Source organism: Glandiceps talaboti, chromosome 13 (genome assembly GCF_964340395.1).
Source record: "Glandiceps talaboti chromosome 13, keGlaTala1.1, whole genome shotgun sequence".
NCBI lineage: Eukaryota > Metazoa > Hemichordata > Enteropneusta > Spengelidae > Glandiceps > Glandiceps talaboti.
Window position 1 is genome coordinate 18,265,233 of NC_135561.1, and position 144,179 is coordinate 18,409,411.

At 36.5% G+C, this 144,179-nt stretch overlaps 2 protein-coding genes, 10 non-coding genes and 1 pseudogene across 13 annotated transcripts; 5 read left to right on the forward strand and 8 right to left on the reverse strand.

The window, feature by feature from the left end:
• Window positions 1-17,459: 17,459 nt before the first annotated feature.
• On the reverse strand, window positions 17,460-61,477 carry LOC144444555 (uncharacterized). 2 transcript variants are annotated; one of them, XM_078134008.1, is made up of 11 exons: window positions 61,303-61,477; window positions 51,360-51,457; window positions 50,751-50,921; window positions 32,606-32,778; window positions 31,475-31,547; window positions 30,067-30,205; window positions 26,069-26,225; window positions 25,174-25,328; window positions 24,510-24,661; window positions 23,706-23,822; window positions 17,460-23,104 (listed from the first exon to the last, which is right to left on the reverse strand). In XM_078134008.1, exons 1-11 carry the CDS (start codon window positions 61,349-61,351, stop codon window positions 22,400-22,402), a joined length of 1,989 nt encoding a protein of 662 aa, XP_077990134.1. In that variant the 5' UTR covers window positions 61,352-61,477; the 3' UTR covers window positions 17,460-22,399. The 2 variants fall into 2 exon arrangements, with proteins under 2 accessions (XP_077990134.1, XP_077990135.1); XM_078134009.1 differs by lacking the exon at window positions 61,303-61,477 and adding an exon at window positions 51,877-51,966.
• Window positions 61,478-62,016: 539 nt separating this feature from the next.
• Window positions 62,017-77,121, forward strand: LOC144444498 (double-strand-break repair protein rad21 homolog). The gene is made up of 11 exons (XM_078133933.1): window positions 62,017-62,163; window positions 63,922-64,110; window positions 64,421-64,650; window positions 65,232-65,341; window positions 65,723-65,953; window positions 66,410-66,523; window positions 67,079-67,234; window positions 67,694-67,917; window positions 69,975-70,101; window positions 70,721-70,983; window positions 71,550-77,121. The coding sequence occupies exons 2-11, from the start codon at window positions 63,967-63,969 to the stop codon at window positions 71,850-71,852; spliced, it is 1,902 nt and encodes a 633-aa protein (XP_077990059.1). The 5' UTR covers window positions 62,017-62,163; window positions 63,922-63,966; the 3' UTR covers window positions 71,853-77,121.
• A 1,878-nt stretch (window positions 77,122-78,999) lies between these two features.
• Window positions 79,000-79,190, reverse strand: LOC144445146 (U2 spliceosomal RNA). Its single transcript, XR_013481888.1, has one exon. It is a non-coding gene; the product is annotated as a U2 spliceosomal RNA (small nuclear RNA).
• Window positions 79,191-80,207: 1,017 nt separating this feature from the next.
• Window positions 80,208-80,393, reverse strand: LOC144445151 (U2 spliceosomal RNA). The gene has a single exon (XR_013481893.1). It is a non-coding gene; the product is annotated as a U2 spliceosomal RNA (small nuclear RNA).
• Window positions 80,394-83,849: 3,456 nt separating this feature from the next.
• On the forward strand, window positions 83,850-84,040 carry LOC144445153 (U2 spliceosomal RNA). The gene has a single exon (XR_013481894.1). It is a non-coding gene; the product is annotated as a U2 spliceosomal RNA (small nuclear RNA).
• Window positions 84,041-85,056: 1,016 nt separating this feature from the next.
• On the forward strand, window positions 85,057-85,247 carry LOC144445157 (U2 spliceosomal RNA). Its single transcript, XR_013481896.1, has one exon. It is a non-coding gene; the product is annotated as a U2 spliceosomal RNA (small nuclear RNA).
• Window positions 85,248-94,288: 9,041 nt separating this feature from the next.
• On the reverse strand, window positions 94,289-94,479 carry LOC144445147 (U2 spliceosomal RNA). The gene has a single exon (XR_013481889.1). It is a non-coding gene; the product is annotated as a U2 spliceosomal RNA (small nuclear RNA).
• A 1,018-nt stretch (window positions 94,480-95,497) lies between these two features.
• On the reverse strand, window positions 95,498-95,678 carry LOC144445152 (U2 spliceosomal RNA; annotated as a pseudogene).
• A 2,322-nt stretch (window positions 95,679-98,000) lies between these two features.
• On the reverse strand, window positions 98,001-98,191 carry LOC144445145 (U2 spliceosomal RNA). The gene has a single exon (XR_013481887.1). It is a non-coding gene; the product is annotated as a U2 spliceosomal RNA (small nuclear RNA).
• Window positions 98,192-99,200: 1,009 nt separating this feature from the next.
• On the reverse strand, window positions 99,201-99,391 carry LOC144445148 (U2 spliceosomal RNA). Its single transcript, XR_013481890.1, has one exon. It is a non-coding gene; the product is annotated as a U2 spliceosomal RNA (small nuclear RNA).
• A 41,989-nt stretch (window positions 99,392-141,380) lies between these two features.
• On the reverse strand, window positions 141,381-141,571 carry LOC144445158 (U2 spliceosomal RNA). Its single transcript, XR_013481897.1, has one exon. It is a non-coding gene; the product is annotated as a U2 spliceosomal RNA (small nuclear RNA).
• A 501-nt stretch (window positions 141,572-142,072) lies between these two features.
• On the forward strand, window positions 142,073-142,263 carry LOC144445159 (U2 spliceosomal RNA). Its single transcript, XR_013481898.1, has one exon. It is a non-coding gene; the product is annotated as a U2 spliceosomal RNA (small nuclear RNA).
• A 1,020-nt stretch (window positions 142,264-143,283) lies between these two features.
• Window positions 143,284-143,474, forward strand: LOC144445143 (U2 spliceosomal RNA). The gene has a single exon (XR_013481885.1). It is a non-coding gene; the product is annotated as a U2 spliceosomal RNA (small nuclear RNA).
• Window positions 143,475-144,179: the final 705 nt, after the last annotated feature.

Here is a 144,179-nt window from a genome sequence, read left to right on the forward strand (position 1 = left end):
TTCTCGCATTAAAGTCACCTTGTATAAGTATATGTCCATGAGTGTTATATTGTTGTAGCTCTTTGTTGATTTCTTCATAAGGATTACAGTCATTATCATTGTAGAAACTGGAATTTTGGGGTGGTATGTATGTTGTGCATATGTAAATGTCTTTTTCAAGGTTGAAAAATTCTTTATTAATTTTACACCATAGTGAGAATTTACTTGTAGTTGGTATAATCTTGACTCCATCTTTGATACTATTCTTGATGAAAATGCTGATTCCTCCTGATGACCTCCATGCTTTCTTGTTTTTGGGTCTAATGCTGTGGTATGTGTAATATCCCTTTGGTTGTGGAATGAGTTCTTTACTTTCAGTATTCAGCCATGTCTCTGTCATTGCGTATATATGGTAGTCTTTGATTTGTGACTCTATGTCTAGTGAACTTTCTGTTTTGTTGTCTATAGTTCCTTGTCTGGGTTTGTAGTTATACCTTAGACCGGCTGTATTCCAGTGGCCAATTGTAAGGTAACTTGATGTCATTGTATTAATGTTTTTTCTATTTCTTTTACGTTGTACTGTCATTATTTATATTTTAAGTTGATTCAGTACCGTGTTCTTTCTCTGTATCCATCTTGCCATCCAGGTGTATTACTGTGATGTCTTTCTGGAGACATTGTGTACATTTCATGTCCTCTCCTGTCATACATGTAGTATTCATTTCTCGTGTCTCTATTTCTTTCCTGGCGATGCATATATGTAAGCCCTTTAACCCGACGTGTTGCGCCCTCAACGACAGGATATTGAAACGTTGAATTTCTTGATATAGTTCGTGTTGCACTTGCAGTCTAGGCCTGTCAGGGGCGTTGTAAATGTTATGACGGGTCGATATATATACTTATATTACGCCAATGTCTTCACCAACGTTAGGTACCACCCCCTGTAATTCCATACACAAGGTAAGATATGCCTAATATGCATTAAAAATCCACGCAATGAATTGTAAACATTGCTGTCATTCTCCGAATTTACAATTACATATTCGGGTCATGGCCGATGCCGATTAAATTTCTGAATCCTGGCATTCTAGTATACCTCTATAGTAGATCGTTTAAAAATCATGACAGTGTCTCTGGGACTGTGCAGCCCAAATGGGTAACTCTTTAACGGAAATTCCTAAACACGGTCACATTGCCGTCACAATATCCGAGGCATGTTACCTCATCTGACTCGACGTACAAAAAATACTCAAATGCAGGGAACAGAAGGTGGGAATGGGTTTACATAACTGTTAACCGCATTTAGGGACCAAGCAAAGTCCAAACAATGCTATTGTTTCAAAAGGTGTTTTAGGGAGGCGTCATTATTTCAATTAGGGGATGACGGGGGGGGGGGTCTCAAAAATTCCACATGCACATCACAGGGGTCACGGAAAAATAAGGAAAGAGAGGTATGCAAAAATAGTTTGAGCAAACTTGCCATTTCTGTCAGTGTTATTCTAAATAGCTTCCTATAGATGTGAGTGAAATTTGCTAAAGCTGCCACCAGGTGATACCCCTCCTACACCCTGTACAGCTGCCTCAATATATGATACTTATTATAAACCAGAGAATTGGCTTTGTAGCCATGTTGTCATTCAGTACAAAGTGTAGGGTCTGTGGTACAAGCATAGTCTAAGTCTGAATTCTAAGCAGTGTTTTGATTAAAATAAAAACCAACAGTAATGTTGTTCTTCCAACAGATTGCTAACTGATTGATGCTATTTTGAGTGAACCAAGTCAACATGGAATACACACTGTATCTAACCTGCCATCCACTGCAACCATAGCAACCAGTACGATACCAAGCATGGAGTACACAGTCCCTAACCTGCCATCCACTGCAACCATAGCAACCAGTACAGCACCATCCATGGAGTACACTGTCCCAAATCTGCCATCATCAGTGTTATGTAAACTAAATGAATTCAGAAAACAGTCTGTATTCACTGATATAGAACTGTGTGTGGAGAATCAAACTTTCCCTTGTCATCAGGCTGTCTTGGCAAGCTGTAGTTCACTATTTCACAGCATGTCAACATGTGAGACAAGTAGCAGTGTTGAAGAAGCCTTCCAGAATATGAATGCCGACACTCTAGAAACTGTTCTTGAATTTATCTACACTGGAAAAATACTCATTGATATGGATAATGTTAAACATCTCCAGCAGGCTTCTGATGTATTTGAGTTACAGCAACTAAGGATTGGTTGTTTAGAGTTTAAAGAAAAGTATTTGAAGTCAGACTGCAAGTCAGAGAACAATGTTGAAAGTGTCTATGAAGTAATAGCTGAAGAGATGAATTATTACAATGCAGTCGAAGTCGATCAAAGTTTCTCTGAAACAGATAAAGAACAAAAGAAGTATGAAAATAAGAAATATAAGGAAGACAGACTGGTTGAATTATTATATCCTACCAACAAAAGATTTTCCAAGAAATTCAAATTGTGGGAACAAGACCAATTAGAGAATAATACTACTGATACCAGTTACTATGGTAATAATGATGATGAATCTGCTGCTGCTGCTGCTGCTGCTGATGATGATGATGATGATGATGGTGATGATGATGATGATGATGATGATGATGATGATGATGATGATGGTGATGATGCTGACAGCAATGACGTGCTTCATGACAGCCATGAAAGCACTCTCCTCACAAATATAAGTGAATATAAAAGTCATGTTCAATGTTCAATAAAAAGTACTCCAAATGAGGAATCAGTTTCAAAGGACTCTATGGAAATAGCGACAATGTGTGAAGACATTGACAAAGATGGAAACAGATTGTGTGTTAAAACTGAGATAGTAGATACTACTCTTGAAAGTAGAATGTGCACCAACAAATCTCAAGAAGATTCACAAGAAGACAACAGTAATCAAGAAACTCTACTGCAAAGTAGTTATGATGATGAATCAGATCAAGACAAAGATAAAAAACATGAAAGGTTTGCAAAGAAAGACAAACAGAAAGGCAAATATGACTGTGAGTTGTGTGGAGAACAGTGTAAATGCAAACGTCAACTTCTAAGGCATAAGAGACGAGTTCATGATTTACATGTACCTGAATTAATTGTTGAAACTGCACCAATTGAATGTCAAATATGTGGTAAAATTTACAGAAGCCGAGAGGGTATGAAGGATCATATGAACATACATGAGGGAAAGACCTTCAAATGTACAATTTGTGAGATGTCATTTTCCAGGAAGAGTATGTTGTGGTACCACAGAAAGTCAAAACATTCCGATAAACAGCATAAATGTGAAGTATGTAGTCAAGCTTTTGTTACCAATAGTATGCTGATGGGTCACAAATACAGAGTACATCATTTAGTACCAGGTCAAGGTGTCAGATGCCAGGTCTGTCGTGAACTTTTTGCATCACAGTTAAGTTTGCTGCAGCATAAATTGAAAGTTCATCGTGGCACAGAAATGCCAAAACATAAAGAATCTGGAGTTTTATGTGACAACCAGGAGGTCCAAACAATCATCGAGAAGAGTACTGGTATATATAGTTGTGACAAGTGTAGCCAAATATTCCAAAGTAAAGAACAGTTAGATGGTCACATGAAAATGTATACAAAAAAGCAATCAAAAAGTATAAAGTGTCAGTGTCCAGTGTGTGGGAAAACACTCACAAGGGAGAGTATCCAAGGTCACATTGATAGACACAAGGTCAATAAACTATATCAGTGTGAATTCTGTGCTGAACAGTTTCTTACAGATGAACAGCTGACTAATCACCAAACCAAAATGAATCATTTACCTGAGGAAAGTATGTGTACCTTGTGTAATGAGACATTTCCCTCCAAAATCATAATGTTTGAACACAAGAGCAAAATGCACCCTGTGAAACTTACAGGCCTCACATGTAAAGAATGTGGTAGCATCTTTGAAAATAAAGAGCTTCTGAATGAGCATCACTTGACACATACAGATCCCAAATACTGCTGTGAAACATGTGGAAAAACGTTTGCAAGGAAGGAAAAATTTGATATGCATACAAGCTACCATGATACATATGAAAAGAACAAGGACAGAAATGAGACTATGCAATGCGAAGAGTGTGGAAGGGTCCTAAAGAAGAACAATTTCAAAGAACATATGAATTCGCATGAGGGGAAGAAACCATATCAATGTAAAATTTGTGGAGAAAGGTTTGCAAACAGATCTATCAGTTATTATCACAGAAAAGTCAAACACACAAGAAAGAAACAATACAAATGTGGTGTGTGTAATGAAGAATTTGTATTGAAGATATATCTGAGACGCCATGAAGATAAAATGAATCATTCACAAGAAAGTGTTACATGCAATATATGCAACGAGACGTTTCCATCACGAGTTCAGTTCTGGAAGCATGGCAGAAAAATGCACTCTGAAAAACTAGTGACTTGTGATGAGTGTGGAATTGTCTTTGAAACTAAAGAACTCTTGAAACAACATTACTCTTCTCATAGCAAAGATGAGAAATATTGCTGTGAGAAATGTGGAAAAACATTTGGGAGAAAAGAAACGTTGGTGAAACATGTTAAGAATCATAAACTAAATGCTGACGGGCCGTATGAATGCCATGTATGTGGTAAAACTATCACAACTAAATACAGTCTGAGAGAACATATGAATATTCATGCAGGAACAAAACCATACCAGTGTGAGATTTGTGACAAGGCCTTCAGAGGAAAGTCACAATTATATCACCATAAAAAGAATAAACACTGAACACAATACAGCACTGTGCTCATTAGGCCTAATAAAACAAATGGTATGGTTCTGATTATGCTCAATTTTAGAATAGGTGGGGTAGGTAGATTTTTTATTTTATTTTAGTATATATTTTTTTTCATGTGTGAGTGTCTAGTTCAGGTTTTCCATATGGTCTCTGTGTTATTGGTTTCTTCCCATCAGCCTTTACAGATTGAAAGAACAGTTTTATATTGTCTTTTTAAGTTGATGTCAGTTTCCACATCCACTATTCCTCGTGAGACTTCACAGTTTTTTTTATTTTAATTTTTTTTGAATGTGTAAAAAAAAGTTTAGGGTCAGCATTGAAAAACTAGGTGGGGTCAGGTAACCAGAACCAAACAATTATTTTTTTAAGGCGTTGGCTGGAAGACTGAATTATAACCTCACAGAGGCATGTAAAATTGAAAATTTAACAAAAATCATCTCTACCTCCCTTAGGGTAAATGTGTAAAAAGTCATCATTTTCACCATTTTTTTTAATGAATGAGTGAAACTCATTTCCCCAGATAATGAAAATAAGCTACACTTTCAAAGAAACATGATACAAATATACAAAATTAATACAAAGAATAACACAATTGTTATCTGATGTGGACCATGGAAATAGTTCAGCAGCACTAGTCTTGTCCATGGCCTGTACAATTTTCTACATGTTCTTTTTGCAGCAGTACTAATAAACACCCTTCTTTCAGCCAGTGAATATTTTACAGGTAATGCATGTGCATCTGAATATCTTTGAAGCCCTGTTTATATCACTTATCTATTCACAATATTAGCATACATGTGAAATTATGGAGAGGGGATTGTGCAAAATATACACAGATGAAAAGAGGTCAGCAACACTTGTGCTCAGATCTTGTACTAGATATCATTAGCAACATTAAAATAATTGGGGGCGGTCAGTTTCTTCAGCCATCATGGGGGGGGGGGGGGGCTTGGAGTATTTTGTTGTGGAATGTGATGGAAGAACAATTCATTCCTACAATGGTATGACCTTGCTTGAACTGTGGTATTTTTTTTATTCCCATATATCTATCTGCGTTCTTCAATATTATTTCACCCAGAGTTACATTCAAACAAAACTCCATACATGTACTCTGTGTACATATATTACCTACCATACTGGTTACTGTACATGCTATGCAAATACTTGGCTGTTTCACAATCAATGCTGCATTTATGTTACTCTTGGTGACATAAATTGAAAGTTCCATAATGGCTAAAGGTGTCTTCATAGATACTTTATAAATAAATAAAGTAAATGAATGAATAAATAAATAAATAAAACAAGTTAATCAATAAGTCTAAATTGTTGTTTTCTTCTGGGTGAAGAAATTATTAGATATGTACCAGAGATTACTAACTTGCACCACTCTACATGCATACTAGTGGTATTTACACTGCAGTAAAATACCAAAAACATGATTGCATACACACATGCAAATGATATGCAAATAAGGATGCAGTTGTTCGTTGTACACAAAAGCAGTGTCGTTTTTATGGACCCCATATCGTGTGACTTCCTATGTGGATACTTTGGTATTTTTTTTTGCACTCGCGTTTGCAGTGTTTTCTTCTGCACTTTCATTTACTATGCTAGTGAAAGTACTGCTGCAGAGAACACTGCAAGCACTCATAAAAATACCCCAATGGGTGGGGTGGTGGTGGTCAGGTTGTAGAAGTACGTGATGGGGGGGGGGGGGGTCAGTCTGATGTGGGTTTTACAGAGGGGTCAGAGACTATTTGTCAAATGGAAAACTCCACTGAACCCCACCTAATCATGACAGAGAAGTGGGATTCAAATGATGTTTCCGTGCCACTACATGGGATATATGACCTTTATGGCCTGGATATGGGATTTGCCACCTTTGGTAGTACAGCTTACGTCCCTCCTAAAGTCAGGCCCTTCCACTGTAAAATCTTCATAAAAATTAATCATATACCCTATGTAGTGGTACAGAAACATAATTTAAATCATGTACACATTGATTGTGAAACATTTTATGTTCAGGAACGTAAAGATATTGAGAAAAAAAATCAAAGCTAGATCACTGAATTAACGGATATTGATGAGGGCACCACTTGCCATATTTGGGTAAAGTGTGCCAGGGAGTAATATGAAAATTATTGCACGGGTACACAGGTTTGATGCACATTCTCTCCATTGGAATACACATACAAGCGATACTGGGTATGTGATATGTGGATAGAGGGTGTCAGGGTGTGATAGTATATTTGGACATAGTGTATCTGGGTGATAGCATATTTGGACATAGGGTGTCGGGGTGTGATACCATATTTGGACATGGCGTATCTGGGTGATACCATATTTGGACATAGTTGTGTCAGGGTGTGAAACCATATTTAGAGAGTGCCAAGGTGTGATACCATATTTAGCCATATTGTAGCATTCCAAGACATGATACATGGCTATGAAATATACTTTTCTATCTTGTGAAAGAAACATGACTTGAGGTATGTGTAAATAACAGAAACCATTCATTATTGTTATATTTGACTGTTTGTTTAATGAACCGAAGCCTGGCACTTCTACCTAAAGTTGGCGTACATTTCATAAACATCTGAAACAGAAAGTTAATCATTTCAATCTAGTGAGCACAAGTGAAAGGAATAAAACAGTGAAATTAAAACTCAGAGATGCTCACCATAGTTATTTATTTTTACAGTGACTTGTATGCCAGATGATCAGACGATGTTTTATTTCTTTTGATTTGTTAATTAATTGGCATATCATATTTGACTCTAACAAGAATTCTACTACTACTTCTACTGTAATATATGTATAAACATACTGTGCACTTCGAGTATACATTTTGTATGTACTGTATTTCTTGATGAAAACATTCAAAACTTATAGCATGATATAGTAACAAAAATTTTGACTTATTCTCTAGACTGTTGACAGTCGTTTGTGCCTTTTTTGATACGTTTTATCTAAAACTAAAGTTGTCGCCTCGCTTCAATCCTGAGCAATACTGTAACTGCGTACTGATTAGCAACAGCGAGTGCCAGAAGCACAGTTCTGTGTCTTCGGCACTCACGTGTACAATTCCTATCAGTACGCGTTAGTTATATAGGCCTTTTCAAAATTTGCCATGGTGGCGCTCTACTTCCTGTCTGTATGTACCTTGGGGGTATACATGTCATTTCTAATAATATTTTTATCGTCAATATAGTGCAGATATATTAAGGTGCTGTCATATCATTTACATGAAGCTCTATTCCATATAACCGACAGTACTTTTGTTACCAAACCAGAGTGACTGTAGAGTTTCAGTTAGGTGCCATGGTGTACTCTACATCTCAGTATTGTTTCAATCCCAGGGTTTTTCATTAGTGTTATCTTATCAGTGGAGTTCTAAGGATTACATGGGATCATTTTGTTTCATTCTGGACCAACTTTTTCTAAAGTTCTGACATACAATTGTTTTTCAAACCTAAATGTTAAACCTGAGCCAAGGTGGTTCTTAAACTTCAAGACAGAGAACTTCTCTGATCTGAGGTGGTTCTTATACTACAAGAAATAGAACTTCTCTGATCTGAGGTGGTTTTTGAACTTCAAGAAAGAGAACTTCTCTGATCTGAGGTGCTTCTTAAACTTCAAGAAATAGAACTTCTCTGATCTGAGGTGGTTCTTGAACTTCAAGAAATAGAACTTCTCTGATCTGAGGTGGTTCTTGAACTTCAAGAAAGAGAACTTCTCTGATCTGAGGTGCTTCTTAAACTTCAAGAATCTTTGTCTCCATTTCTCCTGCTTTGGGGACCAGAAAAGGGTTTAAGGTGTGTAAAGCTCCAAACTTTGTTTACTTCCCATGATACCTCACCCCCAGTGTACAGTAGTCCTCTACTGAACTAGCTTTGCCAATTTGCATATCTCTACTTGGAAAGGTGGGATTGGTGTTGATATGAACAACTTTAACTACCAAACCACAGTGACTGTAGAGTTTCAATTAGGTGGCCCAATGTTACTACCAAACCACAGTGACTGTAGAGTTTCAGTTAGGTGGCCCAATGTTACTACCAAACCACAGTGACTGTAGAGTTTCAATTAGGTGGCCCAATGTTACTACCAAACCACAGTGACTGTAGAGTTTCAGTTAGGTGGCACAATGTTTTTCACATCTCATACAAGGTTTTTGCTATGAATTACATAAGTATACAGGCACTGGTACTACACAAGAATGATAAATTTGATCTCACTGTGAATACAAATCAACATCACTGGAGGATGACAGAAGGACAATTAAATCAAACACAAAACTGTTTATTTGTATTCACAGTGCGATAAAGTGTAACATTTCATGTGTGTGCGTACAATCAGTGGATGCATTTTGTTTGTGTAATTTGTAGCAAAAAACGTTGTGTGAGAAGTAAAATACATCAAACTGCTAAACAGAAACTGTATAATCTTTCTGATAAGGGTTTCCTAAGCATATGAAATGCTACCATATTCTAAATACATGTGAGGCTTCTTACTGGATGCTCGTTGTTTGTGTGTCTATTTATCTTGATTTTGAAAGGAAACATTTTATTGCACAAATTACATGTGTTTTCCTCAGATAAATGATTCATATCAGTTTAGTGATTAGTCCGCTTTATATATGTAAAAAATAAACCGCTCACTACATACATTGCACTTGAACTTGAAGGCCGAGTTGAAATCAGCCAAACCAGTGTTTTCCTTTCAGGAGGAATACACATGCAGAGGTGATTTTTGTCACTTCTTCATTTCTACACAGTTCTAATTCAGTCTTCTACTAATGAGCACAGTGCTGTATTGTGTTCAGTGTTTATTCTTTTTATGGTGATATAATTGTGACTTTCCTCTGAAGGCCTTGTCACAAATCTCACACTGGTATGGTTTTGTTCCTGCATGAATATTCATATGTTCTCTCAGACTGTATTTAGTTGTGATAGTTTTACCACATACATGGCATTCATAGTCAGCATGTAGTTTGTGATTCTTAACATGTTTCACCAACATTTCTTTTCTTCCAAATGTTTTTCCACATTTCTCACAGCAATATTTCTCATCTTTGCTATGGGAAGAGTAATGCTGTTTCAAGAGTTCTTTAGTTTCAAAGACAATTCCACACTCATCGCATGTCACTAGTTTTTCAGAGTGCATTTTTCTGCCATGCTTCCAGAACTGAACTCGTGATGGAAACGTCTCATTGCATATATTGCATGTAACACTTTCTTGTGAATGATTCATTTTATCTTCATGGCGTCTCAGATATATCTTCCATACAAATTCTTCATTACACACACCACATTTGTATTGTTTCTTCTCAGTGTGTTTAACTTTTCTGTGATAATAACTGATAGATTTGTTTGCAAACCTTTCTCCACAAATTTTACACTGGTATGGTTTCTTCCCCTCATGCGAATTCATATGTTCTTTGAAGTTGTTCTTCTTTAGGACCCTTCCACACTCTTCGCATTGCATAGTCTCATTTCTGTCCTTGTTCTTTTCATATGTATCATGGTAGCTTGTATGCCTATCAAATCTTTCCTTTCTTGCAAACACTTTTCCACATGTTTCACAGCAGTATTTGGGATCTGTATGTGTCAAGTGATGTTCCTTCAGAAGCTCTTTATTTTCAAAGATGCTACCACAATCTTTACATGTGAGACTTTTTACTCTATGCATGTTACTCTTGTGTTCATTCATCATGATTTTGGAAGGAAATGTCTTATCGCACAAATTACATGTGATGTTCTCACATAAATGATTCGGGAATCTATTTTCCGGGATTTCTGTGTCACGATGAACTTTCAATTTGTGCTGCTGGAGGCTTACATGTGATGCAAAAGGTGCCTGACAGACCTGGCATCTCACACATTCACTTGATAGCAAATGATGGACTCTGTCTTTATGATTCATCAACATACTATTGGTAGTAAAAGCTCGACCACATATTTCACATTTAGGCTGTTTATCGGAATGTTTTGACTTTCTGTGGTACCACAACATCCTCATCACAGGATATGAAATGTCACAAATTGTACATTTGAAGGGTGTCTTTCCCTCATGTATGTTCATATGTTGCTTCAGGTATCTCTGGCCTTTGTAAATTTTACCACATATTTGACATTCAACTGGTGCAGTTTTCACAATTAATTCAGGTACATGTAAATCATGAACTCGTCTCTTATGCCTTAGAAGTTGACGTTTGCATTTACACTGTTCTCCACACAACTCACAGTCATATTTGCCTTTCTGTTTGTCTTTCTTTGCAAACCTTTCATGTTTTTTATCTTTGTCTTGATCTGATTCTTCTCCATCATCATAACTACTTTGTATTAGAGTTTCTTGATTACTGTTGTTTTCTTGTGAATCTTCTTGAGATTTGTTGGTGCCCACTCTACTTTCAAGAATAGTATCTACTATCTTAGTTTTAACACACAATCTGTTTCCATCTTTGTCAATGTCTTCACACATTGTCGCTATTTCCATAGAATCCTTTGAAACTGATTCCTCATTTGAAGTACTTTTTATTGAACATTGAACATGACTTTTATTTTCACTTATATTTGTGAGGAGAGTGCTTTCATGGCTGTCAGGAAGCACGTCATTGCTGTCATCATCATTATCATCATCATCACCACCACCACCACCATCATCATCATCATCATCATCATCATCATCATCATCATCATCATCATCATCATCACCATCATCATTATTATTACCATAGTAACTGGTATCAGCAGTATTATTCTCTAATTGGTCTTGTTCCCACAATTTGAATTTCTTGGAAAATCTTTTGTTGGTAGGATATAATAATTCAACCAGTCTGTCTTCCTTATATGCCTTATTTTCATACTTCCATTGTTCTTTAAGATTGTTATCTGTTTCAGAGAAACTTTGATCGACTTCGACTGCATTGTAATAATTCATCTCTTCAGCTATTACTTCATAGACACTTTCAACATCGTTCTCTGACTTGCAGTCTGACTTCAAATACTTTTCTTTAAACTCTAAACAACCAATCCTTAGTTGCTGTAACTCAAATACATCAGATGCCTGCTGGAGATGTTTAACATTATCCATATCAATGACTATTTTTCCAGTGTACATAAATTCAAGAACAGTTTCTAGAGTGTCGGCATTCATATTCTGGAAGGCTTCTTTTAATACACTGCTACTTGTCTCACATGTTGACATGCTGTGAAATAATGGACTGCAGCTTGCCAAGACAGCCCGATGACAAGGGAAAGTTTGATTCTCCACACATAGTTCTATATCAGTGAATACAGACTGTTTTCTGAATTCATTTAATTTACATAACACTGACAATGGCAGATTTGGGACTACATACTCCATGCTATGTTGTGAGCTGGTCGCCATGGTTGCAGTGGATGGCAGGTAAGGTATTCTGTACTCCAGGTTTGGTGCTGTAGTGGTTGCTATGGTTGCAGTGGATGGTGGGTTAGGGACTGCATACTCCATGCTTGGTGCAATACTGGTTGCTATGGTTGCAGTGGATACCAGGTTAGCTACTGTGTACTCCATGCTGGCTGTGATGCCCTGGTTCACTCAGAATAGCATCAATCAGGTAGCAATCTGTTGAAAGAATAATATTACATTTACATAGATTTATATGTTAGATATCAAAGTCATCTATAGACCAAAAGAATTCCAGATATATCTATGACCTACATGTACACTGATATGTATGTCATTCTGTTTCTGAAGGAGTTGAAAGTATGTTCAGTCTTTGCAATTGACTCTTGAGATCACTTCTTACATAATACATAGTGGATTATCATTCACCTGAAAGAAAACACTGATACAGTGATAGCCAAAATGGTAGCATACCTACTTGCTGGTAGATTTCGACTATATCCTTTCAATAAACATCACAATATTTTCCCAACAATTCTGAATTGAATCCTAGAATCTAATAACTGATTTCACCTAGCAAGGAATCAAGTAGTCTGTCTGGATGCCAACAAGTCAGGTCAGTATTCTTAGTAATTTGAATTTATGGTAGTGTTTTGGTTTGTTTCAGCATTTGTCAACCGTTACAAGTGTAGTATAAAAAAGCTTTTGACAAGAAACTTTAAAAGCTTAGGAAAACATATACCTGAGAATTTGACATTTGTAGCTAGTTTCTGTACTTGCAGCACAACAATTTTTTTTAGCTCATACCCAGGAAACAATTTTTTGGGGGGATTGAGTTGGTGAGCAATTTTTTTCCTGCTTTTGGCCGGCGACAATTTTTTTTGTCGAAAATCCCCCCCCCCCCCCTCCAATGGCGTACCCTAAGTCTTTAGGTTATGTAACACGTCATGCAAGTATCACCTACACAACACGCCTATGAAGACGGACAAGTGGTATAATGTTTTGGGATTCTCCCAATTTGGGTTGCACAACTCCGTTCACCTTCAGGTTGTGGAATGCTTTGATTCATAGAGTCTGGGGCTGTGATTGACATTGAATGTAATTACTCAAAGCATTGACTGATCCAAACTGGGTCAGTTAATGATTAACAGCAATGTTAACCTGTTTACAATCATTCACTGCGTCACCGCCGTGGCCCTGGATTCTAAAAGGCATATCTTACCTTGTGCATGCATTTACAGGGAATGGTGACTCAGTGCAGGTGAAAATATCGGCATGTATCGACCCAACACAACAACAATGCTAACATGCCAGACGCGCGCAGCAATCAAGCCGGGAAATGCGTGCGGGAAATGTATTCAATTGTTGACGTTGAGGGCGCAACATAAATGGTTAAAGATGTTTCTCAGACCACGAGGTTTGTCGGAGATGTTACTAATCGAGGCAAAGACACTTCATCACAACATGAACACTGAGAGACAACAAATGTATACCAGACTAAGTGCAATCAGTGGTGTAGGTAATTTCAAAGAACTAGACAATGAAACAAAATGTATTACTCTTTTTAACTCTGATCAAAGACACACAATTAATTATGGCACTGACAACTTTCATAAAAATCAGCACTTACCAAGAGGAAAGACATCTACAAGTTAAACGAAACACATTACATTTATCTAACTTATTAAAATTTGAATTTTCTTATAAACCTTATTTTGCTAGTTTGTTTTAGTACCAAACACTTATTTCAGAAAATCCAATGAAGAAATGTAGCTGCAATTGAAAGATTCTAATCTATCCTACAATATATCTCAGACCACAAAACAAATTGAGTTGTAGCACCGTCACGATTTACCTGGAATTATCCCAATGTTTGTATGTATGCAACCATTGTTGCTTCAGTTTTTCTTACAAATTTAGAAAGGACATTCTGTATATTTTGAGTGCACAAGGTATTTCATCTTCTATCATATTGCAGGTGATGCATAATCTGTTTTCTATCCCTGTAGTCCTTTATGTCTTCTAATTTCAATTTGTAGATCATGTGAGCTCAGTCTAATTCTTGAAATTAAACCAACTTCCTTTCTGTTGTTCATAATTTTAAGATAATTGGCTGTTTGTATCTTATTGTGTAACAATTTGTAAGTTCTGAGCTTTGACTCTTGTCTATCATTGTCTTCGGTTCATTTCTTAGTGAAATAATTTTTACAAATGTTCAAAAAGTGTTCCTTCGGATTCAATTTGTGGTATCGTCAATGTTTTGAAATTCCGCATAATATTCTTCTTTCATTTTGTTTAAATTTATACTTATAGAAAATTGTGGCAGACGGAAGTGGAAAACCCCAGAAATTTAGTATGACGGACGAAGGTAGAACAAGATAAATTAGAATGGCCCGAATAAAGCTCAGAAGTTGTCAGATCGAAAATATTATACATGCACCTGTCCAGTTAATAATATTTACCTATGCTGCATTCCTGGAGGCAAGGAGTCCAAAATTTCTTGAAACAATAACCATGAGCAATGTCAACAATATGACAGAAATTTGCAGTTTACTGATTGACCATTTTTAAAAAGGTAATATATTATGGCAAGAAGTTTTGGGTATAAGAATACTTCACATTCAGAAGAGCGCCCTCACAAGTCAATGTCTGTACCAAAACAAGTATCTCTATGCAACATTCTCGCAAACCAGAGCTGTTATTTCTTCCGTTACACTTTGAAATAAAAGTGGGACGGCTCGTTAAGAACGGTGCCGTAAAACAGGCCGTGGTTTGCGACTTTGCTATGCAAACACAATGTCTATGTAAACACAATCATGGATGGATCGATTGCAATAATTGTAACACAGTTACGTTGAAGAGACATACTAAAAACTCACTATCAGATTTATGTTGTATTTTTATTTGTGTGGTATGTGTAGTCCATTTCCAGTGGCCTGATCTGCAATGAACGTCATATGTGGGATATGCTTGCTGTACGAAACTTATCATGTCGTGTAGTAAATATGGGTAATTTTTTTACAGTGTAAGAGGGATGCAAAAAATTACTGTACAATGTTCTGACGCCACTCACAGCGTTCGTTAATTGGCTGGTTGTAAAGGTAACCATGGTTACCCATCCTCTTTCAAACACAAATTAATATGCACACAACACTGGGTAACTGAGACTGAATGAACCAGTCATTTGTATCAAGATTTAAATTCCAGTTACATTTTGCATGATACAATCGACGTGTTTCAGTAAGTAAGCAAACAATCAAATATGAATGGGCGTTTACAATATAATGAATATTATTCCAACCAGAAAGTTACACTGTGCGTCACTTCAGAGTGACAAGGGCAAGGACAATGAGTACAAGTGACAATGAGTACAAGGGCAAGTGAAAATACTTGCATGTAGACTCTAAGATACCTCGTGACGTTCCGCCCTCACGGGCCTCCTTTTACGTGAAACGTTGATTAAACTTTTCTCGTATAATAATAATTTCAATGCGTATAACTTCTTAGACTGACAGATTAGCCGTTGAGGGCGTGGTGCCCTTTAGCATGTTTAGGGCAGGCTGGTACAATGTAAGCCCTGATCGATGATGTCATTACAGTCTAATAACTTCTATGACATTACAATTGTCTTCTTGCATTGTTAAAACAGTAGACTGCATAATAGGAATTTCCTCAACATTTTTTATACGCATAATAAATTACGTCATTCGATGATTTGTAAGTTATGTCATAGTACCCGGTTTGAGCTCAGTCAATTGCAAGTGATTGTTAAATATGCTTACGTATGTAGAACACGGCGAGTAGCTCTTGAATATGCAGCAAAAAATACATCAAAATTGTACGAACTCAGCTTGTGTCCCTTTAATGTTTTATATAAATAGTATCCCAACCTAGACTGTCGACAGTCGCTCGCGCCTTTTTTCCCCCTACGTTTTATCTAAACTCCGATCCGGCGCAGCACTAGTCTGATCGCAAACTGATATCGAGGGCCGAAGGCCCGAGTGATCGAGGGCCGAAGGCCTTCGCAATTCGGCCCTCGAAATCAGTTTGCGATTATACTAGTGTTGCGCCGGACCGGAGTTTAGATAAAACGTAGGAAAAAAAGGCGCGAGCGACTGTCGACAGTCTAATCTCAACCCAACATTTACAGGTATGCCCCTTTAGTGTCCACAGATCTAATGATTTGGTGCCATTCTATCTAGACTGTATGATGATTGGTTGAATCTAACATGAATATGAATGACCTCATGAATATGTATATAGTATAGAAAGTAAAGAAAAGAGTAGTACATCTGGCGACACCTCACCTCACTTTGCAATATATGCGATCATTTGACTGGTGCTTTGGGCGTGGTCACAGTTGCCAGTTTTCATTCATTTTTTGAATGCTTACTCACTTGCTTACCAGATGATGTTGTTATTTTAGCAAAATATACTGGCATTTGGTTGTTGCTAAGAGCGTGGTCATGGTTGCTAGGTCCAGTTATGTCAAAATGCTTTGAAGAAATTCTGAACATCTAATCAAATTTCAGTCTTGTTGACCAAGTACTTCTTGAGATACCTGGTATGTTTTTGACAAAAATTCACATTTTTACACTAATTTGCATATCGCTGATGAGATCATTATATGCTTAATATTTATTCAGCCCCAGATGCATCCCTATTAAATTTCAGCCTAATTTGATATTTTGGAATCAAAGATTTTTGACCAAAAAGACACATTTTTAGCCCTAATTTGCATATCACTGATTGGATTATCATGTCATGAACACATCTTAATCTACACCCCTAACAACGTTCCCACCCAATTTCAGACCAATCTGCCCTGGTAGTTTTTGAGTTTAAGTTTTTTGACCAAAAATGACATTTTTGACCCAAATCACACGCCTGTGATGCGATCATTTTGCTTTGAACAATTTCCCAAATAGACACCAAAAGTAATGTCCCAACAAAATACCAAGGCAATTGGTCTGGCAGTTTTTGTGTTTAAGTCATCCACACACACACACACACACACACACACACACACAGACAGACAGACACCGCTTGATGCATATAACACTACTGAACCTCAGTTGTGCTCACAAAACCAGCACTATGCACTGTTGATAAGGAACTGATTGTCAGACACCCACACAAACAGACATGACACTAACTTCCTTTTGAGTACCAAAACTAGTCAGACACCCACACAAACACAGACATATCAATGACTTCCTTTTGTACACCAAAACTAGTCAGAAACCCACACAAACATACACATGACACTGGCTCCCTTTTGTGTACCAAAACTACCAAAACACAACATTTTATCTGTACAAATATTATGTTTTTATTGTAATCAATAGTGGTTTCCTTCTGTACAAAAAATGACCTGTCATATCATATTCAGTGTTTTCTATTTTATTACTCTATAAATACATTTGACTTTTTAGTTTTCAGTTTGACATTCATATTTCAGTGTTGTCATACTTTCAAACTGAAAATGTTTGGTTTTTTTCTTTTCTTTTTTTTTCCCCTTTTTTTTGAGCCCAAAATAAAATAATTAACTTACAAAATTTACAATTTATTCATTACATGTTACATTACTTGAGTTTCTACATCCTAAAAGAATAACAGACTAGAAATGTTATAAACCATGAAAATAAAAAATCCTGACCTTTCACCTTGACCAATTGAGGTTAGAGGGGGGTTAGGTCAATGAAAGTACCTGGGGTGAAATTGAGAAATCTACTGTATGACTACAGACCCACTCAAATAACCGTTTACATTTCAGTTACACACCACCAAAAAGAATACATTAAAGTCATAGAAATTCTCCCTAAAATGCTTACAAAAATTAAAAGTATTGCAAGAAACTGAAATATTTGTCAATTACTCAAAACAGCCATATATACAACTTGTAAGACTGATACAAGAACATTTCAGATAACAAACTAGCAAGGCCGTTATCAGTTCATAAAAATTTCATTAAAAAATATCACTATGCCTCAAGATGACTGGCGAGTAATGTAAGTAGAAGTTTATTTTTGCATTAAATCATCTCCATTGTGTATGATGTCACAACTAGATGTGTGCAGATTGGTACAAGTAAGATTCAGTTACATAGTTGTACCAGTAATGTACACAAAGCATAGGGGCATAACTTTCTCCATTAGAGATTTTGCTAAGATTTTGGTACAGTAACAAAGGGAGGAAAGCTGGTCAAACTTTACCATAATTTTAGGAGGAACTCCAATAATGGAGTGAAATCTGTTAAAACTTTCACAGCTTTCCATACGCTTTACTATAATTATGGAGGGGAACTCCAGGAACAATGGAGAGAAATATAGGAAAAAATGCAAAGATTTCCATATATTGTACCATAATTTGAATTATGGAGGGGAACTCTGGAATATCCTACCAATTTACCACCCTTAAAAAAAACACTACATGACTTCATGACATTTTTCATTTCAATATTTCATCCAGCAAAGGTTTGCACCAAGTGACTCCTAGTCAGTGGCTATATACACAATTCTTGTTTACATCAACATGTACCGATATGTGTAATTATTCAGACAACTTTTGTTGTTCAATTTCATGTTTGTGGTTTAGTTTTGCATTCTTCTATATTATTATTTACATACAGTAAGTCTTAGAAGATTCCCCTTACCACATACAGACCCAACAATATACAAAACTCAGTCTCCAGAAACCAGTTACAAAATTTTTTTTTGACCAATTTCTTGTATAGAAAACATAGAGATTGACAATACAGACAACGTGTTTATCAAATCTTTCAAAATTGATGGATTATCAATCACATTTCAAACTTGTATTTCAGTTTTGACAAGAGTTAAACTCTACCATGTTTTTTTTTTTTGTTAAAATATGCCTGTCACATTGGACGGAAGATATACCACAAATGAATATTTCATTTTGATTCACAAGCAAGGCATTCAATTGAAATCATTGCCTTCATTACTTGGCCTTACATACAACATTTAACTCCTTTATCAGGGTTCTCCCCATTCCAGCTGACTCGCAGGTCAACAACGAACATTCAGAAAATGTAATGGCAACCAAAACAGTAACATGAAGTATGCACTTGACAGTAACCTAAGTGACAATTCTGAATTATTTTAAGAATATTACTGACCATTCATGTAATGACTGACCAGCACACACTTGGCACTGGGGAGAACCCTGTTTCATGTATCATAGCTAATACCAGAAAATTAATTGCCCATTTTATATTTGCAGTAGGTATTCAACATTTCCACCTCTCAAGACATAGTTGTAATATTTATTAAGTCTTATAAGGTAGTCAATATCTTAACCAGTAAACACTTTTTGCATAAATATCAATATTTTGAAATACATTTTGACATCATCGCCATTGTTGCTATAGTAGAAAACGTCCACATGAGACTTGTTTTTGAGGTCCCTGTACAAATGTAGCATATCAGCTAGTAGGTACATTTTTGATAACATCCATGACATGTTTATCATTGCTATGGTACAGAACTAGACCTAATTCTATGAGAAATACTACCCGGTAGACATATCTTGTAGTTCCATCTACAAATGTAGCATATATAATTCCAATTCCTGTTAAACTTATAAAATACTAGTTTGTTCACTGTGCTGTTTTGTTACATCATTAGCTGCCATACCTCCTCGCCCTTGAAACCAACACTTGTTTTGAGAATGTGAATAAGTCAGTAATTTTGATTCGAAAATATGCACCCAATAACCTGATTACAACCATGACATTATTCAAATGAAGTCATTATGTAAGTGTACACCCAATAACCTGATAACAACCATGACATTATTCAAATGAAGTCATTATGTAAATGTGAACACAATAACCTGATTACAACCATGACATTATTCAAATGAAGTCATTATGTAAATGTACACCCAATAACCAGCCTGATTACAACCATGACATTATTCAAATGAAGTTATTATGCAAATATACACTGTCACAGCAGTGATGAACACAGGAAGTGTGCATAATTTACATGTAATTATGTAAATTTAACATACAGTGTTTGATAATGATTTTGGTAATAATTAAACCAACATCCATTCAATAGCTTATCACTGTTGTCTGAATGTGTTATGACAATAGTTTTAGTTTGTGTCTATCTTAGTAAACCACGGCACTGTATCAAAACAACTGTACCTCACTATCAAAATATGTATTGTGGTCAAAGATGTACTTTTTTACTTCAAAAAATTTACATCATTGAATTGAGTCCTTACAGCTGATGTCTACTAAGAATTGTCTGATTAAGCCACTAGCATGATGTATGCTTAGCTGAATAGGTTAGAGTTAGTACGTAGGACAGGACTAAAAATAAATGAAACTAAAAATAATGCAAATACATGTACTGGATATTAGAAATTCATGATATTTTGTTCAATATGTACCATTATAAATGAACTTCTTCAAAAAAAAATGTCCATTTAAACCTGAAAATTTATCTTGAAAAAAAAAATAAAACAATGACATGCCATAAGAGTCAGTTTTGCAAGGATGACTTTTATTGGTCTGTCACATTAAAATAGACAGTCATTGACCAATCAGCAACTCCATACTAAATAAACATTTGACATATTGCAAAGTCAACAACATTACCCACTTTGGAAATAATAAGGTGTTCTTTTTCGTACAATGGCAAACTTGTAAATAAAAATGACAAAAAACCCCACCAAACTTGATGTAAAGGATATCAGAGTATGAGAATAAAACAACATCGTGTATTTTCAAAATGGTTTTTAATTTTTTGTCAGAGACAAAGATCGTAGCTATAAAGTGGAAAGGGCACTGGACCATATTCTCTATGAAAATAAGTTTGAATTTCATTCGTGTTTTTATTAAGGGCATTAGCCAGATAAATTTATCTGATCTCCCTTAGGTATTCCACTGGGTTCCCACATCAAAATAATGGTATGATCTAATAATCTATGCAAATTTACATAATTCACCCCTACCCCACCCCCGTATCAGATTTCCTAGCTTCAGCAAGGGCTGAGGTGATAAAAGTGTACATTAATCAAGTGGTCTTCAGTCTTGTTTAAAAATATTTGATTAAAATACTTAAAGTTGGGAGAAAAGTAATGAAGACTACTTTAAACACCACCACACAATTTTACATAATTAATGTACAATGGTTGTAAATACAATGCCCATAAAAAATCAAATGAACAGAAATAAAAAGGTTGGACTCTATGATTTTTTTTCTTGTTATTACATTTAGACGCACACCGTAATAAATCATAAAAGCATAAACCAAGAGAATACAAGGTATATAAAACTTGTAAGTATGACCGACTATAAAACAATGACCTTTTTAGTCGTTATGTAAAAAGATTTATGAAAACAAAAACAAGGAAGTCAAAATTATGTCACACATTCATAAAACAAAATTCACAATCTCTGCAGCATACAATACATTTATACAATAAAGAAGAGTGACACACTCCAGATTCGTATACTACATAAAGCTCTGTAGCAGGTACTGCAGACGTAAAGTGATGCTGTCATTCAAAGAACAGAAAAACTGCGCCTGTACTATTTAGTTCTCCAGCAAAACCTCTACAGAAGCCATGCAGCACACTACAGAACCCCAGATGAACATTACATAAGTTTTGAAACGCAAGACACTGGAATTCTGCAGAACACTACATGAGTTGTGCAGCACACTATACAATCCTTATCAACATCATGCATCACAGAACTCCTGCAGTAAACTCCAGAACCACTGCAGCACACTACAGAACCCCCTGCAGAACACCACAGAAACACTGCAGCACACCCTATAATCCTTATCAGCATCATGTATCAAGAAACTCTGCAGTACACTCTAGAAACCCTGCAGCACACTACAGAACCCTTGCAGTACACTCCAGAAATGCTGCAGTATGCTACATAAGTGTTGTCGACATCATATGAAACAGAACTCCTGTAGTACACGACAGAAGTCCCTCAGTCCATTACATAATCATTGTCTGCAGCACAGTATAGAATTCTTGCAGCACACTATAGAATGCATAGTGATTTACAAAGTCATCTCCAGTGCAAAAAAAGAAATTTTGCGGTACACTACATAGTCATAATATCTGCAGCTCACGCTGCAGTAAAATTACATCCTTATTTTCTGCAGCACATTGAAGGGAAACTCTGCAGCAGCCTACATGGTCACTCTCTTCAACACACTATACAATCTCTCTACCCACACATTCCCACACATACATGCACTTGCTCATTAAAGAGATTCTTGGAGTGACACTTGTGGCGGATGACTGTGATGTGTCTTGTCACGTAGACTGGAACACGTATCCTTGGTGACCATCACGTTATCCAGATTATACGAGTTCACAATTGAATCGGTAAACGTATCGTTATTGTCTAATGCTTCTCTGCGTTTCAATTCATGCATCTCTTCTACCCGACGTCGAACACATTCCTCATTGTCTTTCGTAAAGTCTTGTAAATGTGTCACCTTATTGTCTTCAGGCGTTGTCGTGGTGGTGTTACCGTCATCTCCTTCATCGAGGCCACCGTCAGAGACAGTGCCATTGGTGTTATCATTATTATTGGCACTTGGACCATCTATAGTAACGTTATCAATACCCTTAATTACATTATTTAAACTGTCTCTCTCAGCAGTCTCTATTGCACCATTCTGTTTTTCTATACTTTCTCCGGGATCGCTTCCTTCGACATTGTTGTCCAGATTTGATGAGTCCAGCTGGTCTTGACAAGTCATGTCCTTTACTTCCTGAGCTGTTGTCCCTGAGTTACATTCCGTTACATTTACACTTATTTCAGACTCACAAGCATCATCAAACTGTCCTGATTCAACAGTATTCTCTGTCTGTAAGGCACTGCCTAGATTCTGTAGACGTTCTTCTTCTTCCACCTTGGACAGCATACGTCTTGGTCTAGGTGGAAGGTTCTCATAGTAATCCTGTGTGGAAAGAAATGCAAACAAGAAACTGAGCGGTCGCTGAAGATAAACCATGGCTTCTAATCTAAATTCACAAAAAGAAAGTTCTAAGGGTATTAACAGAGTAGTGGGTCCACCTTGTAATTTTCACACATGTACATAACTAGTTTGTAAGGCATGCTGTGACAGGGCGCCCTCACACATCGGTCAAACCCTTTCGCAGGCCTGTGAGGGCAGAGTGACATGATGTATCTTACAGTCTAGTCCATAACAATTTATTATTTAAATTTCCAAAGACTATCTTTTTTTTTAGAGTAAATGAAGGACTGTACAATTATGCTATAGGGAGAACCACGGACTGTGCCATTATTTTCTAGGGAAATAGTGATCTCACCAATGTTTTTTTTATAGGAAGAACAAGAATTTTACTGTCACTGAATCGAGAGAATGGGACTTGTACAATATATTGTACAATATTTCCAAACAAGACCCAATTACATGTTCTTTACCACTATTTTCTGATGAGAACCAAGAAACTTCACAAAAACCCCAACAATTTCAAGTGCACTTTTCAAACTGAAAAATCTATGAAGAAGAGTCTTCCACAGACAATGAAACTTACTTTCTTAGAGGTGAGCTGTTCCACAACAAGTGCTATCTCTCCTACATGAGATGGTGCTGATATTCCAAGCTGTGCAAACTGAGCAATAGTCTCTGGTGAATGCTTCACTGGTTTACTCTGAAATCAAATCAAATCAAATCAAGTCACAGCAATCAACTTAAAAGTCATTCAGCAGACAAGATAAACATGATTGAGAAATACATTTGTTGTGATCGTGATGGTAACAAAGTTATATAATAGATAACTGTATCCAATATATATGTTATACATAACTGTACACCAGCTATAACCCATGACTTCAAGCAGATACAGTATTAGACTTCTATGGGTGGTTAAAGTACAAGGCTAGGTCGAACTAACTGTGGTTGCTTCTGACTTTATCCAAAGCAAAATATTGTTATCATTAGGAAAGCAGTGCAAAGTGTCCCCTTCATCATGTGTAGTGTGTGTGTGTGTTCCTTTTGTATGGGTGTGTGTGTGTACATGTATGTGTGTGGGTGCGTGTTTTCTTTGGTATGGATATGGACGTGTGTGTGTGTGTGTGTGTGTGTGTGTGTGCATGTGTATTTTCTTTGATATGGATATATGTGTGTATGTGTATGTATGTGTGTGTGTGTGTATGTGTGTGTATATAAATGTGTATGTGTGTGTGTGTGTGTTTCCTTTGGTATAGGTATGAGTATATCTGTATGTGTCAATGTCTGTCACTGTTCATGTTCGGTGTAGTTGTCTGAGTAGTTGTGTGTTCCTGTGGGGGGGGGGGGGGGGCAAGTTAGGGTAGAAATAGATGAATTTCATCCCTACCATCCATGTATTCCTTCGTTGTTTCTTGCTACTCTTTTTCCGTTTTCCAGACCCGCTGGCAAACATACTATCAAAATCATCAGCTGATTTCCTCCTGAGGATACGGAAGTCACCGTCTGTATCTTTTATCTCTTTCATCTGAAGTGTAGACACTAGAATAGGATAAAAAGAGGTGATGACAAAAAGTAACACAGACATCAAATTTCTTACACTTGTAGCTATCAGTCCATTTCACCACTACCTTTTATCAAAGTCTATGCTCTATAATTAAAAGTTCAGACAGCAATCATGGTGATGTAGTAACTTAAACAGTATTTTCCCCTCTACAAATACTAAATTTGGAAGTGTTTTTACTAAGGTTTCAAAACCCACTCTCTGTCTTCGTATATAAACAAGAACACTGATGGATGGCCATTTCTTCTGTGTGAATTTCGATGAATAATACTCTGTACTGAATTGACATCCACAAACTCCCAGTATTTCAATGTTGACACGGTAACCCCATCCACCCACTCCCAGCATTTCAGTGTTGACACGGTAACCCATCCACCCACTCTAAGCATTTCGGTCTTGACACATCATTGCAGTTCAAAACAGTTGTGAACAGATTCAAGTGAGAACTCTGTATACATACAGTCATGGCCAAATCAAGTTCATGACCTACCTGGACTACATGATGGTGAATCTTCCCCAGTGCTATCACCTGTAGTTTGACCCATCACATCATCAATATTAACACTACGATGTAAGTATGCTATCAAAGCACTAATTAATACTTTCTCATCTTCATAGGGTTCTCTAGAGGCTTCGTACTCCTCACTACAATGGACAACACAAAGATAGAACACATCACAAAAATGTTCAAATAAATCATAATTTCTTATTACGTTGACATACAAAGGTTATAATACATATTAAACAGTGTAAACCAAGCTAATGAACTTTTTTGGTCTTCTTACTTAGTTACTACCTTGTTATATGAACATTTAGCTATATCACATCTTATCAACTGTGGTTGGACATATTTTAGAATACATATATCATAGCTAAAAGACTGATTTTCTAATTGAGATATTTGATATCATGAACAAAAATATACAACTATGTGATCTATCAAGCAAATGATGATGTAGCAAGCTTTAAGTGTTTTTCATTACGGGATCCTTTATTATAGACCATGTGATGGTACAACATGCTTATCATTATGGTAAACATTCATATGCTCATAACCATGGCAACAGTTCACAAACTTGTAACTATGGTACCAGCTCAAGTACCTATAAACCAGCGTAACAGTATATTTACTTGTAACCATGGTAACAGTTTAATTACTTGTAACTATGGTAACAGTTCACAAACTTGTAACTATGGTAACGGTTTACATTGTATTAACCATGGTAACAGTACAAACTTGTGAACAAGGTAACAGTTCACATACTTAAAACCATGGTAACAGTTTACATTACTTTTAACCATGGTAACAGTTCACCAAAACAAAAAACAATACGTAAATATAACATGTTGGTAAAGATATATTTTGTGAAATTGACAATTCTTACATTTCTCTTTGTTGAGCTTCTCTTTCTAATTTTTTCTCTTCATCTTTCTTACGTTGTAGTTCCAATCTTTCAAGTTTCATTTTTTCATGATATTCGAAATGTTGTCTCTTAAAGTCAGCTACAAGTCGTCGTTTCCTTTCATACAGGTCATCAATTTCTAGAGAAAAGAATAAAATAACAAATGAATCATGAAAGAGGGTAAACGTTGATAATATTTATGTAAACTAATGGTTTAGTAAATCTAATTTCTTATCAAGCTCTCAACAAAAACTGGGTTTATAATTCAATATGAAGTGTCAAAAATTTAGAATTTGTTTTTCTTTTTGCTATACTGTAGTTATATGGATGAAGTGTTTACTGGTACTTAGGACCAATTAGAGTAAAACTATAACAAATTGTTTGGTTCCGGTTCTCGACCCCACCTAGTTTTTCCGATCCTAAATTTAAACAAGCGACCTATCGGTCAGAATAGCTCCGCTGTTTTTTTTTTAAATTTAATTTTTTATTTTGGTGACATGTAGAAGTGGTTCAGGTCTTCACTATGCAGTTTTGTTTTAGCGATGCAATAAAGTGGTTAGTGGTTTCATATGATGTCTCACTATAAAACACATTTTACACAGAAGTTGGTAATGTATTGTACTTTTATACCATAGTCACCATTTTATAACAAAAATCTACTGTTATGAAAAATTGCACAAAATCTCAGAAAAAAATGACTGGGAAATGCACACAAGAAAAAGAAAAAAAGAGGATTTTGAAGTTGGCTATAAATAATTCCAGTGTCTTACAGCTGTAACCCTGGAAAATTTTAATGATGAATGAAATAAACTAGGGATCTAAAATAATTTTGAGGCAATTTGAATTTCAATTTTCTAACAAATTTACAAAGTCAACAACATTCAACTTGTACTAGTTGTGGTAGATATATATAGGGAAGAAATGTATTAATCGCCATCTTAGTTTCCGTACGGCGACAATCTCAAGTACCCGGAAGAGAGTCATTCTCAGCCATACGTTACAGTGGTAACACTCGTTCATGTTCGGTTACCTTTCACAAAGAAAACACAACGAAATGGTTGAAATGATCTTTTTTTTTTATTTCTTTTCATCACAACAACAAAATCTGCGTGATTGATCAAAAGTGTTGTAAACTAAACCAGAAAGAATTATCGGACTGGCTAAACTTCCCGATGAACTGGAGTAAGGTCCTACTACTTCCAAGTAAGCCTCGATAGTACTATAGTACGTGAGAAAATCGTCTCAAACTAGCGATACAACTTTCAAAATATAACTTGACATGTCTTCATTTGTTAGAGTTATACAATTCAAGACGGGTTTTCACTCGAAAACAACAATTCTGTGAATAATGACACTCTGAACGCAGCGATTTCTCGGACGATGTTACCACTGTAACGTATGGCTGACAACGACTTGCTTCCGGGTTAGTCCCTCGTGCATACGGGTGGATTGTCGGCGATTAATACATACATCGTCTGATATTTTAATTCACAGTGTTTCTTGTGACCGGCGCCTGTCAGCAGACTCTGCCATTTTTTTCATCATTCCATTGTATTTAAACCTTGTACTTGACATTTCGCAATATTTATAATTCTCAACAAAATACCTCAACATGCCTCACTTCGCTCGTACTCAAAGCAGCCCCGCGCGGTATGATCACGGACACTGATGACATGATGAGAGAGAACCTTTTCGGATTTACATGTAAAACGGGGAAAGATACGCAAAACATAATGCAAAGTCTGAAGCCAAATTAAAGTTGTAATTATTTTAATTATTTTTACTTGCCAAATATTTGAATTTGGAAAGGCAAGACACGTTCATGTCGTTTAACTTTACATGTGAACTGTCGGCCATAACTTCAACCGCATGTCTGGCATGCCCTTCCTTACGCAAGTTGTCTGAATTCTGGTTCACTGTCATTCCAAATTGCACGACAATATAGAATTAACCACAAGTTACATGTTATCTGAAAACATCACACTTTTATAGTGGGTCTGAAGTGTGATTTTAGTGAGTACCAAGAACGTCCTGTGTTGATACTCAAGATACTTGCTGTGGAAAATCGCTCGGTCAAATGAGGTCACCTTCAGCTTCTGGTCGAATCAGGATAGAGTATGCAAATGAGGATGTTGCGGACTGATTTGAAGTTTACAACCCTGTTTCGAACAAACGCTTGTCATTTGGGCGCCCAATGCGTAGAATTATGACTATAGCACATATTACATTGCTTGTTTGACGTCAATAGTGTCTTTTGAAAAGTGGCAGTTTACTTAAAGTCTCGTCGACTGATTTCCAATATGGCGTCGGTCATTATGCTCATTAACATACTCATTTTTTTTTCAAATTACAAAAAAAAAATCATAAAAAATAAAAATGAGGATGTGCTGACTTGAAATTAACAAATCTGAGTAAGCTACCCCCTGCGCATCAACACGCCAGATATCAAAGCAATCTAATAAGAGGTTTTCAAGGAGTTGATGAAAATGACATTTTATGAAAAAAAATCATAAAAAATTGAAAATGGCACAGATCAACTTGGCATGAACAAATCTGAATAGCCTCCCCCCAGGGAACATGCACACCAAATATCGAAGAATTCCGACTGTCACTTCCGGAGTAGATAGTAAAAATATAAAAGTTTGACGGACACCTATGATTCACTCTACTCTCTATACCTCAATACCCACCTATACCTAAAGCTACGCTTTCAGCTTTCGCTGACAGCGAAGCTAAAAAAATGTATTTGAGAAAAAATACAATCAAATTGCAAACATTGTGATGTCTCACGAGAAATAGTGGATGTGGAAACTGACTCAACTTAAAACAACAATATAAAACTATTCTTCCAATCTGTAACAGCTGTACATCTGATGAGAAGAAATCAATAACAGAGACCATATGGAAAACAGCGGAAAAGATAACTTCTTCATCTTCCATTATAAGGATAAACTTTATATATGAAGACTCAGACTGTTGACTACCTGAACTAGACACTCACACTTGGAAAATAAAAATTCTACCTACCCCACCACCTACACTAACATTAAGTGTAATCGGAACCACACATTTTTTTTTAGGCCTAACAAGGGGACCTCCTCTGGTGGTCAAAATGTCTCCCATACAAGTTGGAGCTAGCAATGCATAGGGTACATATGACCTATTGTTGATAATTTGACCTGTTTTTTTTTCTTCTACTGACTGTAATTTAGTATTATCACAGAGATGAAACAAGTAAATATGCTAATTTTGATAATTAAGGGACAACTTAAGGACAAAAGGACAACAAGCTGGACTATTGTAATTCCTTACTATATGGTCTGCCTGACGTTCACTTACAGCGCTTACAACGTGCCCAAAATACGGCAGCTAGGATTATTACGCGCACCAGGAAATTCGAACACATAACCCCTATTCTAAAACAACTTCATTGGCTTCCAGTATCTCATCGTATTGTTTTCAAACTTCTGCTCTTCACTTATAAAGCCCTAAATGGAATATCTCCACAATATCTCAAGGACTTAATTACACCTCGTTCTTCATTACGCACTCTTCGTTCATCGGATAAATGCCTTCTGCATACACCCAAATGGAATCTGGTTTCCTATGGTCGCCGCTCCTTCTCTTCAGCAGCTCCTGAACTTTGGAACTCTCTACCCCTGGACATTAAAACCTCTCCCAATGTTAACATTTTCAAAAGACGCTTGAAAACCCACATATTTCAGAGAGCTTTTTCATCTCCTTTCTAACTCTAAGCGCCACTGAACATTGTTTTCTTTGGATATTTGGCGCTATATAAATTTATTAGATAGATAGATAGATAGATAGATAGAACTGTTGGTGGTCAAAAAAAGTCTCCCCTACAGCATTGCATGTGACTGGAGGCAGGAATGAATATTGTAAAAGGAACCAAGTAATTGTCATGACGACATTAATTATTCCATGAACTTTAGAATAATTATTTGATAAAATTACAATACCTTTTTTAAGATTCTCTCTCAACTGGCCTGATTCTTTGTATTTAGTCCAGGCTTCATCTTCTATACTTTTCTTATTTCTCAATTGTTGTCTAACTTTGTCTTCTTTGGATTTCAGGGCTGCTACAGCATTGAAATAATGCTGGTGAAACAAGACAGGAATAATATGTAAATATCTGTTTTGTGTTAATTTATGTTTTGAAATGAAACTCTGACACTACTGTGATAAGTTAACACTGATGGAACATGACTGCAAATGTATAAATATCTGTTGTCCCCCCAATATCCATCAAAATGTTTGAAATTTCTTTTATTACAAATCTAAATATTATCAGATTAATTCATGTTACAAATCTAAATATTATCAGATTAATTCATGTTACAAATCTAAATATTATCAGATTAATTCATGTTACAAATCTAAATATTATCAGATTAATTCATGTTACAAATCTAAATATTATCAGATTAATTCATGTTACAAATCTAAATATTATCAGATTAATTCATGTTACAAATCTATAATATTATCAGATTAATTCAAGTTACAAATTTAAATATTATCAGATTAATTCATGTTACAAATCTAAATATTATCAGATTAATTCATGTTACAAATCTAAATATTATCAGATTAATTCATGTTACAAATCTAAATATTATCAGATTAATTCATGTTACAAATCTAAATATTATCAGATTAATTCATGTTACAAATCTAAATATTATCAGATTAATTCATGTTACAAATCTAAATATTATCAGATTAATTCATGTTACAAATCTAAATATTATCAGATTAATTCATGTTACAAATCTAAATATTATCAGATTAATTCATGTTACAAATCTAAATATTATCAGATTAATTCATGTTACAAATCTAAATATTATCAGATTAATTCATGTTACAAATCTAAATATTATCAGATTAATTCATGTTACAAATCTAAATATTATCAGATTAATTCATGTTACAAATCTAAATATTATCAGATTAATTCATGTTACAAATCTAAATATTATCAGATTAATTCATGTTACAAATCTAAATATTATCAGATTAATTCATGTTACAAATCTATAATATTATCAGATTAATTCAAATTACAAATTTAAATATTATCAGATTAATTCATGTTACAAATCTAAATATTATCAGATTAATTCATGTTACAAATCTAAATATCAGATTAATTCATGTTACAAATCTAAATATTATCAGATTAATTCATGTTACAAATCTAAATATTATCAGATTAATTCATGTTACAAATCTAAATATTATCAGATTAATTCATGTTACAAATCTAAATATTATCAGATTAATTCATGTTACAAATCTAAATATTATCAGATTAATTCATGTTACAAATCTAAATATTATCAGATTAATTCATGTTCTACTCACATCTCTTTCTTCTTTGATTGATTTTTGTTTTTTTCTTTCTGCGTCTATTTCACCTTGTTTTACTAAATACTCCCTGTAAACAACAACACAAATAAAATCAATGATTATTATCACATATGTACCAGAGATTACTTGCACCTGTACACACGCATACTACTGGTATTTTCACTGCAGTGCAATACTGAAAACATTATTGCATACCTGCATGCAAATGTATGTAAATGAGGACGAGTGTCATTCTCCGTGAAAGTGTGTGATTTCATTTTTACAGAATTTACTGTTTAGGTGAAACATATGTAGTAATGTCAGAGCCCCATGCCGAGTGAGTGCCAGTGTGGGTACTCAGGGTTTTTTGCACTTGTGCTTGTAGTGTTTTCTGCTGCACTTTCACTCACTACGCTCATGAAACTATGACTGTAGAGAAAACTGTAAGCACTTGTGCAAATACCCCGAGTATGCCATACTTGTACTCGCACATCATGAGGTTCTATCATGTTATTGCCGGGTCAACTTTATGAGGTCACAACCTTGACATTGAACTGGTCGGACCTGTGACAAACTTCTCCCTTTGTTCTCCAATTGCTTCACCAAAAGAGACAATGCTACTGAAATTTTGAGGAAGCTACATTGGGGACCCTTAGAAATTCATTTAAAGTGATCCAGACCAACCATGGAATATAAATAAGTACTTAATAGAAAAGTTGACCATCAACCACCACACTGTATGTACAACTCATTCACGTACCATCCACACCAGCCAAAAGTTAAACAAATACATACAAATACTCGTTTTACCAATGCACTGTAAATGACTGGAACAATCTCACAAATAACATTGTCTGCGCTCCATCCATTGGAATATTCATTTAGAAGAAGTGTCAAAACAAATAAAGTCTTCACCTTTACTAGTGCTGCCTACATGTGCTATGTACAGTCTGTAACTTGGTGTGATAGTGAATAAACAGATAATTATCTGTACCTCTGTATCAGTGCAGTGGAATTGTTGCCAGTTCACAGAAGAAAAAATGTTGAATTTCTTCATCAACCATTGGCAAAACATAACATCATTATCTCACTCCACTAGACAACACATGACATCATGAATTCATCTCATAATACTTAACTACATACCTTAAACATTTCTTGGATCTTTTTAAACTATCAATTTCAGCAACCATTCTTTTTTCTTCAGCCATGCGGAAATTCTGTACTCGTAACTGATATTCAAATTTCCTGATGGCGTCATTTATTTTGACTTCTGTCTTGTATCGTAAACCAGCCTGCATCTTTTTAACAACATCAACCTGTAGATGGAAAATTAAAAAAAATAAGAAATTGTGAGAAGACACCACAAATCCTAGACAGTTACTTTAAATTGTTCATCCTAGTTTCATAAAGGATGATCGCACAAATTCAATGTCACACATGCTCAATAAACGAATCTGCTCCCCCTTCCCCCTAACAAAATGTTCATAAGTGCGAAATTACATGTTTATATATGATGTAAACCATGATGGGAATTGTAGCAGTTACACCACTATGATCAATGCAATGTAAAAACATGATAGCAAACGTCCTAAAATACTACCAGAAACCCAGCACTGTATATCACATTATAAGTACATTTTAATCAACTTATCAACATCCCTGTAGTAAATACAGAACCTGTTAGCATTGAAGGCGTGAAAGTTTTTGAATGGTTAGAAGTATGAAAATGAAATTTAGCAAACTGCTTTGATGCCAGACCCCCTAGCTCCCTCCTAAACGAACGGGATGAGCTTGTGTAACATTGTGAGATCGTCCCTAAAGGGCCTTGGAAAGTATAGACAGTTCACAGCGCTAACTGGAGACCACACAATGAACATCTACAGTCTAATAGTGGTTTTGATATAATTATCATATGAAACAATTGGTTTTGGGTGACATTTTCATTCTATGGAGAAAATGTTCAGAAATTATAAGAGAGTTTTAGTGCCATTGTTACTTTGTTCAGGGGAACATTGGACAGGTTGAAGTGTTGACCTTAGTTGACCTTTGAGTGGTCACAATGATCAACAATACAGAATTTATCATTCGACAATTTGAGTCCAGTCCATGACAATGACGAAGAAATCAATAGACTCTAGTTAGGTCATGCAAATTACATTATATCATTCAAATTACAAATGTTTTATATTTTTATAAAAATAGCTGGATTTGGAATTTAATTTTTTCTACATCTTTATATTTTTGGGTCATAAATAAATCACATCTGCTCTATTTTTTGTGTTATTGTATCAAATTTCTGATTTTGAGTACATTTTTGAGACATTTTTCTCAAACTTTATAAAAAAGTTTCCAGTCAGGGGAAAAATTAGGTATGTATTATTATGAGAAGCACAAATTTTGTTTTGTTTGGCCCATCAAAAGAAACTTGGACTAGCACAGCGCCCTCTACAGTCCACAAATTGTATATGATTACCTTCACAACAGTGACCTCACTGATGACCCCAACAAGTAGTCACCTGACATATCAATAGATTGACCTGGGTCATACACAATGAAAAAGCTGACGGGCTCATTATAATAATTTATGACTGACAATGCTTGTAATCCAACAATTCAGAAGTTGATCATTATCTATCAGTGTAGAGACAAACTTTTGATGGCATGTTTTATTTCTGCAAAAAATTAAAACACTGGATATCAATTTCCACAAGACTCTTAATATATTAGTCAGTATTTCAACAATGTCTCAAAAAGTTGAAAATTTGAATGCTTTACCATCCGTTTATTTCAAATTATTTTTTCATGATTTTTTTTTTCCTTTTGAACCTTTCTTCACGCCTTCAAAATACCGTACATCCCTGCATAATCAGTACTAAATTGTCAGACTCATTTTTACAAAGGATGAATTTCATTTTCTTTGAAAGGTCCCCTTGATCAAATTTTACAACAGTACCACACATCACTAGTCACTAGTTAATTCAACATCAAAGTCAAATAATCTTGACGTCACGTTTCGTAAGTAGAAATGGCAATTTTTCAATAAAAAATTAGACAAAGTTGTTTATAAATTTTTAACTAAAGGACCACCTTTGTTATTGTGATGCTAAAAAATTACAAGATTTACTCTTTTCAGTTTTTCTTTTTTAAAATAAATAGCTTTATTTTTCATATAAAAAGTTTTGCTATGAGAGGTGTGTTTGAAGGTTTGAAAAACATACACAATTAAGACTGGGAGGTATTAATCATTTTAAGTTTACGCCCTATATTCTATTCCATCCTTATTCCACCATGAGATTTAATGGCGTTTATCAATTTGTTTGGCAAAAAATATGGCAATTCCACAAACTAGGAAATGTTATGTCAGTGTTTGTTAGAATTTTAGAATAAGATGACCATGATACAAATAAATATTGCATTTGTTCAAATGACAATGGGGCCTTGAAAAGGACATTTTTCTGAGCAGCTGTATGAAAATGAGAAGAATTATGCACAAAACAAGTTAGAACATGAAGTCTCCATCAAGTCCTCTACACACACACTATCAGTACTAGTACCATTCACTACATCTAGAACTGAGGAGACTCCCATCTGTCTACACATCATACCTAAAAATAAATCTGACTCATCCTAGCCTCACAATGATTTCATGTTGTCATGGTAACAAGCCATGGTAAACTACTGTCACTGTATATACTGCTTTGGCCAGGCACCAAGAAGGGTGTGGTTAGAGTCAAAAGACTGAAAGAGTAACACTAATGTGTAGAGTAGTTAACTTGATAATATAGTATAGACACACTGCCTGGCACGTGGACTGAACAATGTAGAAATGCCAGTGTAAACACTGCTGACACTATGTAAGGACTTTATAGTAGTAGTACTACTACTAGTAGACATATTAGTATTATTATTACAGTGGCTGGTGAGTGAATAACCGCTATTTATAAACATATTATTAGGATTCATTCACAGCTTGTTTTCAAACATAACATGTTATTCAGTTTTATTTTTCTATGAAAATACAATTTAGTTATTAATTTACAGTTTTTTAAGAGATGACGTGTATGGCAACTCACACTTAAATTTCAGTTTCAACCTTTTAAGCATTTTTCCTTGACAATAATCACAAACTTCTTAATACACTAGTAAATATGGAAAAGTGACAATATAAAAATGCATTGGGTAATCTGGTACACAGCTTTGGCCTTGAATCTATACTGTTCTGTTGCCATGGAGCATTGAGTAGACCAACAAGGAGTTTATTTTTACCACCAAAATTGTCAGTGCATTGCAACAGAATCATTGAAATGACAATAAAATTTGAGAAGAATGTGAAACCATTGAGAGTAATACGATATGACTCTAGTACTACAGTAGAGGCTTTAGTCCACCACTGCATTACCACTACTGTTCATTTGTAGAGCATCATGTACTACCACTTAATGTGTACTTGTACAGCTACACTTTACCAATATAGTAGTCTAGATGCTAAACCTGGTATCAAATTATCTCTGTAAAGAGAGATCTTGAGATTAAATGCCATGAATAGCACTAGACTACCAGTATAGTTCCATTCATGATGCAGTGTACATGTATACATTAGCTTTTGACCTAGTGAATCTCCCACACACATGTCCACAGTCACCATTTTCCCCTTCACAATCACAGTGTACACTTGTACAGCTTGAGGGGTATACTATCATTCTGTTCATAAATTCTCTTCAGTAACTACAACTCCCTCCAGAAAATTTGAGCACATGACAGTGTATATATTACCTGTACATGTTGTAATCTTCATGTAGTCTGAAAGAGTCAGCTGTTGTTTACACTTTAATACAATAATAGCAGTGGTTACATAAGAGGACCAGTGACTGGACCATTCAGACTAGAACTTCAGTATATAACCAGACAACTTCCTTGTCTGGTGTAACTAACTTGTAACTACTTACACCAAGAGTTAGAAACCCCCCTTCCTGAACCAACCCAGTTTATTCTCACATTGTAAGTTTAAAAAAATGCACTTGTAAGTTACATGGTTACCATGATACGGTTTCCATGGTGATACTTTCAATGTCAACAGTAGTAGACTACTCTCCTCATTCCATTCCATTCTCATAGAGTTCTCACAGATGATACAATCACAATTTTGTTCCTCATTCAAAGTGCTTCCAGGATCAAGTTACAAAACTTGTAGGAACTTGTCCCAAGGCACTTCAATTGAGATAAACATTGGCTAGAAGTAAACTACGTAGAAAGAAGCCATTGTAGTCTGTACTGTGTTTGTCAACTGTAGAAGTCTAACAATTTGATTATATTGATGGACATGGGAACTAAAATCCCACTTAGCATGTTGACAAAAATGTAACAATGGTTTGTTGTGATCAAGATTAGCACAGTAAAAGTTGAACCACTCTCCACTGTCTGAAGATTGAACTCATTCCAACCTGGTAGATGTAATTTGTAAACAAACAACTGTACAATATCACCGTTGATAATAATGTCTTGATACAAGTTACCTCGGCTCCATTCTTGAGGGATTTTTACAAAATCTCTGGTGCATAAATTTAATCATTTATGTATATTTAAGGGAAACCATGCAGGATTCCACTTTTTGGAGAAAGGTTTACAAATCTTTACACAAAGTTGAAAAAACATGGCAAGCACATTCTAAGTACTGGAAAACACATTGGGGAATGATAGAACAAAAAGGTGCAAGTTTAGTAGACCATGTTATGTTATTGATACTTTACTACACGACGTAACATGACCTTTCATTTCATTGAATGCTAGGATAACAGAGCAAATATTCTTGAGACATTATGGGACAGAATCGATGTTTTAAAACATTTCTCTTTTTTAAAGTTAATACTTGTATTCTTTCCTCATACTTTGGTAAATGTAACTTATCTACACACTAAGGACATTATCCTTGGACAAAGAATAGAAAGGTGATAATAAAGTGAAGAGAATCAGCTGGATATGTTCTCACAAGACATGTCATGGTAGAACAATACATAACAATAGGTAACTGGACTATTGTTAGGATCCCACACTATATTAGGATATGGGACTATTGTTAGGATCTCATGGTACAGGTACAACACAATAGTCAAGACAACACAATACAACATAACAGTCACACTTCACACTTCACACACAACTTTCAATTTCACTTTCAAAACATGATATCTGTGGTAATTTTGAGAACTGTAAAAATTGTTTTAATTTTTGGATCTTGATTCAATCTCAGGTTTTTGCATTTTAGTAGAATCTGTATCAGTGGACCAGCAGTAAGGATTAGACAGCATTATTCTGTTATTCACAACCAACTTTTTCTATATTCGTGATTACACCAGATAACTACATACTCAAATTTCAGAACTAATGTAACAGCTGCCTTGAACCATTGGTCAAATACACATATTACTTTGAGTAGGAGAACAACATTAGTAAAAACCATCCAACAATAAAAATACCGCCAATGGCGTTGTAGCACAACTGTAGTTTTTAAAAATGTTTATCCATATGCTAGTCTATGCTAACAATAGGTGTTTATTTGCTGAATAACTATCCAGATGCCTATCCAACCATGTTGCTATCTTTACGATAAATGCTATCATTTGGCTGTTGCTATGGGCGTGGTCATGTTGTTAGATATATTTGCATACATTTGTGTATGTTTTTGTTCACTCAGGGGTTTCATTATAAGCCGGACGCCGGAGAAAATACCCGCCTACTCTTGTCATTTCTCCGGCTACATTTTTCGAGATGATGACAGAAATGACGTGAAATTTAATCAAAGACTGCTTTGTAATGTAATGGTCATAAAAGAATGATTTTCAGACTACAAAACTGCTATAAACTCTTCGTAAGAAATACATCGTGTGACAAAAGATTATGACCTTTGACTTAGTTTGATACCGCTGTCCAAGAACATGCAATGACAATGGCTTGGTGAAATAAACAAAATACATGTAGCTTAGATGTGATCAAACGTCAAACGCAACACTCTATTGATTTCATGACTGTTTCATTGTCTTTTCCATGTCACACAGTTGCGATCAAAATGATACAAAACTTAGGAAAATATACGGAATAAAATCATTCTCCCACCACTAATCGCGAATATAATAGTATTTTACAACTATTCATTCAATACTATGATACCTCAATTTAGTGGAAGGATGAAAATTTACGTCGTTTATCGAAGCCCTTAGCTGAGGAGACAAATCCTAGACATAATCAGAATGACTTCCTGTGTTTATAGATAGTAACAGATAAGATTTGAGGGACTGACTTGGCGCATACCATTTCTCTCTAGGGTTGGATCATAGCATGTTATTTTTTAATCTAAGGGAAACTGAAATGGATGGTGACCTTGTGTATTTTTTATCGTATGACGTTTTATCGTTTACAAAGTAAATAATAATAAATAGCATAAATGCTCAGATTTGAGAGCATTTGTGTTATAAGTTTGACAACCAACCCACACACCCAAAATGGAATGAGCCACTAATCATTACGTGTAAACTCTACACTTCACCCTGTTGGTGATTCAGTGAAATAAACTACAACATGGAAAGTACGTAATTATGGTGTGTGACTAGCGATTTAGTTAGTGTTTTGAAGTTTATTTTTGTCAATCTCTCAGTCGTCCTGTATATATGTTTGAGGCCAGTAACTGTTTGGTGTGTGTGTGTTTGTGGGAGGGGGGGGGGGGGGTTTGTACATGTACATGTGTGTCTGTGACTGAACTTGATGAATGGATGTAAAACATGTGTGTATTTATTATGTAAGTGTTTATGCCAAAATTGGTGCCAGTTTGAGGTTTCCAAGTCGACATTGCAAAATGAGAGGTTGGTACACACAATAATCATTTATATGATATTTACTTACTATGATAATAGTATATTATATGTAGTATTTTAGGACAGGTCAAATGTTTGCATAATATGAATGTCACTAATTTCATGAAAAAACTGGAACGTTTATTACTTAATGTTTTGTTTATGCATAAATTATTAAATGCTGAAAAAAAAATGACTTCCAAATCTTCCCTGTTGACTACCAGTTTTAAAAAGTGGTAGTCAAAGTGACTACCAACTAAAAAAGTTAATTTTGAACCAGAGGTCTTTGCTTGATACAGGCTTCATTAAACTATCAAAGGGCCAATATAAAGGTAATGTGTTCATGTTTATCATAATTATTACCATAGCTATGAGTTGTAATGTACATACATGTACATGTACTCTAAAATCCACCATTTTGAACATGAACTGAGTGAAGGCATAAGTCGAAACGATTACTAACTTAGTGGGCTCGCCAAGTTCATGGAATTACACCGACAGTTTTAAGAATTTTCAAAACCTACCAATAAATCACATAACACAAATTTTCTTCAGAGGAAACCTGACGTGTTATTTTTTCTAAATTGAATATTTAACCAGTAAATGACAATGTATAATTAATGGTGTCTGTACTTCTGAAAGATGCTCTAAATGGCCTCTGAAAGGTTTCTGTTTTTCAAAAAAATTTCACCATGGGAGGGGGGACACCCCCCTCCCAAACCCACCCCCCGCGCCTGCATAGCAGGCGAGGTGCACGCTCCGCGTGCACTTCTCCGCCTACTATTATCATTTCTCCCCCTACTTTAAAACTTAATGAAACCCCTGTCACTTGTGTATGAATTCCTGATATTGTCTTTGCAATATACGTGATCATTTGGCTGTTGCTATGGGCGTGGTCTTGTTGCTAGGAAAATTTACATACATTTTTTGAATGTTTATTCAATTGTCTATTAAACCCTGTTGTTATCTTTGTGAAATACACCACCGTTTGGCTGTTGCTATGGGCGTGGTCATGGTTACTAGGGTATTTGCATACATTTTTTGAATGTTTATTCATCTGTCTTTCTATTCCTGTTGTTATCTTTGCAATATACGTGATTATTTGGCTGTTGTTATGGGCGTGGTCTTGTTGCTATGCAAATTTACATACATTTTTTGGATGTTTATTCAATTATCTATTAAACCCTATTGTTATCTTTGTGAAATACACCACCGTTTGGCTGTTGCTATGGGCGTGGTCATGGTTGCTAGGGTATTTGCATACATTTTTTGAATGTTTACTCACTTGCTTACCAGATGATGTTGTTATTTGACCAAAATATACTGTCATTTGGTTGTTGCTAAAGGGTGTGGTCATGGTTGCTAGGGCCAATTTTGTCAAAATGTTTTTAAGAAAATCTGCAGAATAACAGTTTCAGAAACATCTTGCCAAGTTTCAGACTAATTGACCAAGTACTTTTTGAGATATAAGTTTTTGACCAAAAATGAACATTTTTACACCTAATTTGCATATCACTCATGGAATCATGGTATGCTTAATATTTCTTCGTCCATACATCCCTAGATACATTCCCATTAAATTTCAGCCCAATCTGCTCAGTAGTTTTAGAATTATAGATTTTTAACCAAAAAGACACATTTTTAGCCCTAATTTGCATATCACTGATGGAATCATCCCGTCATGAACAAATCTTACTTTACACCCCCTTAAGAATGTTCCCACCAAATTTCGCACCAATCTGCCCAGTAGTTTCTGAGTTTAAGTTTTTTGACCAAAAATCACATTTTTTGACCCAAATCACACACCTGTGATGCGATCATTTTGATTTGAACAATTTCCCAACTAGACACCCAAAGTAATGGACCCACCAAATATCGTGGCAATCGGTTCAGCGGTTTTTGACTTTAAGTTGTTTACACACACACACACACACACACACATCCACACACACAGACAGACAGACGCCGGGCGATCCCTATAGCACTACTGAACAAGTTCAGTTGTGCTAAAAACATAAATACTGAGATCAACAAGACAGAAGTCATAGAATGATGTATATTTAAAGGCCTGGGATTCAATCCCAGGTTTTAGCATCAGTGTAATCTTAATCAGTGGAGTCACAAGGATTAGATAGTACTGTTCTGTAGATCTGTCAGATAACTGTTTTTCACGTGTACAGTTTAATCCTAATCTAGAATGGGCCTTGTAAGGAGACATTGGGATTATTGTTCAACATGCAGGGAGTATACTTCAAGGGATTATTCTATTGTTCAAAAACATCTTAACTGAATATCTCTACCTGCCTGATACATGCATTACTAATTCACAAAATACTTCCCTGTGTGAGTTGACTGTTAAAATATGCATGAAAGAGTTACAACTATTGGTGGTTTATTACCACTAAATCATTTCGATATGAGCGCATGGTTATGATTCATGGTTATTTTGTTTACTGCAGACAATGAAATATTAGGAGTCAGCGTTCATTTTGTTACTTCCGGTTATATTTCCTATTAAATTGCAATGTAGTACATCACAGGATGTTTTATTGTTTATTTAAAAATTGTACCAGCATGTTACCTATCTGTCTATTTCACCCCAACACCTGTCTATTGCATCCTTTGTTGTAGCTGGCAGACAGCCAGCCAGGTTTCCTTTGTGAATTGTTGAGAGAAATTGACGTGTGGTGCACCAGATGGTTGGGAGAATAGTTGAAATGTGATGAAATCAGCATGAAATTAGGAATGAAATGAACGCCGATAATACTTTGCATGTTCTGACATGTACATCTACTTTCTAAATGTTCCGATCAATTGTTTTTGTGTTTTTATTGAAAGTGAACATCTGTGCAGTTTTTATTCCATTCGGTGAACCGATAACATCTTTTTAAGTGCCCACCAATATTTTGCAGGATTCCCTCTACAGAACTCTTTGCAATACTGTAGTCATGGAGAGTTTTTTGACACTGTATTTATTTTAGCGGAATATGCACAAACACCTTTTCCGCATAAATGACTCCTGCTAACATACTTGATGAGTTTTCATATTTCTATATTCAGTTGTTATAAAAGGTGTCAACAACAGTTATACTGAATACACCGACCAGATTAAGTTCTTTATAAGTAGTATCAACTTCCATCTTGCAATGTCTATCAAATTAAAGTGTTCACACCATGGCACATTAATTTCTTGACAAAATCCTAGGAGTGACTGACTAACCTGCTAATATCTATTCACCTTGTACCATTTTACTAATTCTTCTTTGTATAGTAACTATAGTTTTTAGTATACAAACAAGCGACCTATCGGTCAGAATAGCTCCGCTGTTTTTATTTTATTTTTATTTTTTATTTTTTATTTTGGTGACATGTAGAAGTGGTTCAGTTCTTCAGCTCTTTACTATGCAGTTTTGTTTTAGCGATGCAATAAAGTGGTTAGTGGTTTCATATGATGTCTCACTATAAAACACATTTTACACAGAAGTTGGTAATGTATTGTACTTTTATACCATAGTCACCATTTTATAACAAAAATCTACAGTTATGAAAAATTGCACAAAATCTCAGAAAAAAATGACTGGGAAATGCACACACACACAAAAAAAAAAGAGGATTTTGAGGTTGGCTATAAATAATTCCAGTGTCTTACAGCTTTAACCCTGGAAAATTTTAATGATGAATGAAATAAACTAGGGATCTAAAATAATTTTGAGGCAATTTGAATTTCAATTTTCTAACAAATTTACCAAGTCAACAACATTCAACTTGTACTAGTTGTAGTAGATATATATATAGGGAAGAAATGTATTAATCGCCATCTTAGTTTCTGTACGGCGACAATCCCCAAGTACCCGAAAGAGAGTCATTCTCAGCCATTGACAGGGTTCGACACTGGAGTAAAAAAGTCACTATCCCACAGGACTAGTAAAATTGATAACGTAGTAGTCCTGCAAAAAATCTGGTGGTCCTATCTTTAAGTGCTTTCGCTTGTTCACTTAGGCTCTTCATTTCTCTTAGTTTTTGCTCAACTTCTAATTCACTTTTCCAAACCCCATATTTATTTCAAACCGTGTGTTGTAATTGAACTGTCTATTTCTTTGTAGTTGTTTGTGCATCATCAACTCATTACTGTAATTTTATTCTCTTTTTTATGTTTTGGAGCTTCTTCTCTTTTTTGTTGCTTTCTGTGAGTAGTTTGTCTTAATTGGGGGGGGGGGGGGAGTAATAAGATGTTATGTGGTCTTATTTCTAGCTCATAACATTTCTGGTACACATTGATCTAACTATTGCATTTTTAAAAGACAAAAAATTACCTTCCCATGGAGCAAGTCTTTATAGTGTTGTCCTTAGTGCATATTAGAATGTATTTACAACATAAAAATAAATAAATTTGAAGGTTACCAGCAGTTACAGCAAAATTTTGTTACTAATTACATGTACAAGTCACTTCGTCTATTTTCGTGTCTATGTACTTCCGGGTTGACATAAACGTTAAACGTTATAGTACAGTCGACCCTATAATTACTAAGAAATGACAAAACCGTTCGCAAAATAAAGTTCAGGATTTAAATTTTTCAAACTGAATATCAATATCCACTACACATTCAATAACTGGTTTCGCGTATTTAGAAATGTGCCCCAAAACATGAACACGGAACACGGAACACGGAATCGCGATTCGTACCGTGTCAGTGTTACTAACTAAGTTAGCAGTTTCATTGTAGGCTGTAGGTTGTACCGGTAAAAAAACGATCATCACATCATGTAGGAAGTACAAAAACATAGAACACGTTGTTTTCTTGCTGAATAAACTCACTGAAATAACAACACGGTCAAATCGCGTCTTCGATTTTGACAGCCACCATTGTTATGATTGAGCTTCACTTACTTCCGTTGAACGTGGCCAGTACAGTGTAGAGGCCAGCCTTACCCTTATTATACACAAATCATCGTACAACTAATTTTATTGGCTATAATATTAGCTACATTTGAAAGGTCTCACTTGATTGGCTCATCCTTCGCTATTCCCGTTTTCAAGAGACACCCCGCCAGAATAAAGTGCCACGTAGTACAGCAATGGCGCGAGATCGCCTGTTGGGCGACTTTCCCACCGGGTGTGCTTTTCGAAAACTACACAACACATGCTTTTATGACACGGAATCATAGAAAATCTACCCCGTTTCCAAACTAATCGTAATTTTATCGCGAATAGACAACCGGAGTTGGTCAAAATAGCAAATTAAAAATCAAATGACCGTGAATTCATCATATAGCCGGTGGTTGAAGTGATCTTTTTTTAAATTTCTTTTCATCACAAAAACAAAATCTGTGTGATCAAAAGTGTTGTAAACTAAACCAGAAAGAATTATCGGACTGGCTAAACTTCCCGCTGAACTGGAGTAAGGTCCAAGCCTCGATAGTACGTGAGCAAATCGTCTCAAACTAGCGATACAACTTTCAAAATATAACTTGACATGTCTTCATTTGTTAGAGTTATACAATTCAAGACGGGTTTTCACTCGAAAGAAACAATTCTGTGAATAATGACATTCTGAACGCAGCGATTTCTCGGACGATGTTAACACTGTAACGTACGGCTGGCAACGACTTGCTTCCGGGTTAGTCCCTCGTACATCCGGGTACTTGAGATTGTCGCAATTTTGACGCTGTAATTTTGCCACCAATATTGATCGTACAAAAACAAAACTCCATAAATGAACCACAAAGTACTTTCCCTTTCAAAATGTGGTAATTTTAGAAAGAGTATTATCGTTTTTATTGACGACTGACTCTGTCAAAAATCGTCCCATACACTTCAGTTCACAGGCATTCAAACTTGATCATGAGGGAGGTGCATATACTGGAATGAACCATTCTGTAGGAGGGGTGGATGGAGAATTGGATTTGAAGTTTACAACCCTTTTTCGAACAAATATTTGTCATTTGGGCGCACAATGCGTAGAATTAAGACTATAGCACATATTACATTGCTTGTTTGACGTCAATAGTGTCTTTTGAAAAGTTGCACTTTACCTAAAGTCTCGCGGAGTGATTTCCAATATGGCGTCGGTCATTATACTCATTAACATATTCATTTTTTTTTCAAATTTCAAAAAAAAAATCATAAAAAATAGAAGAGAAGACGTGCTGACTTGAAATTAACAAATCTAAGTAAGGTACCCTCTGTGCATCAACACACCACATATCAAAGTAATCTGACTTAAAGTTTATGAGGAGTTGATGAAAATGTCATTTTGGGAAAAAAAATCATAAAAAATTGAAAATGGCACAGATCAACTTGGCATGAACAAATCTGAATAGCCTCCCCCCAGGGAACATGCACACCAAATATCGAAGAATTCCGACTGTCACTTTCGGAGTAGATAGTGAAGATATAAAAGTTTGACGGACACCTATGATTCACTCTACTCTCTATACCTCAATACCCACCTATACCTAAAGCTACGCTTTCAGCTTTCGCTGACAGCGGAGCTAACAAAATACCCCCCTGGTAGAACGAGGATTAAACTCAGTCTCATGGCATATTTGTTTTGTTTCTGTAATACCTAAAACCATACATTTTGGGTTTTTTTTACCCCAAAATATATACAAAATGCACCTTGTGGTATTTGTTTAAATCGAATCACCCTTGCATGTTTGTTTCTTAACAGAGACTGATAAATGTCTTTATATATTTCACACATATTAATGTATTATGATAAATGCATGTGTACTAATAAATATTAATGTCTGCTATCCCCTTCCAATTCTTGTAATTCCTTTGTGTTCAGCTTTTCATAATCCAGTTTTAGTAAATGTATATTTTTTTCATTTAATTATCTGATTATGCTATCTTAGCAGGGCAACACCTAGTCAGAATTTTTGAACACTTTTGAGGTGAGTTTTGTAGAGACCAAGTTTTCATTTTTTGTTTTCTATTAGTTACTAGTATTAAAAAATTTCTAATGTTAATAAACATTACACAAACCTTTTGAGTTGAGTTTTGTAGCAACAAAGGTGTTGTTTTTTTCTATTGCATTATTTTTATTTACACATAATATTAAAATATTTTCATTACCTTTTCTACAATTACAGACTGACTTCATCTTTGTTGTAACTAATGTAACTACTTATCTTTGTCTACAGATATTGAGATAATAAATTTTGATATTTAAATTCTGTTCATGTTTTGACATGAATTCACCATATGTATATACCAAGGGAGGGGACTCCCATTTCTTAAAATAGGCATGTATCATCAAACTGCAGCTGTTTACAACTAGAACATACACATACTGTGGCCTTGGGGAACCATTTTAAAGTTTTAATTCTAAACTTTCCTGCATCTTTCCTACTGCATTAGTCAATATTTAGCAAAATACAATACATGCCTATACACTGAAAAGTAAACAAATTAAATACTATACTCAAATACTAAATAGTTGAATTTCTTATTTGAGAAATAGTGTACATGGCATATGTGAAAAATGAGGATAAGGGTGGGTATGAGACGTGGTATCCATAAAGCAGTACAAAAAATCAAAAACAAAAATAATGACAGATTATGTGATATTGAGAAAACTGTCTAAATTTGATGTATTTACATGTATAATAGACTAAAAATATCACTTTTTTTTTCAAAATGTAGATCTAGTGAAAATGGTTGTGGAACAACTTGAGTATCTTTGTTTCTAAAAAATGTGAGTTCTTCTATAAATTTCATTATGCTACCCAGCCTTGTTATTACCTAATACTGAATTTCAACTTTAGTAAAACTACAAAAATTACAGCTGACAAAGTTATTCATATGAAGTGCATAGGAATCTCTCACATCATGGAAAAGTCTTTCTTTCAATCTCTGCTACTCCAAATCTCTTACTAGTACATCCTTCCACTCGGTTCTCTCAAGATCTATCTCTTTCAATAGTACTTTCACAGCCTTCTCCATTTACCCTTGAATCCACATTTCTAATTACCATACAGTAATTTTATTTTCCATTTACTTCTGCACCTCAAGCTCTGCTTGCAGAGATTATGTCTTTCATATGAATCTTCTCTGTTATCATTAATGCAGCTATTCATTACGATTAGCTGGTCCTCCTTCAAGTCACAACTAAGATCTTTTAATCTCAAAATCTCTTTACAGTTATGAATTTTAATTAATCCTGTTTTTCCAAATTGTAGTTTTTTGTGTGTAAAGACAATAGCCTTCTTGTAGAAAGAGAATTAAGCAGCTAAGTTTAACTTTAAGATTGTTACATTGTAGGTGTTACAGTCTGTACTGGTTCCCAGGAGTATTGCTATGTTAAGTAATGTAACAATTATGTGTAATTAAAACTGTCATGACTAATTAAGCTTCTTTCTTGGTTGTAGTTACATGGAGTTTAACAGGAATACACCCAGTAGGTTCAAATTGGCAAAATGCCACCTTTGTCATGTACATGCAGACAAAGACTTGAACAGACAAAGAAACACACTACCAGTAGTTCATCTCTCTAACTATAATTTTCATCTAGTACATTTGCTAGGGTTTGGTAACCCTTGTAAATTACACCAAATCTGGTAAAAAACTGACATTGTTTCCCATACTGTGTACCATAATATTGGTAGTAAATCCAAATAAAATGACTGAGTGATAAACTGGGCACCTACTTACCACCCCACATAGTAACAATCACTTGTTAAAGAGTCAATTCACTGATATCCAAATACAAAACAACTGCTATCTTAAAACATTCATAAAACAACTTGTCTTCTATAACTGTGAAGGGGAGAACTAAATCACTTAAACTCAAATAGCTATTTATACTGTACCACTATTTTATACTAAGAAGACATCCTGGAATTGACTCTTATCTCAACTGTAGCTAAGTGACTGAGTTAAACTCCTGTAACCCTTTGATTTCAGAAAGTCCATATAATCACAACATTAAAATACACATTAGAAAATTATGGGACTTTTATAACAGCATATATCTGGTGTACTATAATTTCATGAAATCTTAACCTTTTAACTTTTGAGTTTTGTAAAGTGCATTGCGACTGTTAGGTGATGTGGATAAAATTTCATTGCTATTAATTATTATATCATGTATGGGTTAATTCACAACAATGAACATACTGGGAACTTTAAACAGGAAATACATATATTGAATGTCATATTAAATCATAGCCATAGATATGAGTGTAGGATAGCAGACACACACAGTCATTGCTATATACTCACAGACAGACTGGCTCAAAGTGTGAGAAATGACTAATAAATATTTCTATAATTATTAAGTATTTTCACACAGGATGTTATCAATGATAAATGGTCTGAACATTTCAATGTCTTTTACTTACAAATTACTAGACCACAAGTGTGTGATATATAGTATTACTGCATCTATTGTCATGCAACTAGAGATACCACATGGCTTTGTTCTACATCAGTGTAGGTTTATACAGATTAAGTAGATTTGTACTTTAATGAATTTCTTTTCTGTAGATGCTACATGTATTGTGTTAATCAAAGTACAGGTATTCAATGCAATGTTCTCACATTAGTGTTGTCTTATCAGTGGAGCCATACAAAGGTTAGAGTTAGGGACTAACTTAGAGTTAGGGTTAACAAAGGATCATTATTTTCTTGTAGACCAACTTCACCTTTAGCACAGTCAGACAACTATTTTCTCACCTAAATTTTAATCCAAAGGTTGCATCAGGCTTGAGATGCCAGTGTTTCAATATCAGGGCCTCGCATTAGTATTATCTTATCAGTGGAACTGTAACGATTACTTGGGAAACCTTTGTTCTGGGCCAATGTCTTTCTACAGCGCTACCAGACAACTACTTTTCACATTCAAATTTTAAATCCTACTCTGACATGGGCCTTTAAAAGAATAGTATACACGCATATATGATAGTACTAATATGTGATTGGATTAATAAACAATGAAAACCACAACATTTCAAAATTTGTTTACTTTGTGTCAGCTCAACCACAATAATAGATTATGGACTCTTTCTTGTACGTTGGAGATACATATATATATACGTTAGTGAAAGGGAGAGCTATTACAATATTTATCTGAGACTTACACAGATTGCCATAGTTTGAATTGTGTTGCTCTAGAAGCCTTGCAGGTAAAATAACAAATTTTCATCTTCTCAAAAACTGACACTGTATTTACTATTTTAGTAAATCTGTGCGTTTCATCCATTCTGTTCTTCTATATTTTCTGTAGTTATTACTCTTGAGAAAGGACAGACATCTTGTTTGAATGTATAAATTGATGGTGGGACCCCTTCACAATTTAATACATCATAACAGTTCTTTTATTTCCTATATAAATTCATGAGTTTAGTATTCTAACCGAACAGAGTAACATGACTGCCAAGCTGTCTTGTTATTTCTGAACACCCTCTTGGTATAATAAAAGTAAATCTCGAAACCACTTCAATTGTATGTATAGTAACTAGAGTATCATAACAGTCACAAGAGCCAAGATTTTGTCTTCCTGAGGTTTGGCTGGCTACTACAAACAGTATTACTGGTCTTTGTACACTTTAATGACAACATTCTAGTGAGAAAACTGCATGCAAATTGTAATAACATTTCTGACACATTTGGTGCAATGAAAGCTACTATATTCCAAACATTTTTCTGGAATCTTTTTCATTATTTGTAGTAACTGCCAAACTTTTTCCCGAAATCTTTTTCATTCCTTTTAAATGCCATGGAAGCTTTTCTTCAACTTGGAAAACTCATTCTTGCAAACCAGGGCTGATATTTCTTTGGCGACACTGTGAAATATCAAGTCAGTATATCTTCAATGGTGTCGTAAAAGAGGCTGTGGTTTATGACAATGGGAAATCTATATTGTATGAAGATTATTTGAACAAGACATACACTGTTATAGTTTATACCACAAGACCACAAGAGTACTGGCCAATCCGTCCAAGCCATACCAAGTTGTACAGGATTATACCACAAGACCACAAGCGTACTGGCCAATCCTTCCAAGCCATAACAAGTTGTACAGGATTATACCACAAGACCACAAGCGTACTGGCCAATCCTTCCAAGCCATAACAAGTTGTACAGGATTATACCTCAAGACCACAAGAGCACTAGCCAATCCTTCCAAGCTTTACCAAGTTGTACAAGATTATACCACAAGACCACAAGAGTACTGGCCAATCCTTCCAAGCTTTACCAAGTTGTACAAGATTATACCACAAGACCACAAGAGCACTTGCCAATCCGTCCAAGCCATACCAAGTTGTACAAGATTAAAGCCATGAACAACAATCACATCAACATGACCTTGTAGTTTTTCATCTCTAAAACCTAATGTTGCCCACCTTCTTACTTCACTTGAAGTCCTACATGTTTGCGTCCAACATTTAGTCTAGCTAACAGATTAATAGATTTAGTCAAAATTTAAAACATATCTTACCTTCTTGGCAATCTGTGTGTTGATGACTTTCAATTTTTCATCAAGTTGTTTTCTTTTTTCTAAAACTGCTTCTTTTTCTGTCTTTGCTGTCTTTAGTTGTGCCTGTAGAGAGTCCCGCTCCCCACCTTCCTCTGTCACTACCTCATTCTGAGGTCGTTGTTGCAGACATTTCTGTAGTTTTATGTTAAGTATTTTTGCTATAAGCTTAATTGCAAACAACAACCACTACAGAGTCACAAGGATTCTACCAGTATTTTGATCAAGGAATAATGTCAAATGATCAACGTAGGACTAACAACAAAACTGCTTTAATATTAGGAGGGGTGTTTGACCAAAATAAGCTTTCATTAAACAAAAATAATTTTATTTTTCAACACATTGAAATAAACTTGCTTTCAGTAAAATAACTTTTTTTTTCCTTTGGCAGGAAAGGAAGCAACTAAAGAAACATAGGAGAGACATAGTTTGGATAAATCATAATTAATGCAAAAAGAAAATAGTGAAAAATCAAGGTGCATGAAAAGGAGAACTGGTGAAAAAATGAATGCAAAACATACAAAGAGCAGTTGAAAATATTCCAAACATTCACTTCGTAATCAAAAAGGATACAAATTCGTCTTCTTTGGATCTAATAGTGGTCATCAACATCTCAACATCATCGTCTAGTTTCTTCTTACTAGGGGCCTTCAACTTCTTCCTGTTGAAGTCTGTCAAGAAACAGAAGGAAACATACTTCAGCACAGGCAGTAGTGACATATGCATACCAAATATGTGTCTTTCTCACAAGTAGGTACAAAACACTTAACAAATATGTTATATTCAAATAAACATTATCAAAGTCAAATAAAGATTGCTATAAATCGTATGTCCTCAGGTGACTTTAGCACATAGCCACAACAGTGATTATTTTTTCCCACCAACGTGACTAAGATTCACTCAAATATTTCCTGTTTTAAGAAACTTTTTCTCAAATGCCATGTTAATTTTGGTTAAAAACAGATTCAACACTTTTCTCCTGCCAATTAACATTAACCATTATGAGTCTCAAACTGCACAAATGCAAAAAAAAAAAAATTCTTGAAATGTTTGAAAAAAATCTGATACTGAAATTTAAGCCATATCCTACCATCTTGTTGGGGGTAGATAGAATGCATTGAATCCAGACACACACAAAGACAATATGACCAACACAAACCAACACTAGACTACCACTCCACCACTCTTGACTGTTTGCGTATCAAAGTCTACCTGCTTCTTAAAACTTCTCACACTTATGCAAATTAAGGTTAAAGTTGAGGCTACATCACATGATTTCTAAGACTAAGCTTTATTGGTTGAGAGTGATTCAAACTCCACAAATCACTACTGCTCCTATTACGAAATGGTTTGACCCAATTATATCTACCCCTTTGCTATTAAATGGTATGATCCAATTATTGGCGCAACATGGGTAAATAGTACTGTACATACACATGTAAAATTAGCTCTTGATACTATGACTTGTTTTGAAAGTTAGACCGAGAAAAGAGATTTGGTCAGAATTAAAATCTGTCCTTTCACTTTACAAAGTGTAATTTACAGTAGCATTTGACTGGGTTGTGAGGATACCGCTGTTGCTATAGTTACACTACTGATTCTTGAATTGAAATACAGAGCAAACAGGAAGTGTTGACCAGGAAAGTATGTCACATTATATTTTATGACCATGAGTTGATCTGAGTTGAGGTTATTGTTATAGTTGATAGATAACAGCACTGTATGTCATCATTCAACACAACATGGTTGGAATTGAGGAGAGTTTTGTTTGCATTCATTCAGCTAATAAAATGGCAAGCCTGCCGAGTTCATGCAGCAGGAAAAAATGTTATTATCTGTCAAGTATGTCTTGTTCAAGTACAACAGTCATCTAAGTTCACTTTAAATGAATAATTGGCTTTGATCATGTTACATGTCTTCTGACAAATGTAAGTTTGATATTAGTATGAAGATATGAATTTACAAGAATTATGATGGAATATTTCTTTCTGTCAGGTCATTATCAATTGTGCACAATACAGGGTTATATGACAAGTGAACATTATGCAGTTCACTAATTGGAGACATGGAGGGGACTATCCCCTATATATACAAAATCCCTCAGGATATCTTAGGGATATTTAGCCTGTTCACCACCTTGAGATACAATGTACATGTACCTCCTATATAATTAAATGATCAATGTATCTCAACAACCTACATGTATGCAGTGAAGAAGTTATTGGATGTTTACAAATGGCAATCGTAAACAGTAGTCTGGAGTGGTCTTATTAGGCCTACATATTCTTCAATTTAACTATCATTATTTAATTTTAATTGTTGGTTACAAAATCCATGAAACCAGGTTGACAGAAACATCATACAAACATTGCTACACTACATGTTGTAGGTTTACTTTTTACTTTCTTTCATGCAACCATGCAGAAACCAATACAAAACTACACATGCTACATTTCAAAAATAGCAAGATTGAATGAATACATTTTCCTACTTTAATAGTATATTTTGTCTAAATGAAATGAACATGTCACATGTATACAGACATCAAATGCAGACATCAAGACATTGGCACCCAAGTGTCTACATCTTGTTGAAGTACATTTAATGGTTTATTTCATTCAGACTAATTAGTAATTGCAACAAGAAAAGTATAGAATGTGGTTTCTTATTGGGTTCAGTATATAAATGTAGTTGTATGAATGGGAGATAGTAAACAATAACCTGGAATGAATGTGTGTGTGTGTGTGTGTGTGTGTGTGTGTGTGTGTGTGTGTGTGTGTGTGTGTGTACATGTATTATGTTAATATATGTATGTATGTATGTATGTATGTATGTATGTATGTATGTATGTATGTACATATGTATGGATGAATGTATGGATTTATTAAGTGTGTATAGTGAAAACTTCCCAGTAACACCAACAAGTGGTTGGGTGGTAGTGAAGACTTTGTGGGTAACACCAATCACAATACCACCTGACGTGATTGTAAAATAACCCATTGTTATCTAATACTATCAACACTTCATTTCAAAACTTTTAAAAACATTATTTGCTCCAAATTAGAGTAACTAAATCCCACGGCTACTTGACCTGAATCGAACAAACACCGGATTATTGTCTCTGGGTCTGTATCTTTTGAAATTCCATGTCAAGACTCTGTAGAGAAATGTCACAGACCACCCAATACACAAATTAACCAGACAAACAACCCGAAAATAAGAAAACCAATATTTCTATTGATTATTCACTGACCGACTTACACACATTATTTATATATTAAGACCACCGTCAAAGCAGCAAAGTGGCCCCACTTCCAAGAGACAGGGGGTCTCACCTTTGAATACGCAGTTTCCTGTTGCAAGCCTTTATAGTTTACCGTGTTTACAAATAATAATCGACTGGCCTTTCAATATCTCATGATCTGTACAGCTTTGTGTGCATGGCCATTTCAGGTATGCCTACAACTACAAGTTGTATGCAAAAATCTGTTTGTTTTCTTTACGTATTTCATACAACATTGAAAAGTAATCTACTTTATATTATAGTTACACAATTCCTGGGCATAAGTTTCCAAAAAGAACAATACCGTTGGGGATATTCTCACACACTTTTTTTTTTAATACAGGAAGTGACAGTGACAATAGAGCAGTCCGTGGCCAGACACTTAACTTAATTTGAATTACAATAAAAAACCCAAACCCCTTTCAGTATTGTACATATTTCTTGGAAGAGGTTATCAACTCATTCCAGCAACAATAAACATATCTCAATCTGGATATGAATTTAAAGGCCGAGGTCTCAATCCTTGGTTCTCACAATATTAATATCTTATCAGTGAAGCCATAGTGATCATGTATTTTTATTCTGACCAAATTTCTATAGATCTACCAGACAATTCTGTACAGACCAAAATTTCAATCTAAATTGAGCTGGGCCTTTAACTTCCTCTATTGGAGGGGATGGGGTTGGGGGTGGGGTGTATTTGTTTGCACAGACAAGACTACAAGTTGAGCAGAACAGGATTAATCCTGGTTAAACCTATACATGTACACATCCTATTAATTCTTCAATTTAGTTGCACAACAAAGTTCTAACCTTGACTCCAGGGAGACAATTAAGTCATGGCTGACACCATCATCACACTTAATGATAATACTATTAATAGTATTACTTGTAATAATCCTAATATTACAGGTTATTGAGTTCTATTAGTCTGTGAGATACATTCGTGCCACGCTATCAGCCAGCACTCATCGTCATGATTAAGAAGCCTGATAGGGGTGAACAATATGATGTATCTTACAGTCTAGAGTCCTACATGTATATTCTGCTGTAAAAATACAACAATACATGAATAAACATATCAAGGAAATGATCACAGGTTTACACTTGGATGGCAATACCAAATTAACATCATCTACATACTACTACTACTACTAGCAGCATGGCAGTGTTCTCCCAAGAATTGTTCACAGAGAGATACTATCACCTGTAGCTACCAGTTAAACTGCGGTCAGAAAAAGACATAAGGTGATGTAAGGTAAGGAGACCAGAAAGGGAAAATAATGGACCTTGTGACTGTTTTGATGCCATAGAGTAGTTTTCCATTTCTGCGCCTCAAGCTCTGCTTGCAGAGATTACACACTACATTAAGTATACTTTACTATTATTATTATTATTTTCACATAAAAGGAGAGCTTAGAGAAAGATTTTGACACATTCATGGCATAGGTACAGTAAATGTACTTTGAAATTATAAGCAGCCAGGGTATCCTTGTTACCATGGTAACATGTTATTTGCTAAGGGAGAACACTCTAGTAGTACATGTATATGGAATTCTAAATGTCTTCATTATCCTATGCTGTCTTTATATAATACATCTAGTGTAAACCCCAGGAGAGGAGAACACTGGAATAACAAAGTAAGTCTTTGGGTAGGAATTTTAAATACCAGTAGATGTAGATTATATGCCTACTTCAGTTCTGAAATAACATTGTGTGTGAAGCCAGTATATAATATAAATTTGTAATTTCTGTCAACCCTGTGACATTTCAAACAAAACATGTCAACAACTAACTTGCCATGTTTACACAGTTGATATACCCATGATATTTCAAAGCCCTTATATGAACTTTGAACCCTATGATTTCAGGTCAAAGAAACTGTTAGTAAATTTTGTTCCACATATTTTTGTCTGTGATGAAAATAGTAACATGTTGTTTAAGAGTGTTTTAGTTTGGAGCAGGTAACTACATAAAATCTACCTGAGTTGCCAAGCTGTTTTACACGTACCTGGGTTCACCATAAAAAATTATGAGGCTTGTAGGCATAGAGTGAAATCTGTACTAGTTCAAATGAAAATTCATCTGTGTTGGTAAACCACAATAGTATTGAATTAAATTTGTTCCAAACTGTTGAAACACAAACTTGAAAATTGCACCTGAAATTTTCCACTCTTCTGACTTCAGTCTTTGTCAACAGGCTGACCCACTATTCTGTGACCTTATGGACATGTGAGCATAATAAGGGGGTCAAGTTTGAGTTTGGAATTAAAAGTTTAATTTTATATTGTCTGTACAACTTTCTATCAGATTTCTTCCAGTATGATGAATGAAATGATCACAACCCTGATAGCGGGCAAACCATTTTTTTTTAATTTTCAGAGTTACTTACGACTCTTTTGATGTGACTACTAGTACTGGTGTAATATTCCTAGTCTAAATTACTTTACTAGCAGTATATACGCATCATAAATTGTGACATACTTCAGTTTTCATTCAAATTTATTTTCACTCGCTGACTGCATTTGGATTTTGGGTTACCATTTCTGGTCCACTAAATTAAAGGTGTGAAAATGATAAGTTTTCACTACAATTTTCAGCTGAGCTCATAGTTGATCCCCCAATATCAAAGAAACACTGCATGTAGCTAACTGTGGCATTTAGATGTTATTCCCCAATATTTGTCTTCATTCTGCCAAGGAAAATAAGACTCTTTACAAGTGACCTAAGGGGCCTTTGTTACTACGAGCCAACAGACGAATAGTGACAACCCTTAGGTCACATGTATTTTCCCGCTGAATGAGAAAAATATTGGAGAATAACATAATGATACTATTGCCACTAATATTTTTTTAAAATCGAGGAAAGTAATAGTAAATTTTAACGTTTGGACTCATATTTCGAACACTGCATAACCAGTAATGTAGATACCCGTTTTTCCCCATTTTTCGTTCTACATGTAAATGGCTCGTGCATGGTACAATTCACAGTAAATGAATGGCAGAAATCAGCTACGGGTTAAAGGGTCTAATCATCATTCTATCCCTAACTCATACCCCCTAGCTTTGATGTAAATACATGTATGTATCTTTTGTGCATCAGTCTACTGTTCTAAATTCTGCGACAAGATCAAACACAAGCATGAATATACAATGTAGCTGATTTCATGGTGTGATAATTTTCGATTGTTGAGTTCGGATAGTAACAAATCACATTTTGATAATCTTAGAGGTATTTTAGGGATTAAACATGTTTTCACGAAATCTAAATACATGAATGTCACATGGTCATGAACAGATTGAAAAAAAAAAACACTGCACAGAATCTACCAGGTAACGCATCAGCTCAGTTGGCTGAGTACCCTGGGTAAAATTTCAGGGGATTTGAGATAGACTCCGAGTCCTACATTGTAGATCCTACACATGAATATAGTTATGCATTGAATGACAGTACAATATAGTTATGCATTGTAGGACAGTACAATACAGTTATGCATTGTAGGACAGTACAATACAGTTATGCATTGTACAACAGTACAACATAGTTATCAGGGCCCGAAATTAACAGTAGTCCCATACCCACAGACCACCAATTCTGGTCATGGGGCTACCATAGTTTGCAGCTGATAGCCCACTCAGGCTACCACTGATTATGTGATGAGGATGGAAGATTTATGGAAATCAAAGTATTTTAATAATACACATTTTTCCAATAGAGGAAATCTGTTTTCAGTTCAGGAATATCGGACTACAGGTCACAATCCTTGGGCTAACAATTTCTGAAACTGGTAGCCCACTAGGACTACCAAAGAAAAAAAGTTAATTTCGAGCCCTGGTTCTGCATTGTACTTGATCTAGAATGTATTCTGTCTAGACAACACACTATACGTATACACATGTACAGGATGCACATATTTCAATCAAGAGATTGGATTGCAACAGATTGAACTTTGAATAGGGATTTCCCATAAATCTGTGGTTTTCACATTCACACAGTAAACTACCAAGTCATGTTGTTATTCAGTCATACTCACTGTAGACACGTGATATGTTATCTAAGGACACATCATCACTCTATGTGATCGTCAATCTTTCACAGAAATCTAAACTGAAAAAACACACAATCTTAATACACTCTATACTACATGTATATGAGGCTTTGGCCTATCTCATTAATTTATCTTCCATAAAAGTTAGAAGTCAGAAATAGATTCAATATATACCTTATTCTATATTATGTATACAGTATACATTATAATTTATTTTGTTTCAATGTTAGTGCTATATCCTTTTTCTTTTATATGCTAATTTTGCTCAACATGAAACAAAATAAACAACAGAGCTTACATATCAATACAGTTTACTATATAGTATATATATGTATGATTACACACAAGACTGGACCTGTTACCAATGTATAACCGAAACAGTAACCAGTGCTGGTATAGCCGTAGTTTCATTACAGAGGCAGTGTGGTCAATGTATCTTAACTTAGAATCAGATCTATGCCATGAATACCATATTGTAGTCTCGTGTGGAATGAATTTGGGGGATGGTGAAATCAAAGGAAATTTTAAAGGCTACAAAAATGTTGGTTAAAAGATTTAAGTTCAAAATAATGCAGAAATTATATACATACATGTGCATTAATAATAACTACACATGGGATTTTTCAATACCATAAATTTGAAGGTGGTACTAAACCTATTTTTTTTTAAATCAAAGCAATTAATGTAAAGTGTTTGAAGAGTAGACTTGCCTCTTTCTTTGTGAATTGTTATGTGCTCATACACTAAATACTATATGAGATCATATTAGAAATTACATTCCACATAATACATGTACTTCAAATTATTCAAAAATCACTCCTTGACATAGTGATCTCACCCCCAAAATAATGGTACTACCTAGTGAAATGTACATGATGAAATGATACATCATTATGTAAATTCTTTTGCTTTTTTTTATGCTTTCTACGAATCAAAGGGTGGAATCCAGTATATACTACTTACAGTGTCAACAAACTATTCATGTCTGTCTCTGACATTTACATGTTTTGTATCCACCCTGTTTCAATAATTCAAAACAGACCTTGTCAATTTTTTGACATGCATATTTTTCATGACTTATATAATTGTTATAAGTTCACCTTCAGCTATCAAATTTATATTTTGACTCTATTTCTAAAATTTCTTTTCTTTTCTCTTTATGGAAATCATTCTATGCCAGTTTTAGTCGAGAAATTACTCTCCTATCTAGCTACGTTTGCATATTAAGACAATCTTTGCTAGGGATTGGAACTCTGATACTTGGGTCCAAATATTAATTAATGTGAAACCTTGGGGAACTACCATTGATTTTACATACTTAATTGTCTTTTAACAAACACCCTACTGAAATTATAATGTATTTTATTATAAAATTATCAATATATTTCTACTTTCCGTGTCCCCTCTGAGTCTGTCCAAAGGTTGAATATAGCTTCCATCATTTCTGAGAAAACCGATCCTTATACTATCAACATACGTAAAGTTTTAACAATGGCTATACAGGAAGCTACTGAGTACTAGTTGACTACAATCCACACATACTTGCAAATAAAATTCATAATTTAATGTTCTTTGTTGTGTATAGATCCACAAAGCGGCACTTGTTGTCACAATTAAACATAAGTAGGATACACAGTCACACTAGGTGGAAGGAACAAAGACACAGCCAGCATGACAACTATCATAGTTCCTAGACAATGGCATTTATGACGACTAGTAGTTCCTCCATTGCATCGTAATTTGTATGACTAACTCTGTACTAGTTCCTGTAAGGATACATTACGTGTGACTGCTGTCACCAATTACTACAGTGTAATTTAATTATACTAATAATGTAATTGACACATTTCAGAAATTGAAGACATTACATGTATACTTGTAACTTGTAGCTGACGAGACAAATCTTGTATCATTTATTAGTCAATGTCTAGCAGTTACCAAAAGCATAATTATTAACCACTGACTATAATTTTGACTAAGATGTACATTACATGAGATAGTATCACCTTCACATACAATTTATTATATATGTTAATATTGTTATGCTTATACAAGAATAGTGATATATATATATTATATAAATTCTAACTGCCATTTGTGTAGATTTTTTCTTTGAAAATTTACATTTGATAAGTCTTGGATACTGAAGTGTTGTTGCAATGTCACTGTCTCAGAGTTAAAGTGTGTTATTACATAGATACATTTGTATACAATCTCTTACATACATAAGTAGAACTTCCATTCAAAATATATGTACTGTGCACATGTATAGGTATGCAGTATATTGTGCACTCATGCTTTGTAACATATATACAAAATCTCCACACAATAAAACACACCCAGATTCCACATCTCAAAATAAAACACAGCGTGGATTACTGTAATACATCGAGTAACACAACAAGTTTAACCATGGCTCATGTATCAATAACATTGTACTTACACAAATGACATAATCTTGTTTTACTTCGGTAAGGACGAGGGCAGTCATTTCACCATGAATTGTATATACGGGACAATAAATGTACTACAGTGCAGACAATCTCCTTAGAGACACGCAACGTGAACTAAGTTGGTGTTACAACCAATAATCAAAACGTCTCGCCTAACTCAGTCTGTTAATATCTACTTTGTGAAGTATGATAATTAAGTCATTTGTCTGACGGCGTGACATTTTTCTCCGATGCCACCACTGGTACCAGGTGGGTAATCAAAATACACTGACAACAATATGATACGCCTCTTCCTGATAACATGGAAGGACAAAGAATCGGTGTTTGTTGCTGTTTGTGTTTCTATGAAATCAACATACATACTGCAATGTCAGCGAAAACATATATGCTGTAGAATGACCCCTCGTTAAAATGCGATGAAAGAGAACTGGGTGTTTAGACAACGAGTCACCGGCTACTGATTTGTTACACGCTACTCACACACTTGCAAGTGTTCATCTTACTTCTCACTACGATGTACTACTACCTACTACCATACTGATAACAGATTGTTGATATGGTTGAAAGCCTACACAAATCAATAACTTATAAACTTCTTTGTAATCATCATCGCCATATTCTACAAAGTATTTACAACATGGAATATATTCTACCAACTAGTCATTGAAGTTCAAGGAAAAGATACCGGTGTACGGTGGCGATCGATCAGATCACCTTGTTGCATGAACTTACCGTCACTTTCTTCTCGGGTTGGCTCTGACAACACTCCGCCCTCCGCCATAACGAAATGATACTTCTGTTTCACGGAACAATAATTGAAAATATCCCCGACACTATAGTTTTACATCGGTGAATGAAATTTGAGGAAATCGGACATATCTGCTCCATCCAGAACAGCCATTTTATGGTATCACAGTTATCATGTGATTTAAACACGTCATCACTATGGCGCCACCACTAGGTGAAATTTATCCAGGAAGTTGTGTGTAGAAATTTATATTCATCATAAAAATTGTGCGTATATTATATCAAGTTATATATTTTTCGTAAAATACGTTGCAAAGAAATGAATTTCCTTAAAAAATAATTCTATTAACATTTGTAAACAATGTTGAAAGTGATCATACAGCGGCATATAAACAACTTTCTGACGCTTCACAGGGGAATTGTAAATAATATCAACGCACAGGTCAGGGGTCAATCGGGTGTATATTGAAACATACTAAAACGTTTTTTGAATGATTGTACGAAAAAAAGGTGCAGCAAATTAAATATTTGATCAATTTCATTGATAAATTATCACATAAAACTCGATATATTATCGCAAATACATCTGCATAGAAAATCAAATTAGGGATTATTTTTTGTACCCCTCAAAAATGGCGTAAACTGTTCAAATTTCGAACATGGTGTTTGGGCGGGAAACAAAAAGCGACGCCATCTTGGACTAATTTTGTAGTTTACGCGTCCACATCGTATTCAAAAATTTCAATATTTCACGCAGTATTTTGCACATTTCAAACCAACCCGTGGAGATTCAGTCGTGTAAGTCCTCAAAAGCGGCCAGGAGTGCCTGTTCGGACTCATTTTAAGGTAAACCAGCCATATTTTGACATCTTTCCTGTGCATTTTCACATTCAAAATATCGACGCTGAATTTTAGATACATCGATTGCAGCAGGTAACATTCACAATTAGTTCTAAAGGATATCATACATCCTCGTTTCCTCCAGATTTGAACATATTTTATGTAAAGACTCGACTTATTAGTACCAAGTGGCTCGTATATCATGATTTAGCGGTTATTGTATTTTGGTGAACGACTCATTTTGAGCGTTGCATCTTTATTGAACGGGAGCGTGTTTGTAAGTGCGATGCAATGGGATAAATAATAGTCTGATTGGTTGTTTACGAAAAGAGAAGCCGGGAATATAGTATATACGTGTATACTGATTTTAAGCTTAAATATTTAATTGCATTCATGTTTTTTTTTTCAAAAGGGGGTGGGCATTATTCACTGTATCGCAGTGTATGCAAGCTCATGTCTAACACGACGTTCGCGTCCGTGCCAGGCCAGACATATCGGCAGAATAGAAACATTGGATTTTATTGTAAACAGCATGACAGATTTGATATAAATATACCGGTTCATCGCAATGTGCTAAGGTGAAATTGTTTGATCGTGTCTGCACGATCGGAAACACTTGACAGCGAAATAGTCGTAATGATTCCGTTTGTATTAAATGCTACACGTAACACCACAAAACAACCGTATGTTCATGTCAAAGATGTGAGAGACACTCGGTAACGGTGAAATAATTGTAATAAATCCAGGAAGTGCGAATAATAGAAACATGACAATATGGTACTGATAATTTTGATAAGCCAACTATCAGTATTGAATACCCAAATTATACAGTCAGGGAACTGCAACAAAACCGATCACAATAAATTATTGTCTTCAAAAACATTCATTGTCAAATTATTGAGTATGATATCACAAATTGCAGAGGTGTCATTGGATGACCTGTGACCTAGTTTCTTCAACAGCAGTGTAAAAATACTGGAAATGTACAATATCTATTTGTAAATTTCCACTTTCAAAAGACGAAACATTTGACAAAACATGTTTAGAGGGAAACAGTTGTACCTTGACAAACCACATTTGTTGTCATTCATTGTGTGGACTGTAATATAGTAAATGAAGTAGCTAATTTATTGTGAAAAAATTACATTTTAAAACTTGCATTCTCTCTGAACAAAAGATAGTTTTGTTACTGCACACAATAGGTATGTAGCTAATTAATGTTACAATTAATTTTTGAATATGTTCATAAATTATTAATATCTAAATAGCTCATGAAATCTGCAGTAGTAGCGTGGTTAAAAAATGATTATAAATGTTATTCCCCAATATGTTTCTTCTTTCAGCCAAGGAAAATACAAGTGACCTAAGGGGGCTTTGTCACTACGAGTTGTATTTTCCAGTTAAGTGCAGAAAAAATATTGGAGAAAAATCGGGGAAAGTATAGTAATGACAATTTTTTACATTTTGACTCATATTTCGACCATAGCAGAACCAGTGACGTAGACACACATTGTGATGTAGAGCAATCAGGGTATAATTCCATATTTTTGGCTTATACATGGTATAATAGGTAAAATCTACCATAGTTGTTCCGGTTCCCACCAAATGAATGGAAAAATGTTCATTTTACTTGATTTTGACTATTCTGGTACCAGGGAACCCAAACCTTAGTGAAATTAATTAACTGCAGTTCCCATATTATGTGTGAACATTGATTATATTAAAAAATACCAATGATTAGAATTATGTGTTTTGTTGTTTCAGGATTGTGACTTGTAGTTGTAGAAGAGTTGCACTAGGCCCATCACCATGTTTTACGCACATTTTGTGCTGAGTAAGAAGGGGCCTTTGGCAAGGATATGGCTGGCAGCTCATTGGGACAAGAAGCTGACTAAAGCCCATGTGTTTGAAACCAATGTGGAAAGTAGTGTTGAAAGTATTATCCACCCTAAGGTAAGCTATTCAAATGTTTCAATCTTCACATAATTCATCTTCGTGAAAAACTGCAAGAAAGTGTTAGGGTTGTAAAAGTTGCACTCATGTAAGTAGCTCAGCAAGTCTTGAGAAAATTACTTAGGCTAGCTCAAGGCTAGAAGAATTTGTGTACGAGAGTCATCCGCAAAGATTTGTGATGTCCAGGGGTGGAAATTTACCATCTAAACTGAAGTTCAATACAGTCTAGTAGAACATGAGACTAGGTGAAATCTCTTTCTTTTTTTCTGCATAACTGAAAATATGACATTTGCTGTTATCTTGACATTAGGTGAAAATGGCCCTCCGTACATCAGGTCATTTGTTACTTGGTGTTGTGAGAATTCACAGTAGGAAAGCCAAGTACTTGTTAGCAGATTGTAATGAAGCCTTTGTGAAGATCAAAATGGCTTTCAGACCAGGAGTTGTGGATTTACCAGAAGATAACCGCGAGGCTGCATTCACTGCCATCACCCTGCCAGAAGTATTCCATGACTTTGATGCACCAGTACCTGATTACAAGTAAGTCGTACCTCTTAGTTATTTCTCATAGATGAAATGAATATCTTTGCGGTGTTAGTTGTTTCTCATAGATGGAAAGAACATTTCAGTGATCTCCCTAGCATAGAGAAAACATGGCGGTACTGCGATGCTTGGAACTCGGCTCGCCATCCTTGAGCTTGCCAACAATGCTCGTGCATTATTGAGTTGCAGCTGTTTCTCCTAGATGGAATGAACATTATTGAGATGATGGAAAGGGTTAATTTAATGAATCTCAAATCTGAATTTCAGAATGAAAGAGTTACTTTTAAAAGAATACATAACTAATCTCAGGGGGTGCCCTGGGTGTTTATGGATTCAAACTATTATTTCTTTAAAATGGAAACTCAAACACTTTTCCTGTGATTCAAGTGACCCAAGAGATGATATGCCATAGAAAGTGTTGATTTTCATGAAATTGTTGCCCAATAATTTTAGCAAGTATGTGTGATATATCATATGTGAAGTTATACAGTTGCCTTTGTATGAAATTAGTTTTTGTGTTATATATAGGATTTACTAATGTCCTTGTTAACTAATAATGTATTTCTTTATATTTGCAGTGATATTGACATCCAGAAGCAGTTCACCATGAATCAAAGTAGAGTAGAGGAAATCACAATGAAAGAAGATTTTGGAAATATCACACTAGCTGGCCATGATGATGGCTTTGGTAAGTGATAGACTCTCTGCAGTACAATAACATGGATATGGGAAGTTTTTATTTATGCATATTCTTCACACAAACTATGATGAATACAGGTAACCCTGTGGCCTGAAATTGATGTTACCACAAAAACATTGATTATGATTATTACAATTTTAAAACCTGTTTACTGTCAGTGTGGTGTTCATTTGCTTTCTTGACCTCCAGAGGGCGCTGTAATTGACCTAGTTCATCTTGCCATTGTTTCATATATATTTTAGTCCTCAGTCTTATCCTCACAAGTTCATAGAAATGATTATGATTATGTTCAACCCACTATGGTAGAAATTGTCTTTCTTTTTAAGAAAAAGGGGAAAAAACATTGAAAATGTTTGTTTATCTTTGCAGGAGACATCCCATTTGATGACCGTGAAGTATTGCGTGAAGGTAGTAACATGGAAGAATCACTATATAAGCCATCGGCTGATGAAAGTAACCTGTTACTGACAAGTGAGAAGAAAGATTCAAACATCGACTCATCTCTTGAGAAACCTATGGATCTTGTTGGTTATGATAAACCTCTAGAAGATGATGGATTTGGTGGTGGAATGGGCATGGGTATGGGAGATGGAATTCTAGGTAAGAAATGGTTACAGTATTGTGAGCTTGGGTGTATGATAAACCTGTAGATGGTGGTGGATTTTATGGTGGTATGAGCAACAGAGTTGAAATTCTAGGCAAGAAATATTTACAGTATTGTGAGGTGGCGTATGTAGATGGTGGTGGATTTGATGGAGATCTGGGTAACAGAGGAATACAGAATAGCAGTGGGAGTGTATGATAAACCTGTAGGGTGATGTCTTTTGTGGTGGTATTGGAACTGGAATTTCACTTGAAGTTGGAACTTACAAAATCAATATCAGAGCAGCAGAGATTCATTCACAGCAATATAGGAGATTGTATACTATGTAGTTCAGTCCAGACTATCTTATGCAAGTTTAGTGAGTGTAGCACTAATCCATATTCTATAGGAATTCAGGAAATGACAGACGGTGTAAATTTAAAGCTGTTCTATGTGATATAATTTTATTGCAGGCGATGGTTTCTTGGGAGAACCCAATCTTTTTGAAGAACAGCCAGAGATTACTACTGAAGTGTCAATTGGGTCAGATACATCTGAAAAGAAAGATGAAGATGAAGTAAAAGAAGGTAACCCATTGCTTTCCTCTCTTTCAGTATTGATACATTTAATCCTCTAGTAGTGAGTGGAAGTGAATCTACCTTCACAATCATTTCCCTAGCTTGTATGTACTGGTACATTATAACAACCAAATGCAGAGTTTTTTGTAGTTGCTTCATTCAAGTTTGTGAAGACTGTTACTGCAATAAAAACTAGTACATGCACTTTGATCATCTACAGTTTATTTTTGTGTGTAGGATTGTTCTGTTCCTTCTTGGAACTATAGTAGTGGTAGCTGTGTTTTTGTGGATATTGGCACAGTGTGAATTATTTAATAATGAAAATTTCTAAGCACAGAGTAAAAAAACTGTCTTGGAAGTGAATCACAAATATTCGCCGATATCTCGTCAGCATCGTCGGGTGTACTGCAATTTGATTTATTTGATTGGTTTATTAGTTCTGATTTTCAAACTGGAAAGTGTTGATTGATGTCATATCAAAGAGGAATACTTTTGATACCAAATCAAACTGATGAAGAACTTACAGTGAGAGGATTCTTTCATAAATTATATGTATGTTTACAGGAGAAATGAAAGCTGTTGAGACACCTCAAGAAGAAACCCCAGGAGAGGCACCAACAGCTGTAGCTGTGCCAGCAACACCAGCACCACCTGTAGATCAGACTACACTGGTCCACAATGAGGCGGAAGCATTTGCATTAGAACCCATTGATGTCACAGGTAAATGTTGAACTCTTTAGTTGTGCAATTTTTTCGTTATTTCAGTCAGTTTCTTCAATTCTATTTAAATTCAATTAAAACTTATATCATAGAGTAAACATGGACTTGATGATTTAAGAGATCCTAGAAAGGAGTCCCTGCCAGTGTTTTTGCATAAATCTTGGAAGCTCAGTATAGAACGATGGTAGAACACTTTTGAAGCATGGGCAGAAATCTGCTAAGCATGGGGCCTGGGTAGCAAGGATTTGTTGGCACCATGCTTTCTCTTTAGTGTGGTACATTAGCTGTGTGACTTGCAGTACAGCTACAAAGTGCACTACACTCGTTCATAGTTTACTGAGTGAAAACAAAGTGTATATATTATCTGTATTGAAATCTGGAATTAGTGACAGCTCTGAAGTAGACTGTCAGACAAAAAACTTTGTTAATAGTAACAATTTTGAATTTGCAATATTACAGGAATGAAGGAAACAAGGCATCGGCGCAAACGTAAACTTGTAGTTGACGATGTAAAAGAGTTATCTGGTGACATCATCAAAGCACAACTCAAAGACACAACAGATATCACAACTACATTAGATTTAGCACCTCCTACAAAGAAACTCATGATATGGAAAGAAACTGGAGGTGTTGATAAACTGTTTGCATTGACAGGAAGGGTTGCAGGATGCTGTCTACTCAAGGTTAGAGGTCATCTTTGAAGGGTTTTGATTATTGCAGTCTTTGCAATTTATTGTTCTAGCTAAGGTATTTTAGGGTAATTGTAGAGAGAGGGGAGGGAAAGACAGACGGACACTGTTTGCATGCAAATGCATACAAAAATGAAAAAAGTATTTATTTTATGTAACACATCTATTAACAGAAATTTGAAATATTTTCCATTTTATCATGAAATGGACCTCGGAAATATACTTTAACTCTTTCACCACTATTCTCCCCATGGGACTGTATGCTATCCACTAGGCCCCTCATTAGCATACACATAATAAAAGTTTGAGCGAGTGTTATGTTATCAAATTGATATAAAAATACTTAGAATTGCCTAATCTTTGAAAATTATGTATCATTTTAAAGCCAAATAAATTTTCTACATTACACTTCCAATTACACACATCCAAACATCAAATATACAGCTAGAATTTGGGTTAAAATGATAAATTTTCGTTAAAAAAACTGTGTGTTGCTTATTTATTGTCATATCACAAATAAACAATACATTTATATCACAAATAAAATACAAAATACCAACATTCATGTTCCTACAAAACTAATATATTCTGGTTGTATGGTCAAAATGGGCGAAAATTTGATAAAAAATGTTATTTTATGTCATAACAATTTGAACGAAATTAATTAACGGCTCACTAATCAGATTACGACGCAATAGTCTGTGCCGCACCGGCAATGAAAGTGTTCTAAAATATCTGAAGTTGTCACCTCAATACCTTTTGAAAAGTTAGTTTAAGTAAATATAATTCATTATTTGACAGAACAACAAAAAATTACCACTAAATTTATGCCCAAAATAAATAAAAAATGACCACAAGTTGGAGGTATGCGAGTCCGAATCGGGATGCCAAAGTGGCGCTTTTTGCCGACATGCTCATCCTCAAGAGCAAATATACAGTCGGAACTTTGAACTAACGTCGCGGCAATCTGATCCCTACATAAACTGTTTTGAGTTCACACAGCCATGTCCTTGTATAAAACAATGTATCGACAGTCAAAATTTATTGAAAATTTCTATGAACAGCACCTTTATTTAAGTTGTAAACGATGTTAGGGGAGACAGTTTTGCTTCGGCCATGTTGAAATTTTGAATTTTACGCTGAAAATCACATGTAAAAAATCCGATTGGAAAATCGCCTGATCGTGCAAAAGTTTCCCTCCACTGACCTGTACACAGTGAGTGTGTTACTACAAGTCATTATTGAGCCGTAACAAAAAGAAATAAAACCAAAATAATCCATTTTATAGCCAAAAATTACAACCAAGACGTTAGTATGGGCGTCGGTACCTGTCACAAGATTGCGTAAATTTGCCGACATTCAAAAATTCAGACGTAAATTGCTGCCGGCAGCTCAAATAGACTGAAGCGGGAATTTGATGCTTACACACGAATACAATGTGTTCCCACAGCTAAACACTTACATTCAACGATGTATTTCGAGTCAAATTCTGTCGAAATATCCAAGGACAGTGCCATAATTTCTATCGTAGACCATGCTATGGGAGCCGTTAATTACCTCCGCCATGTTTAAATTCGATTTTGTTGGCGAAAAACGCACATAAAAATTACGATCGCTCGTTTTTTGGGCCGTACTCGGTTACTGTTCACTGTCACGCATTCAAAATGGCAGTATAGATAAACAAGGCTAATACGCATGTGTGGAACTAGTTATGGCAGCAAATTTTGCAGCAATAGCTGCCGTTGAACGGTTTTACGGCGATGAAGGTGAATGAACTTTGGCGTCCCGGTATACCGGTTTCTCGTGGGCGCCCTAGCGCGTCCCGGTATACCGGGTTCTCGTGGTGAAAGGGTTAAGGTTTTGCAGTTATTTCGTTCAAAAAAACCTAATCTCAGTAAAATAGATTTTAAAAACTGATTTTTCATTTAATTTGTCCCCACATTCTGACTTAAACGATACTTCACTAGTTGATAAAATGGTTTATTTCTGATGTATGTGTTGTGTTCACTCCTCCACTCATCCATAGATTTTGATCTGATCTTTGTCTCCAGATTTTCACCAGAAATCTCACAACACAGAAACTAACTGCCAAACAAGGAGAAACGGAGCAAGAAGAAGAGAAGATGGAAGTAGATGAACCAGAAATACCAAGACAGGAAAAAGAAATACCTCGTGAAGGTAGGCATGGACATATGTCAACTGACCTAATTGGATGAGTAATACTGGTTACAAATAGAATTAAAATGTAAAACAAAAATCACACACACACCACTAAGAATAGTTAGAGTGGCCAGCTTTGAATCTGCAGACTGCAGGTTTGAGCCCCGTCACTGCCGTTTGTTTCTGAATGGCTAAAATCCTTGGGCAAGGTTTGAACCACGATTGTGCCTCAGATAACCCAGCTGTATAATTGGTACCTGGTATAGATTTCGGTCTTTGCTAGAGATAGTAATAACTCAACCCTCACTAAAAGAGGCATTATGCCAATGAGGCTATCAAGTCCAAATAAGGCTTATTATTATTATTAAGCTGTCATCTAGATTTTCAAAGAATGAGTGCAACCATTTAACCCTATGATTGAAATTTGTGGGAGAGGTGAGCTCCATGTTTGTTAGAGCAGAGATTAGTTTATATTAATGTTCCATTCCTATCAATTTGATGTGAAGTTGATTACTCTATATCATTGTTATGAATATTAAATTGTTATTGAGGAGCAGAAAATACTGCACAGCTCGTGACAAAAATAATAATTAATAAAAAAGATGAAGTGAATGTTGATAGAAATTTGTTCATTTAGTCATTTCTACAGTTGAAACTCATGTCCCAGAGCAAGACTCAACACTTCAAGTGAATGAAAGCACCCATCAAGAAGCCAATGAGAGTTCAGTAGCACCAGTTCAGAACCTACCCATGATGTCACCTATAGCTAGGCCAGATACGCCCTCTAGTGATGGAGATGGAGATATGGGTGATGATGATTTGTTTGGACCTGGATCAGTGCAATCATTTGGAGTAGAGCCAGCGTCAGACAGTGATGATGATGCACCACAAATGCCAGATGTAAGTTGTCTTCTCACTCTAAACTGGTCAAGTAGTTCCCTACATTTGTCTAGAAAATAAATTGAATATTGTTGAAATGTGCCCCAGTACGTTTAGATAACAAGATACAAATGTAGAAAAGTTCCATTCATTGCAAATTATACAAAACAGGTTTATGTCAGAGAGTCAGATGCTAGCCATGAGTCCTGTACCTGTAATATCAACAATTCATACGTAGGCCAAGTTGTGCTTGTTCAAATGAATGTAGATGTATTTGAGAGTCACCCAACAGGGATGTAGATAAGGGTTGGTAGTCAGCAAAAACAATTGACAAATGTTTTGCTGGTTAATGGGCACCACCCGAAGGGGATTTATACATTGGGTTCTGTGCATGCGTTCACCATCATATCATGTGTACTCCTTTACAAAACTGGTGTTTTCTTCAACTGAACAAAGAAAGAATGATATATAAATACAATAAATAGAAAAATAGTTTGTATTGATAGATAGATAGATAGATAGATAGATAGATAGATACACAGTTATATTTTGACTTTGATGGAGTAACTGTACTTATCTTCCAACAGTCGCCAGACATGTCACAAGATGAAAGCGACGAGGATGATGACGATGATGTTTCAGAAGACAAGGAAGAAAAGAGATGGAACAAAAGAACGCAACAGATGATTCATGTCCTACAGAAACAACTACAGAAACAAGATGAGATCACCTTCAATGAATTATCCAAGAAAAACAACAGGAAACAAGCAGCGTCCAAATTCTACACATTCCTTGTGCTCAAGAAACAGAATGCCATCAATGTCCAACAGAGTGAGCCATTTGGTGAAATTTTAATCTCAAGAGGTCCTCAGTTTGACACGATATTGTAATTTATTAGTTGTACTCAATTCGTACCTGTTTATCCCTTTTGTCCGTACAGAGTTTTGATAATGGTGCATTGTGTCGTGCGTGTCTTCTAAGCAAATTTGACTAGCTACTGTAGCACAGCAACTTGTCACTCATCAACATTTGCTATCTTTTGCTATGTGGTGACTCACAAAACCCCCCAATTTTCCACATAAAAAATTGTTGTGGTTCTGTGATTCATTAGAGGGCGCACTGAATTTGTGTACATCTATGCATTGTTCTCACTATAGAAAGTTACTTGAGTACTATGTCATCTCAGATGGAATGAACATTAGTGCTCAAACATTTCAATTCACAGTGAATAAAAATCGAACTGACTGATTCTCTGAAAGTTGTAGGGTCTCCCTCAACAATTACAGAGATATTCCAATAGATGATGAATGAAAAAAAAACAAAGTACACTGTAATTTCTTTATGACGAACACTTTGACAGACATTCAAAAGTTTGTTATAATGAAATGTTCTTTCAAATGAAGCATGTACTCTATTAGAAATATATTTATTTAGACGGAAGTTTGATAAACTGGAATGTCCACTAGAAGTTCGGTATAGAAAGGATAGCATATTATCAAATCATGTCATGAGCAAAGCAAACAATTACTTTGTGTAACAAGGAATTGTTATGCTCTGCTTTTGACTGTTTCTTCAGGAGAACACATGCAAGCAACCCATTCTGTGTGACAATAGGGATAAATTAGTTGATATTTAGCATTGGACTGATAACCAGTGCAATGGTTCCTGGTGTTCTCCACAAGCAGTAAAACCACACTAGCTGTAACTACAAATCATTTCTTGCAATTGAAACATCATCATAACAAAATCTAGCTATATTTGGCAATCATAGTGTACTATCTTTGCTTAGGTTTTACAACCTTGGTAACATTAAAAAAAAAGATTGGGAAAACACATACATTTCCTATACATTAAAAGTACCGCCATTTCGGTGAGAAACAGCCAAATGAACCTGGGTAGATTTGACTTGCTCACTACCCTTGTCACAATTACTACAGTCAAAACTGGTTCTTTTGTTTTATAAATTTAATTCTTTTAATGGTGAAAACACTACGCAGAGCTCAACCACTTTGCCATTTCACACGCTACAACAAAATAGAACAACAACATTGTCAGTGTAAAACAAAACAAAAATACTATAAAACTCACAACAGTTACAGTTTGTGTGGTTTTTTAAGTTCCTTACCATTTTTTGTAGTAATACTATTAAAGTAAAAGTATATATATATATATTACCAACTTTGTAATTTCTTATACAGGAATAGATTCTTTTAAAACTCGAAATCAAAAAAAAAAGTCCAAACATACAGTATCTTTATTAGGACAGTTAGCAAGTGTGGAGAACACAAGGGTCGCTCTAGTGTAAATGAATGTTTAATATATACCAAAATAGTTTTAATTGTTCATCTGAGTACTTTTTTTATACTCGGATTCAAACTTAGTTTATGCCATGTATCAGACAAAGTGTCACTGGCTTCTAGATAACGACTTTTATGTGAAATTTTTGTTTTTTTTGTTTTGCGCAAGTCTTAAGATAATTTGAAGAGTATATTTTTTCTTCTATTTTAGTTTGCCTTCCTGTAATATTTAAGAACTGTTTCAAAGGTCTTGCTTGGTGTCATTTTCCAAACTTATCAGTACACGATGGCCAAATTTGTATTATTGGTTGAACAATAACAACAGGATAAAAACTGACATTACAAGAAAACATCAATTTATTATTGTAAGATTTCAACCATATTTTGCTGTAAAGATGTGCTTATAAACCAGACATAAATTGAGTTAATTAGTTTGCCATTTTGACGAGAGATAAGCAAGAGTATTCAAGTAGATTTCGATGTAGACACTTTGTGATAAGGTATATGTTTATAGTGGTTTGATGGTTGTGTTATATATGATGCTGTACATAGTAACAACCATAATTCCCTCTAGTGAAGTAGTAGTGACAGTGTCAAATGTTTACAAGTCAAATGAACTGATGTCTTTTCCTAGTCACATTAATGTTGATACTTCTGTTCACACACACACACACACACACACACACACAAAGAGGTGGGGGGTATCTTCATATCTCAAAGTCAAATGAACTAGTGTCTCTTTTCCTGGTGACATTAATGATGATGCTCTTGTACACACAGGGGGGGGGGGGGGGGCTTCATATCGTATCTAAGTCAAATGAAGTAGCATCTCTTTTCCTGGTCACATTAATGATGATGCTCCTGAAAGGAATGTAAAACACTGACTCTTACAAAGAAGTTTAAAATCCCGGCTTAAAATACTTGATTGTGTGCATAGAAGTATTAGTAATTAGTAAATATGTCTGTACGCTGGAAGTTAGTGTGAACCACTAAAACATTCATTTGGCTGTAAATATAATTAGTTTGCCAAAAATCCAACATTAACAGTTCTACTGTCATGACCATCAATCATCAGCTTGATGTGTGGACTGTACAACACAATCCATTGCTGTAGACTGTAAGACACTTCGTCTTGTTCGACTCTATCAGGTTTCTTAGTGCTGGCAGATGATATTGTGGCACGAATGTTGTATCTTACAGTGTATCGTTTCTGATACTCTGCACACCACACAAAGGGTAAAGCACCATCAACGACGATATTATAAATATCCTAACCTCATTCCACACTTCCTCACCTAGGAAATGGCACTGTGTAGATGGTACTATCCTTTGAAATATACCAGTATAGGCAGGCCTATTTTAAGTTGTAAGAGTTTTGTATCGTTGACACAAAGTTATGATCTTTTTTGAGTTTTAGATGTATTTGTTACATACTTTTAGTTGACATATAGTTTTAATTGACTGGCAGTCACAGAATGCATTAAAAAATTACAATGATATCAAAGAATGACATGTTGCATCCAAAAAAATGAAACTTGTTAAGAATCACTTGACATTTATTCTGGCAAAAGTACTTCATTATGTGGTGTAGTTCCGATGTCCTACAATAGGGTTGTTCCAACTGTTAGTTTTGTGTACCTAATGGCTTAATCTGACCAGATTTCTTGTTGTGTCTATCACACTTGAATTCTATAGCAGGTGAAGACTTATCAAAGTGAATTGCAACTTTTTCATCTTGCTAGTGTCATTAAATTTTGTTTTTATATACAACTGTTTGCCTAGCCTGTCACTCTTGATTTGTTTAGCAAGTGTAGCCTATTGTCAATGTATCAAATTTTGCCATATACATAAACAAATATGTGCCTATCATAGTAATTTCTGCAGCTGGTGTAGACAGTTTTAACAAAGTTCATCTCTGTCATACCTAAAAAAAGTTTTGATATACAAATGAAACCAATACTCATGGACTAAGGTAATGGTTCTGTAATGAAGGAGTGCAATTGCTAAATATTTAGGTGTAGCATAGCTAGCTATGGTGAAAGAATACTGACTTAACAGTTTGTTGTATTGTCAACTTTAAAACATGGACCATTCCTATCAGTTTGCTTCAAACTTCATACTAATGTAGATAGAACGATGCATGTATGGCTTATTTGGGACTATGTCACCAACACATCTTGCTGTCAATGTAACATTGTTATATGACCAGAAAACAAAAATACTGGTGGTGGATGGGCTCTACCCTATGATTTGTTAATAACAATGTAATTAACATAACAATATATTCTTTTCTTATGCTGATTTCTAGTGATGTTACTATTATCATCTTGGGAGGACAAGATATGTATGCGTATTATACAATTCGAATAGTGTATTCGGACAGAATATGTTTTATCACCATTGTATAAATACACCGAGCATAATGCATTATCTCATTGACAGTGCAGTTGAAATAAGATTTATCAAATATCCAAGGTTATGAATTCTAACGTTCTATGAGAACATGAGTAAAGTCTGAACAATATATTGTAGTTGTTTGTATTGTGACCAGTTGTACACTAGTATGTGAATCCCATACAATGTAGTTTGTAAAGTATACTGGAACGGAGCGCCCTCGCACATTGCTCAGCCTCTTTCAGGAGTATGCTGGTGTAAGGGCAGAGCGACACTATGTATCTTCCTGTCTCTACCATGCTGTCAACTATTATTTATCTTGCTTTCTGCATAGCCGAGACCACATTTTCCCAACTGGTTGGAAATAGATACAAAATACTCTAGAACAATATATTAGATTCACTTGTCCACATGCAGCATGGCTTTAGTAACAAATTCATATGAACTTTAAGACACAGATTGTCCAATATTAAATGATTGCTTCATATTTCTCTGTGTACTGTACTGGTACATTCATGAGAGACTTGCTCAGTCTGTGACTTGGCAAAACTCTCGCTAGCTTTTTAACCGTAGCATAGTAAAATGGAATACAGTGAGGCCTAATATAACTAATCACCCTGTTTGCTATCAAATAGTTTAAAATGTTGTACTTTACCAAAATGATTAAATAAATCCTACCTGTCATGTGTACTCTTCATTTTCTGATTTCATCCTTTTATCGCTTCATAAACCACAGCCTCCTTTATGGTACCGTCACTGACACACTGTTAAGAGGCTATGGTTTCGTTCTTTTTTCTGTGTATCACAGAAGATTCAAGAAAGATAGGGCTGGTTTGCAAGAATGATTTGGCCTCATTGCATTTACTATTTTCACACTATTCAGATGTTACATTCATAGAAAGATAATCCAGTACAAACATTAATTTGAAATCAATTTGTGTTTCATCCACCCATAACTCTTGATGAATTACAGCAGAACATACAAATTTAGGATACCTTTAATTGCTACCTTTTATGAAGTGTAAAATTCCACAAAAGTGAATGTACATTTAAAAAGTTCCAAATATTATCATTTTCCTCATTAAGAAAGTATATGTAATATTAAGAAATAATCAAATCTACAAAATCTCATTTGTTGGAAAACAGTCTCAAGATAATACAAAGAAAGACACACTTGTTGAACTGATTCTTGTAAACAGTACAGTTAAAACATACAGAATATTCTAAATTTAAAATATAATATACCAAACTGTATCACCCCTTGCAGTATTATGTCCATTTCTAAATGTCAGCGTTTGTGTCTTGATGAACAAACCCAGTTTTTAAAACTAGACAATTCATTGATTTGTACTTTAGCCCTTTATGATTCATACATACATTTATTCACTGATGTATCATCTGCCTCAACAAAGTCAAATCCTTGTATTTGATGACATTGTCATAGTTGTTTGTGAAGATACCAAGTTGTGCTGCCTTTTACTTATTTTTATTAATAAAAAGTACATTAAACTTTTTTTTTGAAGTACTTGTGTCGAATGTTGTGTTTGTTTGTGGTGTTTTTATCCCGTTTCATGTCATAGAACGACAGTTATTACAAGAAGTATGATTGCCATTTATGTACTGTATACTTCACCTTTCCATTGAAATACCACCCACATACTTCCATGACCTGTGTGTATGATGCCTTAGTATATATACCATAGAAGTCAGGACACAGACTTCACCAATCCTTGTGTATGTCATTCAGTTTGCATCTAGATCAGTGGATAATAAATTTAGCAGAATTTAACATGCCAACATTTATGTTGAATCAGAAACAGAACCTTGGAATTTCACACATGTATCTATGATATATAAACCATCAATATACTGGGTATATGCTAAAACATATCTATTTTCAATAAACCAAGAAGTTAAACTGAACACCTAGTCTATAATGTTTCCCAACTGATAAAAGCGTGTATACAAAAAGAGAATTGGCTCTGAATATAAATAAATCTACATTTGACATAAATTAAAACATACTATTATACTTTCAAACACATGCAGAATACATTTCACAGTCTCAGAACAATTATTCACATGTGCGAGTGTAAACTTTTATGGAAAACTTTCAGAGACTTTCTCACAGAGAAATTGCATCGGTTTTCATTATACATGTACTGAATTTACTACCAGTTATAATAGCTAAAATGGTGTCAGTCTGGTGTTTCACTCTTTGGACCACGTGTTTGACACAAACATATTTCAACTCTGGACTAACAATATATTTTTCTTCATTTTAATCTTGCATGTTTTACATTTGTTGACAGAAAGCAGAAGTCTTGCACGAAATACATTTAATACATTTTGGTACATTCTGTGATTGCACAAAATACATTCTAGAAACAGCGAATGATGGCAAAGGGAGTTTACATTCTACGATCGGTCGGTACAAAACGCAGGTATCATGTTTAGATTTATTTATTTATTTATTTACTTTATTTATTTATTTATTTATTCAAACATTTATTTATTTATTTAATAAATTTAATGAGACTGTAGTATAAATCCTAGTCACATTTTATCACTTCCAATTGTTCACACAGACCATAGACCCTCCACCTTGGTGGAGGGTCTATGCACAGACGAAATATAATATTATCAGCCCAAGACCAGAGTGAATTAGGTACAGAGCACGTTTTGAAGAGATGGTGCCGTGTTTCGTTTTCTTTGCAATTTTCACTCGGGCAATTACTTGCTATTCTATGACTCCATCTACTAAGTTACGCGTTCGTTTGCAAAATATTATGGCCGCATTTTCAAGACAATTCCTTCACATTGTTTTCTAATATATCTTAATGTGTATTTTGCCAGATACAATGCCAGTCTTTTTTTGGGCATTACTTGCATTACCCTTGGATAAACAATGTCGTGATGTTGGAGTTGGTCGTATATTCTGTTTTGTAGTCAGAGTTTACCAATTGCCTTGGAATGTTAGTTTTTCGAGTAGACTATGCACAATGTTCTGGGAGGCTTTACATCAGGATGAGGTTTCCTGAAAAAACCCGGAGTGGTATTATTCCAAGAACCTGGGATTATTTTCCTTAGCAACAACTTTGTGAAAGATAGAACCAAGCAATAACAAGGTTTATTAGATCTAGGGAGCATGTAATAAAGTCTCGCTAAATGATCTAGAAACAGTGAAAGTAGTGAGCTCTTGCCATAAAAACAAATTGACAGGGTTATTTTAGTTCAAACGTACATTTCAAAGCGACAGAACAATATTAACGTCCAAAATGATTTGTAAGAACAATGTCAAGTCTACCAGAAAATTCAACTATTACTTCTATTCTTTATTTCGATAAGACGGTGGACCGTTCCCGGAGGTACTGCAATACCAGGTCGATCCGTGGCCAGGTCGGAGCAAGCTCCTATTCCATAGCCCGATTGCAAAAATCAGTTTAATATCGAGCTGCTCGATGAGCAGCGTATCAGATATTAAGCTGATAAGAACAGATACTACACATGATCTTAGCCAAAAGGCCGAGAAGCGATAACGGTGAAAGGTACTCTGGGGTGGCCTATGTGCGGGTTAAAAGACCTAGTACGGTTTCAGGTAAGGTAAGGGAAAGGTAAATTCTCGATCTTTCTTACCAAAGTTTAATTAAATATCTGCATAGGAAATGATCTTCAATTTCTCCGAAAATGTACATGACTTTAGTATTATGTATATCTCAATGTTTAAGCATGTAAAATGCAGGAAACAAAATCCATTCAAACTAACAACTAGGTACTGTTGGCCACTTCTGGATGACCAGTAACCATGGTATTGTTTGGAAGAATGACTGCATAGTGATATGCAAATGTACTTGGTCAGATTGACACCTTGCTACATCCGGGCATCTGCTACCATTAGAAATCCTGACAATTTTATGAAAGTTGATCAGTATATTTGTGTACCTGTTTTAAGTTGTATTGTGAAGTCCAAAATGGAGGATAACGTGACATTTGAAAAAGAAAAAGAAGTGTAATTATTGTTTATTTTTGTATATTATGGATTTCTCATATGCGTTATTGTAAACGCAGTCTGTGGAGAGAACAGTCCCGGCCTGAGGATACCCGTACCAACTAGTGGTTTGAAACGATAGTCAGTCATCACATTCATACATAAGTTCTCGTCTTCCTCCTTTGATTCCTAAACAAGTGATTTGTTCGAAACATGTCTGTCATAGATTGTCTTTAAAGTATAACTGACAAAACGTGCATTTGACTTTTGGACAACATTGACGAGTCCTTTTTGTAATGGCCGGAAAAAACATACCCGTCAGGATCCCCTTCGAATAAGCTGCCCGGCTCCCGCAGATCTAGGGAACCATGTGAGAAAGTCTCGCTAAATTATCTAGAAACAGTGAAAGTAGTGAGCTCTTGCCATAACAACACATTGACAGGGTTATTTTAGTTCAAACGTACATTTCAAAGCGACAGAACAATATTAACGTCCAAAATGATTTGTAAGAACAATGTCAAGTCCACCAGAAAATTCAACTATTACTTCTATTCTTTATTTCGATAAGACGGTGGACCGTTCCCGGAGGTACTGCAATACCAGGTCGATCCGTGGCCAGGACGGAGCAAGCTCCTATTCCATAGCCCGATTGCAAAAATCAGTTTAATATCGAGCTGCTCGATGAGCAGCGTATCAGATATTAAGCTGATAAGAACAGATACTACACATGATCTTAGCCACTTGGTAGATATTCATATTCTGTATGTAGTGGATGTGTTGAATCTTTGATAATTTTTGTAGCAGTCTTAAACGATTTGAGTTTATACAATGTAGAGTTATCAGATAGTTCGTAGAATTCATTATTAACTAATTTTCTGCATATGTTCCTAGGACGGTTTAGATCGTGTTTAAGATAGGTAGGCAGCATATCATAGAATGCAATGTTCGCATAACTGAGGACTGTATAAATGGTTGAATTGTAGAACAAAGAAATGACATTCGAGCTAACATTTAATTTCCTCATGGACCTTGCAAAATACAACCTTTTATTTGCTTTTTTGAGCTTATTGTCCACATGTTGCGCAAAGGACAATTTATCATCAACCATACAGCCAAGATATATATATATATACTGATGTTCTTTCGACTTGCATATTGTTAATTTCAACAGGTTGTTTTTCTGCTTTATTCCGTCGGAAGTCAAAAATTAATTCTTTTGTTTTTGGCACATTAAGATCAGGGTAGTTATCTTTACACCAGGTGTTGACAAACTCGATACACTCCACATACTCAATGTCATCATCATTTGATATAAATCCGACAACAGCTGTATCATATGCATATTTCTCAATCATCGCGCCATTATTGTCCCATGCCAAATCATTTGTGTAAAGTACAAAAAGAACTGGTGACAGCACACAGCCCTGTGGTGCACCTGTATTAACTGTTATTATGTCGGATACACCATACTTAGTGCGGACATATTGTGATCTTTCGGTGAGGTAATCTAAGATCCATAATTGCAAGTATGCCGGTACATTGAGTGCATTCAGTTTATTAAGCATTGGATGTGGCTGGATAGTGTTGAATGCTGAGGAATAATCGATAAATAGAACTCTAGCTGTATTCGATGACTTGGCGTATAGATGCTTAGTAAGGCGATGTATTAAAGTACAAATTGCGTCATCAGTTGAACGTCCAAGTATGTATGCGAATTGCAAAGGATCAAAATTATCCTTTACATGTGGCATAAATAATGCTAAACCAATTCGTTCAAGACATTTAGACAGAATAGATGTGAGGGTTACAGGTCTAAGGTCATTGATAACCTGTGGTAGATCTTTCTTTGGAACAGGTACTATCTCACCAATCTTCCAAGATGATGGATATGTGCATGTTGACAACGATAGCTCAAATATATAATGGATTATATAAAATAAACTATCCTTACACTGTTTTAAGAGATTACCACTTAGTTTGTCTGGACCTGGTGCTTTGTTCACCTTTATTCCTTTGAGCACTTTACGAACATGTTCTTCGGGTAGCACGAAAGCCTCTTCATCTACAGTCCCTACTAATTGTTCCTCGATGTAGTTCTGCTCATTTCGAAAATCAGTGTTATCAAAGCGGGCATAGAATCGATTTAGACGCGCTATTGCACCAGGTTCAGTCAAAATAGCCGGATATCTACGTTTCTGACCCATACCAGTGAGAACTTTTAGGCCTCTCCATGCATCTTTAGAATTATTAGTCATAAATAGGCTCTCACCTTTATTTTTGTAATCACATTTTGCTTTTCAGATTATATCATTCAACAGGGTTTGTTTCTCGTGATAATTATCTTTACCATATGACTTATGTTTATCTATAATAGCCTGTCTTACATCAGACGTAACCCATGGCTTGTTATTGGCATACACTTTCACCTGTTTAGTTTGAAAATGTAAATTACTACAAAACGTTATGTATGAAGTAACTACATCCGTCAATACAATCACATTGCCATCGGCATCCTGTATGAATAAATTCCAGTCTGTTAGATTAAAGCATGTGTTCATTTTATCCATACTTTCTTTATCCATTACCACTTTTGTCATTGTTGTTGGTTTGAACTGTTTCACTTTCGGTTTATACTGTGGTGTCATATGAATCATATTGTGATCGCTGGTTTTCAATAGTTGTTTACATTTGTAGGCTTTCTTTACATTGCAAAAGAATGGGTCTAAAAGTGAATCTTTTCGGGTATTACATGAGACACATTGCTCAAAACCACGGAGCAGCTGTTTTAAATCATTTACACAGTGATTAGCATCGCCAAAAATAAGATGTAACATATCGGGTTTGTTATTTGAGTTGGTGGTAACGACGTCCTGCAATATTTTCATAGCAGCGTCCTTTTTGGCATCCGGTGGAATGTACAGTACAGTTATAAAAATATTAGTAAATTCTCTTGGTAGATAGAATGGTCTTACTGACACTGAAAGTATTTCAATATCTGGTGTACACACACTGTTCTTTACACATATATATATTATTACACCAACGTTCATTAACATATAGGGCGACTCCACCTCCTTTGCTTTTTCCTGATTGAACTGTTCTGTCACCCCTCACCAGATGAAAACCAGTGACATCCATAGCACTGTTCGATATTGAACTTTCAAGCCAGCTTTCTGTAATACCCAGTATGCATGCCTCGCGATATTCATAGAGGTATTTACAGTTAGCACTTAGTTCGTCCATTTTATTGACAAGCGACCTGGCATTGCCAAAAGTTACAGATGGGGCGAATGGTCTATCCCTTCGTTTTCTTGCCTTTACTCTAATCCCAGCTCGTTTCCCTCTATAGTGTTGAGCCTTTCTCGAGACTTGCTCACATGGTCCCTAGATTTACATGAGCCGGGCAGCTTATTCGAAGGGGATCCTGACGGTTATGTTTCTCCCATATCATTACAAAAAGGTGGATTGGGACTCGTCAATGTTGTCCAAAAGTCAAATGCACTTTTTGTCAGTTATACTTTAAAGACAATCTATGACAGACATGTTTCGAACAAATCACTTGTTTATGAATCAAATGAGGAAGACGAGAACTTATGTATGAATGTGATGACTGACTATCGTTTCAAACCACTAGTTGGTACGGGTATCCTCAGGCCAGGACTGTTCTCTCCACAGACTGTGTTTACAATAACGCACATGAGAAATCCCTAATATAGAAAAATAACCAATAATTAAACTTCTATTTCTTTTTCAAATGTCACGTTATCTTCCATTTTGGACTTCACAATACAACTTAAAACAGGTACACAAATATATTGATCAACTTTCATAAAATTGTCAGGAGTTCTAATGGTAGCAGATGCCCGGGTGTAGCAAGGTGTCAATCTGACCAAGCACATTTGCATATCACTATGTAGTCGTTCTTCCAAACAATACCATGGTTACTGGTCATCCAGAAGTGGCCAACAGTACCTAGTTGTTATTTTGAATGGATTTTGTTTCCTGCATTTTACATACTTATACATTGAGATATATATAATACTAAAGTCATGTACATTTTCTGAGAATAATGCAGATCATTTCCCATGCAGATATTTGATTAAACTTTGGTAAAAAACCTCGAGAATTTACCTTTCCCTTACCTTACCTGAAACCGTACTAGGTCTTTTAACCCGCACATAGGCCACCCCAGAGTACCTTTCACCGTTATCGCTTCTCGGCCTTTTGGCTAAGATCATGTGTAGTATCTGTTCTTATCAGCTTAATATCTGATACGCTGCTCATCGAGCAGCTCGATATTAAACTGATTTTTGCAATCGGGCTATGGAATAGGAGCTTGCTCCGCCCTGGCCACGGATCGACCTGGTATTGCAGTACCTCCGGGAACGGTCCACCGTCTTATCGAAATAAAGAATAGAAGTAATAGTTGAATTTTCTGGTGGACTTGACATTGTTCTTACAAATCATTTTGGACGTTAATATTGTTCTATCGCTTTGAAATGTACGGTTGAACTAAAATAACCCTGTCAATGTGTTGTTATGGCAAGAGCTCACTACTTTCACTGTTTCTAGATCATTTAGCGAGACTTTCTCACATGGTTCCCTAGATCTGCGGGAGCTGGGCAGCTTATTCGAAGGGGATCCTGACGGGTATGTTTTTTCCATTACAAAAAAGGACTCGTCAATGTTGTCCAAAAGTCAAATGCACTTTTTGTCAGTTATACTTTAAAGACAATCTATGACAGACATGTTTGGAACAAATCACTTGTTTAGGAATCAAAGGAGGAAGACGAGAACTTATGTATGAATGTAATGACTGACTATCGTTTCAAACCACTAGTTGGTACGGGTATCCTCAGGCCAGGACTGTTCTCTCCACAGACTGCGTTTACAATAACGCACATGAGAAATCCCTAATATAGAAATATAAACAATAATTACACTTCTTTTTCTTTTTTCAAATGTCACGTTATCCTCCATTTTGGACTTCACAGTACAACTTAAAACAGGTACACAAATATACTGATCAACTTTCATAAAATTGTCAGGATTTCTAATGGTAGCAGATGCCCGGATGTAGCAAGGTGTCAATCTGACCAAGCACATTTGCATATCACTATGCAGTCATTCTTCCAAACAATACCATGGTTACTGGTCATCCAGAAGTGGCCAACAGTACCTAGTTGTTAGTTTGAATGGATTTTGTTTCCTGCATTTTACATACTTATACATTGAGATATATATAATACTAAAGTCATGTACATTTTCTGAGAATAATGCAGATCATTTCCCATGCTGATATTTGATTAAACTTTGGTAAGAAAGATCGAGAATTTACCTTTCCCTTACCTTACCTGAAACCGTACTAGGTCTTTTAACCCGCACATAGGCCACCCCAGAGTACCTTTCACCGTTATCGCTTCTCGGCCTTTTGGCTAAGATCATGTGTAGTATCTGTTCTTATCAGCTTAATATCTGATACGCTGCTCATCGAGCAGCTCGATATTAAACTGATTTTTGCAATCGGGCTATGGAATAGGAGCTTGCTCCGTCCTGGCCACGGATCGACCTGGTATTGCATTACCTCCGGGAACGGTCCACCGTCTTATCGAAATAAAGAATAGAAGTAATAGTTGAATTTTCTGGTGGACTTCACATTGTTCTTACAAATCATTTTGGACGTTAATATTGTTCTGTCTCTTTGAAATGTACGTTTGAACTAAAAATAACCCTGTCAATTTGTTGTTATGGCAAGAGCTCACTACTTTCACTGTTTCTAGATCATTTAGCGAGACTTTATTACATGGTTCCCTAGATCTAACAAACCTTGTTATTGCTTGGTTCTATCTTTCACAAAGTTGTTGCTAAGGAAAATAATTCCAGGTTCTTGGAATAATACCACTCCTGTTTTTTTTTCAGGAAACCTCATCCTGATGTAAAGCCTCCCAGAACATTGTGCATAGTCTACTCGAAAAACTATTATTCCAAGGCAATTGGTAAACTCTGACTACAAAACAGAATATACGACCAACTCCAACATCACGACATTGTTTATCCAAGGGTAATGCAAGTAATACCCCCAAAAGAGACTGGCATTGTATCTGGCAAAATAAGATATATTAGAAAACAATGTGAAGGAATTGTCTTGGAAATGCGTCCATAATATTTTGCAAACGAACGCGTAACTTAGTAGATGGAGTCATAGAATAGCAAGTAATTGCCCGAGAGAAAATTGCAAAGAAAACGAATCACGGCACCATCTCTTCAAAACGTGCTCTGTACCTAATTCACTCTGGTCTTGGGCTGATAATATTATATTTCGTCTGTGCATAGACCCTCCACCAAGGTGGAGGGTCTATGGTCTGTGTGAACAATTGGAAGTGATAAAATGTGACTAGGATTTATGCTACAGTCTCATCAAATTTCCATTAAAAAATAAATAAATAAATAAATAAATCTAAACATGATACCTGCGTTTTGTACCGACCGATCGTAGAATGTAAACTCCCCTGGCCATCATTCGCCGTTTCTAGAATGTATTTTGTGCAATCACAGAATGTACCAAAATGTATTAAATGTATTTCGTGCAAGATTTCTGCTTTCTGTCAACAAATGTAAAACATGCAAGATTAAAATGAAGAAAAATATATTGTTAGTCTAGAGTTGAAATATGTTTGTGTCGAAAACGTGATGTCCAAAGAGTGAAACACCAAACTGACACCATTTTAGCTATTATAACTGGTAGTAAATTCAGTACATGTATAATGAAAACCGATGCAATTTCTCTGTGAGAAAGTCTCTGAAAGTTTTCCATAAAAGTTTACACTCGCACATGTTAATAAATTGTTCTGAGACTGTGAAATGTATTCTGCATGTGTTTGAAAGTATAATAGTATGTTTTAGCTCAATGACTTTTGATTGATGTCAAATGTAGATTTATTTATATTCAGAGCCAATTCTCTATTTGTATACACACTTTTATCAGTTGGGAAACATTATAGACTAGGTGTTCAGTTTAACTTCTTGGTTTATTGAAAATAGATATGTTTTAGCATATATCCAGTATATTGATGGTTTATATAATGTCGGAAAGACGAAACGCAAAATCGTGCAGATGGAATGGCTCGTGCGCTGCTGCAAAATGATCATAGACAAGTTTGGGCCGCAGTTGCTGACATTAATAATAAAAGAGTTCCCCTAGCAACGAGTATAACGATGCAACTGGTGAACAACAAATAGCGGACATGTGGGGCAGTCATTTTAAATATCTGTTGAATTCTGTCGGTAATATGAAGCATAAGTCTGAGGTAGAGAATGCGTATGAAAATTGTGTTTTTTTCACAAGAGTTAAATGTAAATACTGATGAAATTCGTAAGTTTTTCAATGACCTTCCATCTGGTAAGTCTCCAGGCTCTGATGGCCTGAGTGCCGAGCATCTCAAGTATGCAAATAGTAGACTGGCAGGTCATGTTGCCCTTTGCTTTTCTGCCATGCTTGTCGAGATGAAGTACCAGATAGTATTGCAAATGTTATTCTTGTTAAAGATAAAACTTCAGATCTCTCGAACAAGAACAATTACCGACCCATTGCTCTAACTAGCATGTTTTCAAAGGTTCTTGAATATGTTTTACTTTGTATATGCGAACATAACTTGTATACATCTGACAATCAATTTGGTTTTAAGAAAGCTCATGGAACTGATATGTGTATATTTCTACTTAAAGAGACAATCGGGTATTATAAGTCGAATGGCAGCCCAGTTTTCGTATGTTTCCTTGATGCTGAAAAGGCGTTCGATAGAGTGAACCACTGGACTCTCTTAAAGAAAATGATTGACAGATCAGTGCCGACCTATATTGTTCGGCTACTTTCAAATTGGTTTGTAATACAAAAGTTTTGTACTCGTTGGTCAAATTCTCTTTCCATGTGTTTCAACGTAACTAATGGAGTTCGACAAGGGGGAATCTTATCCCCATTTCTTTTCAATGTTTGTGTTGGTTCACTTAACAGGTCACTGTCTCGTGCCAGGGTTGGTTGTGAAGTGGGTGGAATTGCAATTAATAACTTGTCATATGCGGACGATATATGTCTTATCTCTCCATCTATCAAAGGCCTCAGAAAACTTATTAATATCTGTGAACAATATGCTGATGATCATGATATCATTTATAATGCTAGAAAATCTAAATGAGTACACTTTAAGGCATCCACAAAACTGTCTGTCATTCCCCCAATCAACCTTTGTGGGAATCTTCTCGAATTCGTATCAAGTTTTAATTACTTGGGACATGTTTTTACTGATGACCTGAAAGACAATCGGGATATTTTGAAACAGCGTAGAGCACTTTGTGGTAGAGCCAACTTTTTATTGAGAAAGTTTTCTGCATGTACTATATCGGTGAAACTGCGTCTCCTCACAGCGTTTTGCAATAACATTTACGGAAACCATTTATGGTGTGACTTCAATGCAAGTAATATACAAAATATAATTGTCTGTCACAACAATGCGTTCCGGAGACTGATAGGACTTCCAAGTTCTGCCAGTGCATCTAACATGTTTGTCTCCAATTCAGTTAATCCTCTCTCTGTTTTGAGAAGAAAGGCGGCATTTAGGTTTATACTACGTCTTTTTGACAGCCAAAATGTTCTGATTTATCGTGTTATTACTTGTGATGTACGGTTCTGTGGGCTTCAGGCCCACTGGTTGAAGATTTTATATTTATTTTTTTCTTTTAAAATAATACCTTTTGTAATATTCTCTGTTTGCATTTGTCTGTTATGTAAAAATTATGCTGTCTTGTGGTATATTTTTGTTCTTCTCTGGACCATGGGTCTGTAATAAAACTTTAAATAATAATAATAATAATAATAATATCACTATGTAGTCTTTCTTCCAAACAATCCCATGGTTACTGGTCATCCAGAAGTGGCCAACAGTACCTAGTTGTTATTTTGACTGGATTTTGTTTCCTGCTTTTTACATACTTAAACATTGAGATACACATAATACTAAAGTCATTTACATTTTTGGAGAAAATGCAGATCATTTCCCATGAAGATATTTAATTAAACTTTGCTACGAAAGATCGAGAATTTACCTTTCCCTTGCCTTACCTGAAACCGTACTAGGTCTTTTAACCCGCACATAGACCACCCCTGAGTACCTTTCAACGTTATCGCTTCTCGGCCTTTTGGCTAAGATTGAAGACTACAGAAGACGTACGTGTCTGAAGGAAGGGACTGATTGACCAGTATCTGAGAAAAGAAAACAGAGATAAGTAATCAATAATAAAATGTATTTTCAGTTTGCCTTTGACAGTTTTTGAACTACTCTTATTGCCATTTTTAAGGCAACTGAGCAAAAACAGGCACTCCCCAATCCGGGTAAAAACTCAATTTCTTTTTCCTTTCCTTTAAACCATGGTCATCAAGAAGGCCAAAGTCTTGAGTATTCTATCTATGGAGGAAAATGTAACTCCAACGAAGGTCTTTTCTTTTCTTACAGACAATGGGGTAGAAGTAGAACCCCATCTTGAAGCTGTTGAAGGAATAGCAGCGTCGAAGTACGACATTACTTTTCGTTCTATTTCTTTAAGAAGAGAATTCTTTACTAAACTAGAAACCCCCCCCCCTCCCTTTACTCTCTACTATATCTTATGAAGATTTCGTTTTTGTCACGGCATCCTTTGTCGGTAATGATCTTGAGGATTGTTTCGTTTAACACGCGCTTTCACCTTACTGCGAAATATTAGCTGCGCGCAAATGTGTATACGCTGATTTCCCATCATGTTACAATGGGCTGCGACAGTACAAAGTTAAGCTTCGACGAAACATTCCACCAAAGATCAGAGTCTGTAACCAAAATATATGGTTTTCGTGCGCTGGGCAACCAAAAATTTGTGCAAAATTCAGTGCGGTAAAAGTGGCCATTTTTGCCAAGCAGTGCACGGTTGAAACGTGTTTTAGATGCCTTGAGCAGGGGCATACTGTCGAAACGTGCACAAAGAAAATAAAGTGTACCATATGTAGTGACGAGGGACACAGCTACAGGGCTTGTCCTCTCTCCTTTGCTAATAAAGTGTCTATAACGGACAAATGGGTACCAAACTGAAAATGAAAACGACAAAACAAATACAAGCACTGAACCAGACATTGAAACAAACACGAACACCGCACAGAACGATAGTCACACAATGGAAACAGCTGACAACCATACAGACAATACACCACAAGAAAAAACAGATGACACAAACCTACCTTTACCACCGACACCTGATATCTTCTCTCTTGAAAAGGTCACACCTGCCAGCGGTCCACAAAGAGAGAAACGAACATCATCCGATCTCGAAACCGGCTCTGAGGTGGAAGAAAACAAAAGACCAAAACCCCCTGAACTTATAAATTCTGAAAACGATTCACAGGAAGAAAACTCCACAAATAACACAGAAACACGATACTCTCCCATTTCAGGAGACATTAGTACCTCAACAGAGACAGAGAGATACTATGACAGTCAACAAAATTACACCACACAAACAGACACAGATTTCAACAATAGTGACAACGATATATAGTACCAGAATCCTTCGAAAACAGACAGATTAAATCAGCTGTAAGCAAAATGAGAGACTCATTCTTACATAGGTTAAATGAAATAGAAGTAAGGTGCTGTAAAACACATAAATCTAGCGAGAACTGTCAAACAATACTCACCGGCTGGCCAATGTTGATTGCACACCTACAGAACACACACAATTGCTTAGACACGATTGAGTTACCTTGCCCCATTAGGAGATGCACTTCCAAATCCAAAAACACTTCAGACTGGTTACACAACTGCTGCCACAGACACCCAGACTTCGTCCTAAATAAAGACACACATTTCCTTGATCATTATTTCTTCAATTAATTTTCCCCTCTTCTATCATTAAACACACATGACAGTACCCTCTCTATTATTTCACTTCATGGCTACCTTGACCATTCTGACCATTAATGTCGATGGCTTGAAGAGTCCTTCAAAAAGGTCGCAAATCTTCAACCATTGCCGCAATAAGTATGATGTTGTTTTCCTTCAACAAGTTCACATAAATTCAATCAGTGAAGAGAAGCAATGGACAAATGAGTGGGGTGGGAATACCATTTGGAATTTTGGCTCTCCAAGTAGTAGGGGGGTGGGGGGGTGGGGTGGGAGTCCTTCTCTCCCCGAACACTGAACTCCATCACACCAACGTTAAAAAAGATGACAATGGCAGAGTGATATCGTGCACTGTCCACATCGATGGAACATCGCTCTCCCTGATCAATATTTATGGCCCAAACATTCCAAATCATCGGCCTCCTTTTTTTTAATTCTTTACATAACTTCTTCCAAGGAGGAGACTCTATTCTAATTGGGGGTATTTTAATGGCGTCGAAAAACAATTAGACAAACTAGGAGGCTCCGCTTCCAGTACTTGTAGTTTTGCAGGGAGTAGGGAGTTGAACCTTCTTACTACAGATTTTAAACTACATGTAGTGGACTCCTGGCGTATTCAACATCCAAACGTCTCAGCATTCACATGGCGCGTTAAACAGAACACAGTCTCCTCCCGCCTAGATCGCTTCTACTATACATCTTCCCTTAAAACATCCACTTCTATTTTCCCATGCCATCTTTCTGACCATGACTACGTTCAAATATCTGTTTTCCTCCCTTCTGTACCTCAGCGTGGTCCAGGGGTGTGGAAGTTCAACATCTCCCTACTTCAGGACCCTACTATCATTGATAAACTTCAGCAACATTATAAAAACTGGCAAACACTTAAACCAGGTTTCCAGAACCTATCCGATTGGTGGGATGGTTAAGGGACGTTTTAAGTCTGTGTTAAAACAATGTGCTGATGAAAAAAAACAACAACACAAAACTCGTCTTCAAACTCGTCTTCAATCCCTCCAAAACGACCTCGCAAAATATACCATCAAGCTGAATGAAGGTGATAGAACTAATGAAACATTAGGCAATTACCATCTATTAAAAGAGGAAATTAACTCTTTAAACATCAAAAGGCAGCAAGGCACCATGATTCGCGCGCGCGTCCGCAGACTTGACCTTTCTGAAAGGTGTACTCGGTATTTTTTCAGTCGCGAGCACAATCGCGGTAGGAAAAAGATCATCACAGCCATTCAGGATGGTCAAGGTAAAACTCATCGAACTCAAAAAGAAATTTCAAATACACTCACTAACTTTTACAAAACACTCTTTACTTCTGAACCCGACCTGGACAAAAACCAGCAAGAATTTTTCCTTTCTAAAATCACTTCCGTTCTCAAACCTGAACAAAAACAGAGTTTAGAGGGCCCCTAACTAAAACAGAATTATTCAACTCACTTACACAAATGGAGAACTGCAAAACACGGGGGGGAGATGGCCTTCCGAAAGAATTTTATCTATCGTGTTGGCACTTCATCGGCGATGACATTACAAACGTCCTGAATGAAGTGCTTGAACGAGGGGAACTATCAACTTCTCAGCGGAGGAGCGTCATCACCCTCCCCAATAAACAGGTAGACACATCTCTCCAAGGTAATGAAAATGCACACATGAACCCAAAAAATAAGCGACCTATCTCTCTTCTCAAATAATTTAGATAAGACAGTGGTCACATGTTCGTCTGTCTCTGGACAACCATGCACAACGCGTTGTACCGGGTGGGGTGCAATGCAAAACCACTGTAGAGATAAACACAAACAAGACAGTGTTAAAATAAGTTGCCCAAAGGGGAAGTGTGGAAAATTTGCCAACCTGAAAGAGTGGTTAAACCATCTGTGTAAAAAAACACCCCAGTTTTGTGCTATCGAATGATTGTGAAACACTCGAAGAATACTTTGTATAGGTTATTGTCCTTTGGTGACCTTCTCCTCTACTGTGTGTAAAACAATCTGTCTTTTATATCTATTCATGTCTATCCTTTCACTCTGTACCATTAACGTCAATGGCTTAAAGAACAATGTTAAGCGCGGTAAATTCTTTCAATTGTGTAGGGACTCAGAATATGATATTGTCTGTGTCCAAGAAGCCCACATCAGTTCCAGGAAAGAAATTGAGAATTGGAGTAGGGAGTGGGGCGGACCCGCGTTTTGGAGTTTGGGAACCAATAGCAGTTGCGGGGTGGGAATTTTAATATCTCCCAAGTCTAGACTAAGTTTGACCAATGTCACTTCGGATGCTGAGGGCAGAATTTTATCTGGTAACCTTGTTCATGGTGATGGCTTTTCTGCTAGGTTGTGTAATGTTTACGCTCCTAACAACCCAGCACAGAGAGTACGGTTCTTTGAAAACATTCACGCTTACTTTCAAACACATGCAGAATACATTTCACAGTCTCAGAACAATAATTCACATGTGCGAGTGTAAACTTTTATGGAAAACTTTCATAGACTTTCTCACAGAGAAATTGCATCGGTTTTCATTATACATGTACTGAATTTACTACCAGTTATAATAGCTAAAATGGTGTCAGTTTGGTGTTTCACTCTTTGGACATCACGTTTTCGACACAAACATATTTCAAGTCTAGACTAATAATATATTTTTCTTCATTTTAATCTTGCATGTTTTACATTTGTTGACAGAAAGCAGAAGTCTTGCACGAAATACATTTAATACATTTTGGTACATTCTGTGATTGCACAAAATACATTCTAGAAACAGCGAATGATGGCAAAGGGAGTTTACATTCTACGATCGGTCGGTACAAAACGCAGGTATCATGTTTAGATTTATTTATTTATTTATTTACTTTATTTATTTATTCATTTATTTATTTATTTATTTATTTAATAGAAATTTAATGAGACTGTAGTATAAATCCTAGTCACATTTTATCACTTCCAATTGCTCACACAGACCATAGACCCTCCACCTTGGTGGAGGGTCTATGCACAGACGAAATATAATATTATCAGCCCAAGACCAGAGTGAATTAGGTACAGAGCACGTTTTGAAGAGATGGTGCCGTGTTTCGTTTTCTTTGCAATTTTCACTCGGGCAATTACTTGCTATTCTATGACTCCATCTACTAAGTTACGCGTTCGTTTGCAAAATATTATGGCCGCATTTTCAAGACAATTCCTTCACATTGTTTTCTAATATATCTTAATGTGTATTTTGCCAGATACAATGCCAGTCTTTTTTTGGGCATTACTTGCATTACCCTTGGATAAACAATGTCGTGATGTTGGAGTTGGTCGTATATTCTGTTTTGTAGTCAGAGTTTACCAATTGCCTTGGAATAATAGTTTTTCGAGTAGACTATGCACAATGTTCTGGGAGGCTTTACATCAGGATGAGGTTTCCTGAAAAAACCCGGAGTGGTATTATTCCAAGAACCTGGGATTATTTTCCTTAGCAACAACTTTGTGAAAGATAGAACCAAGCAATAACAAGGTTTATTAGATCTAGGGAGCATGTAATAAAGTCTCGCTAAATGATCTAGAAACAGTGAAAGTAGTGAGCTCTTGCCATAAAAACAAATTGACAGGGTTATTGTAGTTCAAACGTACATTTCAAAGCGACAGAACAATATTAACGTCCAAAATGATTTGTAAGAACAATGTCAAGTCTACCAGAAAATTCAACTATTACTTCTATTCTTTATTTCGATAAGACGGTGGACCGTTCCCGGAGGTACTGCAATACCAGGTCGATCCGTGGCCAGGTCGGAGCAAGCTCCTATTCCATAGCCCGATTGCAAAAATCAGTTTAATATCGAGCTGCTCGATGAGCAGCGTATCAGATATTAAGCTGATAAGAACAGATACTACACATGATCTTAGCCAAAAGGCCGAGAAGCGATAACAGTGTAAGGTATTCTGGGGTGGCCTATGTGCGGGTTAAAAGACCTAGTACGGTTTCAGGTAAGGTAAGGGAAAGGTAAATTCTCGATCTTTCTTACCAAAGTTTAATTAAATATCTGCATAGGAAATGATCTTCAATTTCTCCGAAAATGTACATGACTTTAGTATTATGTATATCTCAATGTTTAAGCATGTAAAATGCAGGAAACAAAATCCATTCAAACTAACAACTAGGTACTGTTGGCCACTTCTGGATGACCAGTAACCATGGTATTGTTTGGAAGAATGACTGCATAGTGATATGCAAATGTACTTGGTCAGATTGACACCTTGCTACATCCGGGCATCTGCTACCATTAGAAATCCTGACAATTTTATGAAAGTTGATCAGTATATTTGTGTACCTGTTTTAAGTTGTATTGTGAAGTCCAAAATGGAGGATAATGTGACATTTGAAAAAGAAAAAGAAGTGTAATTATTGTTTATTTTTGTATATTATGGATTTCTCATATGCGTTATTGTAAACGCAGTCTGTGGAGAGAACAGTCCCGGCCTGAGGATACCCGTACCAACTAGTGGTTTGAAACGATAGTCAGTCATCACATTCATACATAAGTTCTCGTCTTCCTCCTTTGATTCCTAAACAAGTGATTTGTTCGAAACATGTCTGTCATAGATTGTCTTTAAAGTATAACTGACAAAACGTGCATTTGACTTTTGGACAACATTGACGAGTCCTTTTTTGTAATGGCCGGAAAAAACATACCCGTCAGGATCCCCTTCGAATAAGCTGCCCGGCTCCCGCAGATCTAGGGAACCATGTGAGAAAGTCTCGCTAAATTATCTAGAAACAGTGAAAGTAGTGAGCTCTTGCCATAACAACACATTGACAGGGTTATTTTAGTTCAAACGTACATTTCAAAGCGACAGAACAATATTAACGTCCAAAATGATTTGTAAGAACAATGTGAAGTCCACCACAAAATTCAACTATTACTTCTATTCTTTATTTCGATAAGACGGTGGACCGTTCCCGGAGGTACTGCAATACCAGGTCGATCCGTGGCCAGGACGGAGCAAGCTCCTATTCCATAGCCCGATTGCAAAAATCAGTTTAATATCGAGCTGCTCGATGAGCAGCGTATCAGATATTAAGCTGATAAGAACAGATACTTCTTTTTGTTTTGAGGAAATTAATAATTAAGGATATATCATTTTTACAACATATCTCCTACGGATAAATGATCGTAATATCGACTGGAGTCCTCAGGCAGGCCAGCCACGCTGGTTCGAAGTGCAAGAGGGTGCGACCCCCCTGCCACCTCCAAATGAGAGTTTAAGGAAGAACAGAGCGGAAATTGAACAAAGATCGAAAAGGCAACTTGCAAAGAAATGTTACATGAATGAAGAAACACAAGTCAAAAAGTGTATGTGAACGTTTCGTTTCTATTCGTTTATTTCTATTTGACGTGTTATGGGGTGTGTTTATACATAGACCCTACACCAAGGGTTTGTGTACCACCTTGAAGCCGTTGAGAGAATAGCAGCTTCGAAGTACGACATTACTTTCCGTTCTATTTCTTTACGAAGAGAATTCTTTATTAAACTAAAACCCTCCCCTTTCCTTTCTACTATATCTTCGTATGAAGATTTCGTTTTTGTCACAGCATCTTTTGTCGGTAATGACCTTGAGGATTGTTTCGTTTAACACGCGCTTTCGCCTTACTGCGAAATATTAGCTGCGCGCAAATGTGTACATACGCTGATTTCCCATCATGTTACAATGGGCTGCGACAGTACAAAGTTAAGCTTCGGTGAAGCATTCCACCAAAGGTCAGAGTTTATAACCGAAATATATGGTTTTCGTATGCTGGGCAACCAAAAATTTGTGCAAAATGCGGTAAGGGAGGCCATTTTGCCAAGCAGTGTACTGTTGAAACGTGTTTTAGATGCCTTGAGCAGGGGCATACTGTCGAAACGTGCACAAAGAAATTAAAGTGTACCATATCATGGATGTATTCCATGACCATATGTAGTGACGAGGGACACAGCTACTGGGTTTGCCCTCTCTCCTTTGCTAATAAAGTGTCTATAACGGACAAATGGGTACCAAACTGAAAATGAAAACGACAAAACAAAACAAATACAAGCACTGAACCAGACATTGAAACAAACACGAACACCGCACAGGACGATAGTCACACAATGGAAACAGCTGACAACCATACAGACAATACACCACAAGAAAAAACAGATCACACAAACTTACCTTTACCACCAACACCTGATATCTTCTCTCTTGAAAAGGTCACACCTACCACCTGTCCTCAAAGAGAGAAATGAACATCATCCGATCTCGAAACCGACTCTGAGGGGGAAGAAAACAAAAGACCAAAACCCCCTGAACTTATAAATTCTGAAAACGATTCACAGGAAGAAAACTAAACAAATAACACAGAAACACGATACTCTCCCATTTCAGGAGACATTAGTACCTCAACAGAGACAGAGAGATACTATGACAGTCAACAGAATTACACCACACAAACAGACACAGATTCCAGCAATAGAGACTACGATATACCAGAATCCTTCGAAAACAGGCAGATTAAATCAGCTGTAAGTAAAATGAGAGACTCATGCTTACATAGGTTAAATGAAATAGAAGTAAGGTGCTGTAAAATACATAAATCTAGCGAGAACTGCCAAACAATACTCACCGACTGGCCAATGCTGATTGCACACCTACAGAACACGCACAATTACTTAGACACCATTGAGTTACCTTGCCCCATTAGGAGATGTACTTCCAAATCCAAAAAAACTTCAGACTGGTTACACCACTACTGCTACAGACACCCAGACTTCGTCCTAAATAAAGATACACATTTCCTTGATTATTATTTCTTTGATTAATTTTCCCCTCTTCTATCATCAAACACACATGACAATACCCTCTCTATTATTTCACTTCATGGCTACCTTGACCATTCTGGCCATTAACGTCGATGGCTTGAAGAATCCTTCAAAAAGGTCGCAAATCTTCAACCATTGCCACAATAGGTATGATGTCGTTTTCCTTCAAGAGGTCCACATAAGTTCAATCGGTGAGGAGGAGCAATGGACAAATGAGTGGGGTGGGAGTTTTGGCTCTCCAAGTAGTAGGGGGTGGGAGTCCTTTTCTCCCCGAACACTGAACTCCATCACACCAACGTTAAAAAAGATGACAATGGCAGAGTGATATCATGCACTGTCCACATCGGTGGAACATCGCTCTCCCTGATCAACATTTACGGCCCAAACATTCCAAATCATCGGCCTCCTTTTTTTAATTCTTTACATTACTTCTTCCAAGAAGGAGACTCTATTCTAATTGCCATAACAACAAATTGACATGGTTATTTTAGTTCAAACGTACATTTCAAAGCGAGAGAACAATATTAACGTCCAAAATGATTTGTAAGAACAATGTGAAGTCCACCACAAAATTCAACTATTACTTCTATTCTTCATTTCGATAAGACGGTGGACCATTCCCGGAGGTACTGCAATACCAGGTCGATCCGTGGCCAGGACGGAGCAAGCTCCTATTCCATAGCCCGATTGCAAAAATCAGTTTAATATCGAGCTGCTCGATGAGCAGCGTATCAGATATTAAGCTGATAAGAACAGATACTACACATGATCTTAGCCAAAAGGCCGAGAAGCGATAACGGTGAAAGGTACTCTGGGGTGGCCTATGTGCGGGTTAAAAGACCTATTACGGTTTCAGGTAAGGCAAGGGAAAGGTAAATTCTCGATCTTTCTTGGCAAAATTTGATTAAAAATCTGCATGGGAAATGATCTGCATTTTCTCCAAAAATGTAAACGACTTTAGTATTATGTGTATCTCAATGTTTAAGTATGTAAAATGCAGAAAACAAAGTCAATTCAAAATAACACCGAGGTAATGTTCTAGGTGACCAGTAACCATGGTATTGTTTGGAAGAAAGACTACATAGTGATATGCAAATGTACTTGGTCAGATTGACACCTTGCTACATCCGGGCATCTGCTACCATTAGAAATCCTGACAATTTTATGAAAGTTGATCAATATATTTGTGTACCTGTTTTAAGATGTATTGTGAATTCCAAAATGGAGGATAAGATGACATTTGAAAAAGAAAAAGAAGTGTAATTATTGTTTATTTTTGTATATTACGGATTTCTCATGTGCGTTATTGTAAACACAGTCTTTCGAGAGCACAGTCCCGGCCTGAGGATACCCGTACCAACTAGTGGTTTGAAACGATAGTCAGTCATCACATTCATACATAAGTTCTCGTCTTCTTCCTTTGATTCATAAACAAGTGATTTGTTCGAAACATGTCTGTCATAGATTGTCTTTAAAGTATAACTGACAAAAAGTGCATTTGACTTTTGGATAACATTGACGAGTCCCAATCCACCTTTTTGTAATGATATGGGAGAAACATAACCGTCAGGATCCCCTTCGAATAAGCTGCCCGGCTCATGTAAATCTAGGGACCATGTGAGAAAATCTCCGCTGAATGATCTAGAAACCGTGAAAGTACAACCGTCAACAAATTGACAGTGTTATTTTAGTTCAAAAGTACATTTCAAAGCGACAGAACAATATTAACGTCCTAAATGATTTGTAAGAACAATGTGAAGTCCACCACAAAATTCAACTATTACTTCTATTCTTTATTTCAATAAGATGGTGGACCGTTCCTGGAGGTACTGCAATACCAGGTGGATCCGTGGCCAGGACGGAGCAAGCTCCTATTCCATAGCCCGATTGCAAAAATCAGTTTAATATCGAGCTGCTCGATAAGCAGCGTATCAGATATTAAGCTGATAAGAACAGATACTACACATGATCTTAGCCAAAAGGCCGAGAAGCGATAACGGTGAAAGGTACTCTGGGGTGGCCTATGTGTGGGTTAAAAGACCTAGTACGGTTTCAGGTAAGGCAAGGGAAAGGTAAATTCTCGAGGTTTCTTACCAAAGTTTAATCAAATATCTTCATGGGAAATGATCTGCATTATTCTCAGAAAATGTAATTGACTTTTTTAGTATTATATATATCTCAATGTTTAAGTATGTAAAATGCAGGAAACAAAATCCATTCAAAATAACAACGACGTACTGTTGGCCACTTCTGGGTGACCAGTAACCATGGTATTGTTTGGAAGAAAGACTACATAGTGATATGCAAATGTACTTGGTCAGATTGACACCTTGCTACATCCGGGCATCTGCTACCATTAGAAATCCTGACAATTTTAAGAAAGTTGATCAGTATATTTGTGTACCTGTTTTAAGTTGTATTGTGAAGTCCAAAATGGAGGATAAGGTGATATTTGAAAAAGAAATAGAAGTGTAATTATTGTTTATTTTTGTATATTATGGATTTCTCATGTGCGTTATTGTAAACACAGTCTGTGGAGAGAACAGTCCCGGCCTGTACCAACTATTGTTTTGTAAAAGTTAGTGAGTGTATTTGAAATTGGTTGGTAACTAGTTGGTATGGGGATCCTCAGGGGAATGTGCTCTCCACAGAATGTGTTTACAATAACTCACATGAGAAATCCCTAATATAGAAAAATAAACAATAATTGCCCTTCTATTTCTTTTTCAAATGTCACGTTATCCTCCATTTTGGACTTCACAATACAACTTAAAACAGGTACACAAATATATTGATCAACTTTCATAAAATTGTCAGGAGTTCTAATGGTAGCTGATGCCCGGGTGTAGCAAGGTGTCAATCTGACCGAGTACATTTGCATATCACTATGCAGTATTTCTTCCAAACAATACCATGGTTACTGGTCACCTAGAGAACATTACCTAGGCGTTATTTTGAATTGACTTTGTTTTCTGCATTTTACATACTTAAACATTGAGATATCATAATACTAAAGTCATTTACATTTTTGGAGAAAATGCAGATCATTTCCCATGCAGATATTTAATTAAACTTTACTAAGAAAGTTCTTTTTCCTTTCCTTTAAATCATGGTCATCAAGAAGGCCAAAGTCTTGAATATTTTATTTAAGGAGGAAAATATACCTCGAACGAAGGTCTTTTCTTTTCTTATAGACAATGGGGTAGAAGTAGAACCCCATCTTGAAGCTGTTGAAAGAATAGCAGCGTCGAAGTACGACATTACTTTTCGTTCTATTTCTTTAAGAAGAGAATTCTTTACTAAACTAGAACCCTCCCCTTTACTTTCTACTATATCTTCGTATGAAGATTTCGTTTTTGTCACGGCATCTTTTGTCGGTAATGATCTTGAGGAATATTTCGTTTAACATGCGCTTTCGCCTTACTGCGAAATATTAGCTGCGCGCAAATGTGTATACGCTGATTTCCCATCATGTTACAATGGGCTGCGACAGTACAAAGTTAAGCTTCGACGAAACATTCCACCAAAGATCAGAGTCTGTAACATATGGTTTTCGTACGCTGGGCAATCCAAAATTTGTGCAAAATGCAGTAAGGGAGGCCATTTTGCCAAGCAGTGCACTGTTGAAACGTGTTTTAGATGCCTTGAGCAGGGGCATACTGTCGAAACGTGCACAAAGAAAATAAAGTGTACCATATGTAGTGACGAGGGACACAGCTACAGGGCTTGTCATCTCTCCTTTGCTAATAAAGTGTCTATAACGGACAAATGGGTACCAATCCCCCCCCAACTGTGCAAACTGAAAATGAAAACAACAAAACAAATACAAGCACTAAACCAGACATTGAAACAAACACGAACACCGCACAGGACGATAGTCACACAATGGAAACAGCTGACAACCATACAGACAATACACCACAAGAAAAAACAGATGACACAAACTTACTTTTACCACTGACACCTGATATCTTCTCTCTTGAAAAGGTCACACCTACCACCGGTCCACAAAGAGAGAAACGAACATCATCCGATCTCGAAAACGACTCTGAGGGGGAAGAAAACAATAGACCAAAACCCCCTGAACTTATAAATTCTGAAAACGATTCACAGGAAGAAAACTCCACAAATAACACAGAAACACGATACTCTCCCATTTCAGGAGACATTAGTACCTCAACAGAGACAGACAGATACTATGACAGTCAACAGAATTACACCACACAAACAGACACAGATTCCAACAATAGTGACTACGATATACCAGAATCCTTCGAAAACAGACAGATTAAATCAGCTGTAAGTAAAATGAGAGACTCATGCTTACATAGGTTAAATGAAATAGAAGTAAGGTGCTGTAAAATGCATAAATCTAGCGAGAACTGTCAAACAATACTCACCGGCTGGCCAATGCTGATTGCACACCTACAGAACACACACAATTGCTTAGACACGATTGAGTTACCTTGCCCCATTAGGAGATGCACTTCCAAATCCAAAAACACTTCAGACTGGCTACACCACTGCTGCCACAGACACACAGACTTACATTTACTTGATTATTATTTTTTTGATTAAATTTCCCCCTCTTCTATCATTAAACACACATGACAGTACCCTCTCTATTATTTCACTTCATGGCTACCTTGACCATTCTGACCATTAACGTCGATGGCTTGAAGAATACTTCAAAAAGGTCGCAAATCTTCAACCATTGCCGCAATAAGTATGATGTTGTTTTCCTTCAACAAGTTCACATAAATTCAATCAGTGAAGAGAAGCAATGGACAAATGAGTGGGGTGGAATACCATTTGGAATTTTGGCTCTCCAAGTAGTAGGGGGGTGGGAGTCCTTTTCTCCCCGAACACTGAACTCCATCACATCAACGTTAAAAAATATGACAATGGCAGAGTGATATCATGCACTGTCCACATCGGTGGAACATCGCTCTCCCTGATCAATATTTATGGCTCAAACATTCCAAATCATCGGCCTCCTTTCTTTAATTCTTTACATAACTTCTTTCAAGGAGGAGACTCTATTCTAATTGGGGGTGATTTTAATTGCGTCGAAAAACAATTAGACAAACTAGGAGGCTCCGCTTCCAGTACTTATAGTTTTGCAGGGAGTAGGGAGTTGAACCTTCTTACTACAGATTTTAAACTAGTGGACTCCAGTGGCGTATTCAACATCCAAACGTCTCAGCATTCACATGGCGCGATAAACAGAACACGGTCTCCTCCCGCCTAGATCGCTTCTACTATACATCTTCCCTTAAAACATCCACTTCTATTTTCCCATGCCATCTTTCTGACCACGACTACGTTCAAATCTCTGTTTTCCTCCCTTCTGTATCTCAGCGTGGTCCAGGGGTGTGGAAGTTCAACATCTCCCTACTTCAGGACCCTACTATCATTGATAAACTTCAGCAACATTATACAAACTGACAAACACTTAAACCAGGTTTCCAGAACCTATCCGATTGGTGGGATATGGTTAAGGGCCGTTTTAAGTCTGTGTTAAAACAATGTGCTAATGAAAAAACAAAACAACTCAAAACTTCAATCCCTCCAAAACGACCTCGCAAAATATACCATCAAGCTGAATGAAGGTGATAGAATGAATGAAACATTAGGCAATTACCATCTATTAAAAGAGGAAATTAACTCTTTAAACATCAAAAGGCAGCAAGGCACCATGATTCGCGCGGGCGTCCGCAGACTTGACCTTTCTGAAAGGTGTACTCGGTATTTTTTCAGTCGCGAGCACAATCGCGGTAGGAAAAAGATCATCACAGCCATTCAGGATGGTCAAGGTAAAACTCATCGAACTCAAAAAGAAATTTCAAATACACTCACTAACTTTTACAAAACACTCTTTACTTCTGAACCCGACCTGGACAAAAACCAACAAGAATTTTTCCTTTCTAAAATCACTTCCGTTCTCAAACCTGAACAAAAACAGAGTTTAGAGGGCCCCCTAACTAAAACAGAATTATTCAACTCACTTACACAAATGGAAAACTGCAAAACACCGGGGGGAGATGGTCTCCCGAAAGAATTTTATCTATCGGGTTGGCACTTCATCGGCGATGACATTACAAACGTCCTGAATGAAGTGCTTGAACGAGGGGAACTATCAACTTCTCAGGGGAGGAGCGTCATCACCCTCCTCAATAAACAGGTAAACACATCTTTCCCAGGTAATGAAAATGCACACATGAACCCAAAAAATAAGCGACCTATCTCTCTTCTCAAATAATTTAGATAAGACAGTAGTCACATGTTCGTCTGTCTCTGGACAACCATGCACAATGCGTTGTACCGGGTGGGGTGCAATGCAAAACCACTGTAGAGATAAACACAAACAAGACAGTGTTAAAATAAGTTGCCCAAAGGGGAAGTGTGGAAAATTTGCCAACCCGAAAGAGTGGTTAAACCATCTGTGTAAAAAACACCCCAGTTTTGTGCAATCGAATGATTGTGAAACACTCGAAGAATACTTTGTATAGGTTATTGTCCTTTGGTGACCTTCTCCTCTACTATGTGTAAAACAATCTGTCTTTTATACCTATTCATGTCTATCCTTTCACTCTGTACCATTAATGTCAATGGCTTAAAGAACAATGTTAAGCGCGGTAAATTCTTTCAATTGTGTAGGGACTCAGAATATGATATTGTCTGTGTCCAAGAAGCCCACATCAGTTCCCGGAAAGAAATTGAGAATTGGAGTAGGGAGTGGGGCGGACCCGCATTTTGGAGTTTGGGAACCAATAGCAGTTGTGGGGTGGGAATTTTAATATCTCCCAAGTCTAGACTAAGTTTGACCAATGTCACTTCGGATGCTGAGGGGATAATTTTATCTGGTAACCTTGTTCATGTGATGGTTTTTCTGCTAGGTTGTGTAATGTTTATGCTCCTAACAACCCAGCACAGAGAGTACGGTTACGTTCTTTGAAAACATTCACGCTTACATTGGCACAACCAGGTGGGGACTTCAATTGTGTACATTGGGATATGGATCGTTTTGGGGGAGCACCCTCAAATACTTCATGTTTTATAGGGTCAAATACTTTGAGGAGCGTATGCAACGACTACCAATTGGTTGATACTTGGCATAAACAAAATAAGTCCGGTAGACAATATACGTGGCGGAGAGCTGATGGCAAAATCGGTAGTCGGTTTGACTGTTGGTACACGTCTCTTGTCAACTGTAGTATTTCTCCATGCGCTCTTTCCGATCATGACTTTCTAACACTGAGTTTTCCTCTTCAGTGTCCATCTCCACACGGTCCAGGCCTGTGGAAGTGTAATAGCGCCAGAATTGGTGACCCTGTTTTCCAGGAATATGGGAGACTGGGAAACCTTGAAATCGGGGTTCGATACCCTGGGAGAGTGGTGGGAAAAGGTAAAGCAGCGCATACAAGTCATTGTTAAACAACATTGCAAAGCATATAGGCAAAAAGCCAATGGTACATACAAAACACTCATCGATAAACTATCTGACCTGTCATAAAAAATCAATGCGGTAGATAGTTCCCCAGATTTGTTCGATGAATATCAAAAGACAACAGATGAGATTAATAACATTCTTGCTGAAAGGTATAAAGGCGCCCAAGTCAGATCAAGGGTGAAAGTACTCAATAATGATGAAATGCCTACAAGGTTTTTCTTGGCCAAAGAGCAGCGTAGGGGGAAAAAGAAAACGATTGAAAAAATGTTAGATGAGAAAGGGACAATTGAAAGTGACCCCCAAAAATTGTAGGTATTGTTAGGAACTTCTACGAAAATTTATTTTCCAAAAAAGAAGTGTTAGATTCGTCGACATAAGATTTTTTCCTCAACCATATTGAGTCAAAACTGTCGAGTGAAGAGAGGGAAAAGTTGGAAGCACCCCCTCACGGTTGAAGAGCTTCGCCTTGCAATCAATGATATGCCCAACAACAAATCCCCTGGAAGTGACAGGCTGACTGTCGAGTTTTACAAATCATCATGGGATTGGGTGGGTACGCACTTACGGGATGTGTTTCTAGACTGTTTCGAATTTAAAAAGTTGGGAAAGTTTCAGCGTTTGGGTGTAATAACCCTTTTGAATAAAGAGAGCCGCACAGCGAATGACGACTTAAAAGTCGAAAATAAACGCCCCATTTCATTGCACATAGGCCACCCCAGAGTACCTTTCACCGTTATCGCTTCTCGGCCTTTTGGCTAAGTTCAGGCTTGCTGCATAACCACTTGCACCGACTATCCGTTGCTGCCACTTGCTTTAGGTTCTTGGGTCTCGTTGTTTGAAGTTAAAGTTAAATTGTAAGTTGTATCTTTTCCTACTTTTTGCTGGGCTTTGTTTGGACTGAGTGTCCACCCAAGTGTCTTCTTTGGTTTTCTTTTTTTTTTTACCATGGCTGGGGTTCGGCCTCTGGTGCGAAAGGGCCGCACCTTTTTGGTTCGTTTTGAAGATGGTAAATCCTCTAAAGATGTGTTCAACATTCTTAAAGAATTGGATATTGATATTCACGAGCATTTGGCTGTTGTACAGAAATTGCCTGGCAATGGGTTTGACACCACGTTTCGACAGGTGGTTCACAGGAGAACGTTTGAGGAAAAATTTAGGCAACGTGGAGGTTGTTCAGTGCATGCATATTCTGACACAACAGTTGTCACAGCTTGGTATATTGAAAATGAATTGGATGATAACTTTGTCAGATACGTGTTATCTCAATATGGGGAAGTTCTAGCATCCAGAAAGTGTGTGTACCAGGAATTTCCAACTGTCTCTAATGGAACAAGACAATATAAAATGAAATTGAAACCCAACATTCTGTCAACGTTGCGCATTGGCAACCGTAATGTGTGGATATCCTATTTTGGTCAGCCACGTACTTGTGCAAGGTGTGGCCAAACCGGGCATTTTGGTAGGAGTGTAAAAATATCAAGCGTTTCAAATGTTTAGAGTTATAGCACACAGCACAGGACTGTCCAAATGAAGTGAAGTGTACGATTTGTGGTGATAAGGGTCATGTGTATAGGAATTGTAAAGTGTCTTTTGCTAACAAAGTATCTTTATCACCGGCATGGAGCACAATTCAAGTCAATGAAGGGTCTGAAGGTAATAACTCGTCGGTAAACAATGACAATGATGTGTCCTCTCCTCCTGAGAATAATGAAAATTATACTGGGCCAGTCCCTGAAAAGGCCACGCCCCAAGGCGGCGATTCGGTAAGTCAAGAGACTGTTGTGCAAACTAACATCACCCAAAACGGCAGTAATGGTGACGTGGCAGATAACTCCCCTGAAAAGGACAGTGATGAAGGTGGGCCCTCTTCCCCTAAAAAGGTCATAAGCAATGCTCGTCAGTCGACTTCTGAAAAGGCCACGCCCCAAGATACGTGTACAGTATTGTCTAGTCAAATGTCGGACACACAGCTTACTCCAGCGCAACGTGTCAGAAATGACGTAGTTGACTATAGTCATGATTCAAATAGTTCTGACTCTGAATCTGATTTTGGGTCTTGTCATGGTATGGAATATATGGATGCAAGCAAGAAAAGGTCGGCCAGTTCCGATTCTGAGATAGATATTGACGCAAAGCGTTTGTACATTAGTGGAAGTCAATTTAATGGGGAGTCCGAAAATGAAAGTGTTGCGTCTATGACAGACACCATAGATAGTCATTATTTTTTTTAGAGATTCCTCCAAGAAAAAGGGCAAGGCTAGTGCCTGTATAGCAAGGGATCGTGTAAGGAATTATACTCTACACGATTTAAATACGGTAAAAGTTGGTTGCAGTGCACTGTCTGGGTAGCCCTGTAGTTTTGTTTGTTCAGGATGGAATGTCTTACTGAATCACTGTAGGGATAAGCACAAACTGGGCATAGTATTAATACCATGTCGAAAAGGAAAATGAAGAAAGCTCTCTGGCGCATTTGTATAAAAAGCATCCTCTGATTTTGTATTAGCAAACGATTGTGAAGATTTAGAGAAATATTTTCAGTAGTTTCCTCCCATACCCTGTATGTTCTACACCCCGTTGTCCACTAGGAGTCTAATTCAGTTAATTTTTCTCATGGGTATTTTTTCCTTGTGTACAATTAACGTCAATGGGTTAAAAGATTGTAAGAAACGAGGTCAGTTATTTCATTTTTGCCGAGATTCACACTACGAGGTCATTTGCATACAAGAAGCACACATCAGTACAAGACAAGAAATTGACAGATGGAATAGCGAATGGGGAAGGTCAGCCTTTTGGAGTTTGGGGACGAACAGTAGTTGTGGAGTGGGAATTCTAATAGCCCCCAAGTCTAGTTTAATCTTGATAAACGTGTCCTCGGATGCGGATGGGAGGGTCGTAGCAGGGACGCTCGTAGACAACGAGGGTTTTTCATGCAGGATTTGTAATGTTTATGCCCCCAATAACCCAGCACAGAGGGGTGCCTTTCTTGATAATCTTCATTATTATATTGATTAGTCACGAAAATTTTTATTTGGTGGTGACTTTAATTAATGTGTAGAAAATGTAAAAGACCGTTTTGGGGGAGCTGTATCCAATACTACTTGTTATGTGGGGGCGACATTTTAAGGAAAATTTGTAAGGATTACCAATTAGTGGACATTTGGAGGGATCAAAACAAAGAGTCTAGGCAATATTCCTGGCGTAGGACTGACAATAAAATTGGAAGTCGTTTAGATAGATGGTACATGTCTTGCTCCTTGCAAGCAAGCAGTAGTATCTTCCCCTGTATTTTATCTGATCATAACTTTGTTACTCTTCGTTTGACTAACCACCACTCAGTCCCATATGGTCCCGGGTTGTGGAAGTGCAACAGTTCGCTTGTTTCTGATTCAGAGCTCCAAGATAACTTGAGAAACTCCTTTAAAGATTGGGAAATGCTGAAAACGGGTTTTGATACCATAGGGGAATGGTGGGATCTCGTGAAGTGTCGTATCGAACTCACGATAAGGTAACCGTAGTCAGAAAGTGAAAGCCAAGCACAAACAAGTTCTGGATAAGTTAATAGACATTTTGTCAAAGCTTAACAGAGAGGGAGGGAATTCTGAAAGGCTTTTAGAAGAGTACAGGGTAGTTCATGATGAACTTAAAGTCATCCTAGCCGAAAGGCACGAAGGGGTGAAGATCCACTCAAGGGTAAAAGTTCTAAATTTGGATGAAAAATGCACTAGATTTTTCTTTGCATAAGAAAGGGGACGAGCCAAAAGAAACAGGATTTCAAAGATTCTTAATAGGGAGGGAAAAGTGGAAGATGAACCTGGGAAAATTATTCAGATCATCAGGGAGTTCTACGAAAACCTGTTTTCTAAGGAAGGGGTGAGGGATATAAAAAGCAAGATTTTTTTTCTTAATTGTCTCGAGTCCAAACTCTCGCAGACAGAGAAAGAAAGATTAGAGGTACCCCTGTCTTTGCAGCATCTTTGTAGTGCATTGCAGGAAATGTCTAGTAATAAATCCCTGGGAAGTGATGGCCTCACATTAAAATTTTACAGAGCATCATGGGATTGGCTAGGTCCACATTTGTTAGAAGTCTTACAGAACTGTTTTGAGCACAAAAGGCTGTGTGATTCATAACGTTTGGGAATTATTACCCTTCTTAACAAAGAAGTTTCCGGAGATAAATGTTCCGAATTTAAAGTGGAAAATAAAAGGCCTATATCGTTATTGAATGTAGACTATAAGATTTTGGCAAAAGTTCTGTGTAACCGCCTACGTCATGTCATGAGCTCATTGGTTAGCCAATATCAAACATGCGGAGTCAACCACAGTTCCATAAGAAACAATACTCTGATTGTTCGGGATTTCCTTTTTTTGGCCAATAAACGTAATTCCCCCGGGGCAGTTATTTCCTAAGACCAGGAGAAAGCTTTAAACCTTCGATAGGGTGGACTGGGGCTTTTTACATAAAGTGTTAGAAACTATGAATTTTGGATCGGTTTTTCTCCAGTGGATTGATATTTTGTATTCAGGTATTAACAGTTCAATTTTAGTCAATGGGTTTTTGTCAGATCCCATAGAGTTACAAAGGGATGTAAGGCAGGGGTGTCCCCTATCACCCCTTCTATATGTTTTGTTCATTGAGCCCTTTGCTGCGGCAGTTAGGGCAGACTCCAAAATAGAAGGGGTGAATGTGGAGGAGGCTCAGCTTGCAAGTTAGTTCAGTATGCAGACGATAGTACTGCTATCATAACGAGTGATAAGTCCATACAGGCTCTTTTCAAACTGTGTACCCGATTTGATCGGGCATCTGGCACTAGATTAAATATGAACAAGTGTAAAGGCTTGTGGGCAGGAAGTTGGAGGAACAGGACTGATACTCCAATGAACATTAATTGGAAGAAGGATTATATCAAAGTAAATGGCATTCTTTTGGGGAGGGACTGGTCCTGGGAAAACAAACTGGGAAAAGTCACATGACAAATTTAAGAAAGTTATTGATTCTTGGAAAAACAGACGTCTTTCAATACTTGGAAAAGTTTTGGTTATTAATGTTGTTGCTCTCCCTGTTTTGTATTATGTGGCCTCGGTTTTTCCAAACCCTGATGACATGTATGATAAAATTAACAAAAGAAATATTCTCTTTTATGAAAAAGACTGCAATAGTGAAAAGAACTGTAATGTTTCTTCTCATAGAAAAGGGGGGCATGGGTCTCGTAGATATGAAACAAAAAGCTAGGGCTCTGCTTTTGTCTAATATTAATCTTCTTTCGAATAGGAAGGAAGTATTGATGACGTCAGCGTTATTTATGCTATCGTTTGTAGCTTTACCCTTCTGAACCATTTTTCCGAATCTAAGTCCCCACTTCCAGGAAATCCTGTCGTGGTACAAACAGATTATCGAGGTTGTCAGATTTATCACACAAAAAGTATCAGATATGAATTGGAACATTTGCACGACAAATGTGTAAATTGTTCCAATCTTTTGAAATAATCTCTCTATCTGTTGTTGTGAAACTACCGACTTTGGATTGGAAACGTATTTGGGAAAATGTCCATAATTCTATCTTAGACAACTGGCAGAAGGAATTAGCATGGAAATGTGTACATGGCATTCTGTACACTAGATCTTGTCTGGCTAGTTGGGGGACATGTTAGAGCGTGTCCCGTTGTCTCAGACAAAATTGCACAATGGTTGAAACTACCCCCCGTGTTATGGTGGACTGTTACTTTAGTTCGTTTTTATGGTCATGGGTAGATTCTATTCTACAGAAACTTGGGCTTAATTTGAAATATGATAAAGATTTGGTTATATATGGTATTCCGAGGCCAGCACCAAACAAGGAAAAATTGGCATTTATTTTGTTTGTCTGCAATACCGTTAAACAATACATTTGGAAGTCAAGATGTGAAATGTTCTTCGAAGAAGTGATCCATACTCCAGAGGATGTGCTCCGTCACATAAAGTCATCGGTCTACCATAGATTGGAAGCTGATCTTATGCACTTGTCTAGAAGTGAGTTTGAATCGCGATGGTGTCTTGGAAACATCTTTATACGGAAGGGAGGTACGTTCAATATCCACGTATAAACAGTGAATGTGGTGGCGGCAGCGGATGGTCACGTGTAAGCACTTAGGTGGCTCCAAAAGGTCAGATGGTTACTTGTTTTAAGTTTACTTTGGATAAGAGATCTCATTTATATTAAATTTGGTTAAGGCGATCCATTTCTTTAATGAAATTTAATTATTGGATAATGTTTAATTCTTGGTTTAGCACTGGAAGAGTGATCGTGAAGGGGTCACTTTGGGGAAGGATGTGAGCGTAGGTACACCTTGTTGAAAGATGGTGTCTGAATTTATGTTCCTACGGAGTGCATTGCGCCATCAAAGTGCAGGAGAACGAAACGGGTAGCTTAGATTTTGGTAGGTATTAGCGTAAGGATGATGCCTCATTTCACGGTCACTTTTTCAGTGCATCTTTCATCTTGGTTCGTTGTTTCGTGATTGAAATTTTCAGTGACTTCACCTTGGTAATTTGGAAATTGTTTTGGTGTTTTCGATGTACATGTAATTGGGCTATAGCTAGTGAAAAAGCAGATGATGTTGTCATTTGACCAAAATATACTGCCAATTGGTTGTTTCTAAGGGCGCGGTCATGGTTGCTAGGGCGAAGTGTGTCGAAATATTTTGAAGAAAATCTGCATAGTAACACTTCTAGAAATATCTCACCAAGTTTGTGTCATTGACCAAGTACTTTGTGAGATACAAGTTTTTGACCAAAAATGAACATTTTTACACCTAATTTGCATATCACTCATGACATCATTGTATCCTTAATATTTCCTCATCTATACATTCCTAGATGCATTCCCATTAAATTTCAGCCCAATCGGCTCAGTAGTTTTGGAATTGTTGACTTTTCACCCAAAAGACACATTTTTTGCCCTGATTTGCATATTACTGGTGGAATCATCATGTCATGAACAAATCTTACTTTACACCCCTTAAAGAACGTTTCCACCAAATTTCGCACCAATACGCCCAGTAGTTTCTGTGTTTAAGTTTCTTTTACCAAAAATCACATTTTTTGACCAAAATCACAAACCGGTGGTAAGATCATTTTGATTTGAAAAATCTTTCATTGGAACACCATAAGTAATGTTCCAACCAAATATCAAGCCAATCGGTCTGGTGGTTTTTGACTTTAAGTCGTTTACATACATACAAACACACACACACACACACACAGACGTTGGACGATGCCTATAGCACTACTGAACTTAGGTTCAGCTGTGCTAAAAAATCATATCGGTCATCCAGGACCACCAGGGTAACATTACCACACTCAAACACAAATTTCAGAAACACACACTGATTTCTGCAAAACTCTCGACAAAAACGAACAAGACAATTTTTCCTTTCAAAAATCACTTCCTTGCTCACACCCGAACAACAACAAAGTTTAGAAGGGCCCTTAACTCAAGAGGAAATCTTCACTTCACTTCAGAGAAATGGAAAACCAAAAAACACCAGGGGGAGTCTGTCCAAGGAATTTTACACACATTGTTGGCATTTCATTAAAGATGACATCAGAGAGAGCTTTGCAGTTCACCTCCTTGTCTGGCTGGGAGACCCTCAAACATGGGTTTGATACGGTAGGGGAGTGGTGGGAAATGGTTAAGGCTCATTCTAATAAAACCATCATACAAGAACATTGCAGCACAATTCTCAGCAACATCACGCTAGATACAACAGAATTCACAATAGACTGATTAATATTACTTCAAAGTTAAATAATAAAGAAGGTAGCTCTGAAGAGTTGTCCCTTTTGTCGGAAAGACATGCTGGAACAGGAATCAGAGCACGTGTCCTTGGTTTGAACAATAACCAGAAATCATGCTCTCATAGTATTTTTTCGTCAAAGAGAGGCGGGCGAAGAGGTAGACGGAAAAAAATATCCGAAATTTTGGATTCTACGGGTAAACTTCGAACGAAGAATCCTGAAATTATTGAAACTTTTGGAAATGTCTACAAAAGGTTGTTTATCTCTGACACTGATTTAAATTTTTCTTGGGGCATGTCAAATCCAAACTATCTGAAGACGAACAGACTCTTCCAGAAGCCCCTATTTCGTTACAGGACTTAGCAAGGCGTTGAATGAGATGAATAGTAATAAATCCCCAGATGGGGATGGCCTCACTGTGGAATTTTATAAGACGTCGTGGGATTGGGTCGGTCCGATTTTAGTAGACATGTTCACTGACTTTTTTGCAAATAAAAAACTCAGTGACTCTCAATGCCGTGGAATAATTACTTTACTTTACTTTAGATATATCTAAGCCAGGTAACAAGGATGCTCATCGTAAACCTGAGAATAAGCGTCCACTGTCGCTCTTAAATGTGGACTACAAATTGCTGTCTGACGTGCTTGGTAATCATTTTAAAGGTCTGTTATGCAAGTTTTGGTCAGTCAGTATCAAACTTGTGGTGTAAAAAAAAAGATCAATCACAGATAACATTCAAATCATTCGTGATTTCTCCTGTATTGCTAATGCTCGAAATACTCCCACAGCTATTATTTCGCTCGATCAACAAAAAGTGTTTGATATGGTAGATTGGGGTTTTCTTTACTGAGTTTTGGAGAGAATGAATTTCAGACCAGTTTTTCGACAGTGGATAAAGATTTTGTACACGGATATAAACGTTCCGTCATTTGTAATGGACACCTGCCAGAACCTTTTGACCTCCACGGGGGTTAGACAAGGCTGTCCCTTATCACCTTTACTTTATGTTCTATTTATCGAGACTTTCGCGGCTGCTGTGATGGCAGATGATTCTATCAAAGGCATAAATATACCCGGGCGTATCCTGACTGAGTGTAAACTGCTTCAGTAGCTGATGACAGCACGGCTATTGTTACGGAAAGCAAGTCTATTTGTAACTTTTTAAAGATTTGCTCGCGTTTTGATGCAGCTTCGGGTATGAAATGAAATTTGGATAAATGCAAAGGTTTATAGGTCGGTGGATGGGAAAATTCGTACAGACAATCCAATGAATATTCAGTGGAATAATGTCACCTGACTCCATCATCGCACACATAGAATAATGCATACTCTAGAGCCCTGTAAGGAGTACAGTGCCCAGAAGTGACAGTCCGTATATGTGTACGTTTTGATACTCCACCCTTAAATTTTACGTTCGCCCGAACTTCAACTTCTACATCAGTAAGCTTACAGTACAGTGCTCGTGACATCCGGTTTCTCGTTGAATTTCCTCAGTTCTGAAGTGCTGGATAAATTTACCAAGTATATGCCCCATATACCTGTAGATATACAGGCTATGTTTCCAAGCGTTTGCCAAACACAGGAGTGTTTCAATGTGTGTTATGGAATAGAACAAGAAACTAAAAACTGTATTTGATATACAAAACAAAACATACTAAACATCATCAAAAGTTACAGCTACTGTCCCTTTAATCTGTCCACATGATTTCCATCCATCCATCCATCCATCAGTGAATTTGTCATTTAGAGATTGGGGGGGGGGGGGGCAGATTTTAGAGAAATTAGTAAGGGGAGGGGTCACATTTTACAGCTCAGAGATGCCCTAAATCGCCCCCCCCCCCCCAGTAATTTCTGAAGGCTCCCTTAAAGGCTTGTGGTTTAGTGATAATATCAAATCATTCAATTTATTCATAGATTGGTCAGGTACTCCCCTGTTTACTGTGCAGTCGAGATAGATAGTTAGCCCCCATAATCTCCGCTTCTCTTGATTACATTTTGAAAACCGATAACGATATAAAAAAAATCGCCCAATAGCTGGATCAAAGACAGCATGCATTCCATGCAACCATAGTGAACACATATTGCCTGGCCATGAGGGCTATAGCACCCGTTTATTACACCCGAGGGACTGTGAGTTACCAGAATCACATGCTATTTCCCGAGGCCAAAGGCCGATGAAATAGCATGCTATTCTGGTAACCCACAGTCACGAGGGGGTAATGAACGAGTGCTATAGCCCGAATATAGGCCAGGCAATATGTGTTTTATAATATACCTCGTGCTGTGAACTCGCGGTGGCAGACGACATCATCAGAAGCCGCCATTTTGACCTGCTGTGAACTCACGGTGGTCACGTGACCAAGTAATAGTTGATGGAACTATTTCCCTAGGGAAATAGTCATTCTATTTTCCTATCACGTGACTGATTCTAGCGAATCATGGCACAGCATTATCACTAGGTATATTATAATACTTGTTATAACACATCATCTGCGCGAGTCGTGTTGCGATTGGCCAATGCCCTGTCACGTGGTATGCGTCTTCCTTGCAGACGACAAATATTCAAACGGGTCAATGGCCATGGCGGTAAATGATAATTCACATTTTTGGAAAGTGTCTGAAGAAGATCTTGCAGAACTGGTGTCACACAAAGATGCTAAGCGGACAGAGTGTGTTATCAAAAATGCTGCGAGTATTTTTGAAAAATACTGTGTGGAAGTAGGAACGGTATTGTCTGTAGTGGAGGATAATCCTACAGAACTGTGTATGCTACTACGTAATTTTTATGCAGGAGTTGAATTGAATTGATTGAATTGAATTGTTTATTCACCAGATATAAAACAGGATAACATTTTTATGTACATTTCAAAAAGGAGGTTGATTTGATAATATATCTGGTGAGGGCCACAGAAATAGTTCGATCTGAACTAGTCTAGTCTGTTCGACGCTGTGATGGGGAATTGTATGCCAAGAAGTCAATGGTTTCAATCAGGTACGGACTTCAGCGACACCTGCAGAAATTGTACAATGTGGCAACGACAGAGATTTTAAATCTTCAAATGAGGTATTTTCGGCGATGTTGGTAAAGTTAAACTTTAGGCTGAAGGGAAAGAAACAGTTCACCATAAACAACCAATAACGCAGGAAGATATGAACAAAATAATGACACCAATGGCCGTCGACCTGTCAACTCCTCGCGGTCTGCAGAATAAGGTGCTTATTGACAATATGATGTATCTCTGTAATCGCGGCCGGGAGAACGTTTGTGACATGAAATGAACTGACTTTTGCATACAAATCGATTCCACTAGTCTCAGATACGCTTCAATATTGCGTGATAAACTAACAAAAAATCACCGTAGGACAGATGACAGCGACAAAAGTCAACAGGGTCGTATGTATGAGACACCACACAGTCCTCTTTGCCCAGTTCGTTCATTCGAGACAGATTAATTCCTTCCTGTACAGCTTTCTAGCAACGTCCTAAAGAGGATTTTCAGAGTTTGACAGACGGGAGCATTACATGTTAGGTTATGATAACATGGCCGTTGGAAAGAATACATTCGGTGACAAAAATGAAATCGATCTCAATGGAAGCGAAGTGTTCAAAAGTGTATACCAACCATTGTCTTCGAGCTACCACTATTGCAACATTAGATGCAGATGGTTTTGAAGCCAGGCACATAATGAGTGTGAGTGGACACAAATCCGAGACAAGCATCAAGCACTGCAGTAAAGTGGGTGAACGGAAAAAGTGTGAAATGAGTACATCATTGTCTAATAAAATGCAAGGTAACTGTATGTGCACGACCGCACCAGCCTGCATGTCTTCATCTTCATCACCGTCGGAAATTCAGTTTATGTCCGAAACAAATCCTGGCTTACAGATTGAACCTGTACCAAAATCTTCTTTGATTCTCACTTCATCACAAGAAGAAGCGATTCTCAACGACTTTACAAAATCGCCCTTGTTTCCAATCAACATTCAGGCGTCAAAACAAGATGTCCGGAACAACCAAAAAACAGTAAACTATAATTTTGAAGGCTGTAGTGTGCATATACATCACTACTAAACGATAATAATGATATTTGGTATAGATCCATAAAGTATTTATAACTGTTTTGACTTTATTAAATTGTTCAAATGTAATCGTATATAATGTGTCTGTAGTGTCAGGTTTATTATAATAGTATGAATGAGATCATGTGTTATAAAAAAAATGTCGACTGGCCTCTTTTTCGGACAATAACATGTCAGTCCCCCCCCCCCCCCTTGGGCCTGTCGATCACCTCAGCATCAACCTATATAGGTTGATGTTGAGGTGATCGACAGGCCCTTGCGGTGAACAGACGTATATGCTATTGCCCTCACGGCCAGTCGACATTTGTATAATGTTGACTGAAAGTTTGGTTGAAATTGGCTTGTGCATATTTGAGATGGAGGTGGACAGAGACGGGCAGGACCGTATGGAGTAGGGCCCCTTCCCTCTTGCCTTTGCCATTGTGGCTTCTTTAAATGTTATTCATCACCCACAGTACACAAAATGTATGCCAGGGCCAATTAAATTTGATTTATGCATATCAGGAATAGGACTGATAACAGATATTAGTCATTCCCATAGCCCTCTCCTGGCTCTGCCAAGTGGGAACAAATAAGGATGGAAACTGTCATAACAAGGAGTATAATAATGCTTTATTGAAATTTACATAAAAATGTATTACCTTTCAAAAATAAAATAAAGTTGAAACATTTTCATAGTAATAATTAACATACATGTATACTAGTGTGTGTATATATATATACACACACACACACATACATGTGCACCCTGCTATCATGAATGTATGTACCAAATTACATGGAACTTGAAGCTAGAATTCTTCATGTATAGCCTAATTACTGAACATCATTAATTATACAAATTACTCATTAAAACTAAAGGTTATATATATTTATCAAACTTTATATGACACATGTACTTTGTTATTATTAATGCATGTCCCAAATTATATTGAATTTGAAGCTTGCACTCTTAAGATACATGCATAGCCTAATCAACAAAACACATTTAATTATGTAAATAGATTATTAATATTCATGGCATGTTTACCAAAACCTAATAGGTTCTAGCCATTATCCTAAAGAATATGCACACCAAATTTCATTTGAATTGGGCCAACCTTTTTGAGGAACGGTGACACAGCCAGACAGACACACTCGCACACAGACAGACACAGACTTTTAATCCCTAATATAGAATGTTCCTTATGGAAGGTAAAAATCAATAGGGATCAAATCAATAGTGAAAATAATTACAAAATGGCATATATAAAAACTGTTACATATAGTTGGGTATCCTCTAACAACATTCAGAAAAATCATTACAAAAAAATAGGTTGCCATGGAAACCAGACTAAAATGTTTACATTAGAAAATAAATGTGTAAATCACAAACAGTTGTTTTATTTCACAAAGAGTTATTTGTACAAAAAATCATGATGTATGACCTACTCAAATGTTGCTCAGTTACCATGGTAACCAGTATAGTGTAGTAATACTTTGGTTTGTTTGACACAAAATTAACATTTATTCAAAGGTAATATATAGTGCTCATTCAAAGTACATCATCAGGAACAATTATGGACAATGTAATGGAGAAAAATATATAACATGCCATATTGCCTAAATTTTGACATTTTAATGTAACACAGCTTTTCCCTTATTAAAATAAAGTGTAAATGTTCCCCAATCAAAATGAAGGATAATTGTTCCCCAATCAAAATGAAGGATAATTGTTCCCCAATCAAAGGTAAAGTGTAACTGTTCCCCAATCAAAGTAAAGTGTAACTGTTCCCCAATCAAAGTAAAGTGTAACTGTAAACCAATCAAAGTAAAGTGTAACTGTTCCCCAATCAAAGTAAAGTATACCTGTTCCCCAATCAAAGTAAAGTGTAACTGTTATTAAACCAATCAAAGTAAAGTGTAACTGTTCCCAATGAAAGTAGTATAACTGTTCCCCACAAGACTAAACATCAGCCAAAGTAACTGTTCCCAAGACAAAGTAAATTGTAGCTGTTCTCCAGTCAAAATAAAGTGAGACTATTTCTCACTCAAAGTAAATGTTCCCCAAAGAAAAGTGTAACTGTTCCCCAATCACTGTAAAGTGCAACTTTTCCAAAATCCCAAAGTGTAACTGTTCACCAATCAAATAAAGTGTAACTCGTTCCCGATGAAAGTAAAGTGTAACCCGTTCCCGATCAAAGTAAAATGTAACTGTTTCCCAATCAAAGTGAAGGATAACTATTCTTCAAAGTAGAGAGTATAACTGTTGTCCTATCAAATTAAAGTGAAACTGTTTCCCAACCAAAATGAAGGATAACTGTTCCTCAATCAAACCAAAATGCATCTGTTCCCCAAACAAAGTAAGTGTAACTGTTCTCCAATCAAAGTAAAATGTACTTGTTCCCCAATCAAAGTAAGGTGTAACTGTTCCCCAAAGTAAAGTGTAACTGTTTCCCAATAAAAGTAAAGTGTAGTTGTTCCTCAACTAAAATAAAGTGTAACGTTTTATAAACCAAAGTTATGTGTAACAGATCGCCAAGGAAAGTAAAGTAAAGTAAAATATACCGCTTCCCAATCCAAGTAAAATGTATCTGTTCCCAAATCAAAGTTAGGTGCAACTGTTCCCGATCAAATTAAAGTGTAACTGTTCCCCAAGCAAAGTAAAAATGTACCTGTTCCCCAAGCAAAGTAAAGTGTAACTTTTCTCAACTAAAGTAAGTTCTAACTTTTAATGACTCAAAGTATATAACGTGTAGCTGTTCATTAATGTAAAGTGTAACTGTTCTCCACAAGACTAAACCATCACTCAAAGCAATTGTTCCTAATAAAAACAAAGTAAAGTTTAAAAGTGTAACTGTTCTCCAATCAAAGTAAAATGTACCTGTTCCCCACTCGAGTAAAGTTCAACCCCCCCCCCCTTCAAAGTGTAACTGTTCCTCAATCAAGGTAAAGTAACTCTCCCCCAATCAAAATAAAGTAACTGTTGCCCACTCAAAGTAAGGTGTAATTGTTTCCCAATCAAAGTAAAGTGTCACTGTTCACCAAAGTAAAGTGTAACTGTTCCCCAATCAAAGTAAAGTAAGTGTAACTGTTCCCCAATCAATGTAAAGTGTATCTTTTCCTAAATCAAATTAATGCGTAACAGATCTCCAAGGAAAGTAAAGTGTAAATGTTCCCAAAAGTAGAGTATAATTGTTGTCCTATCAAATTAAAGTGTAACTGTCCCCCAATCAAAGTAACGTGGAACTGTTCCCCAATCAAAGTAAAAGTAACTGTTCCCCAATCAAAGTAAAAGTAACTGTTCCCCAATCAAAGTAAAGTTTCACTGTTCCTCAACCAAAGGTATAACTTTTTCTGACTCAAAGTATATAACATGTAGATGTTAATTGATGTAAAGTGTAACTGTTCCCCAATCAAAGTAAAGTTTCACTGTTCCCAATGAAAGTAGTGTAACTGTTCCCCACAAGACTAAACCATCACTCAAAGCAACTGTTCCTAAAACAAAGTAAAGTTTAAAAGCGTAACTGTTCCCAAATAAAGTTCAACCCCCCCCCCATCAAAGTGTAAATGTTCCCAATGAAAGTAGTGTAACTGTTCCCCAAAGTAAAGTATAACTGTTACCAAAACAAAGTAAAGTTTAAAAGTGGAGCTGTTCCCAAATCAAAGTAAAATGCACCTGTTCCCCAATGAAAGTAACATTCAACTCCCCCACCCCCATCAAAGTGTAACTGTTCCAAATGAAAGTAGTGCAACTGTTCCCAATCAAAGTAAAATGTACCTGTTCCCCAATGAAAGTAACATTCAACTCCCCCACCCCCATCAAAGTGTACCTGTTATTAAACCAATCAAAGTAAAGTATAACTGTTCCCCAATCAAAGTAAAGTGTAACTGTTCCCAAAACAAAGTAAAGTTTAAAAGTATAACTGTTCCCAAATCTAGGGGGTCATGTTTGAATGAACAGTGCTTTCTGCGCGCTCTGCAAAAGTGATTGATAAATCTGCCAAGTACAGACCGTAAATAGCCGAGAAAAGGACCAAGATTTTCTGCAGTTGTGAGGAAAAAGTTATTAGTTTATTTGGTCGCGTGTCAACTACTATGGATCTCGCTCTGTGTCGAGAAGCCAGCCACAAAAAACTACTAGTATGTGCACGTCAAAATACTTCCAAGATGGTAGCCACGAGGCAGCATGTGACTCAGGTTCTGACACTCGCACTCGCAGTAGTAACCCAGGTTCTGAGACTCGCAGCAGTACGTCGGAAGACGCAACTAGCATACCTGTCATGGAAATGAGGTCAGTTATTAATGAATGCCTTGCCGGACTAGTTTCAACTGTGGACGGTATGGCTAAAACACTAAATGAAATGAGAGAAGAGCAAGGTAATACTAGGGCACATAGAGATGGTTGAAAGAAAAGTTGTTGACATTGAGGCCAGCGTCAACTACACAGAAGACGAACTGACAACTCTGAAGACGCGGGTTGAAGACCAGGACAAGCGATATGAAGAATTGGCTAATTCCCTGCAGACTGCGAATGATAAGATGAAAATGGTTGAAAATACGTGTTTAAATATGGAAAGGTATTCGAGATCATACAATCTGCGCTTCGGTGGAGTGAAGGAAGAAAAGGGTGAAAGCTGTGTTGAGGTGATAAAAACTATACTAAAAGAAAAGTTTCGCATGTCGGACATCATTATTGATAACGCGCACCGCACGAAACCCTGTCAATGGAAACCGTCCCCCGTCTCCAAGACACATAATTGTCAAGTTCCCTCTACGAATACAACGACAGCAGATTCTAATGAAAAAACGAGAAGTACTGAAGGATTCCGGAATATTTGTGCAAGTTGATATGTGCAATGCGGACTTTAAACTAAAGCAAGGACTGAGAGATGTAATGGAGAAGGCCTACAAGGAAGGAAAACGTGTTCGTTTTGCAAACGGCAAGCTTACGATCAATGGTACTCTGTTTCGTGGCACTTGACATTCGAATTAATCGAGACTGAAATAACAGATTGGTCTGTATGAACATGACATGTTAAACCACATTTTTGCTATTTATTTTGTATGTATCTATAGCTATTTATTCACAGTAAGATGTAGAAAATGCCGTGTGTTTTTTTCTTTTTCTTTTATTTTTCAAGATTTTGGGTGTAGAAATTTTCAGGTAAAGTATTTTTGGGCCGTGGGCCAGGGGTGACGTGTAATATTGCTCTTGCAAGTATAGAGTTACTTTCCCCCACCTGTTATGCTTGAATAGTCCTGATAATTATGCACCTGGTTTTTTTTGTTTTTTTTTGTTCCGTTTTTGCTTCACGGTTATTCTGTTCTGTTTTATTGAATGAATACGGGATTGGCAGTAGATCAGTATGCTAATTTATAATGGAATTTGCATTCTCGCACATTCGTGTAACTACACACTGTTGCAGTTTTTGTCACCTGTTTTTTCTAACATGATGGACAGCTTCCAATGCGCCTGTTTGGCAGCATGGTTTTTCTTTTTGAACTGTTTTCCGTTTTTCTTCGCATGTGGGATTTCCACTGATGTTGTAGTTAGTGGGGGTGATTTTTTCTGCATTGCGAGTTTTTGTGTACATGTCTTATTTGGTTGTCTAGTGTATGTTTTCATGTTTTCACCGTTCTGTAAACTTAGATTGAATTTTATTCATAGTATTATTGTACAATGTCTGAAAACTTGAAGGTAATTTCTTTTAACATCAGAGGTTTGAGAAACCAAAGAAAGAGGAAAAAGGTTTTTGACTGGTTGAAAAAAGGTAATTATAATATCATTATGCTCCAAGAAGCACATAGTACACAAGATGATGAGACCAATTGGTCCAAACTCTTCCCTGGTCACTTAGTATTTTCCCATGGAACATATGCAAGTAGAGGGGTTGCTACAATTATTAGAGATGTTGACTTTGTGATTCACAAAGTTAAGACTGACTTAGATGGAAGATTTACTTTAATATCTATAGACATAGCAAATAAGCCTTTCCTTTTGATTAATACATATGCACCAAACTTTGAAGGCCCCCATAGTTTATTTATGGAACAACTGTCTGATGTACTTAGTGAGTTCCACACTGATCCACAAAGGGAAATTATTTGGGGTGGAGATCACAATTTTTGTTTAAACCAAGTATTGGATAGATATGGTGGGAATCACACTGCCTGGAAACGGTCTGGTGAGATGTTTGAAAACGTTATGAATGATTTGGACTTAATTGACATCTGGCGTATTAGAAATCCATCATCAAGACGGTATACTTGGCGCCGTTTACGCCCAATTTTAACCCAGAGTCGTTTGGATTACTTTTTAATTAGCAATTCACTTCAGTCATCAATTAGTTCATGTGATATTGTGCCAAACATCTTATCAGACCACTCTGCCATTGTGCTTTCCACGGGTGAAAAAAGGGGAAAACTAGGTAATTCTCTTTGGAAATTCAACAATAGCCTTCTAAAAGATTCTGAATATCCACAGCTTATACAAGATAGTTTACAGGGATGGGTGATGATCCACAAAACAAACAGGGGTTGTGGGAATTCATTAAGTACAAAATTAAAACCATTACAATCAACTATAGCAAAACAAAAGCAAGAGAGAGAAATATGCATGTAACTACCCTTGAATCACGCTTGAGGGACCTTGACATAGAGCTTTGTAACAGGGAGTCCGAGGAGGTTAAATCTGCCATAGAGAAAACTCGTAATGAGTTACAACTTGAATATGATCACCTGACAGAGGGTGCTATAGTAAGGTCTAGAGTAGACTGGTATGAGTTAGGTGAAAAAAACACTAAATATTTTTTGAGTTTGGAAAAATATAATGCAAAAAAAATCACAAATTACACAACTGTATGATTCTTCAGAAAATCTGTTGACAAATCCTAAGGATATTAAAAATTATATGAAGGACTTCTATGCCAATCTCTATGCCACGCGTAACTATGTTGTTGATGATTCTGTTGTCGACTTTTTCCTTAATGAGGCAAACTTTCCAAAACTCAGTCAAAGTGACCAGGGAGGATGTGAGGGGACACTTACGCTGCAGGAGTGTTTCAACTCTCTCTCCAGTATGAATAAGAATAGGACACCAGGTAATGATGGCCTTACAGTTGAGTTCTATCAAACTTTTTGGCATAGCGTGGGACCTTTTGTCATTGATTCCCTAAATGAAGCATATGAAAAGGGTCATCTCTCTAGTAGCCAATCTCAGGGAGTGATTACTCTTATAGAGAAAAAAGATAAAGATAAAAGATATATTTCTAACCGGCGCCCTATAACTTTACTAAATACTGATTATAAAATAGGTTCTCGTTGCATTGCTAAAAGAATGGGAAAAGTTCTAGAGAGTCTTGTCAGTGTAACCCAGACAGCCTTTGTCAAAAATCGCTCTATTGGCCAATGTGTTCGTTTGATTGAAGGCATTCTGGATTATACAAAGGACTTGGACTTACCTGGTGTCCTATTGGCCATTGACTTTAAAAAGGCTTTTGATAGTTTGGAATGGAAATTTATGTTTCAATGTTTGGAAAATTTTAATTTTGGACCTTCCCTTATTACTTGGGTCCATACTTTTTATCATAACCCTTCAAGCTGTGTCATGAACAGAGGTTTATTTACTGGCTACTTCGATCTTACAAGAGGAGTCAGACAAGGAGACCCATTGTCACCTATCTTATTCATACTCTCATTAGAAGCCCTATTAATTAAACTACAGCTGGATGAGAATATACAGGGTATTGGGGTTGAGGGTTATGAAATTAAAAGTTCTGCCTATGCCGATGACCTTACATGTTTTTTAAGTAACGAACAATCTGTCAAGAACCTTTTTTCACTACTCAGTAATTTTTCATTGGTATCGGGTCTGAGTGTAAATTATGACAAGTCTGAAGCACTTTGGTTAGGGAAATGGAGTTCTCGTCAAGATAGGCTGTTCGGGGTGAAATGGCCTATGTCACCTATCAAGATTGTTGGAATTTTCTTTTCTTATAATCGCAAAGTAGCATATGAGAAAAATATGAGCTCGCCAATTAAGAGTCTTACAAATGTATTACACAGTTGGAATTGGCGCAATTTATCTATTATTGGTAGAACTCAGATCATCAAAACCCTTGTTATTCCAAAATCCCCACCCCCACCAAAGTGAAACTGTTCCCAATGAAAGTAGTGTAACTGTTCCCCAATCAATGTAAAGTGTAACTGTTCCCCAATCAAAGTAAAGTGCACCTGTTTTTAAACCAATCAAAGTAAAAAGACTACCTGTTCCCCAAGCAAAGTAAAGTGTAACTGTTCCTCAACCAAAGTAAGGTATAACTTTTTCTGACTCAAATTATATAACATGTAGATGTTAATTGATGTAAAGTGTAACTGTTCCCCAATCAAAGTAAAGTTTCACTGTTCCCAATGAAAGTAGTGTAACTGTTCTCCACAAGACTAAACCATCAGTCAAAGCAACTGTTCCTAAAAGAAAGTAAAGTTTAAAAAGTGCAACTGTTCCCAAATCAAAGTAAAATGTATCTGTTCATAATGAAAGTAGTGTAACTGTTCCCTATAAGACTAAAGTATCACCAAGTATAGCTGTTCCACCTGTAAAAATAAAGTATAACTACACCTGCCATAACAGTTGTTCTCTATAAAAGAAAGTGACGTTGTCCCCCTCATAAACTTAAGTATAACTGCCCCATAACAGTAGTAAATCTGTTCCCTTATAGAATTAAAGCATAGCTGTTCTCCCAATAAAATTAAAGCATAGCTGTTTCCCCAATAGCAATATCTGTTCCAATCAAAGTAAAGTATAACTGACCCCCCTGTAAATATAGTATAGCTGTTCAATCATAATAGTAAATTATTACTGTTCCCTTATTACAGTTGTTTTCCCATAAAATAGTGATAACTGTCTAAAAGTAAAGTAATCCCCCAAAGTAAAGTATAACTGATTCCCCTCATAAAATTAGTATAGTTGTTCCTCCATGAAAGTAAAGTGTAGCTGTCTCTTCATAAAAGTATAGTTGTAAAAGTAGTACAGGTGTTTCCTCAGAAAAGTAAAGAATAGCCGTTCCCCCTAAGGCCAAATAAAAAAAGTTGTTTGGTTCCAGTTACCCGACCCCACCTAGATTTTCATGCCGACCCTAAAACATTTTTCTGGTATTCGAGAGAAAAAAATCACAAAATCTCGCGACAAATAGTGCTTAAAAAAAGACAATATAAAACTGTTCTTTCTGTTATGGCTGTACATCTGATGAGAAGTAATCAATAACAGAGACCATATGGAAAACAACGGAAAACATAACTATCTGAACTAGACACTCACTGATGTGAAAATTTTTTTTAAAAATAAAATAAAAAATCTACCTACCCCACCTATTCTAATATTGAATGTAATCGGAATCATGCAATTCTTTCTTTTTGTTTCGCCTTATCAATGTATAACTGCCCTCAGTAAAATAGGTATAGCTAACCCCCCCCCCCCCCCCCCCCCAATCAAGGTGGTATAATTATTCTGGTACCATAGGGATTCTGATCTATATCAAATCTTGGAGTACAATTAAAATAACATGATACAAAATGTATATCAACAATAATTAAACCCAAAAATCATCATTATATTTAAAATGGTAGACAAAGTTGCTTTTTTTTCTTTGCGTAAGCTTAACAACCACCTACAGTTGGTTTGTGTTAGTCTTTACAGATATGGTTAGGGTTATAGTTAAATTTATTAGTTTGGTTAATGGTTAATAGTTAGTATAGGGTTAGGTGCCTAGACTAGAGGTGACCAAAGCATACACAAAGGGACTGGGCAACAGAGTCTACCAAATAAATACAATGAAAGTTTGTATGGGTTAGGTATTCTTGAATTGTAATGAAATGATAATGATATTCAAATTCTCGATAATTATAACTAGTAATTCACATTTTATATTCAAATGCTCAGCAGATATTCTCCATAATCAAATGAGTGAGAAGGCATTTGTTTTTAAAAGTAGTTTTAGATTATAATACGATGGCACTAATAAAGTAACTGAAATTATAAAATTTCTCAGAATTTACAATCAATGATTCCTTAACACCTATTGTGTCATATATACCAGATAACCCACAAAATCTCCAAGCCAGTATGGCTTTTCAAAAGAAATCTCAAAAATTGAAACCCCAGTACCTGTAATTATTTTCACTCTTTTTATTTGTTTGTCAAATACATGTTATTTGAGAGGGGACGGGGCAGCTATACTTGAGGGAGCTTACTGGAATCTGTTTATATAATAATCCTTTCAATGACTGACTTTAATAATTTTTTACTAATTGTTGATGATACTGTATTTGATAAACAATCCTGAATTGGGTATGGATTTGTTGACAAATTATAAATACATGCTTCACATCAAAGTTGACAATATGAACAATAATTATGAAATATAAGTTGTTCATTTTACAGCAGCACTGTACAATATTTTACCCACAACTCTCTCTCTGATTTGTACTGTTGGACATCATCTCCTTGAAGTCAGACAGATCTCACCAGTGTACAGGGTTTTGTTAGCATATTTTTGCCATTTTCAAAACGCAGAATTGCCACTGATGAGTTTCTGAATACATATTTTCATTGGTTCTGGTATCAATGATTTATTGTAGAAAGAGTAGCAATCTTAGAAATTTGTCAACAGATTTTCTTGAAAGACATCCAAAATATTTTCTACGAAACTAAGGAAAATATATGCACCTGTTATGACTTTGCCAAAGATATAGATATATTTGAATAGGTATGACAAAAGAAATTTACATACTAAAACTCATCATACACACTGTCTACCCAAGTTAGTGATACTTTGACATTGAAAAGTGTTTTATTCAAAGTACATGTTTCATTTAGTTGTTTGTACATTTTTTATGCAAAATTTAGAACTTTATTTTTGATTCCCAAACATACTTTTGTTACATACTAATCAAATGTAATTACTATGCTTAAAGTGTTGACAAATATGGGTTATTGAAGAAGTTATAAAATAAGGATCTTCGAAGCATACAATCAGAGAGAATTGTGGGTAATATATTGTTCAGTGAGTTGTTGGTTCTTACAAAGACTACCCCTATGTTCTATGTCACTCATTTAATACATGTCATTGTTCATGCAAAGGCTATATATATAGTCTTCCAAATGACTTGGAGACATCAAAAACTTAATTCTTACCAAGCCAAGCTGACCACCCCTGAAAGTAACTGGTAGACTTCTTCCTCTTCCTGGACATTAACACTGTGGTGGATTGCAAAGAGTTCTTGGTGATGTAACTGGTAGTCTTGACTTCTTCCTCTTCCTGTACAACATTAACACTGTGGTGGATTGCGAAGAGTGTTCTTGGTGATGTAACTGGTAGTCTTGACTTCTTCCTCTTCCTGTACAACATTAACACTGGTGGATTGCAAAGAGTGTTCTTGGTGATGTAACTGGTAGTCTTGACTACTTCTTCTTCCTGTACAACATTAACACTGTGGTGGATTGCAAAGAGTTCTTGGTGATGTAACTGGTAGTCTTGACTTCTTCCTCTTCCTGTACAACATTAACACTGTGGTGGATTGCAAAGAGTGTTCTTGGTGATGTAACTGGTAGTCTTGACTTCTTCCTCTTCCTGGACAACATTAACACTATGGTGGATTGCAAAGAGTGTTCTTGGTGATGTAACTGGTAGTCTTGACTTCTTCCTCTTCCTGTACAACATTAACACTGTGGTGGATTGCAAAGAGTGTTCTTGGTGATGTAACTGGTAGTCTTGACTACTTCTTCTTCCTGTACAACATTAACACTGTGGTGGATTGCAAAGAGTTCTTGGTGATGTAACTGGTAGTCTTGACTTCTTCCTCTTCCTGTACAACATTAACACTGTGGTGGATTGCGAAGAGTGTTCTTGGTGATGTAACTGGTAGTCTTGACTTCTTCCTCTTCCTGTACAACATTAACACTGTGGTGGATTGCGAAGACTTCTTGGTGATGTAACTGGTAGTCTTGACTTCTTCCTCTTCCTGGACAACATTAACACTGTGGTGGATTGCAAAGAGTGTTCTTGGTCATGTAACTGGTAGTCTTGATTTCTTCCTCTTCCTGGACAACATCAACACTGTGGTGGATTGCAAAGAGTGTTCTTGGTCATGTAACTGGTAGTCTTGACTTCTTCCTCTTCCTGGACAACATTAATACTGTGGTGGATTGCAAAGAGTGTTCTTGGTCATGTAACTGGTAGTCTTGATTTCTTCCTCTTCCTGCACAATATTTACACCTTGTGGTGGATTGCAACAAGTACTCTTGGTGACATAATGGTACATTGCAGGCTTGACTTCTTCCCTGCGACTTGTTCTTGGTGATGGACCCAAGACTATGATTGGATTTCTGCAGCAATTGTAGCTAATATTGGGCATACTTGTAGTTCATGGATGTTGATGCCTAGGATTCAAAAATAATAACCACCTATATATCAATGAATGCAAAAATTAAAGACATGCATGTAACAAGCCATGTGCATTCTAAAATAATGTGTCCATTAACTTGAGGAGGGATATGTCAGGAGAAGAAGGGCAATGGACGCCAATTTTGGCAGCTGTGTGCCATGATTGAAGATGCATGACAAAACAGTAATGGCGACCTTGTGTTTTGAATACATTTTTAATTTGAGGACTGGTTGGTCATTTAACAGCTCATTTTAATTTTTTTTAATCTGTAAAGAATACTATATGTCAATCAAATCAAAACTAACTGTGACAGATTGCATAACAGGTGTTTCTAATAGAAACAATATGTGTATTAATCACATAAAACTAGACAAAGACAAGCACAGGTTTTGAAAGTAAAGAAAGAGATGTATCAGAAAATAAGTACAACAACAATCAGCTCTAAATACCTTTTCATATAGTTTGTAACATATTTGAATCCTGGCAGGCATCTATTGCACATTTTGATTTTGTTGTGTTGTCTGAGTAGAAAGAGAGAGAGAAATGTAGGTAATACATAATGTACATGCTAAAACAATAAATTGATTCTATTAACATTCTGTCTTGGGCATTAATTTATAACTGATGAACACAATAGATCTTGTGAATGATCACCGATTGAGCATCCAATATCTTCTAAATATCATGCTGCCCAGCTGGCGATTGGCACAAGATGAACACTTTGCAAAGCTGGACAGAGTGAAAACTATTCACCTAGCAGACAGCATTTTGCAAATTGTGCACAAAAAACGTCACAGTGGTTGGTTTGTAAATAAAAAACAAGTCTGCAGAGCAGTGCGCATATTATGATCAATACTTTGAGATTGATCATTAACTGTGGCTGGACAACAGGAAGCAGTTAATGAAGTACTCCTTTCAGTTCACATGGAGCAACACATGGAAGGCTGCATTGCTAAATGAACAAAGAAATGGCTACAAATGTTGCCGATATATCCATACTCCATCCTTTGCATTATGACCAGTACTTTTCACCTTTCGATGTAAAATCTAATTGCATTGACAAAAAATAAACATGAAATTGGCAAAAAAAGATTGTGAAATAAATATGAATTTCATCGATCATGGAGCATATTATCTTAGGTATGTCAGATGAAAGTTCATGCCATGAACATTGAGACTGATGTATATAGGAAATATGACATTATTGTTTCAATACATTGACAGTTGGCAATAATGACATATCGGAAAGAGATGGCAATGTGACAAACTCTTTCACACTGAATCAGGCACAACAATTCATTTAACACTTCTATAACTTCACCAGTATGGTTACCCTCTCAATTTGTATGGCCTGGCTTGACTGACAATATATATGGATATTTAAAGACATCAGATTTTGATGGGTTTGAATAAACATTTTTATCATCGAGTTGGTAGAAGTGAACAGAAGAACCAAACATCACAGAGGCCAAAAAGGAAAATGCAATTGTACATTGTGTGTTATCGGTGAGTTTTGACCAACCCATGTGTACATAGTCACAGCACCTTCTAATCCAATTCAATACATCATTGATGTACAACAATATTTGTGACCGACAAAACAGACAACAAATAATTAAACTTGACAAGCAAACCAACCCCAAAATACTGAACTTGACAAACTAACCAACAAACTCAAGGGATCAACCAACTTACCAAACAACTATAACTTAACCAACAGACAAACCAACTAATGCAGACAACCAACCAACCAACCAACTGACCGACCATCCAACCGAACAACCAACCAACCAACCAACCAACCAACCAAATGATGACAAATCTGACTAACAAAGTAACCAACTCATCAACCAACCAACAATACAAACCAGAGGGTGATGTGTTTATATAACCTGTGGGTCTGTCAGAACTTATTGATGAAACAGAATGTATTACATTTTCTTACCGGACTTCATGATGTTTGGTTCTTCTGTACACTTGCATCAAAAAAGGTTTACCCAATGTGATCAACATCTGATGCATTAAATAATATATGTTGTCATTCAGGCTGTGCCATCAAGACCGAGGGTTTGACCATACTGGTGAAGTTGTGGAAGGTTTTTTGAAGTGATATGCATGATTCAGTGTGAAAGAGTTCATCATATATGTCTTCTTATTCTGATATGTCTTCAAAGGCAACTATCAAATTATTGTCCCAATAATGCCCTACATCCAATGTATATCTGTGCCTATGTTCATGCCATTCACTTTCATCTGACACACTCAAAATAATATGCTACATGACTGGTGAAATTTGTATTTTTCACTGTCTTTCTGGCCAACTGCATGCTCATTTGTTCTTAATGGAATTCGATTTTGCAGGGCGAAGTAAAAGGTATCGGTCAAAATGCAATGGACAGAGGATCGGTAAATCTGCCCATTTGTGGAAATTTCTTTCATTCTTTATTGCATGCACCCATCCAGGTGCAACGCAATGCAAACCGACCTGAATAATAATTACATATGCATAGCAACAATTTCCGAATATGAAATTTAAACATTGTCTATTGTCTTTTTTTTTTGTTTTTAGAGATTTGGCAGTCTGGACATATTTGCTTGTGTTTCACTGTGTGTGCTTTCAGCAAATTAATGCAAGAGAATTTGAAAAACCCTGTACAACTTAAGAGCTGTCAACTGCCATATTTAAAGTTGAAAGTTACTAGTATCTGACCTGAACAGAAGGTCATGGTCAAGACAACTCCAGTTGATAAACATTAAAAGTACATTTCAGATAATTGTAACATCTTTGTGTATGTGCAATCTGACTAGAGCAAAGCTTTAATGTTTGAGATTTCTAAATGTAACAATTAGCAGAACTTATCTTGGTTGTCTCAAATCTTCATCTGCATTCAGGTTGCTGTCAATGTTGTGAAAGATATTTGAAATTTCTTGATTGATTTTCATTCACCTGGTGCATCCATATCCTTTTACCTGAAAGGCCAAAAAAAAATTTAAAAAAAAAAAGATTAACATTAAAAATGGAACATTAAGTAATCAATGACAACTCCTTATATATAAAAATCGTTTTAATAGGTAAACTTGGGATAATAAAGAATTTGGGGCAAGCGAATGGGAAAAAATGATATTGAAAGCGCCAACAGGGGGACCGAGTATTTAATTTATTCAGCGCTGTGGTAATTTATTCAAAGAATGTTTTGCCCTGAACAAAGCAAACCTTCTGAATTTGCAGTCAAAATTACTTGAATTTTGCTGCAACTGCAGAAAATATCAATAAATAATGTTTCAACAGGGTACATTGGGCGAGTTGGAGCAGGTAGCAAAGATCGACAATTTCTGTACTCAACCTGTGAAGTGGTTTTTTGTGCACCCCACACGGGCAGGAAATTAAAAGATGGGCGAAGGCACCTGCATGACCTGCTCAGTGAAGTCCGTGTACTTTTTTTCTTCTTCAAACTCTACAAGTTTGGACGGGGACTTTTGGATCGAAACAAGCGGGGAGTTAATTAGAAGTTCGTTTGGCCAACACTAATTGTAATTTGCACGAAATTCCGGTAGAATTCGGTCGTCTAGCTACCACGCTACCAAAATCAAAATTACAGAATTTTCAATGTAATTCTTCACAGCCAGTGCAGTGGAGTGTTACACTTAACCACAAATCCAAACAATGCACGTAAAACTAAACCTAACCCATCTTTGACGGAGGCGAAAACTCTGTCTAGGAGAAAAAACTCACAAGTTAATTGAATTTTCGCCCGTCACAGTCTCGAATACGAGAGTAGTCAGAGTGTCCAAATGACCACGTGGAAAAATCACGTCAGCTCGGACGCGGTAATCGCTTGCACTTTGTTGCAGCACCAGTTTTGTGTTTTCCCTTAATAACGAAAGTAGTCTTACCCAGCTAAGGTTAGCATGTTTAGGTACAATCCAGATAATATCTTCGTCCAGATGTAGGTATACGGCTATAAGTCTCAACTTTCACACCCTATTACTCGAAAGAGAGAGTCTCAGTAAAGATGTAAATTTGCGTCTGATCGGACCTTATCCTGTGGTTTTGGCTGTAGAGGGCGGGCTTCTCCCGACGGACGGGACTGCCACATTTTAGAGGAAGGGGTTGCACCAGGAGGGAACCCCGGGGAGGGAACACAGGCTGTTAACTTTGTTTACGAAAACAAACAAAACCACATAATTTAATAAATAAATAAATAAACAACAATAGAGTAATTGCAAATCATTATCAACAATAATGAATGTTTCGCAGTATCAAGGATTAGTATGTTTTCCTCTAGTATATGCAAATAAGGGAAAACATGCACTCATTTTACTGTTAGGTGATTACTCTATTGTTGATGTTTGTTAGTATTTATTTATTTGTTTCATTCTTTCCTTTATTTATTTATTAGTTTTTCTTCGTTTGTTTGTTTGTTGTTTCTTTTCATAAACAAAACTAACTGTGCCTGTGTCCCTGTGGTTACACTTTACACTCTGGTGAAATTTGCCATCTGCATACAAGGGTCATGTATCCCACTAAATGGACTTGAGAGAGGGCTGACATTGCCCGACCACTGATGGGGCATAAGGGGTGAGGGTGGTACTGATATAAGGGGGGGGGGTCTACCCCATTTCAGGAAATGGGTTACACCACTATCATATATGTACTTGTGCCATATTTTCTCCCTTCATTTGTCTACCCATTGAGTTCTCCACTGTACTGTATATAGTCTACCAAACTATACTGTATGTATACGCTAGCAGCTCTCCCATTGTCAGTACGTCTCCAAGTCTCACTCCCCCTTTCTCCTATACTTGCTTCTACTCGCATGTTACACAAGAATTATTCATATTCAAACCAACAAGATCAATTTGGTTTTATTATTAACTTTATTTCAAGGTTCACCTTACAAAAAAAGTTTGAACATGAAAGAAAAAGAAGTAACTGTTGATGACAAAAAAGAGTTAGTGCACACAAGTAGGAATGATGATTCGGCATAAATTGCAACTTTTTTTTGAATGTAGCACAAAAAGCCTTCCACAAGCAGACAACATTTAGTATGATCGATCAAGCATTTCATGAGATAGTTGTGTATTTACGTTCGGTCAGATTTAATCAAGAACTCATTTATGGAACTTGTGTTTTAACCCAGAAGCTGATCAAGCAATGAACTCTTTTCATTTAATATACTAAGGTGTAGTAATCTTCCCTACTTTTACAAAATAACTGACAAACAGATCCACACTATGTTTTTAGAACCTCGTAATAACAACCACAAAAAATTGTCATATGTACTGTGCATACATCTCTCCCTCTAAAATTTGACAAGCATTTTTTGTGAATATCTTAAAATTTGACAAGCATTTTTTTTTTCAAATTGTGATAACGATAACTCTGCAGTTCAAGAAAACATGTCTTTGAGGAATTCAAGTTTGTAAATTTATCTCTAAATTCAAAATAGTGTCTGTATTATGGTCATACCTTCAAAAATCACACAAAAAGTTGAAACTGAACTTACTATTGTGCCATCAAAACCCATAAAGAAATAAATATTAGACATATAAGCTGTGATGAATAAAGGAAACCATATCCTGAGTGACTTTGAGTTCATTCTCTAAACAAAAACATGCCTTTTCTCTTCTTACTTCACAAAAACATGCCATTTGCCTTATTTCCGATAAAATATCTATGCACAAGTGTTCTTGGAAAAACACTTTGTCTTCTAAAATGTCTCTTTTTCAAACAAAAGCAAACAAAGACTTTAAAATTGAAGCATTAAAATACTGTTTTAAACTTTAAATGGAAAGTTATTTTAGATAAAAATTCTTTTCGTCTTACACCGTAATCTCTTTAGATGTATACGTCCAGTGTCAAATTTGACAATATGTACTGTGCGTTTATGGTCACATTTCTACACAAGGAGAAAGCAAATAAACTTAGTCTATGTTTCTGAATCTAGTACCGAGATAAATTTTGATATAACATATTCACATGGTATATCTTTGTTTAAGAGAAAACAAGCAATTACAGATTTTTTTTTTCAATTTACACATTTACACTTTGTCGGCCATTTCGAATTTATGAAAATGATAATTTTTACTTTACAACAACATATGCTGACTGTTCAGTTAACTTTGCAATAAGTTTTATTTAAGTGAAGTTAGACTTTTTTGTTGCCTTTTAATGAAGTACACACTACAGTAACATTATTACTGAGAAACAATGAAAGGAAATAAAAATACTGTCAATATTAACATTATGGTAAGGGGTCTTTATAAGGTATAGAATGATGGTAAAAATGACCAAACTCTTAACTCATTTTACTTGCAATGTGTGAGAAGATGGTAATATTTGTCATATCCACCTCCCCACTGTTACTAAGATTATTTAAATATGGTAATGCGCTATGAATAATCACAACAGTATAAATGGTTGTTTTCATCTTTAGCAAAGAAATGCTGTAAGTTTTATATGATGTGTCACACTGTGAACATTGACAATAAAGCTGGTAAAAATCCTTATTAACTGACATATAGAAGTTAAACAGGAAACATTAAGATTAGCACTCAAGCCTCAAACAACAACAGTACTCACTTCAAACTGTCTTATTTCACATAAATAACAGTAAAATATTTGTTTAGAATCATCTTTCATAGTTTTTATCAAATCAAGTTATATATTTCACATCATAATTAGTATCATGGTCATAAATTGTGAACTGATATGGACATATCAATATATAATTTTTATGTTTTTGTAATTTTTAAGTCTTAAATTTGACATGGATTTTCTGTTGTGTGTGTGTATATATATATATATATATGTGTGTGTGTGTGTGTTTGTGTGTGTGAAAGTCACATGTATGTGTGAAAATGCATGTGTACACATATGTGCATGTATGCATGTGTGTGTGCATGTGCATATGCATGTGTGTGTGTGTGTGTGTGTGTGAGTGTGTGTGTTTGTGCATGATATCAGGTGCCTGGTGTAATCTTACTCTGTGTGTATAAAACTGTTCTCCATAATCCTAATCCTTCTACTGATTGAAATCTATCAAGGTCAAGAAGAATAGATAATTTACAAACCCCAAAAGAAAGAATGTTGCTCCTTTAAGAAAGTGTGAAAGAGAGGTAACAAAAAACTTGGACAAGAATACTTAAACATGAAGTGCATATGCACACACATACAACTTTAATACTTACACGCACACAAACATACATACCTATATTAACACTGACACAGACATGAAGTACACACAAAAGGTGTCTAAAAACTGTACACAAGACAAACGTTGGCAGACAAACACCACGTACAAGAAATAAGTTTATGGCAGCCAACAAGATATACATGTATCTGTGTTCCTGTATGATCTTGTTAAAATGGGAACAATACCTTCATAAACAAAGTCTGGTATGAAGCACTGTTGAAGGTGTAAATACATTCCAGTCATAAATATACTATAATAAACCTTTTTTGTTTTTTCCTCGTTCGAACTGTAAGCCTACAACATTATTTTTTTTACTTTGTTTTGTAAATATATTAATACAATGTACAAGATTCAATCCAGACTTTGTTTATGTGGTTTTATTTCAGATATCCTATCCATAGCCCTGTAAACCCTGTGCTTCTATGATGATGCCATCTGTCGCTCACATAACAATAAGTAGAAACCTATGACATAAGCACAAGAGGGGTGACAAGAGGTTCACATCTCTCTACTAGACTGTGGTACCATGTGTATACACAGTCTGAGTCCCAAAGTGTTCACAGTGCACACCAGGTGTACAATGCCACTAATATTCATAACACCAGTGAGTTCATAAATTAAGTATAGCGCCAGGTGGTTTGAACCATGACAGTTGGACATGATGCTCAAACTGCTGCAGGTTCATGTTTCTCATTGAGGAGTGCAACTCTGCTGGGTCGTGAGGTAATGAAGAGTGATTCCGACTCAGATTTTTCCAGTGCCTCCTTTTCCTTGATTTCTTTCGCTACTTTTTTACTGTACCAGAGCAGGTAGAATGGCAAGCCATAGTTGAGGAAAGAAAGTGCCAATAAACCAACGTTGATCTGCATTAGAAAAGAAGAAATCAAGTTAATTAGATTTTGTGAATTGCATACTTTCTGTTATGTAATATTCAAATGTTGATTTCACTATTGGGCAGTGGTCACAACACCTCTATCATATGAGAAACTTCAACTCATTCCATAGATTTGAATATATCTATCATATTTCCCAGACATTTGTTATTTTCTGTACTACTAAAGATGTAGATTTTTTTGTAAACAAACAGTTGCACAACATCTTTCCATAATTTGTTAAAAGATCTGTTGGTGAACATGTGTTGGAATGTTTCCAGCAAATGTTATCTATATGCAATGCTGAGTGTAAAAGCTGATATTGTAATTCTCCAAATTTTGTTTTCTCTTTTATTTCATATCTTTGTTAATAAGCAAATATGTTTCCTGGATGGTAATAACTGACATGTCATCTATTTATCCAAATCTCCCAATTCTTGCAAACCAGAGATGTTATGTCTTCCCTGACACAAATGGTTGCGGGTGCGTTTCCCCACGTTCAAGCACTTCATTCAGGACGTTTGTAATGTCATCGCCGATGAAGTGCCAACACGATAGATAAAATTCTTTCGGAAGACCATCTCCCCCCGGTGTTTTGCAGTTTTCCATTTGTGTAAGTCATGATGGGTGAATGGTTAGCGTGACCGGCTTGGAATCTACAGGTTGCAGGTTCGAGCCCCGTCGCTGCCTGCTGTTTGTTTCTGAGTGGCTAAAGTCCTTGGGCAAGATTTGAACCACGACTGTGCCTCAGTCAACCCAGCTGTATAACTGGGGACCTGGTAGGATGTAGGTTGCAATGTGAAGGCTTTAATCCTATGCGCTTAAATGGCTGCAATGGATTGTATGCTCCCTGGGGAGTTGAGGACGACTAAAAGGGCCGTTGTGCCGTTCTGATCTGAGCCAGGGGTAATAATTGTAAAGCGCTTTGAGCACGGAGTGGGAAAGCGCTATATAAGAACCCAACATTAAGTGAGTTGAATAATTCTGTTTTAGTTAGGGGGCCCTCTAAACTCTGTTTTTGTTCAGGTTTGAGAACGGAAGTGATTTTAGAAAGGAAAAATTCTTGCTGGTTTTTGTCCAGGTCGGGTTCAGAAGTAAAGAGTGTTTTGTAAAAGTTAGTGAGTGTATTTGAAATTTCTTTTTGAGTTTGATGAGTTTTACCTTCACCATCCTGAATGGCTGTGATGATCTCTTTCCTACCGCGATTGTGCTCGCGACTGAAAAAATACCGAGTACACCTTTCAGAAAGGTCCAGTCTGCGGACACGCGCGCGAATCATGGTGCCTTGCTGCCTTTTCATGTTTAAAGAGTTAATTTCCTCTTTTAATAGATGGTAATTGCCTAATGTTTCATTCGTTCTATCACCTTCATTCAGCTTGATGGTATATTTTGCGAGGTCGTTTTGTAGGGATTGAAGACGAGTTTTGTGTTGTTTTTTCATTAGCACATTGTTTTAACACAAACTTAAAACGACCCTTAACCATATCCCACCAATCGGATAGGTTCTGGAAACCTGGTTTAAGTGTTTGCCAGTTTTGATAACGTTGCTGAAGTTTATCAATGATAGTAGGGTCCTGAAGTAGGGAAATGTTGAACTTCCACACCCCTGGACCACGCTGAGGTACAGAAGGGGGGAAAACAGAGATTTGAACGTAGTCATGGTCAGAAAGATGGCATGGGAAAATAGAAGTAGATGTTTTAAGGGAAGATGTATAATAGAAGCGATCTAGGCGGGAGGAGACAGTGTTCTGTTTATCGCGCCCTGTGAATGCTGAGACGTTTGGATGTTGAATACGCCAGGAGTCCACTAGTTTAAAATCTGTAGTAAGCAGGTTCAACTCCCTACTCCCTGCAAAACTATAAGTACTGGAAGCGGAGCCTCCTAGTTTGTCTAATTGTTTTTCGACGCAATTAAAATCACCCCCAATTAGAATAGAGTCGTCTCCTTGGAAGAAGTTATGTAAAGAATTAAAAAAGGAGGCTGATGATTTGGAATGTTTGAGCCATAAATATTGATCAGGGAGAGCGATGTTCCACCGATGTGGACAGTGCATGATATCATTCTGCCATTGTCATTTTTAACGTTGGTGTGATGGAGTTCAGTGTTCGTGGAGAAAAGGACTCCCACCCCCCTACTACTTGGAGAGCCAAAATTCCAAATGGCATTCCCACCCCACTCATTTGTCCATTGCTTCTCTTCACTTGAAGGAAAACAACATCATACTTATTGCGGCAATGGTTGGTGATTTGCTACCTTTTTGAAGGATTCTTCAAGCCATCGACGTTAATGGTCAGAATGGTCAAGGGAGCCATGAAGTGAAATAATAGAGAGGGTACTCTCATGTGTGTTTAATGATAGAAGAGGGGGAAATTTAATCAAAGAAATAATAATCAAGGAAATGTGTATCTTTATTTAGGACGAAGTCTGGGTGTCTATAGCAGCAGTGGTGTAACCAGTCTGAAGTGTTTTGGATTTGGAAGTGCATCTCCTAATGGGGCAAGGTAGCTCAATCGTGTCTACGCAATTGTGTGTGTTCTGTAGGTGTGTAATCAGCATTGGCCAGCCGGTGAGTATTGTTTGGCAGTTCTCGCTAGATTTATGTATTTTACAGCACCTTACTTCTATTTCATTTAACCTATGTAAGCATGAGTCTCTCATTTTAATTATAGCTGATTTAATCTGTCTGTTTTCGAAGGATTCTGGTATATCGTAGTCACTATTGTTGGAATCTGTGTCTGTTTGTGTGGTGTAATTCTGTTGACTGTCATAGTATCTCTCTGTCTCTGTTGAGGTACTAATGTCTCCTGAAATGGGAGAGTATCGTGTTTCTGTGTTATTTGTGGAGTTTTCTTCCTGTGAATCGTTTTCAGAATTTATAAGTTCAGGGGGTTTTGGTCTTTTGTTTTCTTCCCCCTCAGAGTCGGTTTCGAGATCGGATGATGTTCGTTTCTCTCTTTGTGGACCGGTGGTAGGTGTGACCTTTTCAAGAGAGAAGATATCAGGTGTCGGTGGAAAAGGTAAGTTTGTGTCATCTGTTTTTTCTTGTGGTGTATTGTCTGTATGGTTGTCAGCTGTTTCCATCGTGTGACTATCGTCCTGTGCGGTGTTCGTGTTTGTTTCAATGTCTGGTTCGGTGCTTGTATTTGTTTTGTCGTTTTCATTTTCAGTTTGCACAGTTGGGGGGATTGGTACCCATTGGTCCGTTATAGACACTTTATTAGCAAAGGAGAGAGGACAAGCCCTGTACCTGTGTCCCTCGTCACTACATATGGTACACTTTATTTTCTTTGTGCACGTTTCGACAGTATGGCCCTGCTCAAGGCATCTAAAACACGTTTCAACAGTGCACTGCTTGGCAAAATGGCCTCCCTTACCGCATTTTGCACCAATTTTTGGTTGCCCAGCATACGAAAACCATATATTTCGGTTACAGACTCTGATCTTTAGTGGAATGCTTCACCGAAGCTTAACTTTGTACTGTCGCACCCCATTGTAACATGATGGGAAATCAGCGTATACACATTTGCGTGCAGCTAATATTTCGCAGTAAGGCGAAAGCGCGCCGTGTTGAACGAAACAATCCTCAAGATCATTACCGACAAAAGATGCCGTGACAAAAACGAAATCTTCATACGAAGATATAGTAGAAAGTAAAGGGGAGAGTTCTAGTTTAGTAAAGAATTCTCTTCTTAAAGAAATAGAACGAAAAGTAATTTCGTACTTCGACACTGCTATTCTTTCAACAGCTTCAAGATGGGGTTCTACTTCTACCCCATTGTCTATAAGAAAAGAAAAGACCTTCGTTGGAGGTACATTTTCCTCCTTAAATAAAATATTCAAGACTTTGGCCTTCTTGATGACCATGGTTTAAAGGAAAGGAAAAAGAACTTGTTTTTTTTACCCGGATTGGGGAGTGCCTGTTTTTGCACTCCCCTCAGTTGCCTTAAAAGGAATAAGTAGTTCAAAAATGTCAAAGGCAAACGGTTAATACACTTTATAATTGATTACTTATCTCTGTTTTGTCTTCTCAGATACTGGTCATTCGATCGCTTCCTTCAGGCACACACGTCTTCTGTACTCGGTCACCTTGCTACATCCGGGTATCTGCTACCATTAGAAATCCTGACAATTTTATGAAGTCCACCAGAAAATTCAACTATTACTTCTATTCTTTATTTCGATAAGACGGTGGACCGTTCCCGGAGGTACTGCAATACCAGGTCGATCCGTGGCCAGGACGGAGCAAGCTCCTATTCCATAGCCCGATTGCAAAAATCAGTTTAATATCGAGCTGCTCGATGAGCAGCGTATCAGATATTAAGCTGATAAGAACAGATACTACACATGATCTTAGCCAAAAGGCCGAGAAGCGATAACGAAAACAAAAATAAACAATAATTACACTTCTATTTCTCTTTCAAATGTCACGTTATCCTCCATTTTGGACATCACAATACAACTTAAAACAGGTACACAAATATACTGATCAACTTTCATAAAATTGTCAGGATTTCTAATGGTAGCAGATGCCCGGGTGTAGCAAGGTGTCAATCTGACCAAGTACATTTGCATATCACTATGTAGTCTTTCTTCCAAATAATACCATGGTTACTGGTCATCCAGAAGTGGCCAACAGTACCTAGTTGTTATTTTGACTGGATTTTGTTTCCTGCTTTTTACATACTTAAACATTGAGATATATATAATACTAAAGTCATGTACATTTTCTGAGAATAATGCAGATCATTTCCCATGAAGATATTTAATTAAACTTTGGTAAGAAAGATCGAGAATTTACCTTTCCCTTGCCTTACCTGAAACCGTACTAGGTCTTTTAACCCGCACATAGGCCACCCCAGAGTACCTTTCACCGTTATCGCTTCTCGGCCTTTTGGCTAAGATCATGTGTAGTATCTGTTCTTATCAGCTTAATATCTGATACGCTGCTCATCGAGCAGCTCGATATTAAACTGATTTTTGCAATCGGGCTATGGAATAGGAGCTTGCTCCGTCCTGGCCACGGATCGACCTGGTATTGCAGTACCTCCGGGAACGGTCCACCGTCTTATCGAAATAAAGAATATAAGTAATAGTTGAATTTTCTGGTGGACTTCACATTGTTCTTACAAATCGTTTTGGACGTTAATATTGTTCTGTCGCTTTGAAATGTACGTTTGACCTAAAAAAAAGCACTGTCAATTTATTGACGGTTGTACTTTCACGGTTTCTAGATCATTCAGCGGAGACTTTCTCACATGCTCCCTAGATTTACATGAGCCGGGCAGCTTATTCGAAGGGGATCCTGACGGTTATGTTTCTCCCAAATCATTGCAAAAAGTTGGATTGGGACTCGTCAATGTTATCCAAAAGTCTAATGCACTTTTTGCCAATTATACTTTAAAGACAATCTATGACAGACATGTTTCGAACAAATCGCTTGTTTATGAATCAAAGGAAGAAGACGAGAACTTATGTATGAATGTGATGACTGACTATCGTTTCAAACCACTAGGTGGTACCGGTATCCTCAGGCCGGGAATGTTCTCTCCACAGACTGTGTTTACAATAACGCATATGATAAATCCATAATATACAAAAATAAACAATAATTACACTTCTATTTCTTTTTCAAATGTCACGTTATCCTCCATTTTGGACATCACAATACAACTTAAAACAGGTACAAAAATATACTGATCAACTTTCATAAAATTGTCAGGATTTCTAATGGTAGCAGATGCCCGGGTGTAGCAAGGTGTCAATCTGACCAAGTACATTTGCATATCACTATGTAGTCTTTCTTCCAAATAATACCATGGTTACTGGTCATCCAGAAGTGGCCAACAGTACCTAGTTGTTATTTTGACTGGATTTTGTTTCCTGCTTTTTACATACTTAAACATTGAGATATATATAATACTAAAGTCATGTACATTTTCTGAGAATAATGCAGATCATTTCCCATGAAGATATTTAATTAAACTTTGGTAAGAAAGATCGAGAATTTACCTTTCCCTTGCCTTACCTGAAACCGTACTAGGTCTTTTAACCCGCACATAGGCCACCCCTGAGTACCTTTCAACGTTATCGCTTCTCGGCCTTTTGGCTAAGATCATGTGTAGTATCTGTTCTTATCAGCTTAATATCTGATACGCTGCTCATCGAGCAGCTCGATATTAAACTGATTTTTGCAATCGGGCTATGGAATAGGAGCTTGCTCCGTCCTGGCCACGGATCGACCTGGTATTGCAGTACCTCCGGGAACGGTCCACCGTCTTATCGAAATAAAGAATAGAAGTAATAGTTGAATTTTCTGGTGGACTTCACATTGTTCTTACAAATCGTTTTGGACGTTAATATTGTTCTGTCGCTTTGAAATGTACGTTTGACCTAAAAAAAAGCACTGTCAATTTATTGACGGTTGTACTTTCACGGTTTCTAGATCGTTCAGCGGAGACTTTCTCACATGCTCTCTAGATTTACATGAGCCGGGCAGCTTATTCGAAGGGGATCCTGATGGTTATGTTTCTACCAAATCATTGCAAAAAGTTGGATTGGGACTCGTCAATGTTATCCAAAAGTCAAATGCACTTTTTGCCAGTTATACTTTAAAGACAATCTATGACAGACATGTTTCGAACAAATCGCTTGTTTATGAATCAAAGGAAGAAGACGAGAACTTATGTATGAATGTGATGACTGACTATCGTTTCAAACCACTAGGTGGTACCGGTATCCTCAGGCCGGGAATGTTCTCTCGACAGACTGTGTTTACAATAACGCATATGAGAAATCCATAATATACAAAAATAAACAATAATTACACTTCTATTTCTTTTCAAATGTCACGTTATCCTCCATTTTGGACTTCACAATACAACTTACAACAGGTACACAAATATACTGACCAACTTTCATAAAATTGTCAGGATTTCTAATGGTAGCAGATGCCCGGGTTTAGCAAGGTGTCAATCTGATCAAG

Bases quoted from the DNA above. Each gene is read 5' to 3' on its own strand.
- LOC144444555 (XM_078134008.1), bottom strand. From the start codon at position 61,351: ATGGCGGAGGGCGGAGTGTTGTCAGAGCCAACCCGAGAAGAAAGTGAC. The intron at 51,458-61,302 runs GTAAGTTCATGC...GTTTCTTGACAG, and splicing joins AACCCGAGAAGAAAGTGACG to ACTTCAACAGGAAGAAGTTG. The intron at 32,779-50,750 runs GTAAGATATGTT...TTCCATCTACAG, and splicing joins ACACACAGATTGCCAAGAAG to GTTGATGTTGTTAAAAAGAT.
- LOC144444498 (XM_078133933.1), top strand. From the start codon at position 63,967: ATGTTTTACGCACATTTTGTGCTGAGTAAGAAGGGGCCTTTGGCAAGG. The intron at 66,524-67,078 runs GTAACCCATTGC...GTATGTTTACAG, and splicing joins TGAAGATGAAGTAAAAGAAG to GAGAAATGAAAGCTGTTGAG. The intron at 67,918-69,974 runs GTTAGAGGTCAT...CTTTGTCTCCAG, and splicing joins CAGGATGCTGTCTACTCAAG to ATTTTCACCAGAAATCTCAC.